Source organism: Saccostrea cucullata, unplaced genomic scaffold, assembly GCF_032062105.1.
Source record: "Saccostrea cucullata isolate Sc308-1 unplaced genomic scaffold, CSIRO_AGI_Scuc_v1 ctg368, whole genome shotgun sequence".
Lineage (NCBI taxonomy): Eukaryota > Metazoa > Mollusca > Bivalvia > Ostreida > Ostreidae > Saccostrea > Saccostrea cuccullata.
The window spans coordinates 153,264-297,442 of record NW_026930642.1 but is presented as its reverse complement, the minus strand read 5'-3'; the positions used below and the strand labels follow the sequence as shown (position 1 = coordinate 297,442).

General features: G+C 36.3%; 7 protein-coding genes across 10 annotated transcripts in view; 4 read left to right on the top strand and 3 right to left on the bottom strand.

The window, feature by feature from the left end:
- The window catches only part of LOC134229403 (hexosaminidase D-like), a 10,762-nt gene extending 2,691 nt beyond the window's left edge, over window positions 1–8,071 (top strand). For both annotated transcript variants that reach the window (XM_062711154.1, XM_062711155.1), the window contains exons 4-14: window positions 511–598; window positions 720–798; window positions 3,425–3,510; window positions 4,358–4,541; window positions 4,980–5,048; window positions 5,141–5,336; window positions 5,835–5,917; window positions 6,514–6,595; window positions 6,824–6,928; window positions 7,560–7,646; window positions 7,757–8,071. In XM_062711154.1, the coding sequence (XP_062567138.1) occupies window positions 511–598; window positions 720–798; window positions 3,425–3,510; window positions 4,358–4,541; window positions 4,980–5,048; window positions 5,141–5,336; window positions 5,835–5,917; window positions 6,514–6,595; window positions 6,824–6,928; window positions 7,560–7,646; window positions 7,757–7,922 (1,225 nt within the window). In that variant the 3' untranslated portion in view covers window positions 7,923–8,071. The remainder of the gene's footprint in view (window positions 1–510; window positions 599–719; window positions 799–3,424; window positions 3,511–4,357; window positions 4,542–4,979; window positions 5,049–5,140; window positions 5,337–5,834; window positions 5,918–6,513; window positions 6,596–6,823; window positions 6,929–7,559; window positions 7,647–7,756) is intronic.
- Window positions 8,072–10,883: 2,812 nt separating this feature from the next.
- Window positions 10,884–31,956, top strand: LOC134229419 (uncharacterized). The gene is made up of 19 exons (XM_062711175.1): window positions 10,884–10,965; window positions 11,761–11,993; window positions 12,414–13,151; window positions 13,478–14,054; window positions 14,809–16,075; window positions 16,308–16,478; window positions 16,793–16,891; window positions 18,212–18,320; window positions 19,069–19,122; window positions 19,358–19,491; window positions 21,534–21,722; window positions 22,578–22,626; window positions 22,936–23,035; window positions 24,231–24,309; window positions 26,156–26,253; window positions 27,658–27,790; window positions 28,961–29,050; window positions 29,398–29,461; window positions 31,663–31,956. The coding sequence occupies exons 2-19, from the start codon at window positions 11,783–11,785 to the stop codon at window positions 31,728–31,730; spliced, it is 4,230 nt and encodes a 1,409-aa protein (XP_062567159.1). The 5' UTR covers window positions 10,884–10,965; window positions 11,761–11,782; the 3' UTR covers window positions 31,731–31,956.
- A 49,013-nt stretch (window positions 31,957–80,969) lies between these two features.
- LOC134229393 (ras-related protein Rap-2a-like) lies at window positions 80,970–82,062 on the top strand. The gene has a single exon (XM_062711134.1). The coding sequence runs from the start codon at window positions 81,049–81,051 to the stop codon at window positions 81,763–81,765; it is 717 nt and encodes a 238-aa protein (XP_062567118.1). The 5' UTR covers window positions 80,970–81,048; the 3' UTR covers window positions 81,766–82,062.
- A 3,642-nt stretch (window positions 82,063–85,704) lies between these two features.
- On the bottom strand, window positions 85,705–102,899 carry LOC134229402 (protein phosphatase 1 regulatory subunit 7-like). Of its 2 annotated transcripts, none has more exons than XM_062711153.1 (15): window positions 102,708–102,899; window positions 100,444–100,837; window positions 100,067–100,156; window positions 99,693–99,764; window positions 99,477–99,535; window positions 97,910–97,962; window positions 97,667–97,809; window positions 97,178–97,333; window positions 96,917–96,972; window positions 96,690–96,813; window positions 96,398–96,532; window positions 93,558–93,625; window positions 89,999–90,073; window positions 86,266–86,385; window positions 85,705–85,985 (listed from the first exon to the last, which is right to left on the bottom strand). In XM_062711153.1, the coding sequence occupies exons 1-15, from the start codon at window positions 102,821–102,823 to the stop codon at window positions 85,931–85,933; spliced, it is 1,716 nt and encodes a 571-aa protein (XP_062567137.1). In that variant the 5' UTR covers window positions 102,824–102,899; the 3' UTR covers window positions 85,705–85,930. The 2 variants fall into 2 exon arrangements, with proteins under 2 accessions (XP_062567137.1, XP_062567136.1); XM_062711152.1 differs by having other exon boundaries at window positions 85,706–85,985; window positions 89,999–90,080; window positions 93,562–93,625.
- Window positions 102,900–104,297: 1,398 nt separating this feature from the next.
- LOC134229392 (CDP-diacylglycerol--glycerol-3-phosphate 3-phosphatidyltransferase, mitochondrial-like) lies at window positions 104,298–113,138 on the bottom strand. Of its 2 annotated transcripts, none has more exons than XM_062711132.1 (9): window positions 110,799–110,873; window positions 109,650–109,818; window positions 109,134–109,211; window positions 108,635–108,924; window positions 108,111–108,292; window positions 107,272–107,582; window positions 106,890–107,115; window positions 104,830–104,912; window positions 104,298–104,677 (listed from the first exon to the last, which is right to left on the bottom strand). In XM_062711132.1, exons 1-9 carry the CDS (start codon window positions 110,828–110,830, stop codon window positions 104,558–104,560), a joined length of 1,491 nt encoding a protein of 496 aa, XP_062567116.1. In that variant the 5' UTR covers window positions 110,831–110,873; the 3' UTR covers window positions 104,298–104,557. The 2 variants fall into 2 exon arrangements, with proteins under 2 accessions (XP_062567116.1, XP_062567117.1); XM_062711133.1 differs by lacking the exon at window positions 110,799–110,873 and adding an exon at window positions 112,999–113,138 and having other exon boundaries at window positions 104,299–104,677.
- A 384-nt stretch (window positions 113,139–113,522) lies between these two features.
- Window positions 113,523–135,857, top strand: LOC134229401 (dynein beta chain, ciliary-like). The gene is made up of 48 exons (XM_062711150.1): window positions 113,523–113,965; window positions 114,503–114,690; window positions 114,885–115,071; window positions 115,193–115,292; window positions 115,389–115,600; window positions 115,730–115,963; window positions 116,071–116,238; window positions 116,333–116,449; window positions 116,575–116,840; window positions 116,952–117,020; window positions 117,135–117,762; window positions 117,873–118,460; window positions 118,594–118,763; window positions 118,934–119,156; window positions 119,318–119,521; window positions 119,651–120,052; window positions 120,172–120,417; window positions 120,520–120,744; window positions 120,853–121,071; window positions 121,176–121,328; window positions 121,435–121,961; window positions 122,216–122,635; window positions 122,793–122,931; window positions 123,023–123,115; window positions 123,203–123,397; window positions 123,509–123,719; window positions 123,845–124,121; window positions 124,309–124,591; window positions 124,760–124,933; window positions 125,060–125,365; window positions 125,774–125,941; window positions 126,192–126,431; window positions 126,595–126,756; window positions 126,855–127,478; window positions 127,645–127,806; window positions 128,082–128,315; window positions 128,452–128,712; window positions 128,818–128,964; window positions 129,067–130,527; window positions 130,629–130,799; window positions 130,893–131,015; window positions 131,136–131,329; window positions 131,481–131,757; window positions 131,870–132,097; window positions 132,256–132,567; window positions 132,703–132,945; window positions 134,604–134,792; window positions 134,903–135,857. The coding sequence occupies exons 1-48, from the start codon at window positions 113,609–113,611 to the stop codon at window positions 135,518–135,520; spliced, it is 13,395 nt and encodes a 4,464-aa protein (XP_062567134.1). The 5' UTR covers window positions 113,523–113,608; the 3' UTR covers window positions 135,521–135,857.
- A 1,173-nt stretch (window positions 135,858–137,030) lies between these two features.
- Window positions 137,031–140,522, bottom strand: LOC134229391 (zinc finger protein 511-like). Its single transcript, XM_062711131.1, has 6 exons — window positions 140,269–140,522; window positions 140,107–140,169; window positions 139,663–139,804; window positions 138,980–139,107; window positions 137,497–137,571; window positions 137,031–137,326 (listed from the first exon to the last, which is right to left on the bottom strand). The coding sequence occupies exons 1-6, from the start codon at window positions 140,418–140,420 to the stop codon at window positions 137,119–137,121; spliced, it is 768 nt and encodes a 255-aa protein (XP_062567115.1). The 5' UTR covers window positions 140,421–140,522; the 3' UTR covers window positions 137,031–137,118.
- Window positions 140,523–144,179: the final 3,657 nt, after the last annotated feature.

Here is a 144,179-nt window from a genome sequence, read left to right as displayed (position 1 = left end):
GCTCCTGGGTTAAAGTCCAATTTGAGACCTGATATTTCTCCATCTGTGACCTAAATTTCCTTCAGTGAAAGGTCAAGTGCCTTATGGCTGTCATTTTGTCTGGTGTCAGTGACTGGGGACTAGAACATTAATTTAACCTGGAATACCTTTGTATTTCATAACTATTGGTAGTACTGTGAAATCACTAATTTTCGTGGCTTTCAAGGTATGAAGAGACCCATGAATTTATGTCATTAATTTTTCAACCTGGACAACTCTTTCAATCCCCATGAACCAAAATATTTTTCTCAAACCACGAAAATTTGACCCCTGGAAAATATGTGATTTTACAGTAGTAGCAAACTCTCCTTTTCACATTTGATTATAAATATTGTATAAGGAATCGCTATATAGTTTGTTGTGTATGCCAGGAACATTTATGAAATTGGGAAAAATTTGGGTAATTTATTCAATAACACGCTTTGACAAGTTTATCCACATGAACAATAATTTTATCATTTTTCATTGTAGCAAAGAGTGCATAGCAAGCATTTTACAACTGGCAGAGGACAATGGTCTCTCTGTTATACCTCTAGTCCAGTCCATTGGTCATTTTGAGGTTTGATTCTTAATTGACTTTACTTAAATGTATGCCATCAAACATATTTTAACTTTTCATGTTTCTTTCATTGATTCTGGAAAAAAAATATTTACTTGCATTGTTATAACATTCTCTTCAGTTTGTATTAAAACTTGAGAAGTTTAGATCACTGAGAGAAGTTCCAAACTACCCAATGGCTCTTTGTCCCTCAAATTCAGGTATTTCTTATTTCTAAGATAAGCATCTACATATTATAGTAATAATTTTAATATTTTACAGTTTGGGGGGGTAATTGTCCGTCTGTCCGTCTGTCTGTCTGTCTAGCTGTCTGTCTGTCCATCTGTCTGTGCAAATGTGTCCGGTCCATATCTTTCTTATGAAGGGACATTAGAATCTACTACTCCACACAAAGATTGCCCATTACCTAAGGGTGTGTCATGACCTTGACCCAAGGTCATTTGGGAAACTTCAAGGTCACTGGAAGAAAAATTTCATAATTCGTGTCCGGTCCGTATCTTTCTTGTGGATAAACTTGGTAGGTTCTCATTTCACACTAAGATTGCCCATGACCCAAGGGTGTGTCGTGACCTTGACCCAAGGTCATGTGGGGAAGTTCAAGGTCATTGGAAGAAAAAATTTCATAATTCGTGTCTGGTCCACATCTTTTTTAAGGATAAACTTGGTAGGTTCTCATTTCACACAAAGATTGCCCATGACCCAAGGGTGTGTCGTGACCTTGACCTAAGGTCATTTGGGGAAGTTCAAGGTCACTGGAAGAAAAATTTCATAATTCGTGTCTGGTCCTCATCTTTTTTATGCGCCCGGATCGATAGATCCGAGGCGTATATTGTTTTTGTCCTGTCTGTTTGTCTGTTTATCTGTTTGTCTGTTTATCTGTTTGTCTGTCTGTCTGTTGTCAACTTTAACCTTCGCCATAACTTTTAAACCATGAGAGATAGAGACTTCATATTTAGTATGCATACTCCACCAATGAAGCTCTTTCAAATGGCACCAAGGTCAATGACCTTGTGACCTTGACTGTGACCTATATGCTAAAAATAGCTTTTTGGAACTTTCACCATAACGTTTGAACCATGAGAGGTAGAGACCTCCTAATTGATATGCATACCCCACTAATCAAGCTCTTTCAAATGACATCAGAGTCATGACCTTGTGACCTTGACTGTGACCTATATGCTAAAAATAGCTTTTTAGACTTTTCGCCATAACTTTTGAACCATGAGAGATAGATACTTCATATTTGGTATGCATACTTCACTAATAAAATTCTTTCAAATGACACCAAGGTCGATGACCTTGTGACCTTGACTGTGACTTATCTGCAAAAAATAGTTTTTTTTAACTTTGTTCCCGCCGGGCGCATAGTGGTTCACAAACACATCTTGTTTAAGGATAAACTTGGTAGGTTCTCATTTCATGCAAAGATTGCCCATGACCAAAAGGTGTGTCATGACCTTGACCCAAGATCATTTGGGGAACTTCAAAAAAAGGTCACTGGAAGAAAAATTTCATAATTCGTGTCCTGTCCATATCTTTCTTATGGATAAACTTGGTAGGTTCTCATTTCAATGACCTAAGGGTGTGTCAAGACCTTAACCCAAGGTCATTTGGGGAACTTCAAGGTCACTGGAAGAAAAATATCATAATTTGTGTGCAGTCCATATCTTTCTTATGGATAAATTTGGTAGGTTCTCATTTCATACAAAGTTTGCCCATGACATTATGGTGTGTGATGACCTTGACCCAAGGTCATTTGGGGAACTTCAAGGTCACTGGAAGTAAAAATCATAAGTTGTGTCTGGTCCATATCTTTCTTATGGATAAACTTGTAGGTTCTCATTTCACACATAGATTGCCCATGACCCAAGGGTTTGTCATGACCTTGACCCAAGGTCATTTGGGGAACTTCAAGGTCACTGGAAGAAAAATTTCATGATTTGTGTGCGGTCCATATCTTAGGTTCTCATTTCACACAAATCTTGTTTAAGGATAAACTTGGTAGGTTCTCATTTCATGCAAAGATTGCCCATGACCAAAGGGTGTGTCATGACCTTGACCCAAGGTCATTTGGGGAACTTCAAAAAAAGGTCACTGGAAGAAAAATTTCATAATTCGTGTCATGTCCATATCTTTCTTATGGATAAACTTGGTAGGTTCTCATTTCATGCAAAGATTGCCCATGACCTAAGGGTGTGTCAAGACCTTAACCCAAGGTCATTTGGGGAACTTCAAGGTCACTGGAAGAAAAATATCATAATTTGTGTGCAGTCCATATCTTTCTTATAGATAAATTTGGTAGGTTCTCATTTCATACAAAGATTGCCCATGACATTAGGGTGTGTGATGACCTTGACCCAAGGTCATTTGGGGAATTTCAAGGTCACTGGAAGTAAAAATCATAAGTTGTGTCTAGTCCATATCTTTCTTATGGATAAACTTGGTAAGTTCTCATTCCACACATAGATTGCCCATGACCCAAGGGTTTGTCATGACCTTGACCCAAGGTCATTTGGGGAACTTCAAGGTCACTGGAAGAAAAATTTCATGATTTGTGTGCAGTCCATATCTTTCTTATGGATAAACTTGGTAGGTTCTCATTTCACACAAAGATTTGCCCATGACCCAAGGGTGTGTCATGACCTTGACCCAAGGTCATTTGGGGAACTTCAAGGTCACTGGAAGAAAAATTTCATAATTCATGTATGATACATATCTTATAATGGAAAAACTTACTTCTGAAAAACCCAGCGGGGGTATTTTGTCCCGTTTGGACAGTTCTAGTTACCAATACAATTTTTATTGATCTTGTTTATTTTGTCGTAGATTCACTTCTGGCTGTGTGTATGATGATTGATCAGGTTATAGAATTGCATCCTGGGATACGATCTTTTCACATTGGGGCAGATGAGGTAAAACTGATTTATCAATAGGCTTTTTAACCAAATTTCACTTAAATTATTCATAGGGGTCCAAGTTTGTTTTCTTGTGCGACCATGCACCTTTCAAGAGAAAAATAATTTGGATATAGTAATTGAAGTAATAAAAGATAATAATGAGTATGGAAATTTAAAAATCTTGTATAGATCCTTTGCAAAAGAAATTTAAATGTGATTATATGTGGCAGAGAGGTATGTTCAATAGAATGTCTATAAAGTAATGGAGAAACATATGAACATTGGAAGATTATACTTGATGCTAAGGTTGCTTGACCCTAGATAATTTTGGGGACAAGTTCAAGGCTACTAACAGGATGAGTACATGTAAAATAAAAGTCACGCCCATTCCATATTTGTTTAAATATGGAAGCATTGGTTCACACTTCTCACAAAGAATAATTGTATAATCTGAGTGTTATCAATAACTGGTCAAAAATAAACAGCACTTAAAAAAATATGCAGTGAATAAAGGCTTGCTCGAACTACCTTTAGTTTAGAAGACCCTTGGCCAGAGTTAAAAGGGGTCTTGAGTCAAATTTTGGTTTGGTTCGTAGCATTATCTGTTACATTTGGTGCCATGGCATGATTGCAATTGATGAGGCTGCCAGGGTAGGTGCCATAGATTGTGCAGGAAACTGATACATGTAGGAAATACACATGTGAATAAGTTTGTAAACACATTAAGTGTCAAAATAGTATTATTATATTTTTTGCATACTCTTTTATTTTTAGAAATGTAATTAAAAGTTTATTTTAATAAAGAAAGTTAAATAAACACTGATATAAAGAAATTGATTTGATTTAGTTTTTTTAATTCCAGGTGTATCATTTAGGAGTTTGCGAGCGATGTAAAATCAGAATGTTAGAGGAGAACCTAACACCCCAGCAACTGTTTTTACTTCATATTAAGGCTGTTCTAGATCACATTAAGGAGAACTATCCCAATATCAGCTGTATTATGTGGGATGACATGCTGAGACATACAGAGTTACCTCTCCTTATCAGTATTTATTCTTTTTTTCCAGGGTGCATGGTTTGCTTCAGTATGGCTTTAATAGTTTATGTTAGGAAATTTTCATCCCATTTTTTTGTTATCTATTCAAACATATCTTAAAGATCATATTCATTTGATGAGATAAAGATGAATTGTAGTTTTAAATAGGGATGTAGTATCAAAGCACTGGAGGTGGGGGGAGATAAGTGTTTGCTATTAAACTCGGGTAGCCATTGAATTGAATTAGTCAAACAGGAACATTTCAAATCTATGATTTCATTATTTGGATATAAATGATATAAAGAGTTTTTTTTCATGAATTTACTTAAAATTTATTTAACGTTTTCTGTAATTCAAACTAAACAAATTTTTAATTCATTTTTTTCTGCAGATATTGGTAATTATAATAATTTTTTTTTTCACTACGTTTACCAATGTTTTGATATAGATTCTAGTCTTGGAGATTTAGTAGAACCAATGGTTTGGCACTATCTAACATCATTTAGACTCCCACCAGGTAATACATATTATTTAAAGTATTTTGTGTAATTCATAAAATCTAAGAGTTAATAAGAACTTGATGAAGCAATGATTTATTTCAAATTGTAGATATATGGGACAAATACTCTAAAGTTTTCCCCAATATTTGGATAGCAAGTGCATTCAAAGGTGCTACAGGGGCAAATGTGTATGCTACGAACATTGCTTACCATGTAGATAATCATACCATGTGGCTCAATGTCATGGCAAAGGAGAGGTCAAAGTTCAAAAAAGTTCAAGGTTGTGCACTTACTGGATGGCAAAGGTTGGCTTTTATCTATGATTTATATATATACTGGTATAAGTAAATTTGAATGGAGATATGTTTTAGGTATGATCATTATGCTGTACATGTATATTTTGATGAGTGGGTGTGTTTGAGGTATGATCATTATGCTGTACATGTGTATTTTGATGAGTGGGTGTGTTTTAGGTATGACCATTATGCAGTACTATACATTGTACATGTGGGTATGTTTTAGGTATGATAATTATGCTGTAGGTTTTAATGTGAGTGGTTATGTTTTAGGTATGATCATTATACTGTAGGTTTGATGTGAGTGGTTATGTTTTAGGTATGGTCATTATGCTGTAAATATTGATTTGAGTGGTTGTGTTTTAGGTATGATCATTATGCTGTAGGTTTTGATGTGAGTGGTTATGTTTTAGGTATGATCATTATGCTGTAAATATTGATTTGAGTGGTTATGTTTTAGGTATGATCATTATGCTGTAGGTTTTGATCTGAGTGGTTGTGTTTTAGGTATGATCATTATGCTGTACTCTGTGAGCTCCTCCCACAAGCTCTGCCATCACTAGGGGTGTGTCTGTTAACCCTCCAACAGGGTGAGTATACTTGTGAAGATACAATTTCTCTTCAGTCAGAAAAAAGGGAATCATTTGAAAAGGCTTAAAAATTGTGAGGCTGTTGACTCCTCCGAGCATACTCATTAAAATCCTTAGAAAGGCTCTACTTCTGATGATGTTTAATCTCCTGAGTATGCTCACCTAGAAGGCCATATGTGATCGGTCATGAGACTTTGGGTGCAAATGCGGTATTTGTAAAACAATGAATTGACGTCATAAACATCGCACATTTTTGACTCTTGTTCTTCCCATTATTTTCCACATTTTAGATTTAGAGTTAAAAAAGTAAATGCCAATTGATTTTTCTTGTAACTAAATTATTTTGGGACTGGGGTTGTTTACTTATGATATTGATATATTATAATAATGCTCAAATAATGAGTTTTAAGATATAAAGAATATTTGAATTAGTTTATACGTATTGATTTAATTCGTACAAAATTTCAAACATTTTCACTCTTGTAGCTGTGAATGACATATCCGTACCAGGTGTTTTACAACTATATTTATACAACAATGAATTCTGAAATAATATCTTGAAAAAAAAGCCTAGTTCTCTCAATTTCTTTTGGTAGGTATATTTTCTGCTGAGATCCATGCAACTGTGTCACGAGACTTAAACTTTGTGTCTCTTCTACCGCTCAACCCATATCAGAGGTAGGCAACATAAAATGGACATTCCCGAAATCTAGATATTAATATAATTAAAAGAATTAGCTTATTAAATTCTGAACTTGAAACAAAATTCTTCTAATTACTCTAACAATTATTAAATATTGAAACTTTTTAAGTCCCAATTAATTTATTGATTTTTATAGTCTTACTTATATATATTTTGTATGAAATAAACATATAGATAAAGCTGTATTTATGACATATATTTAGGGGCCCTATACCACCTTGTCAATTTCCAGGGAGTGAAATTTACTGTGCCATGCTAGCATTTCTACAGCTTGATGCAACTTATGAAGAATTAGTACACGATGAAAGGTAAGCAACAATTAAATCCCCATCCAAAGGGAGACAATCAAGTAAAGACAAAAATAGGGTGGGGTCATTCAAAAAACTTCTTCTCAAGAACCACTGGGCCAGAAAAGCTGAAACTCGTGTGGAAGCATCCTTGGGTAGTGTAGATTTTAAATTATTAAAATCATGACCCCCAGATGTTAGGCGGGCTACAACAGGGAATCCAAGTTTTACATTGAAATACTAATATGTAGGAAAAATATTTAAAAATCTTCTCAAGAGCCACTGGGCCAGAAAAGCTGAAACTTACGTGGAAGCATCCTGGGGTAGTGTAGATTATAAATTGATTAAATCATAACCCCTGGGGGTAGGGCGGGGTCACAAGGTGGAAATCTGGTAAAGAACAGCATGGCCAAAATTACTCGGGTGAGCAATGTGGCCCATGGGCCTGTAATTTTGTCAGGAGATAAAATGTTGATAAACAGCAATAACTAGCTAGCCCCTGAGCCTTTGGCTCAAGTGAGCTTAAAATCTACGATTCTCATTGATTTAATCATATTTACAGCATTTGCTCATCTATTTATATTTTTTTATCTTTACCATTTTCCGTTTATTTTATTTAGCATATGAGCGTTTCCTTTATTATTTTATTTAGAGTGATGACATGGATGAATGATTACATGATAGAGAGGAAGTTCTCCAATCCAGTCCACATAGAACCCATTCTAGCCCAGTCCTCTCTGTAGGTTACATACTGCCATTTTATTTTTCTTTTACTACTAAATCAATGCATGAACAACTAAACACATCTTTCTACTGCACTGATATTTTAATATAAGTATAATATTTCAGAATCTTAGAAAGCCTGACAAAAATCCACCCCCAGATAGAGGGAGCCCTGAGAGAGGTGTTTTATAACAACGCAGTGGAAGAATGGTTAAAGGTGTTTGTGGAGCCCAAGATAAAGAAGATATCAGACATTGTAGAGAAAGCTAAATCACAACTCAGCAATACATAGCTTGGTTTTGTTGTACTGTATTTCAGCTTACAGGACTTTATTATTAATCAAGGTCTTATCTGTTGACAGATTTTTATTTTCAACATCTTGAGGTCTTTGGAACATTGTTGTGACAATTGTGCCATAATTAAAGGAATTTCAAATTAAAACTTTTTTTTATGTAAAATTAGTTTTAAATAAAAGACAGATTCAAACTGGAAGTTTTTGCATTGAGTAAAAGTCAGTTGACAGGAGGTGCTTAATAACTAAGGATATGTATAAAGACATGCATTTTATGATATTATTAAATTTATCCTCCTGGCCACTTTTTGAAGCTTATGTAAGACAAATGCGAGGGTTGTCCAAAAAGTTTGTGGACAATGACATTTTTGTTAAAATAAGTGGTTTTATATGCATCTATTGTATATCAAAATATTTCTTATGAAAAACAAGTCAGAATGATTTATTTTTTATTGATGAAACTTAATATTTTTGTAAAAATTGGGGTCTTTTAAGAACGCAGATTGTGCGCACGGACCAGTCTGATGTTAAGCTAATTTCATTATAACGTTAAACATTTGGATTTTGACTTAACATGTTCATGGACACACACTTCATTTCTTTTTTAAGGCGCAGCGCACTTCCAAGTGCTTGCAGTAATCTTTAAGTATAGATAATAATTTATTTAATTTTTAAAATTCTGAACAATGCACAGAAATTTACGAGCGTCATCTAAATACATGTATAAACAAACTGCACAGCCCACTCTGACTCTGTGCTAGATTTATAACAACGTCATGAATAGAAATCTCCATTGTCAGTAAATTGTATGTGTTTTTAAATTTTTGTATTGTCTTCAAATTTGTACACACCAGGCACGTAGCAACCGGAGGGGGGGGGGGGGGGGGGGGGGGGGGGGGGGGGGCCCCCCCCCCCCCCACTTTTTTCCCAACTTTACCTTTACCTGTGCGTATAAGAATATTATTTTAATTCTGTAAAGGACCAAATTTCTATAAAACTTACAAAAGCAAAAAATAGTATCAGACATTGAAATATGGGTACAATAAACTTAGGATTTATGTATCTTTGATAGGTTTTGTGTCAAATAAACATTCTCAGAAGCCCGGGGGGGGTACCCCATCCATTCAAGTGTCTGTCATGTGTTTACTGTAAAATCACCAACTTCCGAGGGGTTAAAGTTTTCTTCAATTCGAGGTATGCAGAAATCAAGAAATCAATGTTTGGCATGATATTTAATTCGACGCAACATTCTTCATCCACGAAATCAATCTCCACATACCATGCATACCCATATTTTGTCCTCGCACTGTAAAATTAAATCCAACGAAAATAGATGATTTTACAGCACGTCTTTGGTACAAATGAAGAGAAACTATAGATTCCTTCATTCAAAAGGTAAGCCGAAATGGCTGCATTTCATTTCCGGAATTTTTGGTAATTATCAACTTTTCATTTCCGACATTTTTTAGCTTTCATTTCCGACATTTTTTTGTTTTCATTTCCGACATTTTCAAAATACATATGTAGAACCTATAGTAACAGATCTGATAATTTTACTTATGACAAATTTTAAGGAATAAATCATAAATAAATCATTGAAATCCAATTTTGTAAATCTATCAGTGACTTGGACATAAGTATGGTGCTGTCAATGACATTTAATTAATGTGGTGAAAAAGTTTTATGCTCACTGAACTCTTTTACCTAGACTTAGTGCTACATGTATGCATATATGTAAAGCTTTTTTTTTTTTTTTTTTTTTAAATATTAATATTTTGGTATAAATACAGTGAAACCTGTCTAATCCGACATGCACTGGGAGACAGATTTTGTGTCGGAATAGACAGGGTGTCGGATTGCACAGTGTAAGAAACAAAGAAAATGCAAAAATGGGAAAGAAATTTGATGTCGGAATTCACAGGGTATCGGATTATTCAGGTGTCGGATTAGACAGTTTTCACTGTACTTTTGAAATTCCATTTTCTTTTACTAAGAAAACATTCAATTGCCGCACAGGTAAATTCCAGAAATGAAAAAATAATTGTGTCTGAAATGAAAACAAAAAATGTCGGAAATGAAATTAAAAAATGTCGGAAATGCTATGCATATTTCCGGAAATGAAATGCAGCGGCCGAAATAAAGAAACCAACTAACTAGTTTAAAAACAAAATATTTTTAAAATTATATTACATTAGGAAATAAAAAAGTTAATCAGTCAAGAAAATGTGAGTTCTTGCTTTTATTCGCGTTTTTGAAAATACCTTGAAAAATTTCCGCTAGATGTGTGATATAATAAGGAACTTTGAAAACAAACAAACAAAACTCAAACAACCAAACAAGGGTATATATTTGTACTTTAGATATGTACAACTTTGACTTTGAGCATGTTGATTTAAAATCAGGGACGTAGCAACGGGGGGGGGGGGGCACTTTTTTTTGCCAACAATACTTTTACTATTGAAAATGTTCATTGAAAGGCTGTTTGCCCCCCCCCCCCCACTTTATAGTGAACTAAAGGAATATAAAGGAAATATAGTATTTAAGCTTAAAAAATGGATATTGAAAGGAATTGGTAGTGAAAAAAAGTTTGCCTCTTCTAACCCCCCCCCCCCCCCACGAAAAACTGTGTATTTTTACAATTCTTCTTGTTTTGTTTTGTTTGTTTTTTTTTTGCTTGTCAACTTTTTCAGGTAAGTAAAAAAAAATTCTGTTGCTGGCCCCCCCACTTTCAAAATCGATGCTATGTGCCTGAAAATATCATAAATAAAATTCTGTAGAGAATGATTTTTTGGACTTTATTTCATTAAAACTTGACTGCAAGTCGTAGAATTCTGTTTATGATTTTATTATTATTATTATTTAAACCTTTTTTTGGAATATCTTTAGACGGTTTGTATTCGTTCATCAGATTCTATAATGTTCATTAATGAACGAGTTATCTAAAATCTGTTTCACCATTTTTCGGAAACGCGGTAGAAATGAAAGATGAAATATGATACCCAAAATATCTCAAGACTTATTGACACTGAGCTATAGCAGATAGGTAAAATTTGTGTACAATATTTTGTTTTTGAGATGCGGCAAATTACGGTAAATACATGTACCGTTTTATGGGGCTATCCCATGAGGAATGTCACTGGGCATGCTTGGCGGGTTTTGTCACTTTTACTGATTGTTCATATCGAGTGAGTGATTTCGAGCGTGTCGACATTTTGAGAGGATATCGTCGATTGACAGAAAGAGAATGAAGATACAATATTTAAAACTTCTAATAATGGCCAAATAAACTATCATAATGTTTTCACATGCAGCAAATGTAAAATGAAACTTGTTTATATTGCAGGAAGTTTCATTTTGGAAATGGGGGCCTAGGCCCTTGGAATTGGGAATTTAACATTTTGTTACTTATTGGGAAATTTTACTGCTTGATATTTTTTTCAAGAAATAAACACACCATGAATAAAAATGATCTTTTGCCTAAACATTGTCATGTTTGGTAACTTTCTTGCAGTTTTAGCTCACCTGTGCCGAAGGCTCAAGTAGCTTTTCTGACCACATTTTGTCCAGGGTCCGTCTGTCTGTAAACTTTTCACATTTTAGACTTCTTTGTTTGAGAAAAATATTCATCTCTGTTTGTTATATTGTTTTTTATCCAATCATTAAAATGTCATTTAATTGATCCTTTACAGTTGATCCTTAACAGTGTAATACTCAGATGACCATTAAGGCCATTGGCCTCTTGTTAAATAGAAGGGGGCATTGACTGGTTCAGACCGTTCTTACCTTTGTCAATTCCAAGCAAAGACCAAAACTGTGTATTTTTACATAAATATTTCAGAAAACTACTTCAAGAATTGATAATGGAGGATACTTTACTAGAGCAGTTGCGACCAATCTTCCCAAATTTGACAGACGAGGTGATTTTGATTAGCATCAGACATCCCAGTAACAACACAGACCCTGGATCTGTGCAGTCCATCTTCCTCAGCTGTATAGATGATCTCCTTTCCCTCCGCACATTTTCTCTGGCCTCTGCAGAACCCAAGAACACGCAAAACCCATCATCTGAAGGCAAGCATTTTAAATTGACTTTGTAGTTTTATAAATTTAAAAGAATGTACAGTTTCATTAATTGAGATATAAATGGAGAAAGCTATTACACATAAATGGTTGTTACTTAAATTCCATTTTTATTTGAATCAACATTTATTCATGATTTGTCAGTTTGAAATCTATGCGTGACAACTTGTTTTCATGACTGAAAAATCATTTCACATAATTATACACAGTGAAATACTGGTAAGTGGTTTTCAGCATGAATTAATGCGAGTAAGAGAGGGTTGCAGAACTTGCTGAAATTTCTTGCACACAAATAAAAGTTGGTTTACAGTACATCTGTGTGTATCAACAAATTTAATTGTAGATTTTCATTGAAGTGTCTTCTGTTGTTTAAACAGTTCATGATTTCAGTGACAAGTTGTATGATTTCAGATGAAACACTTGTTAAAGCTGCAGAGAAGGTAGAAAAAGAAGAAATTATTTCCTTAAATAAATTATCTGATGCAACAAGGAAACCATATAAAACTAGTAATCAGTCTGCACAAGGTACAAAAGAACTTGCTGGAAATCCCAAAGGATCAGTGCCTTCATCCAGTGGTTTTAGTAGAAGTATTGAGCAGAAAAAGCCATCATATCAGACATTCAGAAAAGAGGTATTAGATTCTGAGGAGAGTTCCAATGACTCCCTGCCAGACCCCTGTCTGGATACAAAGAGCTCTTCAGCAGCTGGAGGTCATTTAAGTCCTACTCCCTCATCACAAACTTTGAAAACTCCATCCCTATCTTCACCACTCAAACTGTACAAAAGAAAATTAAACAGATCCCCGGGTTTTCTGGTAAACAAACCGTATTCTCACTCTGCTGAAAGACTCAAAGCTGGTATTGAAGGACAGAGAACCAGATTTAATTCAGAACCCTCGCAGCCAGTTTTTTCTTTGAATAAAACTCTAAACAAGGCAGGGACTTTGATAAAGCCAGCCACATTCTCTCCTACCAAATCCACTGATGGTTCAATGGCTAGTGGACTGAAAAAAGGCACAGTCATCAAACCTGCTGTGTTTTCCCCCAATAAGGCCAGCACTTCCTCATCTGTTGACATTAAAAAAGCCAGCATTATCAAACCAGCAACATTTTCTCCTAGTAAGAGCCTTGTACATGGATTTAATGATGGTAAGTGCAAACCTGTTACTGTAAACATAATATGTCCAACTATGTAATTACATGATAATATATGGTTAAAATAAGTACATATTTTAGTGTTTAACATACAATGTTTTTGCTAACCTTTCTGAATGAGAAAGGAAAAATTTTAAAGCATTAAAATTACTTTTGTAATCTTCTAATAAAAATATATAGGGAGATAGAAAAAGTTAAATGATGGCTAGATAAAAGAACATATTAGATTTAAGAGCAGCACAAAAGAATCAATGCATTTCTGAATGATAAGAAATGTTAAAATATGACCAAGAGTATTCATATCAAACTTCTTTTTTCAGCAGGAATTGATTTTAAACTTGCTTTGAAGAACAAAGCAATAGTTTTTACAAACAATAACATAATAAAGCCAGCACATTTTTCACCAAAATCTACTGCAAATTTATCATCAAATAATCAAATGAGGACAAAGGACATTGTTTCCGAAAGTTCAAAGTCTGAACTTGCTACTAGAACTATAAAAATTCCCTCTCCAGGAGGAGGATATGTTATTGCTAATTATAAAGTCTCGTCAGTGGCCCCCACAAAGTTAATAATTAGTAAAGAGGATGTTCAGAAATCTGCAGCCACAAGTTTGACCAGACCCCTCCCACCAGCCGGTCTAGACAACTGGAAGTATGTTGATGTCCAAACAGATGCTGGCTCATTGGACGATGAACAGTCATACAGACGAAAGATTTTAAGCAAGTCTGGAGAAGTTATGGGAAAGATTGAAAACGAGAGGAGGAAGTCACTCGGGGGAATTCATGCACAGAGCACAGTGCCTAGAGAACTTAAGAACAAACAACGGGCTGCTGTAAAAGATGCAAAGATGTCCAATGAAGGAACCAGCTCTAAAGCCCGTAAGCAAAATAGCAGGTGAGAGTCATGGTCATCATCTTTAGATAACTCTGTAGATATTATCTTTGTTTTTAAGTTTAATTGAGTTGAAAAACTGCTTTGCTTTCAGGGATGATTAGTGACCTCAGTTTAGATAGGTAAAAAAAATGTTTATGTTCACATAGTTCACCTGAGATATAAGCTAAATTGAGCTAACGTTCAACTGTAAATAATTAAAAAAATTTCATAGTAAGATAACTTCTTCAAAAAACAATTTTCTTAAGAACAGTAGTACCTAAGTGATTAGAGGTGAGTATTGTGACCCTGGGACCTCTTGACTTGACTGAGTGACCAGTTAAAGCTTTAGAACCAGGCCCATTCCTAAGTACTTGAAAGCCCTATGCACCTACCCTGACCAAATTAGAAATGAATGATTCATGATGATCAGTGAACATAACCAGACCTGCTTCTGATACTGCATCTGTTGAACATTTTCTGGATTACTAAACTCTTTAAGTTTAAATAGAAGCACATCCTTTCTCAAGTATCTATTATTATAACCTGGACCAATCTTGTATGGATGTTAATCTTAAGGTGCAAATCATCAGATCATTCATTTGATGAGAGATATAGCAGCATACATAAACCAGTAGATAAAATTTTAGAGGTCATACTTTGTTGTCTTGTTTACTTCTAGAAGAATTTTTCATTTCATAAGATTCAAAGTTGAAAAAATCTGTTAATCTAATTGTTTGTAAATCAAAGATTTTCATACAGAACATATAATTGACAGATATGACAGTTATACAGCAGATAAAGAGGAGGAGGAAGATGAAGATCTACCTAGGATGGACTTCCTGACGTCCAGGAGGCTTAAAGATGATACAGTAACACAGGCTGTTACTGACAGCGAGGCAGGAGGGGACAGGTCAAAGGTTAAAACAGTTGAAAGGTCAAAGGGAAAATCTAAAGTACCTGATAGGTCAAAGAAGAAGTCAAAAGAAGGGTCAGAGGGTAATGACATCATCATTATGGGTGGTAGAGCTGCAGAGGTAGATGTAGTAGATATCACACATAGCTCTCAGTCTTCTGAGGGGTCACAGACAGACACACCAGTAATCAATGTGGAGGCCTATCCTGAAGTTGTAGACATCACCACTGAACAAGGTTCTCCTGATGTGTTTGAAGTGAAAGTTAATAAAAACAAACCTATTGTTGTACCCGATTCACCACCAATAGTTGTTGCACCTGCTCAAGCAGTAACCCAAAACAGGGTCAATACCCATTTTATACCTAAAAATCAGGTGGATATGAAGGGCATGCGAGACCTGATAGCAGCTGTTTTCAAGAACAGATCACCTACTGCTACGACTGTTACCAGACCAACACCTATTCCACCAGGAAGTAGACAACCACATGTTCCTGTGGTGACCCAACCAAAACCTGTTTCTATGGTTACCAGACCAACACCTGCTCCTGTAGCTACCAAACAAGCACCTGTTCAAGCAGTAAACAGAACACCACCTGCTCCTGTGGTTACCCAACGAGCACCTGTACCAGCAGTAAATAGGACACCACCAGCTCCTGTGGTTACCCAACGAGGACCTGTACCAGCAGTTAATAGGACACCACCAGCTCCTGTGGCTACCCAACGAGCACCTGTACCAGCAGTAAATAGGACAACACCAGCTCCTGTGGCTACCCAGCAAGCACCTGTTCAAGCATTAAATAGGACACCACCTGCTCCTGTGGCTACCCAGCAAGCACATGTTGAAGCATTAAATAGAACACCACCTGCTCCTGTGGCTACCCAGCAAGCACCTGTTCAAGCATTAAATAGGACACCACCTGCTCCTGTGGCTACCCAGCAAGCACCTGTTCAAGCATTAAATAGGACACCACCTGCTTCTGTGACTACCCAGCAAGCACCTGTACCAGCAGTAACTAGACAACCACCTGCCCCAGTGGTTACCAGACCACCACTACCAAACAATGTACCATCCCTTCCCACCATGGATATATCACCTGAGGAAAAGCTGAATGACAAAGTCAATGAAGTGGTAGGTGGAATAATGTATCGTCCATTGAGAAATAATTTTAGTCTAGTTAGATGTAATGTTATATTGTGAGAGTAGTCTCCATCAGTTCTTGTAATTTTAAGTATATAAAGAAAAGGGAAAAAAGGGGGGAAAGAGTGTGATTGTATGTATACCCAGCATATCTACTGCTGGTTGATGCAAGGAAATCATGTTCAGTCTTAACAAGACATGATCATGATGTTGGATTTCGCAGCTGCTGATGTTCCCTGATGTGGACCCCCAGTATGTGAAGAACTTGTTACTGGTGCATATAGGACCAGAGGCCCTGAACAATGTCTGTAATCTACTTCTGGAGAACTCTAACTACCCCCGAGTACAGAAGCTCCCATCCAGTACTGTGTCTTCCGATCCCTCGCCACCAAAGGTAAAATTTTAGACTCGGTGATGGCTGATGAGCTTGTGTGGTTAGATAATAGATTTATATGTATGCTTTGAAGTCAATGTTTTTCAACCTCTTTATTTATGTCAAAGACATTACCAACAAAGATGCAGATCTGATAGAAATCTTGCATTATTTCAAGGCATGCACTGCAAGGAATAAGAGAAAAAGACAAATTTTTAGTACACGTATCCCTTAGATTATTAACGAAAACAAATTTAACCCTTTTTATACCATACAAACAAATTAATCAGAATGAGTTTTGCTTCTGTTTTAAAATTTTCCTTCTTTTTTTTCAGAGAAGCAGCAGGAATTTTTATGAAGACTATTCAGAAATGATGAAATCCTATGAATACAGAATTAACTGTGAGCTGCTGTTACAGTCAGAATTTAAAATGGTATGTCATCAAGATAATGCCCACTATTTATTTAAAACATCTTGGAAAGACACATAACTAATATCGGTGGTATGAGATATCTGAGTTCAACTGTACAATATAACTTTTATGAAAAAAGTCAATCTTTGTAAAACAAGTAGTATAAAGCCTAGTTGGTTCAGATTTTCAATTCTTTACTTCCAAAATGTTCTGCTCTGGATATTAAATCTAAGGCACAGTTACACTTGGTAACAGGGCTCCCACTGGACCGAAAATATTTTTCGCCACTTTTTGCGACAAAAGGAAAGGCATACTTACACCTGATTTCTCAACAATGCAACATGATGCAATGCACTTTATGTTATTCAATTTTTTCTATTAAATTTATCACAGACATTGTTTTAAATTTGTAATGTTTAAAGCTTATGATAGTATCCATTTAAAAAAAAAACTACTGTTGGAATTATACAATTAATTTGATATTGAATTGATATAGCCAACTCTTGACAGAAAATCTCCTCTTGATTATAATATTTTTTTTTTGCCTGGGAAGGGGGGGGGCTACAGACCTATTAAAAATATATGACATATTTTTAAAAATGGAAATTTTTATCATTTCATTAATTAACTGTGAAAGGAAGTAATTAAAAAGTAATGAAAATTAGGTTTAAATCTTGACTTTATCTTAACAACTTGGAGACTCCAGGGTTTAATATGCAAACCAGTGTAATTGTAAATAATTCAGTGTAATTTACTAAGATAATTCTGTTTTCAAACCAATTTCTTTTTCACTACTATGTCAGTTTATGGTATAATGTACACATTTTTCAATTTTCATTTGGTAAAACTTGAAGCCATTCTCTACAATTTTCGTCATGTTAACCTACTTTCGGTTTTTAAAAAAAACCGATCTAAATAGATCCATATTTTGTTGATAAAAATCTTTTATTTACAAACTTCATCTCCTTATTACACTTTATCCCCCCTTATTTAATCCAAATTATTTTATTTCAAGCAATTTTGTAACCCTTTATTGCTCCAGGCTAATTACCTAGTCAGTTGTGTTCGTTCAAGCGAGACGTGATTTCCTACATGTAGGTTTCATTTTTCACACCTCTGCTGCATTAAATAAACAAAGGGACTTATCTGTATACATTGAATAAACAAAGGAGCTAATAAGGTCTACACAAATTTTGTACATGGTACATTTTAAAAAAATCATTTTCGCCACTTATGAATTTCTTTTCGCCACTTTTGAAAAAAATTCGCAATTGGCGACAATGGCGAATCACAGCTCGAGCCCTGCTTGGTAACATGGTAATTATTGTATTTGTTTTGTAGATATCTGTCCGAGATATTCGAACGTTGGCCTCGCATTATAATTGGCATTATGCTCCTATGCACAAGGCTCTATCTCTGATTGTCAAAAAAGGCTTGGAGGACATGCAGAGTAAGTAGAATTAGATTCATAGAAATCATAGGGATGGCACATAAAATCAGTTAAAATAGTATATCTATAAGCATAACTTTGATTGAGACAAAAGATCCATAAAATTTGTACAAACAAAATGCTTTTGTGATTTCTACAAATTTTAGTATGCAAAAAGATGAACTCTAGTGAAAAAGGTTATCCTTGATATTTTAAAACAGATCTTTAAAAATTGGATACTAAAATGCAAAACAGTTCTTGTGTCATGGAAATTTGAATGTGAATAACAAAAAAGGAAATATATTACATGTATATGAAACATTTCAGTTTTTGGTGGTTTACATACTGCTGTTGTTTAAAAGGCTTGATTTTGATTTCCAGGTTCACAGTTTTATTACAGAGCCAATCCTTGTTATAAAAAGATCAATTAATTGTATAGGCATGGATACAGTATTAAAAAATATTAAAATTAATGATAAAGACATTAGTATCTAGTATCTGAATACTGTAGAAGTAATTTTTTCCGCGGGGTCATAATTCCGCGGAATCTCAATTTCTGTTTAATCCGCGGGTAGAAAATTACGCGGATTTTCTAGATTGTCACGATATGCCTTACATTTATATTATGTACGCTTGGACAAATTTCCGCGGAAAATTTGTGACCGCGTACATAGCGTAAATTAATACAATGCGGAAAAAAGTACTTCTACAGTATTTGCTCTTTCATAAGAGCATATACTTTTATCACAAAATTTTTAACATGTCCTAGGTGAGGGAAAGAAAACCTTGTCCCAGGCTGTGATTGTGGGCAATATTCCTGTTGGTAAGAATCCTTAGATTACAATACATTTCTGTATGATATACAAGTGTAGTAACATTGATTGTGAAGAAGAAAGAGGTGCAAAGATCAATAGGCCAAGTTTGCAACAAACCATTATAACAGTTCAAACTTGTCAGAAATCCAGAAACCTGTGATTTAATGACTAGAAAAACCAAACCATTAACCTATGGCCCTATTTAGCATTATTCGGTCAATGATTTTATTTGTGTAATTGAAGGTTCTGAGGAGAGGTTGATGAAGGTGACGTGTCTAAAATGTCCACGGGCTCTGAAGTGTTCCCTGAGCAGTCTGCCACCTGAGTTATTGGAGGAGTACGAATTTGTCAAAGAGAGGTTGAGAGAAGAGGCTAAGGTTAGTGAGGTCACTGAGGGAAGAGGCTAAGGTTAGTGAGGTCACTGAGGGAAGAGGTCAAGGTTAGTGAGGTCACTGAGGGAAGAGGCCAAGGTTAGTGAGGTCACTGAGGGAAGAGGCCAAGGTTAGTGAGGTCACTGAGGGAAGAGGCCAAGGTTAGTGAGGTCACTGAGGGAAGAGGCTAAGGGCTATTGATGGAGGAGGCAGATATATTTTTGTATGGTTAATGAGGTCACTGTCCTTAGGGAAGAGCCAGTAAATATTGATATTTATTTTTAAAAAAAAACGTCCTAAACAGTTGAGGTTAGTGAGGTCACTGAGGGAAGAGGTTTCAAGGTTAGTGAGGGTCATTAGAAACAATCAGAGGGAAGATTAAAACCGAAAGTAGAAAAAAACGTGATAATAAACATTTTAGTGAGGTCACTGGAGTTTGCAAGATATATTTTACTTTATACCAAATACGGCCAAGGTTAGTGAGGTCACTGAGAGAAGAGGCCAAGGTTAGCAGGCCTGTAGTTTGGACTTGAACTTAAAAAAGCTGATTGTAAAATCTTACAAGACTTTTGTTTCTGTTAAAATTTGCATTAAAATATCTTTCTAAATTCGTTTCAAAAAAGATTAAAACTATTTTCAAAGTAATGAAAAAATGAAAGTTTTGTGCATAATATTTAGATTTGCATCATACTTATTTTTTTTTTCTTTTTAAATGAGACCATTCTTTGGATACATCCCAAAAGTGAACACTCATTTCAAGTTGCATAAAGTGCAAATGCTTGAAAAATACATAAATTTTATTATACATAACTTAAAAACAATTCTTTATATTTTAAATTTAGATTGGTTTATTTTTTTAATTTGATGGCATATATGCATCTGACAATCAGATATTATTGTGAGACCCAGAACAGAAGAAGTTCATACTTAGCACAAGCAAAACTTACAATTAAAGAAAGTCATTAGGTCAAGTTCATAGGTTTTCAAGTGTAATTTTTAGCTCACCTGAGTTGAAGGCTCAAGGGAGCTTTTCTGATCACATTTTGTCCGTTGTCTGTCCGTCTGTAAACTTTTCACATTTTCGACTTCTTCTCAAGAACCACTGGGCCAATTTTGACCAAACTTGGCACAAAGCATCCTTGGGTGAAGGGAAATTTAAAATCTTAAAATGAAGGGCCAAGTCCCCTCACAAGGGGAGAAAATCAAGAAAAGACAAAAATAGGGTGGGGTCATTAAAAAATCTTCTTCTCAAGAACCACCGGGCCAGAAAAGCTGAAACTTATGTGGAAGCATCCTGGGGTAGTGTAGATTCTAAATTGTTCAAATCATGACCCCCGGGGGTAGGGCGGGGCCACAATGGGGAATCAAAGTTTTACATAGGAGTATATAAGGAAAATCTTTGAAAATCTTTTCAAGAATCACTGGGCCAGAAAAGCTTAAACTTATGTGGAAGCATCCTGAGGTAGTGTAGATTCTAAATTGTTCAAATCATGACCCCCAGGGGTAGGGCGGGGCCACAATGGGGAATCAAAGTTTTACATAGAAATATGTAGGAAAAATCTTTGAAAATCTTCTTCTCAAGAACCACTGGGCCAGAAAAGCTGGAACTTATGTGCACATGGAAGCATTCTGGGGTAGTGTAGATTTCAAAATGTCTAAATTATGATCAGTGGGGTAGGATGGGGTAGCAATATGTATTACAAGGGGGAAATCTGGTAAAGAACAAAATGGTTGAATCTTCTCAGGTGAGCAATGTGGCCCATGGGTCTCTTGTTTTTGTCATGGTATAAGTTTGTTGTAAAAGAAGGTAGATGTCTCTGAGAAGAAAATTTACATATAAGTGTAGGTTTTCTTAACCAAAATTGTTCATAATTTTGAGCAAATGTTTCAGAAAATGTTGAGATTGCAACACTTGCTTTTTATAGTGGGAATATGAAGAAAGGATTCAAAGCGCACTTCGAGAATTTCAAAGCTGCTTTAAAGAACAGACAGAAGTTTTCTAATTTCGACATCATTAAAGATAATGGCTGTTTTCTCTGACCAATTAGGATGAAGACCTGAAGGTAGCCCAGCAGATGAACGAGTGTGAGTATGCGGAGACCGGTCAGCTGATCGAGTGTGGCTGTTGTTATATGGAGGTGGCCTTTGACAATATGGTACAGTGTTACGAGGGGCACCTGTTCTGTGAGGATTGTCTGAAGAATTATGCCAATGAATCTGTGTTTGGGCATGGAAAGGTAATCACATTACTATTGGTATATATACTATATCTTTACAAGTTCTCTGAAGCGATAGAACACTGGTGTTTTTATACTTTCATATTAAGACTGGACGTTTTATCTTCTATTAATGGAAGATGTCACACACTCATAGCTGCATCATTCTGAAAGTAAAAAAAAAAAAAGATTAATAATATTATCAAGTATTCCTAACAAGTTATTGAAAAGGACATGTATGTACTAACACAATAATATCAATAGTTCACAGAAAGGACTTAACATTTATGTACTAAGTACTATTAGAGTAATATTAGATATTGGGTTTGTTACTGGCTGTCCACAGAAACTTGAGGAGTTGATTAATCCTATCATATAAACAATGTATGGAATGAGTCAATTTAAGTTCAACTTTTGCTATACATTGTACTAAGCTCAACAATATTACTTGCAACGTGATTTCAGTTCTTCATAAATGGCACTTTAGCTTATTTTGTTGTTTTTTTTTTTTTTGTAACTTTTACTTTTACGGGGACAGATATATACCATTACCCCAGTTTTAGAGGATTAATTTACTCTTTGTAAGATATAAGACATACCCATTGTTGTGTTTTATAAAGTGAAAAATACAGCTTTATTGGTTGAGATCAAGTGATTCATGGGTACCTCTGAACAAATTCAAAACATCTCAAAACTGTTTCCAGATGTAAAATGGTGAAAATGAACAAGACGAAAATAACTGTATACAGTATGAACTAATGACAAAACAAGGAGGACTCTGAAGTTAGCCTCTTGTCCTAAAATGAACAAATGTTTGGTGATAGATACAACTTGTGTACTTACTAATATATTATAATGACCAAATTTTTTTTTCAGACTTCATTACTCTGCATGTCGGAGGGGTGTGAAGCTTCATTTCCAAAAAGTAAGCTTATCAAGTACATGTTTGTTTGATTTTGAGAAAATGATTGAAAATTTTTTTTTAAATGTGTCTAGATTGAAAAAAAGGGTTGTATGTCTTGAGCTGTCTGTCCTTCCGCCTTGTTTTATCAAGTCTAAAATTATTTAAGCAATGAATTAAGCTTTTCTTTGCAATGCTGAAGAAAAGGAACTGTTAAAGTTTGGCAACAGAAATACATGTACTTTTTATATAAAATACATATATTTGGATGTTCAATAACATGGCATCCAAAAGTGTTCCTTCGTTGAATGTTTCACTTTAATTTTTGTACAGGTCAGTTAGACAAGGCCCTACCAGCCAATATCCTGGATAAATACAATGACAGAGTTCAGGAGGAGAGTATAAACTTAGCTGCTCTGGATGATCTTGTCAGGTAAAGTTTGAAAGATGGAGATTGATATTGTGTCAAATTGGATTGTCACTATAAAATTGATAAGGGCCCTGCTCTGCGGGCGCCCTATAGTGATCAGTCTGTCCGTTTGAGATCTCTTGTCCAGAGCATATCCTTGATCTTGAATGAAGTTTCTAGGTCAAGGTCAGTAATAGCCTCTCTGTTTAAATTCTTGTCTGAAAAATATTTTCTCTCTCCTTGGCCCAATCTGTCTCATAGTTCACCCACAGAATGCCTTTGGGTAAAGGTGTGCAGTGACCTTGAACCATGTTTCTAGGTTTAAGATTCAGGTCATAGCAGAATTATGAAAAATCCTTGTCAGAAGCATGTCATCTCTCCTCTTAGTCAAATGTGGCTCATACTCCCATATAGAATGCCACTGGTCAATGGATGTGCAGTGACCTTGAATGAAGTTTCTAGGTCAAGGGTCTAGGTCAAAAATAGCCTCTCTGTTTAGAATCTTTGTTCGTTGCATTTCTTTCCCTTAAGTTCAGTCCGCCTCAAACTTAACCAATTGACTTAGGGTATGGAACATTTGTGATTTTCATATTTTCATATATACAGTGGACCTTCAGATATCCGGACGCCAGATATCCGGATGCTTCAGTATCCAGACGACTTTTCATCAGAAAGGAATTATTTTAAGTTATTTTGTTTTGTTTAACTGGTAATTCAGATATCTGGACTTTTCACATATCCGGACAAATTGACTAGGAACCAAAGCGTCCGGATAAATGAGGCTCCACTGCTTATATTTCATTTCATCATACAAATACTTTTCTTAAAAAAAATTATTTTATAATTTTTTCAGAGAATAGTTACTTTTTGTCCCCTTTAGACTTAAACAACACATCTCTTGATAGGTTTCAAATGGTCCTCTTCAAAATAAACCCTTTTCAGCTACCTTACATTTATCCATTGCAAAGGTTTGTGTGTCTGTCCATACAATCTTGTCCAGGCTATTGCTTTGTTATGAAGAATCATAAGAAAATGATACTTGGCACAAATATTGTATATGTCCCAAGGGTGTGTCCTGACCTTGACCCGAGGTCATGTTGGACATTAAAGTTGTGTTGGTCAAGGAACTGTTTTAAAGGTTTTTTTTGCACAATTTGCTATAGCAAATGTAGTTCTTTTTTCACACTGATTTCTTTTTCTTCATTGATTTTACTTGTAGATGTCCACACTGTGATTTTGCAGCCTTACTGGATCCTGGGGATAAAGTATTTTCTTGCCAAAACACATCCTGTATGAAGGTATTTTTACTTGTTATTAAATAATGATGAATATATGCTGCATTTGATATTCTAGCGATCTTTTTAAACAAGTGCATCGCAAAGTGGAACATCCCCTTTCAAAGAGCAAAGATCTGTGAATCAAGGCCACTTTTGACATCAAAATCAAAAACAGTGTCTGTTACAAGTTTTACGGTAATACAGGGTTCGACATTAACGTTAGTCCGTTAGTCTCAGACTAATACATTTTCATTCGGACTAATAAAAGTTGTTTTCTGGGGGAAAAAAAGAATTTACCGATGTTCGAATTTTCGACAACTTTCACTGGAAAACCCCGTAATTATTTTTAACTTTGTAGCTTTTTGGCGGGAAGTTTGGTAATTCTGAGTCAATTCGGCGCTTAATTTAAGGACTCCTTGGAATGAAATTAAACATTTTAGCGATCATGATTTAGTATGACACATAAAGAAAGATGTCGGATGTTTAGATGATGTAATCATGTATAGAGAAAAACGAATGAGATCGGGAGTACGATCGTAGTTCCTGATTGCACGGTTTCAACGAATTCTTGGTATAAACATTTCATGTAAATGCTTTGTTTATTTGAAAAAATTATAAAAGTACATTGCAACATTTATTCTATTTAATTATTTTTATTTTAAGTTTGACGGACTAATAAAATTGCCCGCGGACTAGTAAAAGTAAAGAAGCACTAGTCCGGCCGGACCAAAGCCTAAAAACGTTAGTGTCGAACCCTGGTAATAGTGCAGCAATCCACCAATAGAAAAATTCATCTAGTTCATGTGCCAAGCCTACACCAAACCTAATGTTCTGAAATTGCTATCAAAGTAAAGATCTAAAATATAACTGGCTGAATATTAGTCTCTAAAGTTAGAATCAGTTTATAGATAAATAAAATCTTCCTTTGAATGTGCCTTATTGTCAGTACTATAGAATTGAAATGGTTGCTTTAATGAAAGAATGTTTAAGTAGGTGACCTACAGTTGGAATTTAGCTTACGTATTTAGTTAAATCTCAGAATCTGTAATATGAGTCAATTACATATTCCTCAACAGAATCTTGTCATGTCTAGGGCACAGAAGAACTAGGTCTGTGTCCTTTTTTGAAAATTAATGATATCTTTGGAAATCTTTTTTTAAAACAGGCAAGCTGTTTTCATGGTTGCAATACACAACCATCATTTAGAAATCTAATTGAAAATCGTGACCCCAGTGTCAAGGATAAGGCTGTAGGGTGAGGATAGGTTAGTCATGTACATGGAAGGTTTTTAAACCTCTAAAACTCTTCTTTACTGTTTGCATACACTTGTGAAATTCATCTCTACTTAGTCCAAAGTTTAGGCCCCAGAGAAGTTAAGATCATCAAAATGAGTATTTCTTCTAAATACTGTATACAGGATAATTTTTGCCCTATGTTATTTTAGCCTTTTTGCACTTGCCAACAATTTTTCCCTGTTTTAAATTCATCCTGTCATAGTTCTGTTTAAGAAATAATGCTGTCTTCTTTTAATTCGTCCTTTTTTAGAATGCAAAGGGGTAAAAATAAAATGGAGGCAAAAATTTTCCCTATACTCTAATCTTAAGCATCTAGCAGACAAATTATGCACCTGATTAAAAGGTGTTATTGTGCATCAGTGTTAAAATGATTTAATACACAGTATTACATTACAAGAGTTAGATGAAGCTTATATGTTGATAAGCAAATGACATTCTGTCAAGGAGGGGGCTTCACTAATGTTTTACTGTATCAATCAAAGTGTATTATTTCAGTGTTCAAGATTGGTATGAATGGTATTTGATGTACCAATATTTACCCAGTCCTTTATCAGGTAGATTTGTTTTTCCAGGAGACCTGTAGATATTGTAAAGAAGACTGGAAGGAACATTTTGGGAAGCGATGTGAAGAAATTGAAAAGAAGGATGAAGTTAGTCTACGAATTAAATTGTAAGTGGTTGGAGATAGCAATCTAATAGGGGGCCATATTACTATGGAGGTATTCTTTTTTAATCACTATTGTAGATCACTTATAGGGTTGGATACCGTTAAGGATGAAACGGTATGATACCATACCGGTATTTTTGAAACGATACGGTATTTTTAACGGTACGGTACTATACCTTTATGAATGAGAATCTGGGTTTATTTTAGTAACAAATGTGCTTTCAATTATCACTGCTTATAACCAAACTTTTAATATTATAATCTAAAATGTGTTAAATATATTCTATTTCTATAATTCAACCTTTTATTAAATGATCAACAAAACAAATTAATCTGAATCTCTATAAAATAAAAAATAAGATTACAAACAACACCGTCTAATTCTCTGCTAAATGACAGCTGATCGCTACATCCGGTCGCCATTTTGCTTGGTAGCTCTAAACAACGAAAAATGAGAAATGGGGAGAGATGACATCGCAAATTCGCAATGTTTTGCCTTTTTAATTGACAATTTCTATCAGTTTCTATTAATAAAACTGAAACAAGATTAATGTAAATATTTTTTAATACGCATTGGTTTCCCTCGAATATCGGCTGTAAAAAGGAAGTATCTTACTTAGTACTGATTTCGTTAATTAGCCTACTCTTCAATGCACGGAGAATTCCATTTTAGCGAGTCTGGAATCTTTTTAAAAAAATAATTTTAAATGTATAACAGTGTTTTAAGGATTAAGAAATACCGTTATCAGTACCGGTATTAAATGAAACGGTATTTTACCGGTATTTTTGAAGTAACTATTCGGTACGGTACTGGTACCGTGTACCGGTGTCCAACCCTAATCACTTAATTTTTGCGACACCTTATTTTCGCGAGATAGTCATTTACTCTTGATTAGCGAGACAAAATTTTCACGAAATGTGGTTATTGCTCTATATACTCTTATGGAGTACTTTTATTCGCAAGAATTTAATTTTCGCGTGCACAGTGTCTCGCGTAATTACGCGAAAATAAAGTTCTCGCGAATAAAAAGTGATTTACAGTATGTCTGTCTGATGGCACTAAGCACCATTCTCTGACACATGTATGTTGAGCTAGCTTTGATGTTTGTTCAACATTGTAGCTGCTAGGAAAAACAATTGATGCTTCTTAGAACCAATTTCAGCCACTCATGTAGAGAATCTTTAGGTGAAGGAAATTCAATCAAAGGGCCATGTCCATTTATTGTATTGCATATGAAGATTTAAGATTCATGAAACTCAGTTAAGGAGCAAGTTCTAAATAACTGACCCCTTAAAGAGGTGGCATGTATGTTTATATTTTCAAATAAATCTAAATTTATCAACCAAATCTTGTTTATTTATATATCTAATTCCATAAATGATGTCCTAAATCATTTTTTCTTACAGTGAGGAGAAGATGGCTATGGCCAAAATTCGAACCTGTCACCGGTGCAAAGCTAAGTTTATGAAGGAAGAGGGGTGTAACAAGATGACCTGTAAATGCGGTGCTTCCATGTGTTATGTCTGTCGTAAACCGGATGTAAGTCTGGCAAATTTTAATTCAATTTTTTTTTGGAGGGGGAGATTTAGTACAACTAACAGCAGTTTTCTATAAAAAAAAATTCTGCACTAAAACTAAAGTGAGTTTCAAAAGTTCATCTTAATATGAAATAGATGATGTTGTTCAATGTATATTAAAATGACCGGTCTCAGTTTGAGTGCAAAATAGTGTTTGTTATTTTGATGTATTCAAAATCAGCATTGTGGTTGCCAAGGGCTTTGGTATGCTCTTTGTGTTTGCAAGGTCATGGTTGAATTCTTGTTTTCAGTGAAGCACAAATCTTTTAAGGCTTAACATAGCTAGTGGTTGTACTATCTATAGATAGAATCTGAAGTTCTCTGTCACATTGTGTGTTGGACTGATCAAACACCCTTTCCTGTGGTTGTAACCTATCCATAGGTAAAATCCTGACACTTCACATCAGGAGACATAACTAGGAGTGAGATATACATGAACACGATGAATTGGACACTGAACAATGTGCAATAAAATTCTGAACAAAGAAAGAAGAAAATGATTCATCAGTGCTAAAAAAAAAAATCCTCATAAGTACTTAATAACGTAAAATATTTATTGTGCAATTAAGCAGCAAATCTGACTTAATTTGGATCAAAAAATTTGTTCTGTTGGCTGGTTTTCATAACCCTTTTGCTTTACAGGTCTTGAAAGATGAAAAACAGTGTTATCTTTCTTAGATCTCCATCTAAATGTACTTAAACAAAAAAATTAACTGGAAACACATTGAATTAGATAATATTTTGCTTCCATTCGCATAACATCAAAGATAAGCATTTGTATCATATTTCTAAAATTTGATGAAATACAGCAGTAATTAGGAAATAAATTGGAGGAGATATATTAAAACTTATCTTAATTCTAGCTTTTGTTGATGTAGCCAAACAGTCGCTACACTAATTTCAAGTGACATATCATTAGAGGCTTATAATGACAAAATTTCACACCATTACTTTAATGCCATAGAAAAGGACACATCATATCTCTTTCTGTAAATAAAATGCTTTCTAGAATACAATGCATTTAGGCAAGTATTAGCCAAGTATTTTTATGTTTACATAGTTTTGTGACTTTTTATTGTTTGATGTTTTCCATACTTGTGTATCATTTGTTTTAAATTGTATTTTTTATCAGATAAGCTACAAACACTTCTGTCAACATTTGAGAGAACCGAAGAAACCATGTAACAAGTGTAATGATTGCTTCTTGTGGAGTAAGGCAGAGGTAAGTCACATGACTTAGTAAAGTCACATGACCTTAAAGTGATTAATAATATAGTCACTAGCCACCAAAATATTACATAATCATGATAATAGGTTGTTTTATGTAGTTTATTAAGATACATTGTAAATCATTTGAAAAAGTAGTAAAAGGGGGCAAAAATGTGTTATTAGTAAAAACTTGAAAGATCATGTATTTCAATAAATAGATAAACAGGGGGAAATGACAAAAATAATCTGTCTTCTATCCAAAAAAATTTTTTATTAGTAGTTCTAGAAGAAATCCTAATTTTCAAATATTGATGGAAGTGGGCTAGGTTTGTTACATAAATATATGTTGGATTGTAACAGGAGGACGATGAGAGAGCAATAGCTGAGATTAGGAAGGAATGTGAAGTATTCAGGATGGAGAAAGGTCAGATATACCAACAGCTTCATACTGTAAACCAACTTTTATTCGCGTGCGACAAATATTCGCGAGTTTCGCGTCCTACTTTAATTCGCTAATATTTATCGCCGCAAATCATTTATTATACCCCCCGCAAACGAAGTTTGGGGGGGTATATAGGAATCACCTTGTCCGTCTGTCTGTCTGTCCAGCTGTCCGTCTGTCTGTGCAATCGTGTCCGGTCCATATCTTTCTTACAGAGGGACATTAGAATCTACTGCTCCACACTAAGATTGCTCATGACCTAAGGGTGTGTCATGACCTTGACCCAAGGTCATTTGGGGAAGTTCAAGGTCACTGGAAGAAAAATTTCATAATTCAAGTCCGGTCCATATCTTTCTTATGGATAAACCTGGTAGGTTCTCATTTCACACAAAGATTGCCCATGACCCAAGAGTGTGTCATTACCTTGACCCAAGGTCATTTGGGAAAGTTCAAGGTCACTGGAAGAAAATTTTCGTAAATCATGTTTGATACATATCTTTTATGGATAAACTTGGTAGGTTCTCATTTCACACAAAGATTGCCCATGACCCAAGGATGTGTCATGACCTTGACCCAAGGTCATTTGGGGAAGTTCAAGGTCACTGGAAGAAAAATTTCATAATTCATGTCCGGTCCATATCTTTCTTATATATAAACTTGGTAGGTTTTCATTTCACTGAAAGATTGCCCATGACCCAAGGGTGTGTCATGACCTTGAACCAAGGTTATTTCGGGAAGTTCAAGGTCACTGAAATAAAAATTTCATAATTCAAGTCCGGTCCATATCTTTCTTATGGATAAACCTGGTAGGTTCTCATTTCACTGAAAGATTGCCCATGACCCAAGGGTGTGTCATGACCTTGACCCAAGGTTATTTGGGGAAGTTCAAGGTCACTGGAATAAAAATTTCATAATTTGTGTTTGATACATATCTTTATTATGGAAAAACTTACTTCTGAAAAACCCAGCGGGGGGTATTTTGTCCCGTTTGGACAGTTCTAGTTTTGTTGTGTTTTTGTAGAAAATGTTTCCTTATTCGTGAAAATTAATCGCCGCGGATTGATTTCAAACTGACGAATTGCGAATAAAAGATGACGCGAATAATAGTTGGTTTTACAGTAATTATAAAGTCTATTAATTCATGTGTGTAAAATTTTAAGCAAACCTGAGTAAAATGACTTCATAATCTTTTCTGATCAAAGAGTATCTGGAATCTGTATTTTATGTGTTTTATGTAAACTTTTTACACATATAACTTCTCCAGAAACCATAATGGGGAAATCAATGAATCTTGCCACCAAACAGCCTTTGATGAAAGGAACTTCAAGTTTATTCAAATGAAGGACCACACTATTTAAAATGTAGATAATTTAGAAATAGTGAAAATTTGGTTGGGTCCTTCTGAAAAAAGAGTTTATAAGACCATTAACTGAAAAAAAGATTGATGTCAAAATGTGAAACTTGTGTGATATCTGCATTACATAGTGTAGATTTTCAAGTTTGTTAAAGTTAAAACCCCTAGTGATAGGAAAGGATTACGTGTTCAAAGTTCATATAGGAATATATGCTGGGTAAAAAAATCTTTCAAAATCCTCCTCCAAGAATCACACAGCCAGAGGAATTGAACTTTATTTGAAAGCTTCACTACATAGTATACATCCAAGTTTATTCAACTTATAATCGGATTTCTAGGGGTATGGTGAGGCCACTATGGATGATCAAAGTTTTTCGTAGGTATTTTGAAGAAAAAATTCAATATTTTCTTCCCAAGAACAGCAAAACCATCAGTTATACTAGTATGGAAGCATTCTGATGTAGTGTAGATTTGTTTTTTCAGGTATGACCCCTAGGGGTAGGGTGGGTAAAAAATGAATGATCAAAGTTTTTAGTTTGTATATATTGGGGAAAATCTCAGCAAAACCAATTTGTCGTATTAATGTTTAGCATCTTCAGGTAGTGTAGATTCAAGTTTGTTCCAGTAATGACCCTGGGAAAAAATTGGGCCAAATTAAAAATTTTAAGTTTTACATAAAAATCTTGGTGGAAAACGTATGCTGATGCCCAAATCTTCAAGTGAGCATCATGGCTTATGGGCCTTTTCTGAAATCTGTTATTGAACATGTATTGAAAAAGTTGAATGTGACTATGGTTTAATCAACAAGTCATGTGCATATTTTTTCCAGGATTTTCATTGGATAGAGTCATTGGAGCCCCTGATGAGCCTCCAGCCAAGAAAATGAAGGTCAAGTGAGGGCCAATCAACTGTCAGAGAGTTCACAAGAGCAGCTCCAGCCAATGCTGTGGAACATACTCATGTTGTGTTTGAACTTGTCATTGTATTAAATTGAACATGATGGTTGAATAAGATATTCATTGACAAATTAATTGAAAGTATCTGTCCACTAAATCTAAAAAAAGGTTCAAGAGAGAATTTTGGTTTTAAAAATATTTCTATTGAACAGTGATTGCTTTATTTGTTCCTTAGTATTTGATTTTTTCTTGATTTCATTGTTGATAAAAAATATTCTGACTACCGGTGTACATTTAAAAAACTCAAATTCTGACAAGTGGCAATATTCAACAATAAGTGTTAACTACAGTTTTCTACAACCTGGGAGATGCAAGCTTGCAATGACAAGGTTTAGTGGGTCAGTAAGATATTGTATTAAATAACCCATTAACCTCATAAACCCACTAATTAACTGCTTGTAAGTGTAGCTGGACTTCCACTTGATGCAATATATATATCTGGCTGGTAAAGTTGAAGGCCAAAGAAGCTTGATCTTATGTGCAATCTTGAGTTAGATAATTCATTTTTAGCTCACCTGAGTCAAAGCTGCAAGTGAGATTTTCTGATCAAAGTTCATCTGTTTTCCTTGTATGGATCTTTACTGTAACTTTTCACAATGTTGTCTTCTTCTCCAAAACCACTGGACCCATTTCAACCAAAAGCAGGGTTAAGGAGATTGTTTCTTTCAAATCAAGAGTAATACTTTACTGTAAAATCACATATTTTCAAGGGGTCAAGTTTTCGTGGTTTGAGGAAAATATATTGGTTCATGGGGATTTGAATTCGTCGTTGAAGAATTGTTTCAGTAGTATTTATGTGAAAAATTGCATTTTGTGTTGGACATAAATTCTAGGTCTCTTCATACCTTGAAAACCACGAAAATTAACCACCACTAACCCCCCCAACCCCGAAAAATTAGTGATTTCACAGTAGTTCAAGGGGAGATAGTTTTAAAATATTGATAATTTAGTGGGTTCATTTAAAAATTTCTTCTCAAGAATCAATAAGCCAGAAAAAATAAAACTTATGTGTATTAAGCTTCCTGACAAAGACTTGAGTTAATTTGTATAAATCAAGGCCCATAGAATTCAACTGTATGCATCCACACTTAATGCAGATTTAAGTCTGTTTAAAAACTTCAAGATAAAGGTAAGGTGTGAAATTTTTGATAACAGCAGGGCGAAGGATATTTGTAAGAAAACATTTGTCGATATTGCAGAATTAAGTTTGTTAAAATCTTGGCCCTCTGGGATAGGTTGGGTCAACATTTAGGGAATAGTAGGGCAACATTCCTATGGAGACATTTATGTGGAAAATATTTATATGGAAACATTCTAAAGTTGTATGAATTAATTTTTTTTCATTTATTGAAAATAATGGATCCTTTGTTGTCAGAGAAAAGAGCCAAAGCAATTGTTATCTTATTCTTGTTTACCTCATCTGCGAACATTGAAGCCATGTAGTCAAAATAATATTGAAGCAACCCCAAAAGTGTTCATTCATTATTCAGTTATATACGTGTATATGTTATACCAAAATACTTTGAGGTGAGGATGAAACCACAATGTGGGATAAGAATTTTCTTTTAATTTGTGTAAAGATGAAATTTTCTTTTTTATCAAACCTTGAGATGAAAAACTGGTGGGCTAAGGTGACTCAGGTGAGCTTTGTGACCCATGGGTCTTGTTTTCTAGTCATGTTGCTCTTTACCCATTCTTTGTTAATTGTGACCGGGGGCTAGGTGTATTTTTTATATCCAGTCCTTTGTTTTGTGACTGTTATTTCTTCCTGTTAAATTCTTATCAAATAAAGTTCCTCCTTTTTGGTGATAAAATCTAACTAGAAAAGAAGATTGCAGTGATTCCCAAATCTTATTAGCCAGCGTGTGATTGGATAATGAGCAAAATCAATGTTTACTTGCTCTGACTTCATTACAGTTCTTTATGTGTTTTTCTCTATTGTTGGACAATCAAGAACATTCATTTAGACACAGAAAAATTCAGAGGGAATGTTTTTTTTTTCTTTTTAAAAGAACTTTTTAGATTTTTAGGTCACCTGAGTCACTCAGGTGACCTATTGCTATCTGTTTTTGTCCGTCGTCGTACGTCGTTCGTCGTACATCGTTCGTCGTCAATCGGTCGTAAACTTTTGAATATTTTCAGCTTCTTCTCTGCAACCACTGAACCAATTTCAACCAAATTTGGCACAAAGCATCTATGGGTGAAGGGGAACAAAAATTGTGAATTTCATGATTCCTGCCCCCCTGGGGCCTGAGGGATGGGGCCAAAACCACTAAAATTAATGCAATCTTTAAAAATCTTCTTCTTTACTCCTGGACATCAAGCAGTCAAACTGTTTGCATGATTGTAATGAGCATTGAGTCCTTTACCAAAATTGTGAAATTCATGGCCCTGGGGTCAGAGGTACTTGTGCTAGGGCGGGGCTAAAAAAGTATATAGTGAAAATGCATTATTTCTTTAAGAATCTTCTTCTCTGCTCCTGGGTATTAAATAAACTAACTAAGTACATAGTTATGATGAGCAAGAGTGCCTCTACCAAAATTGTGAATTTTATGGCCCCAGGGTCAGGGGTTCTGGGGTAAGGGCGGGGCTCTATTGATTATATAGTGAAAATACATGAATTCTTTGAAAATCTTCTTCTCTGCTCCTGGGTATCAAATAAACTAACTAAGTACATAGTTATGATGAGCAAGAGTGCCTCTACTAAAATTGTGAATTTTGTGGCCCCAGGGTCAGGGGTTCTGGGGTAAGGGCTGGGCTCTATTGATTATATAGTGAAAATATATGAATTCTTTGAAAATCTTCTTCTCTGCTCCTGGGTATTAAATAAACTAACTAAGTACATAGTTATGATGAGCAAGAGTGCCTCTACCAAAATTGTGAATTTTATGGCCCCAGGGTCAGGGATTCTGGTGTTGGGGGAGTGTATTGATTATGCATGTATTGTGAAAAAACATTAAATCTTTGAATATTTTCTTCTTTGCTCCTAGACTTTAAGCAGATGAAATACCAATACCTATATAGTTATGAGCAAGGGACCAAATCTTCAAGAATTGTAAATTTCAAGACCCCAGGGTCAGTTGTACCATAGAGGGGGGGGGGGGGGGGGGCTGTACTTATATACTAAAAATGAATGAATTGTTTTAAATGTGCTCCTTGGTATTTATCAAATATTTTTGAAAAGCAAGGATGCCTTTCCAAAAATTGTGCAATGTGTGGATATAGGCCTAAGAGTAAAGGGTTCATGTGTGGTAGCGGCACAACTGATTATTGCTGAATATTACTGATTTGTTGAAATGCATTTTTTGTTCCCCTACCATGCCTATGGGTATTAAGCAACCAAACTAAGGAACTGCTAAGTGTATAGTAGCTGCAATAATGTAGCCCTCTCCGATTTTTTTTTATCTGATGTTTTCTGGAGAGGGCTACAATTCCATCGCATCTCCGTAATGGTGCAAATATTTTTTTTTAATATGAGCGACTGCAGGCAAAATAAATTATTTTTACATTCAACTTACTTCTAAGAAGACGAATTTTTTATTCACTGTCAACAACATATCCCGTTAAATGCGAAAAACTTGTAAAATAACTCTGCAAGTTTCCTGGTAGTCTTTTTCATCAGCCATGACAGTTCACGCGTGACGTAATGAGACTTTCGCTTGAAATTTAGAACAACTGAATAAAGCAATTATCGGTGTTTATAAATGATTGTGCTGAATTTCATCACAAAAACATAGGTATATAAAACCATTTTAAGTGTTATTTTTATGCAAGCAGCGATATTTATGCTTAAAATAAGGGAATTCCAAAAAGATCCGCTCCTATAGAACCTAAATTCTCATTGGCTGTCCCAAAATACAATCTATCAAGGTCAGTAAACATGGCGGATAAATTCGAGTTGTGATGTTGACATACACGAAAAATAAGCGATATAGGGATCGTTCTGTATATTTTTGCATTGATTTACGTCTTGAATGACTACTTATTTGGAGTCAAGGTAAGAAATGTTAATTAAATAGCCATTTACTGATAATTTGAGCCGAAATCCGTGCGGGAGCGAATCACACCCGCAGCTGCACCATTAGGAAGATCCTAAGGAGTTGTAGCCCTCTCCCAAAAAAATATAAAAAGAAAAAAAAAACAGGGAGAGGGCTACATTATTGCAGCTAAGTGTATAGTTACATGTATGATGACCAAATTGTAAATGCTATAGCATCTGGCTTAAAACATGGATCAAATTCAATCACTGGAAAGTTGTTGAATAATGCTCAGGTGACCTATAAGGCCCATGGGCCTCTTGTTAAAATGTTGCATTAAAATATATCAAAGAAATAATTTTATTGTTCTCTTAACCTCGTTTAAAAAAATTTTCAGGATAAAGTTTTGCTGTCTGGGTATTATGAAATGGTTTAATATATCATTAAGAAGAATAACTTTTTTTTCTCTAGACAGCATCTGTGACTAGTGCTTTGAATAGTTAAAGATATGCAGTGCTTAAAACTTTACTTATTCTCCTCTCACATATGATGTCATTTTTTTGTTTATTCTGAGTTTGTTTTCCTAGTAAAATACATATATTTGAATCTGAACTGTTTGTTTTCCCTGTTTAGATTAGCTGGGTCATTCAGGTGACCTTTTACCTTTTGCTATCCCTTTTTAGCTCAACTCTATGAAGGCAAGATGAGCTTATGCTATACCCCCAGCACTGTCATCCCAGTTCAAGTTTTAAGAGCAAGTCCAATCCCAATAAGCCCTACCTAGATCAAACTTGCATGGGATGATGCATCTAGGGATGAACATTACCAGACTTGCTTTGGATGCTAGATCTGACCTACATTTTCCATATGAATAACTAGGGATGATGTATCTAGAAGTGTACAACTTCCCTTTCTGCTTCAGGTGCTGGATTTCACCTAGATTTTCCACATGAGTGAATTTGAGCTTTTCTTAAAAAACAAATTAGTATGAAGGATGTATCTAGAGATGGACACTTCCAGACGTTGTTCGAATTTGACCTATATTTTCCAGATGAGTTAACAGGGTCAAGTTTGTGAAGTAGCTTTATTATGTAGCCTCTAATGATTAAACTTCCATGGATGATGTATCTAGGGATGGACACTTCAAGTCTTGCTTCAAATGCAGAACTGACACACGTTTTAGATTTAAAGAACATTTTTTTGAGCAGGTCCATTTCAAATTAGGTATTAGTCGAACTTAAAGCAAACTTGCATGGATATTTATCTAGGATGCTCACTAACTAGAAAAAAAGATGTAAATTTGCCTTACTTATAGACAACATTGGTGGAGGTGAGCTTCGCAAATTTGATTTTATGTTTCAAATTTCTCAATGAAACTGGTAAACCAATATCAGAAGAATCGTTTTAAGATTGTGAATTTCATGGTCTCCATGAAATGTACATCTTTTAAAAGAAAGAGGGCATGGACAGGTGTGGACAATCCCCCACTCTGAGACAATATGTTTCTCAATTTTCAAAAGTAACGGTAAATTTATATTTATCTAAAATCATGTTCTCAGTAATTTCATCTTCAAAGTTTTTTTTTTTTTATTCGGTCACCTGAGTAGACTCAAGTAACCTATTGCTATCCGTTTTCGTCCGTCATCGTGCATCGTTTGTTGTGTGTTAACATTTGAACATTTGGCTAAAACCACTAAAATTAATGCAATCTTTAAAAATCTTCTTACTCCTGGACATCAAGCAGTCAAACTGTTGGTATGATTGTAATAAGCATTGAGACCTCTACCAGAATTATGAAATTCATGGCCCCATGGTCTGGGGTTCTAGTTTAAGGCAGGGCTAAATAGGTTATATAGTGAAAATGCATTATTTCTTTGAAATACTTCTTTTCTGCTCCCGGGCATTAGATAAACTAACCAAGTGCATAGTTGAGTTGAAAATGACTGCCTCTTCCAAAATTGTGAATTTCATGGCCCAAGGGTCAGGGGTTCTAGTGCTAGGGCGGGGCTATATAGATTATATAGTGAAAATGCATAAATTCTTTGAAATTCTTCTCTGTTCATGGGCATTTAATAAACTAACCAAGTGCAAAGTTTGCCTCTTCCAAAACTGTGAATTTTATGGCCCAAGGGTCAGGGGTTCTAGTGCTAGGGTGGGGCTTTAAAGATTATATTGTAAACCAGAAGTCTCTGTCGAGACTGAAGCTCTACTGGTTTGTACTTATAGCAAAGGAAGAGAAAAGTACTTAAGCAGTTGGAAATTGAAACTTTTCAACAGAAATAAATAGAATAATGATCCTTGATTAAGTCTCTTTATGTTCTTAGTGCAGTCTACTTGCATGCCACATTTATATTATAATCAGACTAAAATTGTATTTGGAGTAGCATTTTGAAAGAATTTCACAGAAATTTCTATTTTTAGTAACCACGGCAACACCGTTCATCGAAATCAAAAACCGATACACAGAATTATGTATCTTATTGTAGTCTACTTGTGTGCAAAGTTATATTGAAATCAGACTAAAACTGTAGAAGGAGTAGCATTTTGAAAGAATTTCACAGAAATTTCTATTTTTAGTAACCACGGCAACACCGTTCACCGAAATCAAAAACTGATACACAGAATTGTGTATCTTAGTGTAGTCTACTTGTGTGCCAAGTTATATTGAAATCAGACTAAAACTGTAGGAGGAGTAGCATTTTGAAAAATTGTTTACAGACAGAGAGACAGACAGACAGACGGACGGACGACGGACGCATTACTTTCGCATAAGCTCTTCTGGTCTCTGACCAGTAGAGCTAAAAATGAATTATTTCTTTGAAAATCTTCTTCACTGCTCCTGAGTATTAAATTAACTAACCAAGTACATAGTTATGTTGAATAAGACTGCCTTTTCCAAAATTGTGAATTTATGGCCCCTGGGTTGGGGGTTCTGGTGTTAGGGTGGGGCTCTATTGATTATATAGTGAAAATGCATAAATTCTTCAAAAATCTTCTTTTCTGCACCTAGGTATTAAACCAACGAACAATGTACATATAGTCATGAGGAGGAAGGATGCCTCTTTGACATTAGTGAATTTCAGGGTCTTAGTACATATTTATGACAAAGAAAGCTGCTTCTTCCAAAATGGTTAATTTCCTGGCCCCTGGGACAGAGGTACTTGGGGGGGGGGGTTTACATAGTCCAAAAATAATTTAATGCTTTGAAATCTGCACTTTGGTATTAATCAACAACATGATGAAATAAAATTTATAAAATTTCCAAAATTTTGAAAGATGTGGCCCCAGGGTCAGTGGTTCCTGTGGGATGGGGTGCACAACTGATAAAGTGGAAATGCATTTTCTTCTTGTTACTCTAAGTAAGTATGCTAGGTATATCGTTATGATAAGCAATGGTGCCTCTTTCAAAATTGTAAATTTCATGGCCTCTGGTTTAAAACACGAACCAAATTCGATTGTTGGAAAGTTGTTACATTGTACTCAGGTGACCTATAAGGCCCATGGGCCTCTTGTTTTAGTTCGAGAAAGGTGTCTTGGAAAATTAATACTTCATAATAGTTTTTGTTTAACATACTGAGTATACCCGCGTGGTGCAGTGGTTAGAGCGTCTGCTCTAGAGTCGAGGAGTAAGGAGTAGATATTTACGTTGCAGGTTCGAATCCACTACGGAACGTGGAGACCGTCCTTCGCCTGAAAACTGTAAACCGAATGTCCTTGTCGCAATTTGCAGATGATACCAAAATATTTTCCTTCACTATTTGTTGAGTATTAAAAATTAATCATCACAAGTTCCTGACTTAATCAGGTTTAAGGAAAAAAAATCTATTATGACTATCTTTCTAAAAAGTACAATAATTACTGTTTCATTTCTATACAAATCCTAGATGTGTCAAAATTTGAAAATACACCTAAGGAATTGTATTGGGCGACTTATGTCGTTCGCAGCTGTTGGAATTTTTTTGTTATATTATCATGATATTATTGGAACTTCGTGTTATTCTAAAATGTCAATATGATTTTTTTTTTAATTTACAACAAAGCTAGAAATTCAATCTAGTAAAAGACGCAACTGCGCGTACTTTTAGAACGTTGAAAACAAAACAAAAACCGGATACAAATTTAGTAGTGCAGGAACGAACTGTTAATGAAAATTTAATCTTTGTATTGAAATAAGATATTAAAGAGCACAGAACGATTACAAAATTTATATAGTTGCAGAACTGTAGCTCTGTTTCAGAAAGATTATCTGTTCGAAAAATTATCTCATCCGAAGGACCGGTCTCTGCGTCCTTAAGAGAGATTCGAACCCGCGACACAAGGATCAATCCTTACTTTGCGACTCTAAAGCACTCCAACCACTGCGCCACGGGGGCGTTGCATACGCGTAATGTAACAAAAGGGTCGACGACACATCTGACATGATCTAAGTCCCTATCTGAATAGTAGGTTCGAATCGGCAAGAGTTCATTTCCGTTCAAATGTACTAAATATTTTTAATTGGTATAGATTAATTATATTGCATTCCACATTACTCATAAAAAGCTAGGCTAAAATATCCTCCCGTCATGGCTATGTGACTCGGATGACGGTGCCACCTTTCCATTCGTTCATCCTCAAAAAAGTTTTGAAATTTTCAGTGACGTTTGAAGGGGTGGGGGTTAAAGTTAGTCATATACTGGTTTATGTTACATCTAAAATCAAGTAGTGCCACGCGTCTGCAAATTATTTGGGCATTCAACATAACATTTTTGTTGTATCATAGTTTAGGAACCAAGTGGGACAGATAGCTAGACAAACGTTTTCCAGACAAAGAGGCAATTTACAGTCCCGTCTAGTTTCTCTTGTTAACAACTAATTCTGAACCCACAGATGTAAGGATAACGGAATATTATGACTGCTCATATGGTAGATCAATGGTCATTTTTATCAGGTCAAGGCCATTGTTAAGTATTAAATGGATAAACCTTAGTAATTCCGCTACGTATACAAACAGATTCCTTAGAAGGTTAAAAAATTAAAAGTGACCTCTCGGCTCGAGTGATCACCGCGGTTCCTACTTTAAATTCTCAATATGAATAAAAAGGAAATGTGGTAGGTGATGAATTGTATCTCAGTAACACTGCAAGATGTCGCGAGGCCGTCGACTTGTAGTCATAAAAAATAGGAGTGTAATGTCAATTTTTTTTAGCAAAATCGATGCAACAGATGTTACAATATTTTTTTACTTTAGTTGGGGATGAGTTTTAATTAGAAATAATAATTAAGCATGTGATATCTATATTATTGTGGAGGGTTCAAGAGTGTACAACACCTGTATTATTTTTACTTTTAAGTATTTTTATGAGTTTGTATTTCTCTGGTAAGCCGTTATTTAACTTTGTTTGTTTCACTCATATGGAGACAGACATTGAGCAGTGAGGGATCTTTTTCGTACAAGCACCTACTGCGACACGGGACCTCGGTTTCTACGGTCTCATCCGAAGGACCGGTCTCCACATCCCAAAGTGGGATTCGAACCCGCGACGTAAGGATGACTCCTTACTCTGCGACTCTTGAGGAGACGCTTTAGCCACCTCGCCACTTACAATGAAGCGCATTGAAGTGGTAAAATTTTCTGTTTGGATGGAACGTTTTGAGCTATCTTTAGACACGCCCATTTCTTTAGAAAGGAAAAATCGGTCAAATGATTCACTCGAATACCTGTAGAACAGGTATCTCATAAATATAAAATCCAATGAAATTCACGGTCTACATAAACACCGAGTAAGCACGTGTTCGACTGATACATGCGCTATGCTAACTCCAATAAACATGAAGAAATCATAATTATGTAAAATTCGTTTCAGTGCGTGTTTAACATCAGCGGGAACTCTATACTTAGCTCTTTCTTATTTAAAAATCTTCATTTCAATGTAACTCATGTTGTTTGTCGCGGAAAGTGTAGTGTCCTAAAACATAACGACGAATATTCCTTTCTCTTTTCTAAAGAAATGGGCGTGTCGTTATGTTATAATTGACGTTCAAAACATGACTCAGAACGTTTCGTCCAAATGGAAAATTTTACCACTTCAATACGCTTCATTGTAACATCCTTTAAAACACAAAATGGTTTCAAAACTTCTCCCGAGGTTAAAGTTATTAAACTACGTATAGCGGTGTAATAAATAGACTATACTTTGAAAAGGTTGCTCTTTTGGGTTGGATTTTTTTTATACCCTTCGAAGATTACGGGATACTAGTGCATATATGTAGTTTTGTCCTGCTTGTCTGTCTGTCTGCAAAAACTTTAACTTTTCCCATATCTTTGGATTGACTGGAGCTTTGGCTTTCGCATTTTACAAATGTTTTTCTTGTGACAAGACCTTTCTTTGGATACCGACTTATTTGACCTTTTGATCTTGACCTTGGAGTTTGACCCACTTTTGCCCCCCAAAATTCTTAAATTTAATCTTGGGCACAACTTATGAACAGTTGATGCTAGGGCTTTAATTTTTCATAAGTGAATTCATTATGACAAGACCTTTCCATTGGTATAAAATTATAAATATTTCTGACCTTGACCTTAGCGTTTGACCCACCTTTTAAAAGCTTTTAACCTTGATCATAACTTTTGAACAGTACTAGGGCTTTCATATTTCATAGGTGTAAACCTTGTGACAAGATCTTTCTTTGAATACTATATTTATCTTTTGACATTGACCTTGGAGTATGACCTACTTTTGAAAAACTTTAACTTTTGCCAAAACGTTTGACCAATTAGTGCTATGGCTTTTTTACATGGGTTTTTCTTATGCCAATGCTTTACCCTTTACCTACAATGTCATGTGTCCTCTTTTTAGCTCACCTCATCAACTTACTCAATTCCCCTGTAATCGGCATCGAATGTTCAAATTTTGGAGCAGATTATTTTTCAAGTACTTATATGCCAGAAATGCATGGAAGATGCTTCTATTATGGGTGATCGTACCATGCAGTCAAGGTTTCAGATGCTGCAATGACTAGATTAATGTTTTTGGAGCAGGTTAAGGTTTTGGAGTAGGTGGCATGTTGACTAATATTGCATGGAAGATATAGTAATGCACACTACCACATATGCTTGGTATGCTGGGTCTGACTTGAATTTTCCAAATGAGTGAGAAGTTTTGGGCGCAGATTTATTCTAAAGAAACTATAGATTTAAGACCTATGTTGACTGAAGTTACATGGATGATGCATCAAAGGTTGCACGCTACCTGGCTTTCTTTGGATACTGGATCTGACCAACATTTTCCGGTTGTGTGACCAATTTAAAGTTCTTGTAGCAGGTCCATTCTGAAATAATTGTAAGCCTTAATATGTTAACCAAACTTATATGGATAATACATCTAAGGATGTACTCTATTGGATTTGCTTCAGATGCTGATTATTTTCTACATTTTCCAGATGAGAGACTATGTTCAAGTTTTAGGAGCAGCTATTTACTTAGGTGACTTAAAGCCTTATGCTAACCAACTTTGCTCCGAGGATACATTTATTGATGTGCACCTTAAGAGTAAGTGTAAGAGTTGTTCTGGGGTGTGGGATTTGGTCTACATTTTCCTGGATAAGTTAACAAGCCAACAGACTACAATGCGGCATTGCCTATCTGTTTCAAACTGTCATGGATGACGTATCAAGGGATGTACAATCACAGTAGTATGGATAATACCCCTCCTTTTTTAACGAAAAAAAATGTAAGAGTATAATATCTCAAAAATATAAAATTTCCCCGTCAAACACATCTATATGTCGTTATATGCAATCAGATTGTACTTTTTCTCACGTCTAAAGAATGACCCTATTCGGTATAATAAAAATACCGACTAGGGTCATTCTTTAAACGTGAGAAAAAGTACAATCTGCTTGCATATAACGACATATAGATGTGTTTGACGGGGAAATTTTATATTTTTGAGATATTATACACTCTTACATTTTTTTTCATTAACAAAAAAAGGGGGGGGGGGTATAATCCATACTTCGGGTGCCTGTGGTACAATTTGTACGATACCAAAGTTGCTTCCGATGCCATTAAATTAAATTTGACAGAACCTCTCATTGAAATAATGTTAAAACTCTTTGATCCATGACTGCTTTCTGCCAAGCTTTACTAAAGTTTTGGTTTGGAGAGAATTTGAGAGTGTCAAAAGTTGTATGACCAATAGTAAAAACGTTGGTAGAGTTGAACTAAAATGCTCTTTCTCTTGCATTTTATTAAAGCAATTTCCCAATCATTACATCTGTTGTCGTGGGAACTCTCGGCTTACAATTAATTTCTGATGTGCATGACATTTATGGGCCAATGAACTACATTTTAATTGACTGTCTCATACATGTATATGACTCTTCCAATCAATTTACGAGGGGTTCGTGTTTTAACTGGTGAAGGGGTGTCTAGAGCCATTCTAAGTTTACCTATTATATACATGTAATTTCAAAATAAAAACTTTAAAAATCCTAGAGCTCTTTGATTACATACGCTTTGTACGAATTTACTCCAAATGGCTGGAAACATTAGGATATAGATGTGTAATTCTACATGGATAAGGAGATGCTTACTTTAATTTGGCTTCTGATCCTTTATGGATCACTGTTTGTCGATCAGCTGTACACATATGGACTATAGAACCAGAAGTCTCTGTCGAGACTGTAGCTCTAGATCGACTGGTTTGTATTTATAACTAAGGAAGATAAAGTAGCAAGTGGACTTGAAACTTTGAATCAGCGATAAATTAAAAAAAAGATCGTTGATTTAGTCTCTTTTCATGGATAAATTGCAATCAGACTAAAACTGTAGAAGGAGTAGCTTTTTAAAAGAGTTTCGTTTACAGAAAATTTTAACTTTAGTAACTAACCATGGCAAGACCGTTCGTCCAAATCAAACACTATAACAGAATAATGTATCTTATCTTAGTTTAGTTTACTTGTGTCCCAAGTTATATTAAGTGTAGTCTAATTGTGTGCCATACTACCGGTATATTGAAACCAAATCTGTAGAAGGATAGCGTTGTAAATGAATTTCACAGATTTTTTATATATATTTTTTTAACCATGGCAACACCGTTCATCAAAATCAGAAACCCATTCATTAAATTATGTATTTAAGTACAGTCTAGCACTGTGCCAAATTAGATTGAAATCAGAAAAAAAAACTGTAGGAGTAATATTTAAAATTGATTTCAGATTAATTTCTATTTTAGTAGCCATGGCAACACATTTTATCAAAATCAAATGCCGATATACTTCTGTACCGGTTATATTTGTGTAGTCTGCTTGTGTGCCAAGTTATACAGAAATCGGATCAGAACTGTAGGAGGAATAGCGGTTTGAACAAAAAAATTGTTTACGGACAGATAGACAAAAAAATTGTTTACGGACAGATAGACAGACAGCTAGACAAACGACGGTCACCTTACTATCACATAAGCTCTTCTAGTCTCTGGCCAGTAGAGCTAGAAAGAAAACTCGGGCAATCTTTCTGGGATACTGCTTATCACTATGTTCAGATTAATATACTAATATTTTTTTCCCATACTATTTTTTTCAATAATGAAAACTTGAAATTCCGAACAACTGACCACGTTTCCCCTCCATCTTAGCAAAGATGGAATTATATTGAGGAAAAAGCCATTGATCTCTTGTTTGTTCGATATTATCGAACTCATTGTCAGAACAGCATACAAGTCTAAGGGCTTGCTCGAATTAACTGCTATGTAGATATAGCTCTCATTCTTGTAGTCTTTTCAAGTATGTGGTTGCTTAATCCGTCTTCATTTAGAGGTCCACTCGATACCTTAATTATTTTCTCTGGAGTCCACCTTCGATGAGAAGCTATCTACAAATGATCACGTGTACTTGTCCGCTGTCTTTAATCCTAATTATTGGGAGTCATCTGATAGCTCGTGCCAAGCGCTGAACACTGCGATTTAGAAAACTGAGCGTTCTTCATTTTTTTCAATAAAACATGCAGATCAAATTATTTGTTGATTATTGCACGTTATCATTTGAAAAATATGAAACTGCATCTAAAATAGCGTCCAGTGGAAGTACACAATTTCGTAAATCCCACACTTTCTACATGAAGTTCGGAAATGTGTTTCTTTCCCATGACACGAAAGTAAAAGTGTAATTGATGCTTATCACCCATATACCTCTAATGGAACTCTAGACATTTGACACTGAAAATTGGATGACGATCACATGTCAAGGTTATCGGATTTGCTATTATTAGTAATTTCAGTAAAGTGTGAAGTTTTGCATTACGTCACAACCTACGATGACAGGTAAATAGTACACGCCTCCTAATCGCAAGGTTTACGACTGGAAGTTTCTTCTAATCCCTGATTGGTTGCTCGTGCAACAGACTATTTCCGTGTCCATGTTGATAATATGAGTTAACCAATCACACAGCGGCGTCTGAATTGTTTATGCTGGATGCATCTGTCGAAAAATATCGTGACGTAATGCAAAACTTCACACTTAACTGAATTACTAATATAAACTCCTTTTATATGACCTTTACTTTATCCTTGATCCTTTATCAGAAGTAAAATTATTTGAGACGCATTTGTGTTCAGTATTTTTGCTTTAGTTTTTAGGGTGGAAAATATAGGTAAAATGAAAAAAAATTAATAAATTGAACTTTGACCATAAGAACACAATCAAGCTTAACCTTGAGCGATGGAATTGACAAAACTCCCAGTTTATTAGAGACTTAGAGTAGATAATTAAGCCTTCCCCACTTCCCTTAAAAATATCACGGCAAAAAATGTGGAATATTTGTCTAAAATTCAAAGCGCACCTCAGATCGACACAGAATTTCAAAATACTGTAGTCATGACTAAAAAAAAACTTATTGGATAGTTAATAATCATTCTTTGAAGAAGACATCTAAAACATGAATTTGTCGCCAAAATCAACAGTTTTTGTGTCTCAGATAAAGATGAAGATGAGCAGAGAAAAAATACTTTGACGTCTTTCCTACTTCTGAGTATTTAGCAGACAAACTAAGTGCGTGGTTATAATAAGCCAGGGTGCATCTTCCATCATTGTGAAATTTATAGCCCCAAAGACAGCGTTCTGGTGTTAGGAGAGAGCGCTAATGATTAAAATTGGAAAGAATCTCTGCTTTTGGACAAAAACATACAAAGAACATGGTTTAAATCAGCAAGGGAGCTTCTTCCAAACCGTGAAATTCTTGGTCCCAAGGGCAAGCTTTCGTTAGGGCGGGGTTATGTTCGGCTGTGTATGATCAAATAGTAAGTCCAAGAAATGCCATTTTATGAGGGAATGTGGAGGTTTTGCTCGTGTTCTAATTAAAAGTGACAAATGGTAGAGTATTAGTACTGACAAGTAAAAAGATCTACTGTATGGTTTATGTCTGTGTACCAGAGTTACTAATTTCATTGATTATTGACCATCTTTAATACTTTTGCTTCATGAAACATCTATTCATGCAACTCTCAGTTAACTTTATTTCATTATAAAATTCTACTGAGCTAATTGCAACCTTAAATTGTTGTGATATTTTCAAGAGACCAGTAATTAGGTCCTTTCAATGGCCTCTTTTTTTTTGTATTGCAAATAGATATATATGAATAAACAAACATTTAACATAAGATTCGGTATTCTAATAGTATTGTTCTTTTTTATGTTGGTCGCCTGCGTGGCGCAGTGGTTAGAGCGCCTGCCGTCTGCTCGCTCTAGAAACGCGAAGTAAGGATCGAGTTGATCCTTACGTTGCGAGTTCGAATCCCACTATGGAACGTGAAGACCTGTCCCTTGGATGAGACCGTATAAACCGAGGTCCCGCGTCGCAGTAGGTGCCTGCACGAAAGAGATCCCTCTCTGCTCAATGGCCCTGAGGGCCAGGTATAGGACAAAATTTGCAGCTCTCCACTGGCAAGTGGTGGCGTCTCCATATGAGTGAAAAAATTCTCGAGATGGACGTTAAACAATATACAATCAATCATGAAATCAATCTTTTATTGAGGACATTGACCTGGTGCAATCGGGATCGGAATTATTCTTTCCTCGACTCGAAAGAATAGCTTTACGGAAGTTTTTTTTCTACGATTTTCTTTCATGCTATAAGTCCACACTGCAAACCCATGATTGTAGATCATGGATTTCTATATGTATAAAAAGTTGTTCGCATTCTTCAGGTCCATTGTTAAAGAATGGTAATGTCAATGAGGAGGTCTATTATTTAAGAAGTCTCGGAGAATTGACACTGTATTGAGAACGTTATTCTAATTTGTAGGTTCAGTCCACACTAGCGATCTGTAGGTTCAGTTCTACGCTAGTGATCTGTAGGTTCAGTCCTTACTAGCGATCTGTAGGTTCAGTTCTACGCTAGTGATCTGTAGGTTCAGTCCTTTTAAACTAGTGATCTGTAGGTCCAGTCCTTCACTAGCAATCTGTAGGTTTAGTTCTACGCTAGTGATCTGTAGGTTCAGTCCTTCACTAGCGATCTGTAGGTTCAGTCCTACGCTAGTGATCTGTAGGTTCAGTTCTACGCTAGTGATCTGTAGGTTCAGTCCTTCACTAGCGATCTGTAGGTTCAGTTCTACGCTAGTGATCTGTAGGTTCAGTCCTTCACTAGCGGTCTGTAGGTTCAGTTCTACGCTAGTGATCTGTAGGTTCAGTCCTTCACTAGCTAGCAATCTGTAGGTTCAGTCCTACGCTAGTGATCTGTGGGTTCAATCCTTCACTAGTGATCTGTAGGTTCAGTCCTACGCTAGTGATCTGTAGGTTCAGTCCTTCACTAGCGATCTGTAGGTTCAGCCCTACGCTAGTGATCTGTAGGTTCAGTCCTTCACTAGCGGTCTACCGTTCACGGTAGCTCAGTCGGTAGAGCGCTCGCTCCGTGATCGGGAGGTCGTGAGTTCGTATCTCGGCCGTGACTGACACAGTCGATAAAATGGGTAGCAACTGTTTCTTCGCCAAGCGATCGGCACTTTGAAGTGAAAGTTGCGGGTCCTTCGATGAGACCTTAAAAACCGAGGCCCCGTGTCAGCGGCAGGCGTTGGCACGATAAAGATTCCTCACTGCTCAATGGACCTGAGTGCCGAGTAAAGGTCAAAATTTGAAGCCCTTCATCGGCATACGGTGACGTCTCCATATGAGTGAAAAATTCTCGAGATGGACGTTAAACAATATACAATCAATCAATCACTAGCGGTCTCTAGGTTCAGTTCTACGCTAGTGATCTGTAGGTTCAGTCCTTCACTAGCGATCTGTAGCTTCAGTTCTACGCTAGTGATCTGTAGGTTCAGTCCTTCACTAGCTAGCGATCTGTAGGTTCAGTCCTACGCTAGTGATCTGTGGGTTCAGTCCTTCACTAGCGATCTGTAGCTTCAGTCCCACGCTAGTGATCTGTAGGTTCAGTCCTTCACTAGTGATCTGTAGGTTCAGTCCTTCACTAGCGGTCTTTAGGTTCAGTCCTACACTAGTGATCTGTAGGTTCAGTCCTACAATTATGATCTATAGGTTCAGTCCTACACTAGCGATCTGTAGGTTCAGTCCTAAACTAGAATTTATAGCATTATTTTAAGGATAAAGCGTTCTGAGCACACTTCTATCTATGTCTTATCCAGATAAAAATCTACCCTTCTTGAAGAATTCTTGTCTATATTTTTTTACAAAAAGGTCACAATTATCTCGTTATATATAGGCATTGAAATACTGTAATTTCTGAACATGAACTCTACTTTTTATTTACTTTTGCACTCTTTCACTAGGAGTACCTCAGCGCAGTAATATGCATGCTCTAGGCACCAGCGAGTAGGCTTAGACGTATCATTGTTAAATCGATATTACGCACATAAAAGTTTTCTGATTAGAATCTGTCATATACTGTTGTTTCGGGAATATTTGATTGTATCACTGTTATTAATACACATATTAGGATGTTAGTAACACACTGTGTGATGCATCTGTCGCTTTAATCTAGTCAACATCGTGTTGGTTTCACTAAAATGTGCTCATGCCACAGACAAGAAAACTGCCTTGATCTTTGCAGAGTTTTGTCCTGGGCAACAGAGGTTACCTTTATGCGTTTTATTTTCGACGTAAATATGGCACCTTAAATTATATTAACTTACAGGCAGTCAGTGTCATTTGTAAAATCGATAGGCCTCATTAGTTTATGCCTCGAACCTATTCACCCATGCAGGAGGGAAAACATCATGTTTCTTGGGATTAGTAAATATCAACTTCCTCTTATTTGGTAGTTCTAAACCTCTTTTAGAACATAAGAAGAAAAACTAAACACATTATCTTTAATTAAAAATTCCTAGATCGTCAGCAAGCGATCAGTTGCCCCATAAACAGGATTTGATTAATTTTAAAGACAAGCACAAGCTGCATAAATGCTAAGTAAAACGCACCATCGAAAGATATGGGACAACGACATACTTCTCTATATAGCAACAAGAAAACATTGATGTAACCATCAATTGGCGCCCGGGAAATATATAAAGTAAACAATGGAAATGAGTCTTGATCATCAAACCGCTTCGATATGTGTGAAAAAGACATGCCACTAAATGATGGAGACGATAGTCGAGAATATTTTGAAAACTTACAGTCGGATGAAAATCAAACAAAAGCGATATCCTTTTAAACTTTATCAATTCCTTAAATAAACGTTGTCTGCATAAAAAATAAAATGAAACCAGACGCTTGCAACACCTACATTCAAAAATGTACTTCACTTTAATAATATGAAACGCGAACTGTGCAGAATACGTTTTTATGCGATAAGTAAGATTCGATGTTCTAAAAAAAGGGACCTGTCGTTTTTTTTCGATAATAAATGATAATTAACTAAATATTAAATATGAAAAACATATGTATTTTTACAGATTCACTTTATGGGAATAAATATATTATTTATCTCGTAATTCATAAAGGGAAAGAACATTCTGATTAACAATCTTTTTAATGTTTAGAAACCTTTAATTCTGATTAACTTCTCCCACCTCAATCCCCATATATCAACACTTAAACTTATATGTATGGCACGCCAAATTCACAAAAATGAGATAAACATAGTTTCACAGTCGATAAACTAGGTTTGTCGGTTGTAAACTATAGTTTACGGACTGTAAACTATAGTTAACAACGTTAATCTATATTTTACATCCGTAAACCATAGTTAACGCGATAATCTATGTTTCACAACCGTAAACTATACTTAACACTGAAAACAATCATTTGCGATTGCAAAACATAGATTATCTGATAAATACAGTTTCACGATTTGTAAACTATAGTTTACAAACCGTTAACTATAGTTAACGATCTGATAAATATAGTTTCACGATTTGTGAAACTATGATTAACAACTCTTAACTATAGTTTACGATTGTAAACTATAGTTTACAAACGTGAATCTATGTTTATCAACAAAATCTATTGTTAACGCTTATTACAGACAGAAAAACTTAGATTATCATTCGTAAACTATAGTTAACAACCGTTAAATATAGTTTTACAGATGAAAAATATACTTAACGAATCGTTAACTATAGTTTACGGTTTGTAAACTATAGTTTACAGTCGATAAACCTAGTTTATCAATTGTGAAACTAGGTTTATCTCATTTTTGTGAATTTGGCGTGCCATATATATGTATAGAGCAGCCTGGTCCTCCGGGCTGCAATAATTACATTTTTGCATATGGAGGGCTGGGGGTTGTGGCCATTTTCAGACTATTTTGACCTCCTTAAAAAGAAGAACTCCGAAGAAAGATATACAAAAATGATCAAATTTTCAAACTAAAATGAATGAAATTTTTCTTTGCCAAATGATAGTTGACAGCTTATGATGTCATATCTAAAAATTAAGTTAAATCTGGTGGTTAATTTGTTGACCCCTAGCCTCCTTAATTTGTTGTAAGTGTGGGCTTGCTTTATGAAGAACAGCCCTTTCTTAATGATTTACCGGTGATCTGTGTATCAGTCTTAAACTAGTGATCTGTAGATTCAATCCTATATCAGTAATCTCTCCGTAGGTTCAGTCCTACACTAGTGACTTGTAGGTTGAGTCCTACACTAGGGGGTCTATCGGTTCATTCCTACACTAGGGGTCTGTAGGTTCAGTCCTATACTAGCTATCTGTAGGTTCAGTTCTAAACTAGGGGGTCTATAGGTTCAGTCCTACACTAGTGATCTGTAGGTTCAGTCCTACAACTATGATCTGTAGGTTCAGTCCTACACTAGTGATCTGTAGGTTCAGTCTTACTAGCGGTCTGTAGGATCAGTCCTACAATTATGATCTTTAGGTTCAGTCCTACACTAGCGGTCTTTAGGTTCAGTCCTACACTACATTCTGTAAGTTCAGTCCTATAATGATCTGGCAGTACACTCCTTAACAGGTGGTTTGTAAATTAAATCCTACACTACTGTTCTGTAGGTTCAGTTCTACACCAGTTATCTGTAGGTTCGATCCTGAAGTAGTCATCTATAGGTTCAATCCTACACGAACAATCTATAAAATCAGTTCCAAACTTACGATCTGTCTGTAGGTTTAGTCCTACACTAGTGATCTGTGAGTCAGTCCCACACTAGCAACCTGTAGGCTTAGTCCTACACTAGTGTTCTAAAGATTCGGTCCTTAGCTAATGTTCTGTAGGTTCAGTTCTACACTAGTGATCTATGAGTCAGTCCTACAACAGTGTTCTTTAGGTTCAGTCCTACACTAACGTTCTATGGCTTCATTCCTACACTAGTGTATTGTAGGTTCAGCCCCACACTATAGTGATTTGTAGGATCAGTCCTACACCAGTTATCCATAGGTTCCGTTCTACGCTAGTATCTCTAGGTTCAGTCCTATGCTTGCGTTCTGAAGGTTTGGTCCTTCACTAATTATCTGTAGGTTCAGTCCTACACTAGCTAGTGATCTGCAGGTTCAGCCCTGCACTAATGTTCTTTAGGTTTAGGCCTACACTAGGGTTCTGTAGGTTCAGTCCTACACAGTTTTGTAGGTTAAGTCCTACACTACTGTTCTGTAAGTTCATTCCTAGGTTCAATCCTTCAGCAGTGCTCTGTTATCTCAGTCCTACACTAGTAATCTGTAGGCTTCTCCTCTTTTGTTTCGTATGGTGTATTTTATTCGCAATTCAAAAGTGAATTGCCCTACGTCAGCGATTAGTCGACCCCAACTGCTGCAATTTTCCCCGTTACATTACTATTCAGTTCGCAATTCAAAATTTAAACATAAGCTGAGTGGTCTGAAATTTTGGGGGTGGGGTACAACATCGATATTTCTAGAAAAAATGGGCCAGATATGTGTCTATTGAAATTTTTTTTTATGAAAAAATCGGTGATGGTACCATCTCTTGTTTCCGAGATATGCACCTCTAGTTTTTAGCCCTACTATATAATACTATACGAATAAACATCGGGCTCGGGGACATCGAAGTCCCCTACCCTGGGGTCTGAAATTTTGGGGGTGGGGTACTAGGGGCCAGATACCACTTCTATGAAAAAATGGTGATGGTACCATCTCTTGTTTCCGAGATATGGACTTCTAGTTTTTAGCCCTACTATATAATACTATACGAATAAACATCGGGCTCGGGGACATCGAAGTCCCCTACCCTGGGGTCTGAAATTTTGGGGGTGGGGTACTAGGGGCCAGATACCACTTCTATGAAAAAATGGTGATGGTACCATCTCTTGTTTCCGAGATATGGACTTCTAGTTTTTAGCCCTACTATATAATACTATACGAATAAACATCGGGCTCGGGGACATCGAAGTCCCCTACCCTGGGGTCTGAAATTTTGGGGGTGGGGTACTAGGGGCCAGATACCACTTCTATGAAAAAATGGTGATGGTACCATCTCTTGTTTCCGAGATATGGACTTCTAGTTTTTAGCCCTACTATATAATACTATACGAATAAACATCGGGCTCGGGGACATCGAAGTCCCCTACCCTGGGGTCTGAAATTTTGGGGGTGGGGTACTAGGGGCCAGATACCACTTCTATGAAAAAATGGTGATGGTACCATCTCTTGTTTCCGAGATATGGACTTCTAGTTTTTAGCCCTACTATATAATACTATACGAATAAACATCGGGCTCGGGGACATCGAAGTCCCCTACCCTGGGGTCTGAAATTTTGGGGGTGGGGTACTAGGGGCCAGATACCACTTCTATGAAAAAATGGTGATGGTACCATCTCTTGTTTCCGAGATATGGACTTCTAGTTTTTAGCCCTACTATATAATACTATACGAATAAACATCGGGCTGGGGGACATCGAAGTCCCCTACCCTGGGGTCTGAAATTTTGGGGGTGGGGTACTAGGGGCCAGATACCACTTCTATGAAAAAATGGTGATGGTACCATCTCTTGTTTCCGAGATATGGACTTCTAGTTTTTAGCCCTACTATATAATACTATACGAATAAACATCGGGCTCGGGGACATCGAAGTCCCCTACCCTGGGGTCTGAAATTTTGGGGGTGGGGTACTAGGGGCCAGATACCACTTCTATGAAAAAATGGTGATGGTACCATCTCTTGTTTCCGAGATATGGACTTCTAGTTTTTAGCCCTACTATATAATACTATACGAATAAACATCGGGCTGGGGGACATCGAAGTCCCCTACCCTGGGGTCTGAAATTTTGGGGGTGGGGTACTAGGGGCCAGATACCACTTCTATGAAAAAATGGTGATGGTACCATCTCTTGTTTCCGAGATATGGACTTCTAGTTTTTAGCCCTACTATATAATACTATACGAATAAACATCGGGCTCGGGGACATCGAAGTCCCCTACCCTGGGGTCTGAAATTTTGGGGGTGGGGTACTAGGGGCCAGATACCACTTCTATGAAAAAATGGTGATGGTACCATCTCTTGTTTCCGAGATATGGACTTCTAGTTTTTAGCCCTACTATATAATACTATACGAATAAACATCGGGCTCGGGGACATCGAAGTCCCCTACCCTGGGGTCTGAAATTTTGGGGGTGGGGTACTAGGGGCCAGATACCACTTCTATGAAAAAATGGTGATGGTACCATCTCTTGTTTCCGAGATATGGACTTCTAGTTTTTAGCCCTACTATATAATACTATACGAATAAACATCGGGCTCGGGGACATCGAAGTCCCCTACCCTGGGGTCTGAAATTTTGGGGGTGGGGTACTAGGGGCCAGATACCACTTCTATGAAAAAATGGTGATGGTACCATCTCTTGTTTCCGAGATATGGACTTCTAGTTTTTAGCCCTACTATATAATACTATACGAATAAACATCGGGCTCGGGGACATCGAAGTCCCCTACCCTGGGGTCTGAAATTTTGGGGGTGGGGTACTAGGGGCCAGATACCACTTCTATGAAAAAATGGTGATGGTACCATCTCTTGTTTCCGAGATATGGACTTCTAGTTTTTAGCCCTACTATATAATACTATACGAATAAACATCGGGCTCGGGGACATCGAAGTCCCCTACCCTGGGGTCTGAAATTTTGGGGGTGGGGTACTAGGGGCCAGATACCACTTCTATGAAAAAATGGTGATGGTACCATCTCTTGTTTCCGAGATATGGACTTCTAGTTTTTAGCCCTACTATATAATACTATACGAATAAACATCGGGCTGGGGGACATCGAAGTCCCCTACCCTGGGGTCTGAAATTTTGGGGGTGGGGTACTAGGGGCCAGATACCACTTCTATGAAAAAATGGTGATGGTACCATCTCTTGTTTCCGAGATATGGACTTCTAGTTTTTAGCCCTACTATATAATACTATACGAATAAACATCGGGCTCGGGGACATCGAAGTCCCCTACCCTGGGGTCTGAAATTTTGGGGGTGGGGTACTAGGGGCCAGATACCACTTCTATGAAAAAATGGTGATGGTACCATCTCTTGTTTCCGAGATATGGACTTCTAGTTTTTAGCCCTACTATATAATACTATACGAATAAACATCGGGCTCGGGGACATCGAAGTCCCCTACCCTGGGGTCTGAAATTTTGGGGGTGGGGTACTAGGGGCCAGATACCACTTCTATGAAAAAATGGTGATGGTACCATCTCTTGTTTCCGAGATATGGACTTCTAGTTTTTAGCCCTACTATATAATACTATACGAATAAACATCGGGCTCGGGGACATCGAAGTCCCCTACCCTGGGGTCTGAAATTTTGGGGGTGGGGTACTAGGGGCCAGATACCACTTCTATGAAAAAATGGTGATGGTACCATCTCTTGTTTCCGAGATATGGACTTCTAGTTTTTAGCCCTACTATATAATACTATACGAATAAACATCGGGCTCGGGGACATCGAAGTCCCCTACCCTGGGGTCTGAAATTTTGGGGGTGGGGTACTAGGGGCCAGATACCACTTCTATGAAAAAATGGTGATGGTACCATCTCTTGTTTCCGAGATATGGACTTCTAGTTTTTAGCCCTACTATATAATACTATACGAATAAACATCGGGCTCGGGGACATCGAAGTCCCCTACCCTGGGGTCTGAAATTTTGGGGGTGGGGTACTAGGGGCCAGATACCACTTCTATGAAAAAATGGTGATGGTACCATCTCTTGTTTCCGAGATATGGACTTCTAGTTTTTAGCCCTACTATATAATACTATACGAATAAACATCGGGCTCGGGGACATCGAAGTCCCCTACCCTGGGGTCTGAAATTTTGGGGGTGGGGTACTAGGGGCCAGATACCACTTCTATGAAAAAATGGTGATGGTACCATCTCTTGTTTCCGAGATATGGACTTCTAGTTTTTAGCCCTACTATATAATACTATACGAATAAACATCGGGCTCGGGGACATCGAAGTCCCCTACCCTGGGGTCTGAAATTTTGGGGGTGGGGTACTAGGGGCCAGATACCACTTCTATGAAAAAATGGTGATGGTACCATCTCTTGTTTCCGAGATATGGACTTCTAGTTTTTAGCCCTACTATATAATACTATACGAATAAACATCGGGCTGGGGGACATCGAAGTCCCCTACCCTGGGGTCTGAAATTTTGGGGGTGGGGTACTAGGGGCCAGATACCACTTCTATGAAAAAATGGTGATGGTACCATCTCTTGTTTCCGAGATATGGACTTCTAGTTTTTAGCCCTACTATATAATACTATACGAATAAACATCGGGCTCGGGGACATCGAAGTCCCCTACCCTGGGGTCTGAAATTTTGGGGGTGGGGTACTAGGGGCCAGATACCACTTCTATGAAAAAATGGTGATGGTACCATCTCTTGTTTCCGAGATATGGACTTCTAGTTTTTAGCCCTACTATATAATACTATACGAATAAACATCGGGCTCGGGGACATCGAAGTCCCCTACCCTGGGGTCTGAAATTTTGGGGGTGGGGTACTAGGGGCCAGATACCACTTCTATGAAAAAATGGTGATGGTACCATCTCTTGTTTCCGAGATATGGACTTCTAGTTTTTAGCCCTACTATATAATACTATACGAATAAACATCGGGCTCGGGGACATCGAAGTCCCCTACCCTGGGGTCTGAAATTTTGGGGGTGGGGTACTAGGGGCCAGATACCACTTCTATGAAAAAATGGTGATGGTACCATCTCTTGTTTCCGAGATATGGACTTCTAGTTTTTAGCCCTACTATATAATACTATACGAATAAACATCGGGCTCGGGGACATCGAAGTCCCCTACCCTGGGGTCTGAAATTTTGGGGGTGGGGTACTAGGGGCCAGATACCACTTCTATGAAAAAATGGTGATGGTACCATCTCTTGTTTCCGAGATATGGACTTCTAGTTTTTAGCCCTACTATATAATACTATACGAATAAACATCGGGCTCGGGGACATCGAAGTCCCCTACCCTGGGGTCTGAAATTTTGGGGGTGGGGTACTAGGGGCCAGATACCACTTCTATGAAAAAATGGTGATGGTACCATCTCTTGTTTCCGAGATATGGACTTCTAGTTTTTAGCCCTACTATATAATACTATACGAATAAACATCGGGCTCGGGGACATCGAAGTCCCCTACCCTGGGGTCTGAAATTTTGGGGGTGGGGTACTAGGGGCCAGATACCACTTCTATGAAAAAATGGTGATGGTACCATCTCTTGTTTCCGAGATATGGACTTCTAGTTTTTAGCCCTACTATATAATACTATACGAATAAACATCGGGCTCGGGGACATCGAAGTCCCCTACCCTGGGGTCTGAAATTTTGGGGGTGGGGTACTAGGGGCCAGATACCACTTCTATGAAAAAATGGTGATGGTACCATCTCTTGTTTCCGAGATATGGACTTCTAGTTTTTAGCCCTACTATATAATACTATACGAATAAACATCGGGCTGGGGGACATCGAAGTCCCCTACCCTGGGGTCTGAAATTTTGGGGGTGGGGTACTAGGGGCCAGATACCACTTCTATGAAAAAATGGTGATGGTACCATCTCTTGTTTCCGAGATATGGACTTCTAGTTTTTAGCCCTACTATATAATACTATACGAATAAACATCGGGCTCGGGGACATCGAAGTCCCCTACCCTGGGGTCTGAAATTTTGGGGGTGGGGTACTAGGGGCCAGATACCACTTCTATGAAAAAATGGTGATGGTACCATCTCTTGTTTCCGAGATATGGACTTCTAGTTTTTAGCCCTACTATATAATACTATACGAATAAACATCGGGCTGGGGGACATCGAAGTCCCCTACCCTGGGGTCTGAAATTTTGGGGGTGGGGTACTAGGGGCCAGATACCACTTCTATGAAAAAATGGTGATGGTACCATCTCTTGTTTCCGAGATATGGACTTCTAGTTTTTAGCCCTACTATATAATACTATACGAATAAACATCGGGCTCGGGGACATCGAAGTCCCCTACCCTGGGGTCTGAAATTTTGGGGGTGGGGTACTAGGGGCCAGATACCACTTCTATGAAAAAATGGTGATGGTACCATCTCTTGTTTCCGAGATATGGACTTCTAGTTTTTAGCCCTACTATATAATACTATACGAATAAACATCGGGCTCGGGGACATCGAAGTCCCCTACCCTGGGGTCTGAAATTTTGGGGGTGGGGTACTAGGGGCCAGATACCACTTCTATGAAAAAATGGTGATGGTACCATCTCTTGTTTCCGAGATATGGACTTCTAGTTTTTAGCCCTACTATATAATACTATACGAATAAACATCGGGCTCGGGGACATCGAAGTCCCCTACCCTGGGGTCTGAAATTTTGGGGGTGGGGTACTAGGGGCCAGATACCACTTCTATGAAAAAATGGTGATGGTACCATCTCTTGTTTCCGAGATATGGACTTCTAGTTTTTAGCCCTACTATATAATACTATACGAATAAACATCGGGCTCGGGGACATCGAAGTCCCCTACCCTGGGGTCTGAAATTTTGGGGGTGGGGTACTAGGGGCCAGATACCACTTCTATGAAAAAATGGTGATGGTACCATCTCTTGTTTCCGAGATATGGACTTCTAGTTTTTAGCCCTACTATATAATACTATACGAATAAACATCGGGCTCGGGGACATCGAAGTCCCCTACCCTGGGGTCTGAAATTTTGGGGGTGGGGTACTAGGGGCCAGATACCACTTATATAATACTATGATACCACTTCTATGAAAATGTATGATGGTACTGATGGTACCATCTGAAAAAATTTTGGGGGTGGGGTACTAGGGGCCATATACCACTTCTATGAAAAAATGGTGATGGTACCATCTCTTGTTTCCGAGATATGGACTTCTAGTTTTTAGCCCTACTATATAATACTATACGAATAAACATCGGGCTCGGGGACATCGAAGTCCCCTACCCTGGGGTCTGAAATTTTGGGGGTGGGGTACTAGGGGCCAGATACCACTTCTATGAAAAAATGGTGATGGTACCATCTCTTGTTTCCGAGATATGGACTTCTAGTTTTTAGCCCTACTATATAATACTATACGAATAAACATCGGGCTCGGGGACATCGAAGTCCCCTACCCTGGGGTCTGAAATTTTGGGGGTGGGGTACTAGGGGCCAGATACCACTTCTATGAAAAAATGGTGATGGTACCATCTCTTGTTTCCGAGATATGGACTTCTAGTTTTTAGCCCTACTATATAATACTATACGAATAAACATCGGGCTCGGGGACATCGAAGTCCCCTACCCTGGGGTCTGAAATTTTGGGGGTGGGGTACTAGGGGCCAGATACCACTTCTATGAAAAAATGGTGATGGTACCATCTCTTGTTTCCGAGATATGGACTTCTAGTTTTTAGCCCTACTATATAATACTATACGAATAAACATGGGGGTGGGTGACATCGAAGTCCCCTACCCTGGGGTCTGAAATTTTGGGGGTGGGGTACTAGGGGCCAGATACCACTTCTATGAAAAAATGGTGATGGTACCATCTCTTGTTTCCGAGATATGGACTTCTAGTTTTTAGCCCTACTATATAATACTATACGAATAAACATCGGGCTCGGGGACATCGAAGTCCCCTACCCTGGGGTCTGAAATTTTGGGGGTGGGGTACTAGGGGCCAGATACCACTTCTATGAAAAAATGGTGATGGTACCATCTCTTGTTTCCGAGATATGGACTTCTAGTTTTTAGCCCTACTATATAATACTATACGAATAAACATCGGGCTCGGGGACATCGAAGTCCCCTACCCTGGGGTCTGAAATTTTGGGGGTGGGGTACTAGGGGCCAGATACCACTTCTATGAAAAAATGGTGATGGTACCATCTCTTGTTTCCGAGATATGGAAATTTTGGGGGTGGGGTACTAGGGGCCAGATACCACTTCTATGAAAAAATGGTGATGGTACTCTCTAGTTTTTAGCCCTACAATATAATACTATTCCAATAAACATCGGGCTCGGGGACATCGAAGTCCCCTACCCTGGGGTCTGAAATTTTGGGGGTGGGGTACTAGGGGCCAGATACCACTTCTATGAAAAAATGGTGATGGTACCATCTCTTGTTTCCGAGATATGGACTTCTAGTTTTTAGCCCTACTATATAATACTATACGAATAAACATCGGGCTCGGGGACATCGAAGTCCCCTACCCTGGGGTCTGAAATTTTGGGGGTGGGGTACTAGGGGCCAGATACCACTTCTATGAAAAAATGGTGATGGTACCATCTCTTGTTTCCGAGATATGGACTTCTAGTTTTTAGCCCTACTATATAATACTATACGAATAAACATCGGGCTCGGGGACATCGAAGTCCCCTACCCTGGGGTCTGAAATTTTGGGGGTGGGGTACTAGGGGCCAGATACCACTTCTATGAAAAAATGGTGATGGTACCATCTCTTGTTTCCGAGATATGGACTTCTAGTTTTTAGCCCTACTATATAATACTATACGAATAAACATCGGGCTCGGGGACATCGAAGTCCCCTACCCTGGGGTCTGAAATTTTGGGGGTGGGGTACTAGGGGCCAGATACCACTTCTATGAAAAAATGGTGATGGTACCATCTCTTGTTTCCGAGATATGGACTTCTAGTTTTTAGCCCTACTATATAATACTATACGAATAAACATCGGGCTCGGGGACATCGAAGTCCCCTACCCTGGGGTCTGAAATTTTGGGGGTGGGGTACTAGGGGCCAGATACCACTTCTATGAAAAAATGGTGATGGTACCATCTCTTGTTTCCGAGATATGGACTTCTAGTTTTTAGCCCTACTATATAATACTATACGAATAAACATCGGGCTCGGGGACATCGAAGTCCCCTACCCTGGGGTCTGAAATTTTGGGGGTGGGGTACTAGGGGCCAGATACCACTTCTATGAAAAAATGGTGATGGTACCATCTCTTGTTTCCGAGATATGGACTTCTAGTTTTTAGCCCTACTATATAATACTATACGAATAAACATCGGGCTCGGGGACATCGAAGTCCCCTACCCTGGGGTCTGAAATTTTGGGGCTGGGGTACTAGGGGCCAGATACCACTTCTATGAAAAAATGGTGATGGTACCATCTCTTGTTTCCGAGATATGGACTTCTAGTTTTTAGCCCTACTATATAATACTATACGAATAAACATCGGGCTCGGGGACATCGAAGTCCCCTACCCTGGGGTCTGAAATTTTGGGGGTGGGGTACTAGGGGCCAGATACCACTTCTATGAAAAAATGGTGATGGTACCATCTCTTGTTTCCGAGATATGGACTTCTAGTTTTTAGCCCTACTATATAATACTATACGAATAAACATTTTGGGGGTGGGGTACTAGGGGCCAGATACGGGCTGGGGGACATTTTTAGCCCTACTATATAATACTATACGAAGTCCCCCTACCCTGGGGTCTGAAATTTTGGGGGTGGGGTACTAGGGGCCAGATACCACTTCTATGAAAAAATGGTGATGGTACCATCTCTTGTTTCCGAGATATGGACTTCTAGTTTTTAGCCCTACTATATAATACTATACGAATAAACATCGGGCTCGGGGACATCGAAGTCCCCTACCCTGGGGTCTGAAATTTTGGGGGTGGGGTACTAGGGGCCAGATACCACTTCTATGAAAAAATGGTGATGGTACCATCTCTTGTTTCCGAGATATGGACTTCTAGTTTTTAGCCCTACTATATAATACTATACGAATAAACATCGGGCTCGGGGACATCGAAGTCCCCTACCCTGGGGTCTGAAATTTTGGGGGTGGGGTACTAGGGGCCAGATACCACTTCTATGAAAAAATGGTGATGGTACCATCTCTTGTTTCCGAGATATGGACTTCTAGTTTTTAGCCCTACTATATAATACTATACGAATAAACATCGGGCTCGGGGACATCGAAGTCCCCTACCCTGGGGTCTGAAATTTTGGGGGTGGGGTACTAGGGGCCAGATACCACTTCTATGAAAAAATGGTGATGGTACCATCTCTTGTTTCCGAGATATGGACTTCTAGTTTTTAGCCCTACTATATAATACTATACGAATAAACATCGGGCTGGGGGACATCGAAGTCCCCTACCCTGGGGTCTGAAATTTTGGGGGTGGGGTACTAGGGGCCAAATACCACTTCTATGAAAAAATGGTGATGGTACCATCTCTTGTTTCCGAGATATGGACTTCTAGTTTTTAGCCCTACTATATAATACTATACGAATAAACATCGGGCTCGATATTTTGAAGACATGTTCTTCATTCCTATAAATAGCAGGAAAACCCATTCTTGTCATTCTTCTCTTAGGAAAAACCCCTTGGATTTTATACGAAACTATCTTTAGCTTCCACTTGTAATACTCGTAAATAATTTATCGCATTGTCTCTGAATTTACACCAGAAATTCGAAAAAATGAACTCGTGTTTATTTTCCGATTATTTTGATTTTTATATTTTCTTCAATAACTGTAATGTTATTCACCTCTGAAATTTCATTTCAACTATATAGTCATTTCGGAATTATATTTTTTTAACAAAAAAATGTCTTCTCAAATATGACAGATTAGATCTACATGTACATGTGTATAATTTAGTAATTAGGGTTTTAGGGGTTTACCATTTTAATAAGAATCCAGCAATCAAAAACAAAAAAGAGGAGGGGGGGGGGGGGTTACAGAAGAAGAATTTAGAAATAAATAAAGTGGAAGAGGATATCCAGTATTTTGGATATGATTTATAATAAAAGTGTTCTTATAATTTTTTTTAGATTTCTTTCTCCATGAATATGAAAATTTTATATAGCAAGATTTAAAATCTAAGTTTATTTTTTTAAGTTGTTAAAATTTCATTATCAACTTTTGTTTGATAATATACCGATATTGCCCTTTCATAATGTTTATTCATAGATATAGTTATGTATATAGACTTCACAGAAATGCAAAATACTCTTTTTTGTGGAGTCGATAAATAAATGGATTGACAATATGAAAGGACTACCAGGTACGTTTGTTAACTTTTTAACTGAAAATAAAAATAATTTGTATAAGCCATAAGTTTTCTTTTTCATCTTTTTATCCAACAAACGACGTTTTGAGGTGTATATACGATTTAACTTGTCCGTCTAGCCGTCTGTCTGTCTGTATAGCTGTCTGGTTACATGTACAAACGGGTCCGGTCCACATATATCTTTTGATGAAACTAAAGAATATACGTCTTCCTACAAAAATTGCCATGACCTAAGGATGTGCCATGACCTTATCCTAAGGTCATTTGGCAAGTTTAAGGTCACTGGAAGAAACTTTTTCATTAATTGTGTCCGGTCAATATCTTATGTATACACTTAGTGAGTTCCATTTTACACTAAGATTGCTTATGACCTGAGGTTGTGCCATGACTTTACTTAAGTACATTATTTTTTGCAAGTTCAAGTTCAACTTTAAGAAAAAGTTCATAATTATATTTTCTATGCAAAAAAAAAAAAAAACTGAATCTACCACTTAACACAAAGATTGCTAATGACTTAACGGTGTGTTATGACCTTGATTCAAATTATTTTGTGCAAGTTCAATGTGACTAAAAGAGAAAGTGCATAATTTGTGATTTAGTCCATATCTTACTTATGGATAAATTTGGTGTTTTTTTTGTTTTTTTTATAAAAAGATTGCTAATGACTTGAAGGTTTGACTCGATCTTTATTCATGTTTTTTTGTGCACGTTCAGTGTCACAGGAAGAAAATAGAAATATGTCCATAGGACATAAATGCCCCGCCGAAGGTATACCGGGGTATTAGTAATGCAACATGAAAATTTTATGAAATTTGTTCAGAATATCTTGAAAAGTGATGCAGTTGAATTACTCACATCAGTATGTATCAGCATATGAAGTTTCAGAAAAGTGAGGTCAGGGTCAAATGAAAGGTCATGGTCAAAAACTTCTGATACAGTTGAACAATTCTCATCCGTATGTATCAGCATATAAAGTTGAAAAAAACATTATTAATGTTTTAATAAAATTAAATTTTAAGTTTAAACACAATTTGATAAAAATGAGGTCGAGGTCAAATGAAATGTCAAAAACGAAATGTTGATGTAGTTGAAATGCTTACATTAGTATGTATCAGCATATTAAGATTGACACTAATTTTGGAAAAGTGAGGTCAAAGGAAAGGTCAAGGTCAAAATTGTTGATGCAGTTGAATAGTTCTCATCAGTATATGAAGTTTGATAAAATATCTCGGATGGTTTCTTTAAAACTGAGTTTAACACTAATATAAGAAAAGTGTGGTGAAAGTTCAAAGGAAAGGTCACGGTAAAAAATGTTGATGCAGTTGAATAGCTTTCATTAGTATGTATCAGTATATGAAGTTTGATAAAAATTCTTGGATGGTTTCTATCAAACTTAGCTAAACACCAATTTAAGAAAAGTGTGGTAAAGGTCAAGGAATGTTCAGTGTCAAAAAGTTTGATGCATTTGCATAGCTCTCATCGGTATATGTACCAACATGTGAAGTTTGATTAAACCACCTTGAATAGTATGTTTAAAACTAACAAAACACTCATTTCAGAAAAGTGAGGTCAAGGTCAAAGGAAAGATCAAGGTCTAAAATGTTGATGCAATTGAAAAGCTCCCATTATTATGTATCAGTACATGAAGTTTGAAAAAATATCTTGGATTGTTTTTTTTAAACTAACTAAACACTTATTTAAGGAAAGTGTGGTCAAGGTCAAAGAAAAGGTTAAGGTCAAATAAGTTGATGCAGTTTCATAGCTCTCATCAGTATGTATCAACATGTAAAGTTTTGCAACACCATCTTGAGTGGTTTCTTTAAAACTGACCTAAACACTAATATAAGAAAATTGAGGTCAATGTCAAAGGAAAGGTAAAAATAAATTTTGATGCAATTGCACAGCTCTCATCAATATTTATCAGCATACGAAGTTTGATGAAAATATCTTGGAGAGTTACTTTAAAACTGAGCTTTGAACTGAGCTAAACCCGAAATAAGAGTCAGATCAAAAAGTAAAATATGAGGTGCACAGTAGCATTATGTAATGAATCTGTGTAAATATTATCAAAGAACTGCGAACGTTAGTATTGTTCTCCTGCCTATCCCCAAATCAGTTTTCAAAAGTTTGGATATTTGAAATAATCACACCAAAGCCTTTTTTGTTTCACTATTTCAGAATATGGTGATGCTCTTTAACCCGATTTCAGTAAAAAATATCGCATACCCCCTTAATTTCAAGAGCTGGAACTAGTATGGTTTACTTTTTTGCAGAGGTGTTAAATAAATGATCACTAATCATTGAATTGTTCTTTGTATTAAACAAATATTTTATGGCCAAATGTCCTCAATATTGAATTAAATGGTTTTAAAATGTAAACAGAAATCAAGAGTTAGCGTGCGTAGTTCTTTTATTCCGTGGTATAGGAGGAGTTGCGGATAAGAGATGGGTACTCTTTAATACTATAGAAAAATGGCACTGTCAATGTTTTGCCTTGGAAAACCAAAAATATGTGTCCAATCAAAAAGTCAAATTGGAGGCCACAATGGCAATATATAACAAAAATTCTGTGAAAGTCTCATTAAATATCATTTATTGGGCCAATTTTAGCCAAACTTGGTAGAGAGCATCCTTGTTTAAAGGGACTTTAAATTATCAAATTAAAGGGCCAGGTTCCCTTGCAATTAGGGATCATCACGAAAAGGCAGGAATAGGGTTATGGAGACTCTAACCGAAGGTCAGATTAGGGGATCAAACTTTGCATTGAAATATATATGAAAATCCTTTAAATTCTTCTCAAGAACGTCAGGGTCAGATAAACTGAAACTTAAATGCAAGCATCTTATGGTAGATTATCTAAATCATTACCCTTGGTGGTAGGGGTTTGGTAATAACAAGCTTAGGGGTAATGAACAGCATGGTTAAAATAACTCAGGTGTGTCATATGGAACTTGTACCCAACCCTAACAATATCAGAAGCCGGGTAAGGGGACTTCGATGTCCCACAGCCCGCTGTTTATTCATATACACGTAGTATCATATAGTAGGGCTAAAAACTGGAGGGCCATATCTCAGAAACTAGAGATGATACTATCACCATTTTTTCATAAAAGTGGTATCTGACCCCTAGTGCCCCACCCTCAAAATTTCAGACCCCAGGGTAGGGGACTTCGATGTCCCCTAGCCCGATGTTTATTCGTATAGTATTACAATATAGGGGTAAAAACTGGGGGACCATATCTCGGAAACTAGAGATGGTACCATCACCATTTTTTCATAGAAGTGGTATCTGACCCCTAGTGCCACCCTCAAAATTTCAGACCCCAGGGTAGGGGACTTCGATGTCCCCTAGCCCGATGTTTATTCGTATAGTATTACAATATAGGGGTAAAAACTGGGGGACCATATCTCGGAAACTAGAGATGGTACCATCACCATTTTTTCAAAGAAGTGGTATCTGATCCCTAGTGCCCCACCCTCAAAATTTCAGACCCCAGGGTAGGGGACTTCGATGTCCCCTAGCCCGATGTTTATTCGTATAGTATTACAATATAGGGGTAAAAACTGGGGGACTATATCTCGGAAACTAGAGATGGTACCATCACCATTTTTTCATAGAAGTGGTATCTGATCCCTAGTGCCCCACCCTCAAAATTTCAGACCCCAGGGTAGGGGACTTCGATGTCCCCTAGCCCGATGTTTATTCGTATAGTATTACAATATAGGGGTAAAAACTGGGGGACTATATCTCGGAAACTAGAGATGGTACCATCACCATTTTTTCATAGAAGTGGTATCTGATCCGTAGTGCCCCACCCTCAAAATTTCAAACCCCAGGGTAGGGGACTTCGATGTCCCCTAGCCCGATGTTTATTCGTATAGTATTACAATATAGGGGTAAAAACTGGGGGACCATATCTCGGAAACTAGAGAAGGTACCATCACCAATTTCTCAAAGAAGTGGTATCTATATCTCGGAAACTAGAGATGGTACCATCACCATTTTTTCAAAGAAGTGGTATCTGATCCCTAGTGCCCCACCCTCAAAATTTCAGACCCCAGGGTAGGGGACTTCGATGTCCCCTAGCCCGATGTTTATTCGTATAGTATTACAATATAGGGGTAAAAACTGGGGGACTATATCTCGGAAACTAGAGATGGTACCATCACCATTTTTTCATAGAAGTGGTATCTGATCCCTAGTGCCCCACCCTCAAAATTTCAGACCCCAGGGTAGGGGACTTCGATGTCCCCTAGCCCGATGTTTATTCGTATAGTATTACAATATAGGGGTAAAAACTGGGGGACTATATCTCGGAAACTAGAGATGGTACCATCACCATTTTTTCATAGAAGTGGTATCTGATCCCTAGTGCCCCACCCTCAAAATTTCAGACCCCAGGGTAGGGGACTTCGATGTCCCCTAGCCCGATGTTTATTCGTATAGTATTACAATATAGGGGTAAAAACTGGGGGACCATATCTCGGAAACTAGAGATGGTACCATCACCATTTTTTCAAAGAAGTGGTATCTGACCCCTAGTGCCCCACCCTCAAAATTTCAGACCCCAGGGTAGGGGACTTCGATGTCCCCTAGCCCGATGTTTATTCGTATAGTATTACAATATAGGGGTAAAAACTGGGGGACCATATCTCGGAAACTAGAGATGGTACCATCACCATTTTTTCATAGAAGTGGTATCTGACCCCTAGTGCCCCACCCTCAAAATTTCAGACCCCAGGGTAGGGGACTTCGATGTCCCCTAGCCCGATGTTTATTCGTATAGTATTACAATATAGGGGTAAAAACTGGGGGACCATATCTCGGAAACTAGAGATGGTACCATCACCATTTTTTCATAGAAGTGGTATCTGACCCCTAGTGCCCCACCCTCAAAATTTCAGACCCCAGGGTAGGGGACTTCGATGTCCCCTAGCCCGATGTTTATTCGTATAGTATTACAATATAGGGGTAAAAACTGGGGGACTATATCTCGGAAACTAGAGATGGTACCATCACCATTTTTTCATAGAAGTGGTATCTGATCCCTAGTGCCCCACCCTCAAAATTTCAGACCCCAGGGTAGGGGACTTCGATGTCCCCTAGCCCGATGTTTATTCGTATAGTATTACAATATAGGGGTAAAAACTGGGGGACTATTATAATATCTCGGAAACTAGAGATGGTACCATCACCATTTTTACATAGAAGTGGTATCTGACCCCTAGTGCCCCACCCTCAAAATTTCAGACCCCAGGGTAGGGGACTTCGATGTCCCCTAGCCCGATGTTTATTCGTATAGTATTACAATATAGGGGTAAAAACTGGGGGACTATATCTCGGAAACTAGAGATGGTACCATCACCATTTTTTCATAGAAGTGGTATCTGACCCCTAGTGCCCCACCCTCAAAATTTCAGACCCCAGGGTAGGGGACTTCGATGTCCCCTAGCCCGATGTTTATTCGTATAGTATTACAATATAGGGGTAAAAACTGGGGGACTATATCTCGGAAACTAGAGATGGTACCATCACCATTTTTTCAAAGAAGTGGTATCTGACCCCTAGTACCCCATCCTCAAAATTTCATAAAACAAAGGTCCCCTGAGCAATTTTTTTAATCCACACGTCTTTTTATTACTGTATACTTGCATTTTTTTTTATTAGATAAAGAAAAGGTTCGAGACTGTCTTTTTTATATCTGTAACTTTTATCAAAACAAAAATTTTACCTTATTAAATTGACGGTATAAACGTTGTCATGTTTCGCAGTTTTTTTGACGAATTTCAAAATTAATTTTGGCTGAGAAAATTTTTAATTCATCTTTTAAGGAAGTAAATTTGCCAATGATAGAAAGAAAAATCTCCATTTTTTTTTTTTTTACAATTCATTAGAAAACTTTCACCTTTTTTGCTAAAACAATCAAAGATACTTAGAAAAACTAACAACTGAATTAACACTTGAAAAACAAGCGAGATGTAGTGATACAGCGCCATTAAATGGTATTTCTAAAGATAGCAAACAATATTCAAGCATCCCACTTTGTCTTTCCAAAACATAACTGTTTTACAATTAATTATCTTAATATAGAGTCAATAAAAAGTACATATATACCAAGCGCTCGGTGAGTGCTTGTGCATAGTGTGAAGAATTGAATGGTTGTTTATAACAACGATGCCATATGAGTGATTGCTTTTGTCTATTGCTGTGAAAGCTATGCAACATCGCATTTATTCAAAGTTTTTCACAGAAATAAATCTCTTTTGTTCGTTTGCCATAAATTACAAGAGTCCACTTTGAATAAGCCAATAATGCTTATGCATATCTATTAGATGTAGAAGCGAATCGAAATACACGTTCTCAAAAATGGTTTTCTCCTTTAAGGGTTCATGACAGGGGAAATCAAAAGACCAAAACTAGAGATAAATTAAAAACGACTCCAGTAATTTTTTATATCTTGATCTTGTAACACCCTCGTTGAAGCGACAATTGGATTGATTTTAAAGAGCATAGGATTGATTACTTTAACAGGGGAAGATTTCTCTATAACTGGGAAGGACAATTCTTTTTCAATTAGAAATAAGCACCCTTAACCCTCTAATCAACAAATCGACCACTTCTTTGTATTGGGGAAGTTTTCAGTCGTCTTCACGTTCCCTCTATGATTCAAAGAGTAATCCATTATTCATAAAATTATAAAATATATCTTCAGATGTGAATGCAATCACATACTCTATGCTTTCTGTTTAACTACATTTACTTGAATTTGACTATAGTCTACTGGAAGCAATAAGCAATTCATTAACACTAGTAGTTATCATATGGAACACATTTTTCAGTTGTCATGGATGTTTGGCCAATAACCAAAAGGTCTTTGGCTTAAAACTTGGTGATATTGGTTATGTCTTTAGGCACAGTTTTAGTCCAGCTGAAATGGGAACGCCAGCTTTCTATGAGAGAGTTAACCTGCAATGAAACGGTGTCCCATACAGGGGACGTCAATGACGCATCCGTTTTGCACCCCCTAAACCGGTTTTAGGTGCCATTTATTGCTTTAAAAGGATGTTTATTATTTTGCTTCTTCCCTTCTACTGTTTATCACATTTTACACAGCATTTCTTTTGGGTTTCTTTCGCGGTTTGAGAGCATTTCAGCATCAAAATGGGCCATGAACCAAATGTTAACTTCATCACATTTGCTGTCATTAATTTATTTCAGTAAGTCATTTTGGAAGCAACCAGTCGTTTTGGAAGCAAATAAAAGCTTTACTGCACCGTTTAATCAATTTTTTGAAGTAATGAAGACTAAGGTTTTTTTTCTTTAGTTTGCAAGTAACACTTGTCTTGTCTCTTTATAATTGTTCGGCTGGGATTGCCTTCTGTATTTAGTTGTAGTAAATAGTGTGTGTAATGATGTCAATTATCAGTCATTTGGCGTTAGATCTCCGATCTTAGTTTACGGACAGCTGTCAGAAGTGCCGGTTTCCGTAGTAATCAATACATTGTGATAAATAACAGGTATATAGCCGTAGAAGGGCGCATGTACGTTAGTCCGACATCTGTAACGTTACGTAAGTTTCACTGTTGGACCATTTACTCAGAAAAATTGGATTTGTTATTCGCTTAACCCAAGTGCAAGTCCGTTGGTGATAATTGTATAGCTGGCTCCTTCTTCAATATTCGCAAAAGAATTCTTCAGAATGTTAGAGATTATAGTCTGGGTATCTGCAGACTCAGTTGCTTGCCTTGCCTGTAAATGTAACATTTCGCAAGCTATCTGTACATCCTAACATCTGTCATACGAAACTTCACAGTAAGAGAATTTCCGTCTTTTACTCCACGGATCAATATAATACAACCGTATTTCCGATAAAACGACTTACCCCATTTATCCCCATCTTCAATGAAACGCAATAACGCCTAGTTTTATTTTCCTTTTTATTTGGTTCCTAGTGCCTTTCCAGCGCACGTATTCTCCACTAATGCAAGAATATAAATTGACTAATTACATGCATTTGCTCCGGTTTAGCAAAATGTCAGGACTAAAAATCATGCAATTTATCTGTCATTATTTTTCTAATCTATATTTTTGTCTCTTTATTATAAACTATAAAATTCCTTTTACCCTGTTCCTGTTACTAGCTTTATAACGCCCGTATATTATATATTATCGGGACATACAGTTTGTAATTAATCGCCAAACCTGCAGATGTAAAACTGTAAAAATCGTTCAACCTGCAGAACTTTTTTGGGGTTTGGTTGTGATTTTGTAGTGATTGTTTGCAGACAGATTTTTGTGCTCCATATGTCCTCACTTTAAATTGAATTACAATACAGCTGATTTTTTTTTTGGTATCGCAGAAAATTATTCCCTACAACTACCCCCTCCTCAAATCCCTGCGTTCATTGAGTTGAATCTGGTTTAACAATGGTAATGAATTCAGGTAAATAATTAATGTTGCTCCACTTTCTATTATATTTCTATCAGACAAAATTATAATTGAGGTGGAGTTTTGTTTATAAAATATTGGTTAAAACATTCTAAACATGATAAATATAAGTAATTAATTTCTTGTTATACAGAGTTATGGATTTATTCGTAAAAATAGAATTAACCTGTATTGTAAACATTGAAGACTTTGCTGTATCATGCCTAGTGTCATATGCGAAACCTGTGTTTTCGGATTTTTAATCAGAATATAATGTATATAATATGATTAGATGGTTACTTTTTTGCTGTCATTTTTTAACCAATCCGGCGACGGATTATCTGTCAAAAATGTTACACAACGGAATCCAATTATGATAATGCAAAGTGCCCTCTTTATTAACGAACGAGAATTTGGTCAGACGTCGGAATTTTTGTTTAAGATGATTGAGCCTCCGGCGGGTTGGCGACTTCGCGTGTATCTGAGAGGACGGTCGATAAAGAGGGTACGAATGTCATCTCTAGACTGGCCTGCCTGTCTGATATCCGATATACAGACAGGTGATCAGTAATGTAAAGAGCCCTCTACCGGCCGCGCTTATTGGCTGATAAAAACTCTCGCTGACGTAGAATTTAAATACCTCGGGGAAACCAAAACAGATCATGGAGTGCTATACATGTATTACGAATGATTATCGATCGTTACCTCGAGGTTTCTTTGCGTAGGAAAATTGCATTGGCAGAAATAAATTGTGAAAGATATTCAACTTTAAATTTTCTAAAGCCTTTGCAAGGCAGAAGTATTAAAAGTGCGTTGAATTACGATACCGTACGTGTTGTTTCACCGACGGGCTACGGAAAAAGTTTGATTTACGAGGTGCTGCCCAAAATATTTGATACAAAGATTGTAATTGTTTCACCACTGAAATTCCATCATAGAGGAACAATCCGCAAAATAAGGAGACAGGGTTGTAACAATAGATGGAATATTAATAGTGCAAAAAAAAAAAAAACGACGGCATCCTAACATCCATGCAGTCATGTCTTAAACTTATTAAAACACGGTCACTAATATTTCCACATACAAGACAAGTATTCCTTTTTCTCAAATTTTTGTTTCACAGGAGTGTTAAACATTTCATTCTAGGCCTACCATGTACAAGTCATTTCACTTCGCTGAATTTATTCTAAATTTTCAGGCGTAATGTAACAGATCAGCAAGCCCCTATCACATTACGTGGCATACATTAATTGGATAAAGAGAACTGCAACAACTCTGCAAACTACTTTTGTTTATTAGAATTGACATATTTAATTACCGCAGGAAACATAAATCGGTTTAAAGCTCACCCACTGAGTCAGCAGATCGCTTTATTGTGTGATTATTTCCCATGCTGTATCGTAGAGCGGCTTGGTGTAAAATGCGGAGGATGGAGTCTCCACAAAACTCCAAAATGGAGGGTCAGAGAGTGCAATGGGTGGAGCCTCTTGTGTCAATTTTTATACATTTGCCCGTTTTATGTTTCAATCATTTTAGAAGCTGGATACAACTGGGTTGCTTGTAGAGCTCTCCACCAGTGATAAAAAGTGCCTGTCAGAATTAATTACTGAGTCTAGATACTGGTATGTCCCAAAAATTTTATTGCAGATAATTATGTCATGCATAACATATCGCAGATCACTTTGTCTTTAAATTATCAACAATTAAAAAGTATATTTCATAATTTCTGTAAAAGCTACAAAAGCTTCTGTATGCGTAAACCACAAAAAGAAGATACAATTAAATTACAACTGAAAATGAAATTTAGCACAAAAAAAAGATAACATGACTTTCAATTATATCAACAACAAATGAGGGGAAAAATTTTTTGTCATCTTTCCCTAGAAGTTTAGGTAATCTAGCCCTTAGCAATTTTAACATTTGGCCCTTCAGATATCTGATACCTATACTAATAAAATCTGTCAAGACCTCATGGGTTACTGCGAGATAGCAGTGTGAATCAGACAGTTTCCATTGCACTTAGCATCTGTGATATCGCAAAACAAAATTTAAATCACAAGCACGGGCTGCATGCCCCTCATTTGTTTCGCATATCTGTAGGTCATTTCGATTCTCATTTTGTTGTCTCTTTATCATGATGCTTGTTTCTCATTCTTTTTAGAGCAAAAAAATAAAATAAAATAAAAACAGTTAATGGCCAGAGTTCTCTAATAAAACAATCAGTTAATTTACTGAATCTATTATTTAATTATTTTTAATTTTTCTAAAATGGGATAATATTTCTGAGTGAATAATGACATCACGGCACATTTCCAACATCGGACAGTGTCTTCGACAGCAATCAGATTTCAGATGGTAATAGGTGTTTTGTAATGAGGCCGACATTCATTGACACCTTTATATACATATCAGTCTATTTATATATATCTGTATAAAATATCACCAAAAGATAATAACTTTGATGCTATTCTGTTTCAGTCAGTCTCTGTTATCGTTAAAAATTAAATAATCAGCAAAGCTGTTCCCCTCGTTGAAATGTGGTGTTCATTATTTTTTTTTTAATTACCGTTTCCCGTTTCTTTGTTTCTCATTTTGTATTTTATGGACTTTATAAACAAATGTCATCAGATACTGTCAAATGGTCATCACAAAATCAGGTTGGGAGATATAACTGAGTTTCATTCACTCAACTTCAATGAAATTATTTTTTTTAATTGTTTGGGTAATGTAACACTCTAACACATTCTCACGGAGTATCAGAAAATGAGATGACAGATCTAATAAGCACGTGCTAAATTTACGACAAGCATTATGCTCCACCTCCTGCATCATCTAACACAAGAGGCTCCACCCCTTGCACTCTCTGACCCTCCATTTTGGAGTTTTGTGGAGACTCCATCCTCCGCATTTTACACCAAGCCATCGTAGAGCAGCGGCGATAGATGGTGCGTCACTCAAGCCAGGAATCCCTGGCTTTAATGGCGGTGATCACCTGTCTTTTCCTGCGTACGGTAAAGACAGGCAATACCAGTCTATGTCATCTCCCACATCATCACAGAACTGATTGCATTTACAGTTAATGATTTCAATTACATGGAATTCCATATAGGCGTTTCTATATCTTGTCCTTGAACATAACAGCTTTGTTTTGACTGCTTTCAAAATTGATTTTAAAAAATAGATTTTAATGACTGGACGTTGTTGGACACTCTCCTTTGAAGAAAAAAATCCTGTACTTTAATTAGTGAATGTTTTTGTGCGCGTTTGTTTAAGGAATTTCCGAGCTATTCGAACACCTTTTCGATACAGGAAGTGATGCCATTTTACATTGCATGTTTTCTGTACGTTAAAGTCCATTAATGGCTGGACGTGTTGTTCTCATACTCAGTGTTAGTGCACGTACTTTTTACATTATTTGAGAAATCGGACCGTTACTTCTACATATAAAGACAGATACAGAACATTTGTATATAATTAGTTTTATTCATGTAAAACAAAACGCATTTGGTTTGAAAATAAACCTTCATTTTACAACTCCATTTACAGATTCAAAGTTGAAAAGAAAGATCAAAGTATAGGTTTTGGTTCATTATTCAGCAAGCTGATGAAGATTGGGTTTAGTTTTAGACTGAGTAGTTTAAAATACCTAAAACAAGTATTCTGGTTATATTGTTTAAGCAACACTATTCCCCAGCTGGACAGTGTAGATTGGTTACCGGTTCCAAGTCTACGGGCCTGTATACCCTAAAAAATAATCCCAACGGAACGATATGCAAACCTGATCAAGGTAGACTCCCATACGAAAAACAAGATAAGTCTCTAAAAGCCATTGAAAAAAAATAAGACAGACAGACGGGCGAAGTGGAAACCTATAGTTCCCTCGATCCTGTTTTACTGGTAGGGGGACTCTAATTATACAAGAGAGAGAGAGAGAGAGAGAGAGTCGTGCTCGTTTTATCTTCCTGTGCTCCTTTTATTCCTTGGCGCCAAGTCAAAAGTATCTGGCCGCGAACCTCTATAGCATGCAAGAGTAAGGAAACTAGTCAAAAGTTAAAATGTTTTTTGGCCTATGTTTGTCGATTTGTCTAGTTTGTTTTCCAATTTTTATTAATGCCAGGTTCGTGAAATATGCTTTACCAAGGCTGTTTAGTTAACTGTAATCCTTTGCATTGGAACATCACTTTAAACATCAGTTAACAAATTTCATGTGTTATCTAAAGTAAATGTGGTGGCCATAAAAGGCTCAAGAAAGCTTTTACACAAAGCCCGAATCCCTTTAGCCTTTTTTTTTTTAAATCCATTTATCAGACTGAACAGTTTTTGAAATACCAGAGCACTTAGACGAACAGGCTATCGCATTCTGCTTGTTGTCTTTGATTCCAGTGGAATGAATGGAGTCACGTTCCCCCGGCTCCTGTTTCATTTGGCAGTTGCAAAACGATATCAAAGTACAGATGCATTAAATACCTTAATTCTCATCGCAATGTTCTCGTAATGTCCACACGATTGTGTCTAGACTTCTGTTTATTTATTGCTCTTTAGTTCTATACAATTACTCAATAGCATGTCAAGACCAAATATACACCTCGCTAGTCCATAAGCAGTGAACCTGCAGAAAAGGAATACCAAAATAACATTAACTTGTCCATTTACATACTAACAAGGAGCACACGGCGGATGTGACCGTCGGATGGGAATACTCACTCCTCATTGGCACATGGGCCAAAGTTTTGATGTTTTAGAGGCCCGTATTTGTTCTCCTTTTAATTATTATTGTATAATTGACTTTTGAGTTTGAATGCTGTGCGTTATCTCCAAATATTTCATACTACTATTTGCAATTATAAGTATACCACTTCCTTGCAACGACAATAATTGGAGACTACTTTGAATGCGCCTTATTGCATTCCAAATACACAAGGACAACCACTGCCTCTTTTGTGGCCACAGACTGTACATTCTAATTACTCCATAAAGACACAAACCCTATAATCGGTAGATATTCTAAGAAAGATTCTATTCTGGTTGTAGGGGCTCTAGGTGCCTAATGCGTTACTTAGCGGTCTCTGAACTCACAGAAGTCGGTGGTCTGAATATTCTTTGTATATGTTCCAAAGAAGAAGGTGCAGTTCTACTGGAATAATTTGCTCGATGTTACTGGAAGTTATCTTAAGTTTGTTGTTTGTACACTGTCTGTATTGGTCTGGGGGTTAAGCACTTGGTCTTGCAAAGGGTACTGTTGTTTGAAGATTATCATTCTGTCTTGACTGGCATTAGTTTTCAAATTGCAACACATCGGTTCTACTTATAGAACCTTTACCAATATATGCAATATGCGTCGAGGTTTTCAATTAATTATCTAAGCGGGATCAGAATTCTGGATTAATTACAGTATTAAACAAGTTCGATGTCTGTTATGTTAGAATAATTAATATTAATTATTGCTGTTTCAAGTTCTCATACACAGAGAAGCCTAAATTTAGTTCTCTAACAAGATTAAAGATTGTCTTTGTCTCTGGTAAGCAAGCTTTCCTATATATTATGTACAGAAAGGAGGGCACAGAAAACCTAGCGAGTTCGTATGTCTCTCTTATCCTGGTTTCCAAAACAGATTGCGTTTCAAATGTAAACATTTAAATATATTTTGATGAAACTTAATACATAACCAATTTTTATCGGTCAATGTTCTCTCATTATCGGAGTTTATATTGAGTTTTCGCAAATAAATATACTGCTGTAGTAGTTACTATGAAAAAGGACCAAAGTCACCGTTTGTGGCCTCAAACTCTTAGTGTCGCCCGCGTGGCGTAAGGAGTCGACCCTTACGTCGCGGGTTCGAATTCCACTGTGGGACGTGGAGACCGGTCCTTCGAATGAGACCGTATAAACCGATGTCCCGTGTGGCAATAGGTGCTGGCACGAAAAAGATTTCTCACTGCTCAATGGCCCTAAGTGCCAAACAAAGGACAAAATTTGTAGCTCTCCACCGACAAGTGGTGACGTTTCCATAATTATGTGTGAAAATTTCTCGAGGGGGACATTAAACAACAAACAATCAATCAAATTCTTAGAACTGGCCTTATATTGGTTGTAGATAATTAGATGAATTCGATAAATAAACCGAAAAAGTCAAGTCAATTTACGGTACGAGAAGGTTATTGAGGTCAGTTGTGGTAATACTGAGTCTTCGTGCATCATGTGTACGGTCTGGAAAGAAACTGTTTGCTTTGAATGAATTTTTAATGGATTATCAAGGCCATTTGAGAAATAAAAAGGTCGATTTTATTCTTATCAGACGCAGTTGATTTTTCAGAATAGCTAATGGAGGGTATTGTCAAATGAGAGATAAAAAAATCAACAAAGGCATCGAAATAAATATAGCCGGAAGTCGAGCGGTTGACTTTTGATTAATATTCAAAATTAAAACAAAAATCAATGTACCGCTGAAATTATTTGAAGATTAAATACATGAAGTTGATAAAAATTCAAAGATTTTTTTTTTATTTTCAAAGGAACACGGCAGCTTTCAGAAGATTGTATTTAATGTGATGTTCGTAGATTTTGTATCATTTTCAGAGTGCCGATATTGCAATCTTTAACAATAAGGAAAAAAAAATAAAAAAAAATTCTAGTATTAGGTGGTGTAGGATAAATGTAAATTTATTCCTTAAATATTTTTTTTTTATTTTGTTTTGTTTTTACGAAGTCGGGAAGAAAATATATAGTTGATGACATTTTTTGTTTTATCAAAAGAATTGGGATAGATTTTATTCTACTGTATTCATAAAACTTACCTTGTAAATTAGAAGAAAGGTGTTTTGAAAAATGGCCACAATGTAAATGTGAAATAATTCGCGTTTGTTATTTATTTCACGAAAAATACTACATATATTAAAATTGACCTAGTTTCTCTTAGTAATATTACAATTAGGTTTAGTTACTATGTAAATGGCTTTAATGGCACTAGACATATTAACACTGCTTGCCTGTTGTTTTCCGCCATTGGGGACACGCCCCCAAATCAGATCAGGAAGTAGACATTTTATTTCATACTAAAGTGTCAGTGGCTTTGAACAGGATTATATTATATTAATTTACATTGAACAAATCGGTATGACAGATTATAAATTTTCCCCCAAATGCAAAAATCTGATGACATATATGTTAAAAAGAATATAAAAACAAGATGTATTTGTTAACACTTATTCCTCTCTATGGCAGCTCATGGCAAAGGTTGAAGTTTCTAAAATGCAAGTCAAACTCCGAGGTCAGGTCAAAATTGTTGATATAAAGAGTAAGGTCTTTTCAAAAGAAATACGCCTTTTAAATATAAAAACCCTAGTTCAAACTGTTCAAAAGTTATGGCGAAGGTTTTTTTTTTAAAGTAGGTCAAAGTCCAAAGTCTAATTATAGTCATGGTCAAAAGGCTAAAAAATATTAATACCTATTGAAAGGAATTGTCACAATTAATATACATGTAAAGTATGAAAGCCCTAACATTAACTGTTCAAATGTTATGACCAAATTTAAGTTTGGTATTTTTTGTAAAAGTTGGCAAAACTCCAAGGTCAAGAGGACAAATTTTTTGGTACCCAAAGAATGGCGGTTTATTAAAATATCTTTTCTTTAGAACAATAAATTAAGTTCTAATTTTTACACAGTCTAAGACTAGGAGAAATGTTCAAATGTATGTTAGATTAATAAGGGACTAATTTTTTAAAAATTTATGAAAATAATGTGATTTTCCAAACAAGCTACAATTATGTTGAAGCTTTTAAAAGCTTCTAATCTAATTCGGATAAGCCAATATCTATTTCAGTAAATTATGTATGTCATTTTGGTAGTATCGTCTTATAGAACCTTTATGGTTATATCTTTTTATGCAAAAAAGAAAAACATTTAATCTTTTGAAATAGAATTAGGCAACGCGTGATTGGCAACAGTTATTTTTTTATTCTTAATGTCGAGGGAAAATGTAATGACCTGACTTGACATTTTCCCTTAATACAAATCGGTCAAATTCAACCTAAGTGATACCATCAATTAGTGGAATAGTCTTCTTGATTCCTTGAAAATTTTATTAATTTTTAAGTACAAGAAATTTGAGAAAAATCTATCCTTAATGCATAAGAGTAAAATTTTATTTAAAAAAAATGAAGAATATGCCTCAGTCTTGAAACCTAAAGAAAAATAGTCAATCTCGAGTCCATCAGATAGAAAGCATATATTTAGTCGGGGATACGAAAATGTGGCAAGGAAGAAATATCAAGGTATAAATCAAGCGCAATGATGTCCAATTTTGAAAACCATAATGGCATTACGTCAATGAAATTTTATTTCCAGTGTGTAATTTCTCTCCACTCACGAATTTATGCTTGTTGCTTTAAGAGGATTTTAAAAAAGATATTATTGACAAATCGTAGCGCACGTGTTTGGGGATGCTGAAGATAAGAACATGTGAAATTGTGCGAGCAGTGATGAAAATTGTCACCTGTAACCGTACACGCGCCAGTCTCGCAACGGCACCCCACCGGCTTATTACCATGGAAATACACTGAAGCGTTATATGTAGAACATCCAAATCGATGGTCTTACTTATCCTGGTTTAAACATTGCTCGAAATATGATAGCAGATAAGTGCAAATTAAAGATGGCTTTAGAAAAAGGGTGGGGCTTTCTGTTTTGAAACCAGTGAATTCGTATTTAAGTAAACAGAGGGACATTTTACTGAAGTTTTCACCAAAGGGAACGTCTATTCATGTATGCTGCTTTGCGTGCTGTAGTAATTTATGATATGTAAATAAAAGTTGTAAGTAATTGACATGACATAAAATGCATGTATTTTTGTCTTTCAGTGCAGTCTTTTACACTTCTTGTGATGGTGTACGTTGCCAAAATTCCATGAAGAATGACAAATGAAAATGGTGGACGCAGAACATAGGAATAGAATTGTCTTTCTCGGAGCTGGAAGTGTAGGCAAAAGTTCGATTCTTAAGCGGTTTCTCACTGGAGAATATTCTGATCACTACGAAGAAACAGTGGAGGATCTTTACCCAGCTGAATATGACGTCAGAGATACACATCTATTGGTTGACTTTTTGGACACGGCGGGAAACATCGCGTTTCCTGCCATGCGCAGACTTTCCATTACTAACGCTCAAGCATTTGTTCTAGTGTACTCTATAACAGACATTTCAACGTTTGAGGAGGTAAAGCAACTGTGGGAACAAATTAAGGAGGTGAGGAGCACGTATGAGACGATCCCGATCGTTATTGTCGGCAACAAGCTGGACTTGGAAAACAACCGCCAAGTGGAAAAGTTCGATGCGTTAAACTGGGCTTACAATGACAACCTGGGAAGTGCTTTTGTTGAAGTCTCGGCCAAAGATGATGATTCCATCAAGGATATTTTCAAAATGCTTCTTGATCAATTAAAGACTCCTCGTTCCAAACATCCCGACAAGTTCATGATTCGGCGATCCAGTACGAATTCTATCGAACCCGTGGTGCATGAAAGTACCGAAGCAGACGATCTGAAAATGCAACGAAGCAGAAGCCTTATTCGACGCGGGAGCAAGCCAAAAATGAAGCGGTCGTCCCGAGGGAACAAAAATGACTGTTCTCTGTCGTAGCGGCCGATAATTAATAACTTGCTTATGGATGCAGTTAATATATGATGATTTTATTGGTGACGAAACATTCCATTTAATGTCCGATTTTAAGAATCTTTCGTAATATTTAAAGTAGCCTTTTTCTATTTTGAATTATTGTGCGCGGTGCATTTTTAAATTAATATGAAGAAAACTGTGGCCATTTCGTTTATTTTAAGTGTATTTTGTACATTCTTTGTGTTTCATTGCATTTCGGGCGAAAAAAATGCTATCGTAAAGGTAACCGAGGTTTGAAAATATAAATTTGTAAAAATTTCATCTGTGAAATTGATATTTTCGAAACTTTCTTTTTGATCAGAATTGAGATTTCTGTTTCTTAACGGAAAAACTTGACATCGAATAATTGTACCTTTTTTAAAAAATCTTCAAAGCATGCCTGGAGGACGTCTCACGAATTCCTATCCTTTAACCTTGAAAAATGACGTCTCAATTCAAAGTATTATTCAGATGATTTTCTGGAAATACGATTGATTTCTAAACAATGCCAAAAATATTTTTATTTATTGAATCCTTGAAATACATATGAACCCACTAAATTTGTCTTTCAAAAAGCACATCTTGTTTATATATGGTACATGTATAAGATCCACTTTGGATACTGCATTATTTTTGAAGTTCAACTTTTCGTTGTTTGTGGAAAAATAATTGGCTCTAGGGGATTTGATTTCGTCGTTAAAAGAGAAACAATACATAGAGATATGAAATTTTCATATTTCGAGGGGGTGGGGGTTATGGAATTTGTAGGTGTCTTTATACCACAAAAAGATCGTAACTTAACCCCCATAAAATGACTTTTTTCCCTCAGTATTGGTAAATCAACGATGTTTTAACAGGTATATTACAAGATTGTCAAGGTAGCAGTTATATTGTGACGTCTTTAAACGAGTGAAAAATTCTCGAATGGAACGTACATGACGTAAAACAACATACAATCAATCAATCTATCACAATTTAAAGTTTGTTCATATGCTTAACGAATTATGGTTAGAACGGTACCTAGTGAAAATGGCACCTGGTGAAAACGGCACCTGGAATATGCAAAACGGCACTTGGTTAAAACCTAAAAACATCACTTAGTAGGCCTATATAATTGTGCTAATATATAAAGATATATATATTTGACATGTTCAATTCAAAATTTAATTTATTGTCTTTAGAATTTTTTGTGGCTTCAATTTTGCATTATTTTCAATCTAATTTTAAAGGTAGTATTTATAACAGTGTATAAGCTATAACACAACAATATGTGGGATTAAAAATGATTATATTTGTAGTGTAGTGTTGATGATATGAAAAAAAGAAATGGTGTAAATGATTTTTAAAAAATATATATATTTACAGCAAGAGTCACTTTTTATCTCACATTTCTATCTAATTCTGTAGAAATTATTTTAACAATATCAACATTGTTTCCTCTTCATTATAAAAAAACAAATGTTTTGTTCTTCTACATGTTCTATGTACATGTTTATTATATTGTTAAATGTTGTATGACTATTCATATTTTATGTACAGTTGGGAGAGGATTATCTAAGTTTTTCTAACTTGTGTAAATCCATTTGACATTATGACACAATAGTAGCTGAATATGGCAAATTGACTAAATTTGAAGCTTTTGTTTCCTACTTCACATACTCTAACTGGTTACATTGTGAACCCCCAAAACAGTCATATTTGCAACACTATAATTTTTTTTTAATTTCAAAGGATCATATATAATGATATATATCATTGGGATTTGATCTTTTTTGTAGAAAATAATAGATATATAATTTAAAATAGAAATACATTTTTAAAAATCGACATAATTTTCAATGAATCAGTTTAATTTTTCTCCTAAAATATTTTTAAAACATTTTTATCAATAATAATATACAAATTTATTACATATATGTAATATAAAGTTTTTCTGTATAAACAAAATCATGCTTACGTGCAGTGCCGTTTTGCATATTTCCTAAGCAAGATTCTAGTTATCTTCAATGATGTTCCTGTGCTACGGAAATTATGGGGTCTAACTCCGACGGCGTTGACAGCAGCAGGTCAAAAGCGACAAGTCTTACTTGAATTAACCTTGAATTAACCTTGGATGGTTAAGGATGAACACTACCAAATGCTTCGAATTCTGGATCTGACCTATGTTTTTCAGATAAGTGACCAGGGTATAGTTTATGGGACAGGTCATTTCCCAAGTAACTATAAGCCCTATAATGACAAAACTTGCAAGGATGATGCAAGATGTACACAAACAAGCCTGCTTTTGATGCTGGTACTATGTGTTTCTTTTGAAGCATACTTTCATCTGTATTTTGATTTCCAATTGACCATTTTTTCTACATTCGTTTTACTATGTTATCCAAAACCCTTCCTATTCTGAAACAAAATCTGTCCATGTATATGTTGAATTGACAGGTTTTACTGTACCACTGAGGTAGTTTGTGAGATTTTAGTTCCCTGAGTTAAATTAAATTTCCTGAGGCAGGAGGGGGGGGGAGTGTTATGTCATTATTAGTGGGGAAATTCCCTAGCCCCCAAGTCTGTTTAAGAGTAATTGTAGGGCTAAGAAATGAGGGGAAAATACTTGTACTTGGAAATTATTAAAGGTATAATAAATTTAAATTTCCTTTTTAGGGTAAGGGGAAAAAAGAGCAGCAATATATTTAATTCTATTTTAAAGAGTATATTCCCCTTCCCCATTTCAATTCATAATCTACACCAATCTAATATTGCTGAACATTTCATTGCATTCTTGCTTCAATTAAATGTGACTCATTCTCTCACAGGAAAAAAAGAATTGATATAAAATGAAATAATAAGAACTCTTAATCCACTGGAGGAAAATACCTAGAGATACAGTGCTGGGGCACAAAAAGGAAGTATGGCAAATTATGGAGAAACATCTTATTAACTGAACCTTTATTGGAAAATACATGTATGATAAGATTTCAAGAAATTTTGTTCAGATAAATATTAATCATTTCAACAAGCTTATATTAAATTAAATCTTGTTTTCAAATTAAAAAAAACAACAACACATGGATGGAATATTGGAAAAACAGGCAGGTATACATGTACACCTGAAATCTGTTATTTGTGAGATAAAATATTGTAATTCACAAGGGGTGTTTGAAAATTCAATAGGCCATATTATTTGTACACATAGCTGCAAATGCATCTATTACACAATACAAGACTGCATGATGCAGAAGTTAATAATTCAATATGTTTAGTCTGATTTATCAGTTAATTCTCCCTGTGTCTACAGCCATAAAATAAGTGACACCTGCTAACACTGTAAAATCAATGTGTGAAATTAAATATTGATATTCAACATTTAAATAGCCAATAAAATGAATATTAAAATAATATCTTGTAAATATCTAATTAAAATAACAGAAGTCATTGGTAACACTTTATGTCTATTGGTTTTTTATCCATCTGTTAAGAGTTTATAGCTGAAATACAACCAAACCTGTCCTAAGTGACTTTGATGGAGATTTTAAATTATAGTCAGATATGAAAGTAGTCTTTTAAAGCAGGGAATCAAATTAGAATCATTTTCACACTTTGTGTTTAATAAAGTCGACTTATATGTTTATGTACGTTAAATATAATTATTTGTACTAATTGTTTTTATCCCTAATTGCTTTAAGCCTATATTTGATTTTTTAAAAAGAAAATCCAAAACAAATTTGTTTTTATCATGTTTCACACTTTTACAACTGTACAGTTTTAAGACTCCTGGTGACAAGATGATACCTAAATCGGACATGTACCAAAGGGACTCTGTATGTACCGGTAGCAAATCAAACCAAACAGTAAAGTTGTACAATACAAAATAAATGTCTTGGTTTTAAATCATGCAGTGAACATCTAGCTGGTTAACTATTTAATTACACAAAAACGAGACAATTTTAAAGTGATCATATTATACAGGAAAATACTGTTGGATAAATTAAAATATACATGTACTAACTATATATACATTTGTAGCCAAAATAGAAATAGCTCAATATAAAACTGGCAGTTAAAAATGTTCTTTAAACAGCAAGACAAAACAAGTTCTGATGGAGTATCTGATGGAGTATCACAGATTTAGGATTCTATTGACACAGCCCTCAATGGCTCACTCGTCAAAGTTCTGGGAAGCGAATTGTAGGGCATCTCGTATCTTGGAGCGGCTGAAACCATACAATAGATAACGTTCTTAATCAACTTCCCTGTATGACATCACAAAGAGAGGAAAAAAAGAGGACTTCTTCAACGATCGAGCATCATCCAAATCGATTTTCAGTGAAGTAAAGAAAAAAATACTTGATAACCTTTGTCATACGCTGACTCAGATCTTCAAGAAAATATGACCTCATGGTCGTAATTTATATTTTAAAGTATTAAATGAATTATTTGCTTCTGATCAAAATCAAACCCTTCTTATAGAAATTTCAACTCAACTTCACTGACCTACTACTTTTACAGGAAGGTCGTTGTTGAGAGGTCAAGGTCAGAGAAGGTTCAGGGTTACTAGATGACATTCGTGAGTCTGTGTAGTCAATGCCACAGGCGGTCCTCAGGGATTCGAATCTGTTGCAATAAATATAAACTGATGAATGTAATAAAAACAAGAAAAAAAATAACCAATTTGAAACTTTTAGCCATTGTGTACTAATTATGTTAGTTTCCTGTCCATAGCCTTCATGTGACAATGCTGTTAAAATCAAAATGAAATTAGATGAAGGTTACTTTCTGTTTAATGAGCGAAGTGAACTTGAAACTGCACTGCATGGTATTGTTTTGGGATAGGATTTATATACAGAACTGCTCTCAATGGCATAAAAGCTTTTTGGCCCTTAAGAGATTCAAATTTTCTGACTATTTTATGAGTTGACAGCAAGATAAAAGAAGATAAATGACTACAGAGGACAGTCAACAGATTAAATTACACCAGCTTTGTATGAATTTATTTAATTTCCTTTAAACGATAAAATAATTGATCTGTTGGCTGCTGTGATTGGTGGGGTCTGGTGCCCAGATGTTGTTATATTGATTTTACTTTAACTTCGCTGTCTGAGGTGTGATAAGCAATGTTTAAAGTTCGTAAGTAGGAAAGTATCAAAAGATCTCGATATACTCTGTACGAGAAAACCTCGACAAAATTATCAATAGTAACAAATCATCAAAGATTACACAAAAAATGAAAAAGATATTTCATTACAAAAAGATGAAGCTATTCACTGCTGTGGGTGACAGATGCAAATATTGAGCAACATGCCACATTTCCACTCGAGATAAAACAGCAAGATCACTGCCTACAGAGCAACGTAAGTATGCCCCACTCGAGGAATTACCAACACAATCGGGACAGAAGTGGATTTAGCAAATCTACTCCAGCTACGGCAGTAAAAAGTTCCATAGCAACGTGGCATGCAGGTGTTGCATGACAGATTGCTTTTCATGTAATTAAATAATCAAACATACAGGATACATTTTATGATATACCATCAATACAGAACCAGGATATTAGAGTTTAACATGGGCAGTACAATGCAAGTTTAAAAGTTTTAAACATATTGACTAGAAAGGGCATTACAATTATCCGTATGTTCATTTTTTTATACTATGGTGCAAAAGTAACATGACAGGCTGTCATCTATAAATTAATATCTGAACATTTGTATTTAATAATATATTTACATTTTAAAATAGAGAATCCCAACTTAATTTAATATCAGAAAGTAACAGCTAGGTAACCACCCCCTCTCCCCCTTTACACAAACTGAATAATATATTATGGCAAGTACTTCCACCATGTACAAAAGGGTTGCAACTGTAAATGTTGTACGGTTGCAGCTCAAATTTAAAGACAATGCATGATGTTCATCAGTCACTTGATTTTTTAAGAGAAAGAAATATATAATTTTCCAGTCTATTTCAAGTGCCTGGTGTTTATCAGCTGCTGAAGTCCAATATTCTTAAAATCCTGGAGCAACACGGTAACCCTTGGTCTTTTGCCAATAAAGCTAGTGAGACCTAAGTGCATGCATATGTAGAGATGTAAAAGAGTGCATCTTTGCATTAACTGCAACACTCTCCAAACTTCATTTTGACAATTTCTTCCTTAGAGTAATTGGAATGCCCACTCATAGTCAATTTCAGAAAGCTTTGGCATCGCCCAAGGAATAAAAATAAGAACTCTTTTTTTCAGAAAAATTGCTTTTTTGCTTTTGATGTCCTCCTTTTCCAACATTATTTACTGAAAATGCATCAGCACCAATGCTGAGTTGACAGAATAAAAAATGTTTTGTTTGTCAGATTAATCTATATTTATATGTACCCTGAGGTAGAGAAAAATGATTATGTGAGAGACATACATTCTTCAATCTTGCCTAGACTTTTTATCCTTGAAAGATAAGATTAATCTTGCATCACCAAATATAAAGGAGTAGAGTCTTAAGATGCACTTCAGCCATCTACAGACATATCCCCATGGTATTTTCATGTCACAAAATGGTCCAACAAGTACGCTATGATCTGTTGTCTCCCTCATTACCTAAGAGCTAAGATGAATGATTCTGACACCATTAACCTGAATTAATTGAATGCTTGAATCTCTTCCACCGCTCGGGAAACAATAAGTGAATCAGGCAAGAAAATCTCACCGAGCACACAACAAGCAAATCCACTCAGCTACGAAAGTGAATCATACTTTGTGAGATGGACACGATAACTTTATCTATGTCGTACTAATTGCATCACATACTTTTTTTTAGCACACAAGGCAGACTAGGGCATATGGTTTAATTTCAAATGATCTTAAAGACTAATGCCCTGTTCACACGGAGAGTTTAATTCGAATTAAACGTAAGTTTACTGCGAATTAGCTTCGCTTAGCGTTCACACGGAGAATTTAATGCGAATTAGTTTACTTCGAATTAGTTTACTGCGCATTAAATTACTTCGCATTAGCTCCGTGTGAACGCTAAGCGAAGCTAATTCGAATTAAATTCTGACGCATGCGTAATGGCAATATTTAGTCAAATGCCACTTGTCGGTGGTCAGCTATAGGTACTTTTGCTATTTTTGAGTGAAAAACTAAGGAAAAGTTTGTAAATCATTAAAATGTGTATACAGACACTTTGTCATTATGCCAAATGGATCTGCTTCAGCATAAGGTGACATGATTTGCAAATGACGTCATAATAGCACGCCACTGCAGAAGTAACCTTTTAATTCGCATTAGTTTACTTCGCATTAGCTGTCGTGTGAACGCAATTTAATTCGCATTAGTTTGATTCGCATTAGTTTACTTCGCATTAATTTACTGCGAATTAGATTCTCCGTGTGAACAGGGCATTAATTGTGTAAACGTGACTTCTTCATCCCTCTGGAGAAGACAGAGTCTTATTTTTCACAAAGAGTTGTCCCCTGAGAAACCAGAGACTAGATTCTGCCCATGGCTGTACATCTTCAAAATTAAAACGGATGAACTGATGCAATTGATAGGAAATAAATCCGGCTAGATTAATATTTATGTACTAATATGGAGCTGAGGTGGGCATGAGGAGAAGACTTTTTTTTAGACTCAATTAATGACATGGAAATGCCTGAAATAAGAAACCAATTTGTGTTGTAATTTCCATAACAATGGCACCTACTAGCCAAGTGTTGGTGGACTTTTTTTCATAAAGCCCAAGAATGATTTAATACCTATATATACATAAATTCATGTAAAAGATTCCTCTGGGTAATTCAACCCAGACACTATTGAATCCTATATACATAATGAATTCTGCATTGCAGAAAAAGGAAGTTCCATGATAGAGCACTGCTTGGTTTGAAGATACAGTGTTCCGAGAGCTAGAAACTCCTTTTGTGGGGGAGGAAAACTGAAGCCAGATTCACCATTATGGGTCCAAAGGGACCCTAAGCTCGAAAACCCTCCAATTACTAACACAAAAGAACAACTAAAAATAAATGAATATCTTTAAGTTAATCCTGCTCATCCCCATGTGCTGTAGAAAGGTTTTTCTTTTTATGCATCCTATACCGGTATTTATTTCAAAACTTCCATCGTCCCTTAATTCTGTTGTACATGTACGCTTAAAAATAGATTCAAACCATGTTCAATAGAGATAGAAAAAATTAATATGGAAAAAGCATTTCTTTTTCAATATTTCCTACAGCGTAAATAGTATACCTATCCATAATGCTTTTTTCAAATGAAACCATTTCATTGTCCATAGCCTTCATCTGCGTCTCCACTTGTCGGACACTTATAACTGTAAGAAAAAGATTAATATAAATTTTAGATGATTATCTCACTATAATAGTATTTTTATGCCCTCTAATCAAAGATGAGGAACAAAGAGTTTTTGTCCTGTTCATTCGTCTATCTGTTTGTCTGCAAAAAAAATTTAACCCTATCCATTACTTTAATTGGTTGGAGCCATGGCTTCCATATTTTTTATAGTTGGATTTATTTTTACCCTTGACCTTGACCCACTTTTGACAAATTTTAACCTTGGCCATAACTTTTGTATTGTTGGAGCTATGGCTTTCTCATTTCTTAGTTGTTTTTCTTGTGTTTCCTTGGGTACCATTAATTTTTATTCTCTTCGCCCTTACTTTGGAGTTTGACTTGCATTTGAGAATCATGAGCAGCCATATGGAAGCATCAGTGCTTCACAAACACATCTTATTTTCTTTAATTTTGATTAATTACAGTCCCCAGTATTATAATCAATATGGCTGGTGTATTGATATCTTTTGGAGAGAAAAAAAAATCATTAGTTATAAATATATTGTTCTAAAGAGATCGAGTCACAAGGGATTGCACCATTAACATTTTATTGCTTTGAAATGAGAGAAAAATATGATAACTTTTTCTCAATTATCTTTGATTGATAACATTTGCTACTTCATTTTTCACCGCCAAAGAGAGCTTGGATATTGATAAGCCTAAGCTGCCAGAAATTGTAGATCAACTTATAACAATGACTCTATGGCATTTGAATCTATCGCTAGCCAAGGTTCTCCCATTTAAAATCTTCAGTAGGACTAAATTTCGGATTGGCAATCCTTACCTAGCAAAGAATAGGAGACTAGGGATACAAAATCTACTGTCTTCTTATCAATCTTAATTTCTTCACAAAAATCAATCCTCACTTTTCTTTTTGCGTCTCAAGCTTTACAATGCTTATATGGATGTGAGCAATATATATTCTTGGTGACCAACTTTTCAAAAAAATTGATTTTGGCAGCCACTGGGTCAAGAATAACAAGAAAAGATATGTCATACATAACTCAGTGAGTTTACCTACATTTATCTAGTTTTAAAAAATTAAATTCTTACCTATTAGAACAAAGATTACATTTAATTTGAATCATGTGTCATATTCATATTAATGACACTTTATGTCTTGGCCACTACACATTCAACATCTCTCTCTCTCACAAAGTTCTAGCTTCAATTATCTGAGTTTTGGCTTCAATTATGTATTATGTACTTATTTTTAAGGGGTCCAGATTTAAATATACATTCAGAAAAATAAACCACTTGCAATTTAAATCAGCTGGAATTTATGACCTAATACTGTGAAATTGACATCAAAATACAATCTATCTTTAAATAAAATACTGATTGACATTTTTCATACTAATTTTAGGCCATTATTTACACAGTACTGAATTGTTGACAAATTTCTCCATGTTTTCCCAATCATGACAAGGATCACACGGTGGATGTGACCATTTGGCAGAGGATGCTTACTCCTCCATGGCACCTGATCCCACGTCTGACGTTTTAGATGTTTGTATTTACTCTGCTTCAAAATTTGTATTGTTTAATGGACTTTTAAGCTTGAATAGTTTTTGTTATCTTTGTTAATGTATTTCATGCACTAGAAGACAAAATAAAATGTAAAGAACATGGAAAATAGTAAAATGAGAACAAAAAAAAGTCTGAATTCTTGGTGAAAGGAATTTCACAGGTTTGTTGGATTACACCTTTTTAAACTATATATTATCAGCTTTAAACAAGATGTGTTTGTGAAACACTGATGTCCCCATATGGCAGCTCAAGGCAAAGGATAAAGTTTCTCAATGTCAGTCAAACTCCAAGATCAAGGTCAGAGATAACAGAAAAATGGTCTTGTCACAAGAAATATACCTGTGAAATTTGGAAACATTAGCACAAACTGTTAAAGTTAAAGTTTTTCAACAGTAGGTCAAACTCCATGGTTAAAGTCAAGGACTTAAATTTAAGTGTGCCAAAGGGGAGGCCTTAGCAAAAGGATTACATGCAAGATATATGGAAGTCCAAGCACCAATTGTTCAAAAGTTGTGGCCAATGTTAATGATTTTACAAACTTAGATTAAACTCCAAGGTCAAGTTCAAAAGGTCAAATTGTTGGTTCCCAAAGAAAGATCTTGTCACAAGGAATACACATGAAATATGAGAACCATAGCTTTAACCAATCAAAAGTTATGGGTAAGATTCAAGTTTTTTTCAAGCAAAAAGACTGTTAGCTAGACTGATGGACAACGGCTATAAAGCTATAAGCTGCCAAATCTTTGATTCTGGGGGCATAAAAAGAAACCTAGTAAAATCAGAATAAACAAGAGGCCCAGGGGCCACAGCGCTCACCTGAGCACATCGGCTAGAAAAAAAGCACATATCAGATCAGAACTGAAAGTTTTGAGGTTGGGAAAAAAAATCATATTTCAAAAGTAGAAACAGCTACCATTATGTGTGTCCATATAAATATTACTAATTATGGCTTTGAAGTACTTGAAAAGAAGATTTTAAATGGTTTCCCTATATATTCATATGTAAAACTTTGGTCGGCCATTTTAGCCCCACCCTACCCCAGGGGGTCATAATTTGAACAAACTTGAATTTACAGTACCTAAGGATGATTCCACATGAGTTTCATCTTTCCTGGCCCAGTGGTTCTTCAGAGGAAGATTTTTAAAGATTTTTCCTATATATTCCTATGTAAAACTTTGATCGGCCATTTTGGCCCCAGCCTACCTCCGGGGTCATGATTTGAACAAACTTGAATCTACACTACCTGAAGATGCTTCCATATAAATATGACCATTCATGGCTTTGTTATTCTTGAGAAGAAGATTTTTAATGACTTTATCTATACATTTCTATGTAAAACTTTGGTCGGCCATTGTGGCCCCGCCCTACCCCCGGGGGTCATGATTTGAACAAAATTGAATCTACACTACCTGAGGATGATCCCACATATGTTTCATCTTTCATGGCCCAGTGGTTCTTGATAAGAAGATTTTTTTTAAAATGCCATTAATTTTTCACTAATTCACAATTATCTCCCCTTTGAAGAGGGCTTGGCCCTTCAATTTGAACAAATTTGAATCCCCTTCACCCAAGGATACTTTGTGGCAAGTTTGGTTGAAATTGGCCCAGTGGTTCTTGAGAAGAAGATGAAAATGTGAAAAGTTTAACTGAAAGTTTGATCAGAATAGCTCACTTGAGCCTTCGGCTCAGGTGAGCTAAAAATGTGTACAACTGATAATAAGTCAGCTACATATGTGATATCAACCATAATTTATTGAAAAAAATCCATATTTCATAAAGTCAGCAAAGAGCTTATTTTTGTATGTGCGTTATGAATAAAATTATCTTTTTTTTCATTCCTATGGCATTAACCTATCAAATAGAATTTCAAAATTAACTTTTCCAATTTATATTCCTGTATTTAGAATTCTATTGGAAGTACATGTACTTACTAGTGGATGCTGACATAGGTCTCATTATTGGTGCACCTCGGTGGGTATGCCTTTTTATGTGGGCCTGCAAAATAAAGACACAGTTCAACTCCATTATCTTGAACATTGAATGACATCCTGAATCCCAGGGATAAGTACCTGGGGTAGAAGGGATTTGGCAGTCTCGACCATTTTTTCTTTACTTTTCTTATAACCTCATAATCTACATGTATTATTCTCAGCTGATTTGAAGGTATTAAATTCAGTTTAACCCTAAACCTGAAGAGTTTGAGATAACAAGGTTGGACTGTATACCGGTATATAGAATAGACATATGAATTCTAATAATGGTCTATTTTAAGTTAGGTGACTATAATACATAGCTTCATTTTGTTTGCAAAAAAAGATTCTTTTTTCTCCCACAAATGGAGATTATCATCGAGATAAATTTGATAATATTACATAAAAAACACAACATATGAGTTTTTTGAAAATTCTGTTTAATTCTCATGGTCATATCTCTAATAATTTTCCTTCTTCAAAACTTTGCAATGTTTTTTTTTTATTTGAATGAAGTGGGTTTGGCTCTTGATGCGTGAGCCCTATAATTAGCATTTTGCAATATTCAAGCTGTAAGGTCATAAAGAAAGTCAAGCTATTATGTTAATTTTTATGACATAATAACATTGTTTATTCAGTAATATAATGGCTGAGATTATTCAAAGATACCCATTTTTTTGAACCTCAATATATAGATTTTTTTCTTCTTGAATATTTTTTTCCAAATATGCTAGATAATTATTAAAATAAATTGGGCCTAATCAATAAACTAGTTTCCAGTGAAAAAAAAAGAATTTCAAAATCCCTTTTGATTAGCATGATCAATTTTCATCTTTACTGTGAAATCATGCAGTTAAGCCATTGACTTAAATATTCTAAAAATGCACAAATCTAAAGTAAATTCATAAATAATTCCCACTTATATTCCTATTAACAAATTAATGCTTAAAATAAACCCTATCAAAACACCAGACATCTTCCAACTCCGATCGAAAATCCTGACTAATATCAAAAACCAATAAATGCATTTGACATGCAATGAACACAATCCCTTCCCGTTAAAAAACCAGAGATTTAAAAGAAGTATCAAAAGCTAATCACTGAGTCAATGAGATAACTATCATTGATCAATCACCTACAAAGAGCTTATGCAGTGTTTAAATGATAATAATCACAGAATCAGAACCCCCAGGTGATTGGTTCTTAGCTTATTTCCAGTTAGTTGGCTTTCCATTACGGATTACGATTCTGGAATTGATTCAATAATGTCATCCCATCCTTCTCTGCAATTAAATATAATTTTTTCTCCATTCGATGAAAACTAAATGCATTATTTACTGCATTTCACAAGAATATTGTGATTTAAGAAGAATGTTGTGATTTGATATGGAATATTCCTGGTTTACTGCATACTTAATACTTTTACTTTTATATCAATCCCACCAGGACCTTATAAGGGGGGGTGGGGTGAAAATGCTGTACACATCCTTTAGCTGAGGAAATATTTTGATCCTCTTCACTTATAAATGATGCTGTATAGTAAGTGTGTTAGAAATATATAACTCAAGGTTCCAGAGATATTGGGAATATGAAAAGTAATCAACAGAGATAGACCAAGAATCAAACGTTGGCCAGAAAAGCTTTACATTGGCCTTTAATACTTCAGAGACTTTTTTTTTTTCCCATTAAATGGCCTTGTTCTAAATCAAAAAAGATTTTTTTTTATTTGTGAGGTACTTAATTTGTGTGTTATGACAGTTTTCAGACTTATATATGTTCTGCAAAGTCAAATAATGCTCAGTTATATCTTTTGTCACCATGCATGTCAAACACAATCTACCAATACATTACATGTACACGGAATGTAATTGATATAAATCTTCAAATTATGCTTCATCAACCAATTCCATAATAACATGATGAAGATAAAACGCTGTGACTTTGGTATATAATCAGGTCACATTTTCTCTTTATATAAAGTTATAAATGCTCTCATTTTTGTATTTTGTGCCTATCATTATTTTCAATTACTGTGTAAGCTTCTACATGAATTTCAAATGAATCATTTATAGACACATGTGGTATATTTTTGTGTATAAAAAACTGTAAGATATCTGTAAGATATGTCAACATCGTGTTTATTGCAGGTCACACTGTAATACTTGCACATGTAATGCATAGTATGTCACAGGGAAAAAGAGATGTAACGAGCAGGACCAGAATTTAAGTCCCATATCATATCAAGCAAGAAGTATACTGGTATCTACAACAGGTAAATACATGTTGGTATTGTGACTCCGTCCATCTGTCTGTCTGTTCAGTTCAAAGTTTAACATGTAGTTGACCTTAATCCCAGTTGTGTCTTTTATTCAAAGACACATCATTAATGTTAAGATCAATGGGCTATTCAGTTTGAGCCATAACTGAAGAATTGTGATTGAAATGAATTCAATTTTGAATATGATTTTGCTTATGGCATAGAAGTTTGTCATGACTTTGTCTGTAAGATATGTCAACATCGTGTTTATTGCAGGTCACACGGTACAGTTTTTTTTCTTTAAATACCAAATAAACAATACTTCCCTTTACATTGATTTTGTCATTTTTGAGAGAAAGCAATTACAATCACCTCCACATGAAAGTTAAGCAAAATTTCTGAACATTTTCTCATTTCACTAATTTCAAAAATCTTTGTAGGTGAATTTTATCTGGACTTGAAGTTATTTTCTTGTGAATTTATGAAGTAATTTGATGTTACTTTAGAAGTAGAGATGTTTGCCTATGATCAGTTACTAACTCCATCGAGTATCTCCAGCTGAGGAATGATGGCCTGGATTTCTGCCATGTAGTGGGTGTGTTCTGACCCAGGGGCACAGAAGGGGTTCTCATACAGGAACAGCTCAGCGATGTCCTCGCATCTCTCCAAACAGCACTGTAAAATCAAAGGACAACATGTCATAATACCAATATACAATACTTCCATCACTAATACTGTTCTGTTGTTAAACAGTGAAAATAAAGTATATGACATAAGGTTATAATTCTTGTCAAAATACCCATGGTTTGGACCAAAATTTACTAATACTAACCACTTCATCTAAAGTTTTAATACTGTTACAGCTGATGTTGAAAATCTCCAGTCGAGGAAAGACGTCGGGTATGAACGAGAGCTCTGATATTCTGTTTCCAGAGGCATACAATTCCTGAAGACTTCTATAAAGGAAGAGATCAATGGTCAAACATGATTATCATTAATATCAATCTTATCAGTACTTATTTATTAAAGAAAAAACTATGTTAAATGTCAATAACTTACTTTGACTTTCCTAGTGATTTCAAACTAGTTATTTGATTGGAAGAAATATTTAGAGTCTGAAAAAAAAGAAAAATTATTCACATCAGGGATTCTGAATTGCATGTTTAAAAGAGTGTTTTCCTTTTGCTGGTGAAACACAGAGTTGAATCTGCATGACATTACTTACTCAACAATCTAAAATTTTAATACTTATGTATAAAAAATAGGAATAGTTATCTAAAAGAGAAATAGTATCTGAATGGAGATAAGCCATACACATACCTGGAGGTTTGCAAGGTTCCTGATACCAGATAAATCTGTGAGCCTGTTTTTAGAGACATCAATGTCTTGTAATTTTTTACATCGTGACAGATCCACAGTTTTGATTCTGTTTCCTGCTGCATAGCACTCTTCCAAATTTGGCAAGTAATTCAAAGCCTGAAAAACATGATTTCTTCAGTTAAACATTATAAAAATGCTAAATTATCCAGAATAATGCAAGACTCCTATATAGGAGATTGGTATACAAGCATCTACTCAAAGACTTTTTCCCCTCAGAAATGAGTGATTTTTTATCAAAATAGTATTCTAAATAGTATTTTTAAAATCTGCCTGAAGAGAATTACTTGTTGCATGACATACAGTAAAAATTCTATCTATCAATTTGGTTTTTTACTATAATTTTCCTCAATACAGTTTATATTCACTAAGAGAAACATCTTCAGTAAGGAATTTACTTAAATATTTCTTTAACATTTAGGCTATACTCACAGACAGGTTATCCACCAAGTTGTAGCTAACATTGATGGACGTCAACTGAACACAACAGGACAACTCGGAAGCATCCAGGCGTAAAATCTTGTTACAGTCTATCCGTAAAGTCTTCAACTTCTTCAGTGAGGAAAAACCCTTGCCTAAAATAATTGAGAACAAAATTGTTGCTTCATAAGAAAATTAGAAATATGCTTTTGCCATTGATATTAAAGAGAAAATGTTTTGGGTTGAATGCCTTACCTAACTGCTTCAGTTTGTTGTACTGAAGTTGTAATGCAACCAATTCTTTTAAGCTATGAAGGAAAAAAAAAAGAAAAAAAGTTAACTGTGATTTATAATTCTGTTACAATATAATCCACAATAGAATGCATATTTTAAAATCTTCCTACATGCATTTTAGTTCACTGTAATTAAGTCTAATTGAATTGGCCTTAAAAAAATCAAGTTAAAGCTGTCATGATCAAAGTTAGTTTGCAATGCATTAAATAGCATATCATTTTAACTATCCAAGACTACTTAACTATTAAAGTGACATAATTTTTTGTTGTCTGTGCATCATGACTTTATCAATATTACTAGGTCTTTATTCCCATTTTATTAAAATCACTTCTAAAATGGCCACTCTCTTATACAGTTAATTCTCGATAAACCGCCACCTTTTGTGATTTAGAAATCATGGCGGTATAACGAATTTGGCGATGAATTGAATTTCCCATCTTTTAGGAAACAAGAAGTAGAGTTACCATTCTTAGAAATACCATAAAGCGTTTCTATTCTTATAATTACATGTACATGTATATAAAACATATTTCTAAATTTTGAAATACTTCAAGTACTTTTTTATGTACAATTTCTTTAAAACAAAATGTGCAGTTATGAAATAAAGACAAGTACATGTGCATCTAGTACATGTAAATCGGCACGTCCTTGTTTCGATATATTGCTGACAGTACGTAAAATGGTTTGTTGAATAAATTTATTGTTTATGGCATCATAGTTAGTGAAATGTTCACAATTTATACTGTATAATTATTTTTAGGCAAACTTTGCATTGTTTAAAGCAGAGATCATCAAAATAATATTGTATTCGGCGTACTTTCACAACTACCCCTTTAGTGGCGAAGCCGTGACTAAATGATTTTTTAAACAAAACAACGGAACAATACATAACCCGCGTAAGCGGGTTATGTAAATTTTTTCTGCAATAGCTGCGACCGTTATTTATTGTTTATATTTATATCTGTTTAAATTATCATTTTAAGTAGGATTAAAAATATTAATTATTGTGTTAATGATGCGAACCTCTTTGTACGTTTCATTGATGGAACGGCCACTGATCAAGAAATTTGTACAGATGATATGCCTAATGTAGTTCATGCAGTGATGAACGCAATGGGTTTTCTTAAGAAATAAAGAAGAAAATATTCAGTGGATGTAAATATATCGAGATAATTGACACTTTAAAATAGACGTTTGTTTTGAAAACAGGGTGGCGGATGGCGGTATGCGAATTTGGTATTATAAAGAGAATTTTATATAGCAGGAAAAACGTTCTTGGGAAATCATGGCGGTATTGCGAAAATGGCGATGAATCGAATGGCGATAATTCGAGAATTGACTGTACATTATTTCCTTGTTTCGAATAATTTTTAAACATCTTTGCATGGGTTGAATTAATTGATCAATAATAAAATAGATAAGTACATCTGAATATGGTGAAGAAGTTATAAAAAAGACTCAGTCACATGCAGCTTCCGTTTAAGATTTACAATGACATATGTAAACATGTACATGTACAGGTACTTACTTTTTAAGATTTTCCACAGCAGTGAGTCTGTTGTCATAGAGCTTCAGTTCTCTCAGATCCTAAAAGGAAAAATGCCTAATCATAAATCCTGCAATTTCAATTTTTTAAAAAGTTTCTGCTGTAAAATCTACCTTCCTTTTTAACACGTACATGAAAAGAAATCAAACCTTTCCACTCTATATTACAGATAGTAGGTGTAAATTAATGTCAGCCTACCTTAGACTGGTCCAAGTTTTCAATCCGTTCTATGTAATTACAGGATAAATCTAACACTCGCAAATTTGGAAACTGAAAGAGATACAGGAGATACAATTTTAATTTGAGTTTTCGCTAAGTTATTGAAAAATATATTTTATACTTATAAAAAACAACAATTCTTATTCTGAAAAATATATGCAGTAAAACATCGTTTAAAATTATACACCTTTTAGAATGATGGGGAATGAAAACTCTTCATTGTAAGAATGAATTTGTTAAACTCCGGCTTGCTTGATCTGTATTTTACTGACTGTCAGTATAAGGTCACATGGTTTTATATTTCAATACCCCTAAAATGATATTTAACATGAGGAAAGTTGGGGTTTTCAAACCTTGTCTAGTTTTGGCACCACTGTAAGTTCTGATGCATGTAAATTAATATCGTAAATTCTGTTAACGTCTGACTCCTGGCTTTGGTCCAACTAAAAAGAGTTAATGATATTATTTGAAAAAGTATTTCATCAGCTAAGCTTATGTGCAGACAAAATTAATATATATAGTATATAGATCTTGTTGATAAGGTAGAATTCATTCATTACACAAATTTAACAAAGAAACAAAATGGTCATAAATTAGTTTTATTTACATCATGTGTATTATACATTAATTATTTTTTTCATTAAGTGTAAATAAAATTTAATTAATGAATTCATTTCATATTGATTATAAATTTCCCTAAATCTAATGTCTGAAGAGTTATTCCCCTTACGATTTCTTCCTCTGTCACAGTTTTCGGTGGTTTCTTTTCCCAGAATTCCACTTCTTGTTCTTTGTCATTTCTAGATCTACTTGATGTACTCCTAGCACTAGACAAAGTGTCCTTGACCTTTCCAGCTGACCCTGGTGACCTCTGATAGCGGGAAGAACTAGGTGGACTAGGGCTAAATTTCTTAGAAAATGGCCTAGAACTGAAGTCACTAGTTGGAGGTGAAGTCTGTTTTAGTTTCACTTTCCCTGATCTGGCACTAAGTTGGTCATTAGTTGTCCTCTCTGCTGACAATGTCTTATCACTGTATATCCCAGCATTCACTTCATTATATTGCACTGGACCACTTCCCTCGTCTATATATTTTTTACTTTGGGGTGGTGTTGACAAGATTTGTCTGAAATTAGGATTACAATTAAGAAGTAAATGAAGTCTGAAATATCTGATCTTGATGGCAAAAAACTAGTATTTATGATAAATGTAAGAAGGAGATCCACTTCTCTTTTAATCCCTCTAAACATTTACATGATACTGCCTAACTTTATACTATCTGCAAAAGTCCACTTTGCAAATTAAAAGAGACATTTACTAATTGACTTGATTGACATCCTTGAAATACTTGCACATGTAATGCATAGTATGTCACAGGGAAAAAGAGATGTAATGAGCAGGACAAGAATTTAAGTCCCATATCATATGAATTTTTCATGTGTTAGAGGTGCTTTGACAACTGAGCTAACTAGTGATTATATACAGTTGAATATTGAATATCATGTTTAACTGAGGAGGAAAGTCTTAATTACTTTTTCTTTTTGTTTAAACCTCAATACCTGTATTGAATGTATTCATATGAACCCTCATATATCATCTAGTTTAAAATAATACCTTATATACCTGCCCAACCTCTAAATCCCCCCTCCTGTGACCACCATTTGCAGTGCCATAATTGGCATAAAAATGTCTTGTTGATTAAGAAATTTCTTTCATTTCTGTAAAGACTTAAATCGCATCTGACATATGGGAGGGTGGACTGACCTCTGCAGGAATCAAAATTAGACACCTGACTTTAGGGCTAATAATGCACTCCAATTCCAAACTGAATTCACCACCTAATGGTTAACTAGGGCACAGATTTGCATGAGTAAGTGTGGACGATGGCATAGCTGCAGATCTGTAGCGTTATGGTTTTATGTATTTGTCTTTGACCATAACGCTACAGATCCCGTAGTGCAAAAACGGTGCAATTTATACGTTTCAAAATTTTTTGCCACTTTTGTTTAGAATTTCTCCATTTTCAATTTAGGGTCAATCAACTACCTTTCACTCCCTAATTCTAGACACATTATTGAACTAATCTGTATATTTTATCCATCTCCCAACCCTTTATACTCGTCTCTACAAGTGATAAACTCACTTGATTAAAATTATTTGTTAGATTACTGAAAATTCACTTCAAGCGAGTTTATTGCCTGTAGAGACAACTATAATGGTTGGGAGGTGGATAAACTATACATATTAGATACAGAATGTGTCTAGAATTAGGGTGTGAAATGTAGTTGATTGACCATTGCTAGAAAGTGGAGAAATTCTCCCCAAAAGAGCGCAAAAAATATTGCGCCGTAAATTGCACCTTTTTTGCACTATGGGATCTGTAGCGTTATGGTCAAAGACATATAAAATACATGGTTACTGTCTTGAAATATAAGCGATATTTGGGCGAGGATAAGAAAACGTGATAGAGGGCGAGGCTTACCGAGCCCTCTTACATTTTCGACCTGAGCCCAAATATCGCTTATATTTCAAGACAGTTATCATGTATTTTGTTTATCCTGCAACATATTTTTACCATTTGAACGTCCAAAACTAGCTATTTTCGACAGATTTAGGCACATCTCTGCAGTTGAAACTATGATGCCATGGCGTAAACATTGCAGTATACGTGACGTCACAATGCTTTTAGAACATCGGAATACATGCACGAGGATTTATTAGGGCAGTGACCGGATAAAGCTTTGGTTTATTAGGTTACCTTTATTAGGTCAATGCAGGAGGTAGTTGCTGGATAAAAATATATAAAACCATAACGCTACAGATCTGCAGCTAATGATGGCAGTGCTCAGTGCATAAGGGACAAAGTCAATGAGCACAAAGTTCACCACGAAGGATTGTTATTGCAAAAAAAAAAAAATACACCGTCCTTTTGACTTCCATTAAAGTATAGACCTGTAGACACCGGTGTGCTATCTAATGAAAAGCATGTTACTAACCTAGGTTGCGGCCTTCGTGCTCTGGGTGGAGGATTACCGACAGGTAGCACTCCGATTTGTCTTCCAAGAGTCGAGGGTACAGACCCTGATGTTCTTGCCTTCAATCTACCATCCATTTTGAGTTTAGTTATAATGGAATCAACACTGAATCATTTTGGTGTTTACCTTGGAGCTTGGGCGCCATGTTGGAATTTTAAATCAATATACATTTGTAGCTCGAACCCGACGTAATTTATGCTGTGGGATCTAGTAATTTAAAAAATATCGGAATAAAAAAATATTTACAATTTGAAAATGTCTGTTAAAACCTGTACAGTCTTTACGGATTTTAATAAGGATTAATTGAAAATTAAATCAATTCAAATATATTTTAAGATATTTACTTCTCTCTTGGGTTTAACAATGAAACTTAGATGATAACTCTCTTTATTTAAAAAAAAAATACCCCAATTGATTTGGAAGCCAAAGAGAGTAAAGTACATAAATTCCTATATAAAAAGAACCTGTGAAAGTATCATGGAATTAAAATTATAAATTCAGTGGTATAAGAGGAGTAGCGGATAAGAGATGGTATATACCCTTCAATATTATAGAAAGAATGGCTAGGCTCATGTTTTGCTTTGGGAAACTGAAAATATGTGTCCGAAAAAATAAAATAGGAGGTGCACAATGGCACTATACTAAAGATTCTGTGAAAGTCTCATTAAATTTCATTCAGAGGTAAAAGAGGAGTTGCGGATAAGAGATGGGTACCCAGAAGTGTAACAGATGGATGTACAGACATCCCGATCACGTACTCTATATCCTCCTGTTTTTCAAGTGGAAGGTATAATTATAATATGACTGTCATCTTATATACTGTCTATGCAAAAATATTAATACCCCTATTAACATTAAAGGCCCAACTTTTTTTTTTTAATGATGAATATATCAATTGAATTCTTTTTGATAAAAGATTTTTTTTTGGTGGGGATGACATCCTCGCAAGCCAAGGGTCCTGAGTCAACATGTTGTTGTTAGACCCCTGGTATATTTCATTCAATATCTGTGGGGTTGCTTCTCTCATCGAGAAGCACCAATCAAATTTAAAAGTTTCCAAAAATAGTCAGATAAGGAATTAAGGATTCAACTGACACCTCAAATGCACATGTTTCAAGTGATTGATTGAGAAATAAGAAAAACAATCAAGTTTTGCGATTTTTTTCTAAAGATGTCACTACAGTCAGCCCAAGGATATTGAATGAAATATGCCAGGGGTCTAACTGCAATGTGTTAATTGACTCAGGACCCCTGGCTTGTGAGGATGGGGGTGTCCCTATTTTGTTTTTCATATACATGTATATATCACACACACAGGAGAAAGACAGAAGGCAATTTACAGTCTGAAGATGACAAATTCCATTATTTTCTTCCAAGACTTTGATGTTTTTGATATTTTAGTTAAATGGTATTTACTGTCAAAGCTAGGGACGGCATTTATTTACTCTTTCAAGATAAGTAATGATCATGCCATTTTTAAAAATGAAAACAAAGCCAAGGAAAAAGATTTAAATTTTATTTTCCCAGTACAATATCAGTAAAATATACATTGAATATTACTGAAAAAAATTCTTATTGATATCAAATAAAATGTTCATTTGATATAATGTATTGCATAAAATACTCTTATAAACATAATGCCCAAGACTGGCCAAGAGCAGCACTAACATTTCTTAAAAAATAAATCTCAAAAAGGAAATAAAAATATAACACTTAAGCATTCAATAATCCTTTTATATGTAACTATAAAAGCATTTATAAAAATAATTCATGACTACACTGTATAATGAAAATTCTATATGGTACATATTCTATAAATAGCGTCTTAGAAAAGGGGAGGTAAATCTGACCCAATATGGCACAAATCTGTCTGCTTTCTGGTAAGTATCCTCGTTTGTTTGTATGCCATGGGAAAAAAAGTATTCTTGTTCCTGTTCACAAAAAAGGAAAATATGAATGCCAACTACATGTAATTAATGCTTGTACAATTAAAGATTTTGTTTTTTATTTTTGCAATTCAAAATTCTGATGTTTCCGTTCTTTAAAGAAGGAACACTTTAAGATGAGAGGTTGTAACTTTTACCTTGTGTAGGTCTAATTGTAACTGTTTGTTCTGTGTGACTAAAGCTATCTGGCACTCCAGGTCTCTGTATACTGACCGATGCCCTAAAAAGAAAAAAAGTATTTATAGTATACATATGAAGTTCATTTACATGTAATGGTGCATGACTTCAAATACAGGTAGTACAGAACTGTAAATAATTTTTTTTTAATCCTAAACTTTTTCTTTGCATAATTAAGCAAGACAGCCTACTTGCAAAAATTTCATTGTCACTCTGACACATCTTTTTATTTGTATAGATTATACCCAATAATAAAAAGATTTCATGAAAATATACAGTGGACCCTCAGATATCCGGACGCCAGATATCCGGATGCTTCAGTATTCGGACGATTTTTCATCGAAACGAAATTTTTAAATGTTATTTTGTCTTGTTTAACTGGTGATTCAGATATCCGGATGCTTCACATATCCGGACAAATTGACTGGGAACCAAAGCGTCCGGATAAATGAGGGTCCACTGTATAGTGAATAAAGTGCCGCGCCACAGCATGATACGCCCGTCAAAAAATTACAATTTTCTCGAACAGTTTAGGTGCAAGAAAATCACATCAACCTTGATTCTAAGATTTCGATGATTTTTCCATTCCTTAAAATATTTATCCATCCCCTGTGATGTAGGCATCAATTATAATAAATATATTACATCACTGATAGATTTCTGTGCTGGTTGTGTTAGACCTTGTCAAATGCCCACCATCAAATTAGTCTTAACAACTTAATCTATACCAAATTAATTTTGTGGCCATCAAATGACATATGTCTGACCAGCAGTTCTTCTGTCTGGATACAGATAAGGTCACTGCTTAATCAGAGCGACTGAGACAGCTAGCCTTCCTACATTGAACTCATTAATTAATCTTTAACTGGATGCTTGTCTACTCATTACTACCAAGAGATGAATGGGTCTGCACTATCTACTATAAATTTAATAAAATACTCAAAGATTTTTTTTTTGGTTGAGATTTAATGTCCGACAGGTTTTAATATGTAATTCATATGGACATGCTGATTCCACCCCATCCCAAAAAATTAGTTTTTAAATTAATAATATTACATAATATCAGATTAGTCTATTATGCAATATAAAATTAGTTTTAATTACTTTTCATCAAATTCATTTTTTAAAACTTAAGCTAGTCAACAAGAGCTATTTTTAATCAATAGGCCCAATACACAAGGGATATAGATAACAAATGCTAGCTCCTCGTCAAAACCCATTAATTTCTCTCTAATTTGACAGCACTCAAAATTTTTTTGCTCACTTGAGAGGAGGATTTCTCTGATACACTATATTTGTTATAGATTGCTGTCAAGTATATGCTTAAAAAAATAAGTATTTCCTTGATTTAACACTTTTTTTAATAAGAACAGTGCAATACTCTTACATTATTTGGGATGTGTAAATGAATAGTAAAAAGACACATTTTTAAAAAAAAAATTCACTTAAATTAAAGGTCACAGTGACCTTGAAATAGGTCGCGACAACCTTCTACCTAAGATGCATAAACTGGCCAAGTTTGATGATTGTAGGTCTTATGGTTTTCTAGTTATGGGCCGGAAAGGATTTTTCCATATTTGGCTATAACTACTTAAATAAAGGTCAGAGCGACCTACTTTTTGTGCGTGACACACCTTCTACCCAAGATGCATCAGATGACAAAGTTTGATAATCCTAGGCCTAGTAGTATTAAAGTTATGAGCCGGAAACGAAAAAGCTAACAGACAGACGGACAGACGGACGGACACGAAGCCTATAACATAATACGTCCCGTCTTAAGACGGGCGTATAAAAAGTTATACTTAATCTCAATGTATGACCTTAGAATAGGCCGATGTTCTATCTGACCTTGTCACATATAGCTTGACAAAACATGTTTCATCTCTTACAAATGTATTTCATATTATAGCAAGAGAGCTGAACCTGACATTAAGCTTAATTCATAACTCCAAATAGGCAAACAAACAAGGTAGCACTCAGTTTTTTTCACTTGAGGAGAGATGGGGGGGGGATTCCTTACCAAAATTGGAAGATCCCATCATGCAAAGAAAGGGGAGAGTCTGGTTGGGGAGGTAATACCAGAGTCCCTTTACATGGTAGGTCCACTGGTCCCTGTAATACTCATATAACCGGATCCGGTGCTGCATACTATGGTACAGAACCAGGTGGTAGAAACTGGAGGCAATGTAAGTGTACGCATCTGGGATGTTCCCCATCACACCTCTGGCTCCATAAAAACCATTTACCTAAAACAGAAGAATCCTAACTATCATTGTAATCAATATATTCTACTGTATTTCTTTTCTGCTTTTTCTATATTGAAAATCTTTCTTTAGTTCTTCATTGTAGATCAGAAATTAAAAGAATCAACTTTAATTTTACACATACATCTAAATCCTTACCTGTGGTGATGCTATTAAGAGATCAAATTTTGCTAAAGACTCGAGCACAATAATGTTCTGATAATGTTTTGTCAGATTGAAATATCCAGTGGCTAGTGAGATTTTAACTCCATCACTGGCAGTGCGCAGTAACTGCTTCACAAATGACTCTTCTGTTCGAATTCCAAACAAGGCCATCTGAACTAATGGATACACATAAGTGTCATATTTGGTTTTCTTCTTTGCCTTTTTGTCTTCTTGTTGATTGGTCACAGAGTTGACATATTCTGTTACTGTTTTTCCTGCTGCTTTCTTGAAATCTTTTGTATTTCCTTTGAAAAAAAAGATACATGCAATTACCTGAGCACTATTCAAAATGTAAGGTAATTTGTAATGAAATGTGTAATAAATGTACAAGTACAACCATATTTATTTTTAACACGACATAGTTGAGATGATGACTATTTCAAAAGGCTTTAGTTTTAAAAAAGGTTTTAAGATGTAAAGGACATATAAAGGACTGCATATGTACTATGATGTATATGAAGTATCTCTTTGATCTGACACTAGCATCTGTACTAATGGGCATTGTTAGGGATAAGGCATGAGCCAAATGGCACAGAAGAGAGAGAAAATAGACTTATGACAATGATTTCACCAAGTTTCCATGGACCTTTACATAATGAGTTAAAATGATTCAAGGTCAGTAACAGACTTTTCAGATGAGCATTTTATGGTTATCACCACCCAGAGAAGTCAGATAGTGCCGAAGAGAGAAGAAAACATTCATTTTACAGTACAGAGCTTAATCCACTTGGCATCTCAACCATTTCCTATCTTCAACAAGAATTACTACACACCTTCAAATGGGTGAATCTCCCAGCCAGGATGTAGCTGTGTACTGTTGTCAGCTTCCAGAGATAAACTGAAAGTAGACACTGTTTTCACAAGTCCTGAGAAAAAGTCACACAACTCTGGACAGTCGTTGAATAACACATAGCGATCTTGTCTGTTTGTGAAGTAATTATCACTCAAATTGGCTCTGAAATTAAAAAAATTTTAAGTTAAAGAGCAACCAGAATTGAAAATATACCATCATGTTTTCAATGGTCCAAATTTTTTTCTTCAAAATTTTTGGTGGCACATTACATTTGAAAGGTGATAACTTTTATAACTGTATTAAAAAAATGGTGATATGTTACTGCAAACCCTTACAAAAGGTCTCAATGTGGATTGCATTGTGAGCGAAGTAAGAACAAAAAAGAGTGAGATATTGGTCAAAGTATTGTATTTTTTAAAATTACACTAATAAAAATTCTATCACTTGATTTGTCATATCTATCAATTTATTTTTCAAACACAGTTAAACATTAACAAGACCTACCCACTCATGACAAGACTGTCATCAAACAAGTAGACCTTCATGTGCTGGACCCCCACTGTCTCATCCACTTTGGGGGGTAGGTACTTCTTCAGGTAACCGCTGAGGTCGGGGGTGTGGTACAGATACACCTGGACTGTTCCATTGTACCGCTCCAATAGGGGTGTCAGCATGGTCCGGGAGGACTCCTCTCCCCCTCGGGACCCCCTGTTGTAGTCCAACAAAATGTGGACCTCAAAGTCCCTGTTCTTAGAATCTTTAGCCCTCTCACAAGCATATTCTATTGCATTGACCTATGTAACAAAACAATACTAAAATGAAATTTCCGTACACTTCTCTTTCCAAATAAATTCTTAATAAGATCCAGATATGTATACAGTATTTTCTTCCACAAGAAATCAGAAAAGTTATTCAAATTATACAGTTCAGTCATGTTTAAAACTAACTTTTACAGACATATTGTGCAATATAGCTTTTAACCAAGCTAATATAGCCCTCTTACCAATTCTTCTTCTAGATGGCCAGTTCCTAAATACAGAGAGGCAATCACTATCCTTTTCTTGGCACCCCTAACATTTTTCTGCACAAATAAAAAAAAACATTTTTGTGATTTGCTCTTTTTTCTTTTAAATGTTTTTAAAGTTAATACAAATTTTAATCAACAATATGGCATTTTATGTACAGTGGAGCCTCTTAACCCAGACACCAATAATCTGGATGCTATATCTTCAATACAAAATTTGTGAGAAACAAATGATATTTATAAATTCCAGATATATTCAAGTAATCTGGACACTTCATTTATCCAGAAAATTTGCCCAGGATTGCAATCGAAATGAGACTCCACTGTATTGATTTAATAGTAAAAATATATTGTTGGTACACAAAAACAAATGAAAAATTCATATTTGCTAAGAACCAACTTTGAAATAGAAATTAAAAAAAAAGGAAAAAGAGAGAATATTATTCTGTATTATTTCATAGTTTACCTTCTGACAAGTGAATTAATTATTTATACCTTAAGTGTTTGATAAAATTCATCTGGGGTACGCAGAATTTCCACGGAGCTTCCCTGGATACCAAAGCATGGCGAATAATCACTGACCCATGACAGGGTGTTACAGGAGAGTTCTGTGGGATAATTAGTCTCCTCCAACTTTGCAGCTGCTGTACCATAAGAAAGTAGCCTGAAAATAATTTTAAAAATTGCTGACATTCTTCTTTGTTTCATTATATTTTAAATTAAAATCAATTACATTCCCTCTAACTTCATATCAAAACATGTACCGGTAGTATCAATCAATCCTGTGCACTAGCTGCATTTTCCACAAAATGAGCAACTTCATAAAAAATTTACATATCAGGGTACATTTTTCCATAATAAGTACTATGGGTACTGTGAGAGGTACATATCAAATATACAATATTTAATAAAAAGTTTTACTGTAAATAGAAAAAAAAAATTAAATTTATAGTGAAGAATAGAGCCAGACTAGCTGGCTAGTTACCTTTTTTTATCATTGATCTATATATAATATATTATATAATATTATATAGTTACCTTTTTTATCATTGATCTATATATAATATATTATATAATATTATATAAACACTATCATGACTATGACCAATGCATAAAGGGTTACAGTTAGTTCAAGTTCAGTTTATTCTCCCAAACCAAAATATTGGTACATGGGATACAGTAAAACATATATACATTTTAAGCCAACTGGTCAGAGGTACAAAAAATATAATATATACAATACAAAATGTTACAAAATGAAGAAAAAATGAAAAAAGAGGGAGAAACAGACAATAAGTAACATATTAAGTAGGACAGGTAGCATCATAAATTTTTAGAATAAACATACATACTTTTTTCAGAATTTGTTTTACAAGTACATGAATCCATGCAACTAAGATTAAATTAATTGTACTAGAGTTAATTTCAAAATTTTGTAAGATTTTTGCTCTTAATAGTGATTATTAATTAAAACTTATTTTAAACATATCAATATCAAGGAATAATGAGAAATTATTACAGGTTTGGTAAGTTATACATATACCATCCAATAAAAAAAAATAAACGCGATTTAAAGTTAAACTCGAGTTTAACTTTAAATAATTAAACTTCAAAAAATGATTTTTAAAAAAAAAAGATAAAAACCTTGATGCAATATTCCAAACATTTGTAAACATGATTTCCCAGCTATGAATCCTATGATGTTTCCTAATCAGATCTAAAAGACACAGTGACTTACTGAAAGGAAGAGAGAAAAAAATCTCTCTTTTTTGCCAGGGGGCAAAACTGTTGATATACCCAGGGCACATGTTAAAGTTAGCAAATCAGGAAGCTTTTTCTGACAATCCTTACTTACATAGACTGTTTGTGTTGGACTATGTTATGATCAATTAACATAATGGAGGTATATCCAAATTAATATATTGTGTATCATAAATAGTGAATCAGCTGAATATGTATTAAATGATAATTGCTATTGTATATTCTAAAACATATTGGATGTTGATTGCATGAGACTAAGTTTTCAACAAATATGGTTTATGGTCTAAAATTCAAATGATCATTTCAAAACTTTGATATTTAAAAAAATGTTTTTAGGCTACTTTAAATACAAGCTTGAATATCCATTTTTTTTAAAATTGATAATTAAATTTTAGGGCTCAGTGGGTATATGGAGATGGATTTTTTTTATTGCAATGTACTAGCTGCATTGTATAATGCAATTATTTTTTTTATCTATTAACCACTAATAAAATGCAGACATTGCAGAGTGAATATATAAGCTACATATATTCTAAATATGTTGCAGCAGAAAAGTTTGTGTTGATTTTGCTACAGTTTTGCAACAAAATGCAAATATACAAAAACAATCTGTTTAGCAGCTAGTATTAAATAGTCTAAAAATTTTAATTTGAATTCGTGTTTTATCTGAGAAATCCCATGCAATATTGCAATACAATACTTTCGGACTACAAATTGCAGTACATTGGAATATTATAATATGATGTAGCTCTGTTAAATTTTAATTATAATTTATAACTATAAAGGCTTAAATTACAGCCAATTAATACTTTTTATAAACCATACAGTATTCATTTGATTATCTCAATGAATTCAAAGTACTAACTTGTTGGTATTACATGTACATGTAATAGTAAATGTAATTTTAACATTTGTTTATCAGTGTTTACATAATTCAATGTGAGGCCCACTTCAAACAGGATCTTAACATAATTCATCCTGTAGTTTATAATTCCAAAATATTATGGAAGTTGTTCCTTATACCTGTTTATACATGTACATGGGTTAATAACCATTGTTACCATAACCTAATATTATTGTATAGTTAAAAAAAATAAAACAATAATGTAATAATGAAATTTGAAGACTTTTCCTAATGTCACTTTTCTTATGACAGAATGAGATATTTTATTATTATACAGTACATATACAAGTACAGTTTTCTTTTATTAACACACGACAGTAATGAAAAATTATCTCTCTTTTTTTTATTTTCAATTCCATAGAAATTTGAATGGTAATACAATATATATCCCTCAAGTCTCTGATTTTATCCTACACTATAAGTATAAGAATAAATGGAACTTAATATATCCTACGTAAAGTCTTAAAATGTGTTGACACAATTTTTGAGGAAAATATGAATAGTTTACATGAAAGAAGCTTGACAGAGGACATCTGGAATGACTTATCAGAAAAGGAATTATCCAGAAGCAAACTGTTTCAAAGAAGTAGGCCAATTATTAAAGCAACAATTGATTAATAAATAAAATACACAAGTTTGATTTCAAAATGGCTGAAATCAAGTTTGGTACATTGTGGTAAAAATAATAATTATAAGGGATGTCCTGTATTCAAAACATTTTATTTTCTTCTCAATGCAGAATTTGAGAAAGGAAAAACATTAAGGTGTCAGAAACTGCTTGCTAGCCAGTACATCTTCACAAATAATGATCTGTAATAAGTTTTAGTATTTGTCAGTAAAATTTATGCCTATTCTAGAAGATTCAAATCAGCTGTACTTCTCTTTTTTATATTTATAGAACTTTCTAGAGTGTGATTATTAACTAAACATGTTACAATCTACATTTTAATCAATCAGCACTTTCTCAGAAAAATGCATAAAAATTATCATGAAAAGCTATTCAAAACAAATATTTCAGTGATGTTCTACAAGCTACATAACCTACACAAATATATTTAACTGAACCTGGAGACTTCACATGCTTTATCACAATCACTCTAGCAATCATCAAAACATTGCCAAGCATACGGTTCATCAATGAAACAGCTTAAACAGGACAAGCAAACCTACTAGCATTACCTGATTCCACTTTGCAGTCCAAGAAATTTAAGCAGGCGACGACCAGTTCGCCAAGAACATCTTACTTTACACAACATAATTTATTTTGAAACAGCTGACTGCATGATAAAAATGATAAACTATGAATAACGAACCCGATCATAAATTTAGAAAAAGGCCAATTTGTGAAAAGGAACACAACAGATGGATCAATGACGTGAAAAATTGTCAGAAAAAAGTAGGACTTCTTTCATTTATCTATCAAATTTCTTTATAATTGTTTTTGATAACTTTACAGAAGAATAAACTTTACTACTATAGACATTGTGGCAGCATAAATAACATCGGGTTTGTAATTTTTTTTGTCAAATATTTTTTAATTTTTTTTTATAATAAAATCTCCAAAAATTCATAATGATTTAGTATTATATTGCCAAGGTACTGGATAAAGAACTTTTCCCCCACAGAAAACTGTTCGGCAAATTCCGTAATATTTACGTCAAATTCCGGGCACGTGTTTACGTAGCAACGTATGGAAACAGGCGACATTATTGCCATTGGTGACTCGTTGAACGCGCGGTAGGGTGAGATCCAATGTTCCTGTAGTTAGAAAAACTAAAGTAAAAGAAATATGGCTTCGGAACTCGAGCTAAATGATGCTCGGGTGGAGTTTATTGCTGACTATGTCATCAAAACTCTCAAGATTAAGCCCGACAAATGGACCAAGATGTACAGTTTGGAGGAGACGAAGCAAATGTATATGGACTTCTTTGAAAAGCAAGATATGCCATGTCTCATAGTAACTGCAACTGCGGCAGGTGGACTCAACACCCAGTTTGAATGGCCAAACAACCCTAAAGCTAAAGCTTGCTACTTTGTCAAGAAGGGAAGAGAAGCAATTACAAAGGATACAAATTTTAGAAATGCATATCTCTATGGTGACATGTCCTACCAGCCATTGGACCAGCTTTCAGCTTTTGTTGATGAAGTAAGTTTCAAGAATTTTGATATAATTTTATGTACTTTTATTGATTTTTACTTGAAGTAAACGTATACAATTATTTTATACACTTATGACACTGTGAAAGGTACATGCAGTGTCCTTGAATAAGTTTTTGCTGGCTTTTGTTCAAGTAATGACTCATGGTTTGATTTAGATTTATCTTAGGATTTTCCAAAAAGATCAAGGTGATATTTTTTTTTTAAATCCTGCCAGATTATTACTAAATGATAATACTGATCGATAATCAATTAAATATCTACGACAAGACCAAATGTTAGATTTATGCAGGTGCTTGCATAAAAGTGGCAGATTAACAAGGTCTTGGCATGAACCATGTTTTAAAAAGTATTAACTGAAGTCAGAGTTCTTGAAAACAATGTCAAGATTTAATTATAAAAAAAAATATTAGATATATATACCTAGTACATTTCCTCTCGTCTGAGGGATTCATCAACTTTACATTTAACCAATAAATGAAAAACACAATCACAGTTATAATTTTTCTTTTACTTTATTTTTCAGGTCTTGGTGCCACTTCTTTCCAATGATAGAAACCATGAACAGTGGCCCCATGTTGTCTCCAAAGATGTCACAAGACATGTCCACAACCTGAAGAGTAATGTATATGTTGTGTCCGGTCAGGCCAAGGGAAAGACCCTCCTCCCCCTCCCTGTGGGGGCCGAGAAAGTGGAACAGGTTGAAGATGACAAGTAAGTTAATGAACCTTTAACTATGACAGTAATTAGTAACATATTATGCAATATTGAGTAGGAATGACAGTACAAAAAATAATGTATGTACATGTAAATGTAAATCAGCATAATAGAAACAGAAGAGAAAGACGGTTACATTGTAGATTTATACCGATATATTTAATATTGAGTCATGTTTTTTTTTTTTTCAGGGACACTCTTGACAGAGCACTTATCCATGCTATTGAGTCTGTGATCATTGACTGGACACATCAGATCAGGGATGTTCTGAAAAAGGACTCAGCCCAGCCCCTGCTGGAGGGACACAATCCTACTCCCTTTGTGGAGATCGAGTTCTGGAAGAACAAAGCCACCAACTTGGAATGTATTTATGAACAGGTTTGTAAAGTTTGACGTTACTGGTCCCATTCCCCTCTCCGAACATACACAAAAAAATAGATTTGCTAAATGTTTATTTGATTTGTCATGGTTTTACAGAATTATTTCCATGTATTTTCAGCTCAGGGATCCCAAAGTTAGAAAGATGGCAGAGATCTTAGAGAGAACACAGAGCAGCTATTTCCCAACATTCAAGGACATCTTTAGAGATGTTGTGGCAGGTAAAGGCAGAGGAAATATGTACAGACTGCTGAATTGTTAATTTCGTAAAGAATTTCTATTTAAAAATAATTTTACTTACTCTGATTTCTTTGTAGCTCTGACTGAGGCACAAGACATCAACATTTACCTGAAGCCCCTGCGTCATCACTTTGAGGATTATGAGCAGGCAGAATTTGATGAGAGCATCCCTATGCTTGCCCCAATGATGCACACCGTCTGTTTGACCTGGGCCAACTCCGAATATTACAACACACCAGCTCGCATCATTGTTCTTCTGCAGGAAATGTGCAACATGATCATCAACATGGTAGGAAACATTGATTTTCAAAATATAAGCAATTTCTGCATACCAACTTACATCTGAATGATTAGCCAAAAAAGCAAGGTAAGTTGTCTTAAAAATGTCTTTTTACCCTTACAATGTATTTTTAAATAGGCCAGAAACTTCCTTGATCCATCTGAGATCTTCAAAGGAGAAATCGAAGAGACTATTGAGAAAGTCAGGAAGGCTTGCAACGTCCTTGATGCCTACAAAAACACCTATGAGGACCACAAAGAAAGACTAAAGAGCTACTTCCCAGAGGGAACAGAACCCAGACTGTGGGAGTTTGCCCCCAAACTGGTGTTTGCTCGCTTTGACAAGTTCATGGAGCGAGTAAAGACAGTCAGAGTATGTTCAGATTTAAATTTTCTTGCAAAAATTGATGATTTTTTTCTCATAAGTTTTTCTTTTATATATAAGTTGTTTTCACTATAGTTGGATGTTTAAATTTATAGGAGCTGATGGAGACTGCCCTGGAGTTTATGAAACTAGAGAAAGTTGAGTTGGGAGGCATCAAAGGAAAACTTCTGAGTCAACAGGTGGTTCAGCTGCATGAAGAGTTTCAGGAACAATATGGAGTCTTCACCAACAAATCCTATGATTGTCTGGACCCCAGCAGCAATGTAACACATAGCTAATCTATAGTATTCTGGAATTGAGCATAATGTTTAATTAAATGAAACTTGCATGTTACATGACGTACGTTTCTTTTTACAGGAATTTTTGGATGACTATCAGATGTTTTTGGACAAGATCGGGGACTTTGACAGAAGACTTGCCACTATTATCTGTCAGGGATTTGATGACTGCTCAGGACTAGAATCTGTTTTCAAAGTAGGTGTCATGTTTGATAGGACTTGTATCCTCTTTTTTAATTAATGATGAGAATTGTATTTATATAAGAAAAATATAATGTATGGTCTTTTACAAAAAGAAAGTTTTTCTAACCTGTGTTGCAGCTGTTGGACATTATGGGTTCCTTGCTTGAAAGAGATCTGATCAAGAAAGACTTTGATGAGAAATATCCTCTCATTGTAAAATTGATGGATACAGAATTAGACACAGCCAAATTTATTTATGATGAACAAATGGCTCGCAAGAAAGAGACGGGCAAAGCATCTCTTCACAAGAACATGCCCAAAGTGTCTGGCAGTTTGAGATGGGCTCAAGAACTCAGAGAAAGGATTTCAGCCTCAATGGGAAACTTCAAGGCATTGGAACACAGGTACTGAACTGATTAGACTCTTACATATCTCCCTGGACTCAATATTTGGTTTTTGACAGAATTTGATTAGTGTTGATCAGTATTTGAAGATATATTTTCTCTTGTTTACAGGTGCATGGAAGAAGAAGCAGCTAAGTTGGTTTTTGTCAAATATGAAGAAATGTGTAACCTTCTAGGCCAGTAAGTACTTGTACATGGAAATTCGTGCTAGTTCTTTTGTATTGTAATGTTGATGTCTGAACAGTATGATGTTTTGCATACAAGATAGATGAATGATAATGCATGTCTTTACAGGTGGGATGAAGAAATTTACAAGGAATGGGAAGCCGGTGTAAGTGAAGCATGTTCATTCAACCTCAGTCAACCACTGGTTGTCCGAGACGAAGAAACCAAACTCATCAATGTGAACTTTGACCCACAACTGACGGCTGTCTTAAGGGAAGTCAAATACCTGGAAACCCGTAACCAGGAAGAGATTCCTCAGAGTGCGGCAGAAATGTACAAAAAGAATGACACACTGTGGAAGTACCTGACAAACTTAGATCTCACCGTCCATTTGTATAACAAGGTCAGAAATACAATCCTAGAGGTCGAGTTCCCACTCATTGAAGGTCAGCTACAGGACATTGATGTCCAGTTAGAGCAGGCTGAGAAATCCCTGAACTGGGAGAGCCAAGGAGTGTGGGACTATATTGAAAAAACAAGAGACCAAGTGATTGACCTTGAAAAGCGAGTTCAACAGGCCAAGGACAATGTCGAGGAAATTAAGATGTTGATGGCGACGTGGAGTAAACATCCTCTGTTTGAGAGGAAGGAGGACAAACACGATACTCTGCTGAATCTGGACGACAGGAAAGAACGACTCTCCAAACGATACGAAGATATCAAAAATATCGGCCAAAAAATCCATGCACTTTTACAAGTAAGAGGGAGTTTATAATATCTTGCAGTTGTGAATTTTCCTTTTTGTGCTTATTTACAATACACAGGTGTGTCAGAGAATAAAGGTATTGAAATTTTTGTTTTTTGTAGAAAAATTTAGAGTTATTCAAAGCAGATGGAAACACAGACACGTGGAAGGCCTATGTAGACTATGTAGATGAAATGATTGTAGATGGATTCTTTAACACAATTCACTGCAGTCTTAAATTCTTATTAGACCAAACAGACAGTAAAAATAATCCCACACCATTGTTTGAAGCTCAACTTGAGCTTCAGGTTCCAGAGATGGTGTTCATTCCTTCATTAGATTATGGAGTGGCAGACGGATTCTATGATTTAGTGGATGGTCTAGTAGGTGACATTTACAAACAAGCCTCTCTGATTGGTCGATTGGCTGCACATAGCGGTCAAGAGCACTACCAGCCAGACGCCGAGGATATGGAGGAGTTATCAGAAATGAGACAGGAGCTGATGGAGAGGATACAGAACATAATGAACAAGGCGTGTGAGTACAGGAACACGTTTGATAATTACTCGTATCTGTGGGTGGACGACAGGAACGAGTTCATGAGGCAGTTCCTGCTGTATAACCACGTCCTCACCACTGAGGAGATCGAGGCTCACGCTGAGGACGGAGTCCCAGAATGTCCTCCTACCCTTGACCAGTTCAAAGAACAGGTAACTACAAAACAAGTATAATCCATGCATGTTAGATGCTTCCTATTCTGAATATTTTACATGATTTGCTTCATCTTTTTCAATGGATTTTAATTCAGAAAGTTTTATATGATTTGCTTTGTAATTCTCTCAGATTAACACCTATGAGAAAATTTATGAGGATGCAGAAAAAGTGGAGCCTACCATGATCTTTGAGAACTGGTTCAGAGTAAACTCCAAACCATTTAAACAGGCTTTACTAAACACCATCAAACGCTGGAGTTTCATGTTCAAACAGCATCTGATCGACCATGTTACAAACAGGTATAATTTACCTCATAAATCAAACTTTCAATGAGCCGTTTCAAGATCTGTATTATAAAAAATTGATAATGAAAAATGTAATACACAAATACTTATTTTTCTTGTCAGCCATTCTGGTCTTTGATAACATGTTTACAATTATTTTAATGATGAGTTGTTGTCTGTTTTAGTCTGAAGGAGCTGGCAGAATTTATAAAGACAACAGACGCCGGCCTGATGAAGCCTGTAGAGGAGGGAGACTACAATGGCCTGGTCGAGTGTATGGGTTACTTGTTTGCCGTCAAGGACAGACAAGCCACCACAGATGAAATGTTTGAACCACTCAAACAGACCATAGAACTGTTGAAGACATATGAACAAGAACTCCCAGAGGAGGTTCACCAACAACTTCAGGTAAACAGAAAATCTATTTGGAGAAGAAATCTGGAGTTCTTAAAGATAGCAGTTAAATAATTTATAAGTGGCGAAAAGAAATTGAGAATTCTTGAAGATAGCAGTTGAATATATTTTTTTGGAATGTCGGATACTAAAATTCTTGAAATTTGCATCAACAGGAATTACCAGAGCAGTGGAACAATACAAAGAAGATAGCCATCACAGTCAAGCAACAAGTTGCTCCATTACAAGCAAATGAAGTTGCTAACATCAGAAGGAAGACAGCGTCCTTTGATGTTTCTCAACACAAGTTCAGGGAGAAGTTCCGCTCCATTCCTCCATTCAGATATGACTGTGATAAGCCATATGTACATCTTGACAAGGTAAAGTTATCCTTGCTTAACAGATCATTGTGATAAGTAATAAATATCTGTAAATCTTGTATGAATTGCCACATCAGTATTGTCACAAAGTAATACATATTGTTAAAATAAACAAAATTGTCATTACAGTACCATGAAGAAATTGCAGCCATGGAGAAAGAAATGGTAGAACTGATGGACTCCGCAGGTCTTTTTGAGGTAAACATTCCAGACTTCAAACAGCTCAAGCAGTGCAGAAAGGAGATAAAACTGCTGAAGACACTGTGGGACTACATCATCATGGTCCAGAGCAGCATTGATGACTGGAAGACCACCTTCTGGAAGGAGATTAATGTGGAGCAGATGGACATGGACTGTAAGAAGTTTGCTAAGGACATCCGAGGCCTGGACAAGGAGATGAGGGCCTGGGACTCCTATCTGGGTCTGGAGAACACAGTCAAGAACATGCTGACCTCCCTCAGGGCCGTCAGTGAGCTGCAGAACCCAGCCATCAGGGACCGCCATTGGCAGCAACTTATGGTGGCCACAAAGGTATGGCTAATTAAAACAAGAACAAAAGCATTGTTATAAATGTTAGATAATTTCTTGTACAATTTGTTTCTGTGTTGTTTTTTTCTAAGATAATTCATTGAGTGTTATTTTTCTTTTAGGTGCGCTTTGTTATGGATGAGAACACCACCCTGGCTGATCTGTTGTCTCTTAACCTGCACAACTTTGAGGATGATGTCCGAGGCATTGTGGACAAGGCCGTCAAGGAAATGAGCATGGAGAAGGTTCTTAAAGAGTTGGATACCACCTGGACCACCATGGAGTTTGAACATGAACCACATCCCAGAACAAAGGTCACAATGTTGAAGACAAGTGAAGAGTTGATTGAAACTCTTGAGGACAACCAGGTACATACGGAACAAAAAAAGATTCTTCCTGTGACAAATAAAGTGACTTGTTTCAAATTACCCATGCAATGCTTATAAAAACTTTGATTATGTTTTCCTCAGGTCCAACTACAAAACATGCTGTCCTCCAAGTACATTGCCCATTTCTTGCAAGAAGTTTCCACCTGGCAGAAGAAGCTGTCCACAGCTGACCAGGTCATCACCATCTGGATGGAGGTGCAGAGGACATGGTCTCATTTGGAGAGTATCTTTATTGGATCAGAAGATATCAGAAACCAGCTGCCAGAGGACTCCAAGAGATTCGATGGCATTGACACTGATTTCAAGGTAGGGGTTGTGAATTTCAGTTGTGTATAGTCTACAGTACAGTTTATAAAATATATAGTACAGTTTAGAAAATATTTTCATTTAATTGCTCTCATTTGATTTTATCAGGAACTTGTGTCGGAGATCGAGAAGTACAAGAATGTTGTGGAAGCTACAAACCAGCCAAACCTCTATGAGCGCTTGGAAAGTTTGCAGGACAATTTAACCTTGTGTGAAAAGGCTCTGGCTGAATACTTGGAGACCAAACGTCTGGCCTTCCCAAGATTTTACTTCGTGTCATCTGCAGATCTGCTTGACATCTTGTCCAACGGCAACAACCCAACAGCAGTATGTACAAGTTACCTCCCTTTAACCATATGAATTGATACTGCTTTCTTTGCTTAAGCAGTTCTATATGGCACAAATATCCTAACCCTATTGTTTGATTTCAGGTGTCCCGTCACTTGACTAAGCTGTTTGACAGCATGGCCAAGCTGAAGTTCACACAGGATGACAAGGGAAATGACACCAAGATTGCCACAGCTATGTACAGTAAGGATGGAGAAATGGTGGATCTGGACAAACCATGTGACTTGGCTGGACAGGTATGGTTTGAAAAAAAAACTTTTAATGATATCTACTCTACAGAGTAAAATATTTCTGATGGAAAGTTTAAAAATAAATTTCAAATTAAAAATACTAAAATTATAGGTAGAGCACTGGCTCAACAACCTGCTGGATGCCATGAGGAGTACAGTAAGGCACGAGATGACAGAGGCTGTAGCTACGTATGAAGAGAAGCCAAGAGACCAGTGGCTGTTTGACTTCCCCGCCCAGGTGGCGCTGTGTGGCACCCAGATCTGGTGGACAACAGAAGTCAACATTGCGTTTGGCAGACTTGAGGAGGGTTATGAAAATGCTCTGAAGGACTACAACAAGAAACAGATTCAGCAGCTGAACAACCTGATTACCCTCCTGCTTGGTAAACTGTCGTCTGGAGACCGACAGAAGATCATGACCATCTGTACCATTGATGTGCACGCTCGAGACGTGGTGGCCAAATTGATCACCACCAAGGTAGACAACTCTCAGGCCTTTGCCTGGCTGTCCCAGCTCAGACACAGGTGGGACGACAATGAGAAGGACTGCTTCGCCAACATCTGTGATGCTCAGTTCCGTTACTCACACGAGTACCTGGGTAACACACCACGTCTGGTCATTACTCCTCTCACTGACAGGTTTGTATCTCACTGTCTAGTTGTCAATAATTCTACCTGTTATTTGTAAATTAAAAGTTTGTATTATTTGGGAAAGAAGATTTATTTATGAGTGATATCCCTCAGTGTGTATCCTACAATGCCTTAGTTTAATGTCAATGGTAGCTAATTATGCTATAAAATAAGAGAAAAGTTTAAGAGCAAAAGGTTTTGGAGAGTGATCTACATTCTTTCAAAAATAATAGTAAGATATTTCTGTAATTTGTTTTCTCCAGATGTTACATTACACTGACACAGTCCCTCCACTTGATCATGAGTGGTGCACCAGCCGGCCCTGCTGGAACTGGTAAAACTGAGACCACCAAGGATTTGGGACGTGCTCTGGGTATCATGGTGTACGTGTTCAATTGCTCCGAGCAGATGGACTACAAATCCATTGGTAACATCTACAAGGGACTGGCCCAGTCCGGAGCCTGGGGGTGCTTTGACGAGTTTAACCGTATTGCTGTAGAAGTGTTGTCTGTGGTGGCCGTGCAGGTCAAGTGTATTCAGGATGCCATCAAGGAGAAGAAGAAGACATTCAACTTCCTGGGAGAAACCATCAAGCTGGTCCCCACTGTAGGTCTCTTCATTACAATGAACCCTGGTTATGCTGGGCGTACTGAGCTGCCAGAAAACCTTAAGGCTCTCTTCAGGTATACACTGCAGGATGTTGTTTTATTTTAAAATAACAATTTTCATATTTTATATGTTATATGAAGCATAACATTCAATTAAATAAGTTTGTTGATGCATGTAACTTCAAGACTCATTTTGCTTGTCTCTGATACTCAATGAAATCTCCATTTTCAGACCTTGTGCTATGGTGGTACCAGACTTTGAGCTGATTTGTGAAATCATGTTGGTGGCTGAAGGCTTCTTGGAAGCCAGGCTGCTGGCCAGAAAGTTCATCACCCTGTACAGTCTGTGTAAGGAACTGCTCTCCAAACAGGTAAGGCCACATAATGAAGGAACTGAAATCTTTTTTATTGATAAGATTTTATGATAGATTTAGTTGATGTGACTTTTGACTTGCTTTGTAGGACCACTATGATTGGGGTCTGCGTGCCATCAAGTCTGTGTTGGTGGTGGCCGGTGCCCTCAAGAGAGGTGACCCAGACCGTCCCGAGGACCAGGTCAGATTCTGTTACCACTTTCTCATTTAACAGCTTGCCATTCAGTCCTGTTTTACATTACTTGTTAACACTGTTTGTCCTCTTTAGGTATTGATGAGAGCTCTGAGAGATTTCAACATCCCCAAGATTGTTATTGACGACTTGCCCATCTTCATGGGTCTGATCTCCGATCTGTTCCCCGCCCTCAATGTGCCCCGTAAGAGAGACCCAGAGCTGGAGAAACAAATCAAACAAGCCACACTGGACCAGAAACTACAGCCAGAGGACAACTTCATCCTTAAGGTGAAGATCTTGTTAAAGGATCCTCTTGAAATATTTCTCTATTGTTTTATAAACTTTATAATTAAAGTTTAACACTGAACATTTTTCGAGCACCCTATCTTTGTATTATAGATTGTGCAGCTACAGGAGTTGTTGGATGTACGTCACTCTGTCTTTGTCTTGGGATTGGCTGGTGTCGGAAAGAGTAAAGTGTGGGGAACCCTGAACAGGACCTACAAAAACCAGGGAAAGAAGCCTTCTGCTGTAGATCTTGATCCCAAAGCTGTAACAAACAATGAATTGTTCGGTATCATCAATCCAGCAACCAGAGAGTGGAAGGATGGTAAGGCATAATAGATTATGGTTTAAAGATCAATATGGTTACCACTGATAGCGGTTCACATGTTGTCATTCTCTTCCTTACTCTAATTTCAAACTTATACTTAATATTTGCCTTGTTGGTTACAGGTCTGTTCTCTGTAATTATGCGTGACTTGGCTAACATGTCTGGTGATGGCCCTAAGTGGATCGTACTGGACGGAGATATTGATCCTATGTGGATTGAGTCTCTGAATACTGTCATGGACGACAACAAGGTGCTGACACTGGCCAGTAACGAGCGAATCCCACTCACTCCATCCATGAGACTACTCTTTGAGATCAGTCATCTGAGGACGGCCACCCCAGCTACAGTGTCCAGGGCAGGAATCCTGTTCATCAACCCTCAGGATCTGGGATGGATCCCGTAAGACATTAACTTATTTCATCCTTTTATTACCTGGTAGCTACAAAGTCAGACTATTAAGACTTTCCTTTTCTGTTTTGATAAGAAAGGCATGTTAGGGCAACTTTTTCTGAGGCCAAGAATGCCAAATTTACAATGATATTGATGTTCTGAAGGTCAATCACATGAGCCAATCTAAATGTTTCAGATACACCCAGAGTTGGATTGACAAGCGTGAAGTCCAGTCAGAGAGAGCCAATCTAACCATCCTGTTTGACAAGTATGTCCCAATGTGTCTGGAGACAATGCGAACTCGGTTCAAGAAGATCACCCCCGTAGCAGACAACAGCCACATCCAGATGTTATGTTACCTCCTGGAGTGTCTGCTGACCCCCGAAAACACACCCCCAGACTGCGCCAAGGAGCTGTATGAGCTGTACTTTGTCTTTGCCATTGTCTGGGCCTTTGGTGGAGTCACTTTCCAGGATCAGGTTTGTAGCGTACGAACATCTTTTTTCTATATATTTTCGGAAATCAAGGATTATACACTTACCAATGGATAATTTGTTTAATTGAAACTGTGATTCTATTTTGAAAAAAAAGGCCCAATTTTTTTCTTGAGAAATGAAAATTTTGACCATGTTATTCTGTATTTACAGCTGGTAGATTACAGAGTGGAATTCACCAAATGGTGGACCACTGAGTTTAAGACAGTGAAGTTCCCTACCACTGGAACTGTGTTTGATTACTACATCGATCCAGAAACCAAGAAGTTTGAGCCCTGGACTAAACTGGTGCCCAAATTTGAACTGGACCCTGAGCTTCCTCTACAGGTTTGGCTCTTTTTCAATGGTCATTCATTGTCTAGTAAAGTTAGCTCACCTATAATGAATTCAAAATCTTATCTGTGAAAGATAATTCTAAGTAAGAATTTTTTAATACATCCATTTTGTTTTCAGGCTGCTTTGGTGCACACCTCTGAGACAACAAGAGTGAAGTATTTCCTGGACATGTTGATTGACAAGCGTCGCCCAGTCATGTTGGTGGGTAACGCTGGTACAGGAAAGACCGTACTCATGGGAGACAAGATGAATGGTCTGTCTGAGGACTTCATGGTGGCCAACATCCCCTTCAACTTCTACACCACATCCGAGATGTTACAGAGAACTCTGGAGAAACCACTGGAGAAGAAAGCTGGTCGTAACTTTGGACCTCCTGGTACCAGACGTCTGATCTACTTTGTGGATGACATGAACATGCCAGAGGTAAAACATATCATTAGTTAACTTTCCCATTTAGCAATAATTTTGGTTGACTATCTTTAAAGCATGCTAGCATCCTCAGTTAATCCTGAAATAAAGTCGTCGCGAATAAAAGTTGGTTTACAGTATTGTTCTTTACTAGAACGACTTGCAATTTGAAAGAACTATATGCGGTATTAACCAACATTTGCCCCCCAAAATCAAACTTTGACGGAGTAATATTTAATTAAGTCCTTAAACAGCGGAGTATATGCTGACTTCAAAGCACTGAATAATTTCATAAGTAATGACGTCATTTTTTTATAGAAAGACATGCAGTTTGAGTTTTAATAGGTATTATGTGTATTTGAAGAACCTGACCTAACATGTATTCTTCAGAAGGTTGAAGACTATGATGTTTTTCTTTGCTAGGTTGACAAGTACTTCACTGTGCAGCCCCACACCTTGATCAGACAACACATTGATCACAGCCATTGGTATGACAGAAACAAGCTGACTCTGAAGGAAATCCACAACACACAATACGTGGCCTGCATGAACCCCACGGCTGGTAGCTTCACCATCGACTCCAGATTACAGGTCAGTGTCAAAGTTTACAGCAGCTTACTTAACTAGCTGTATTCCTTGCAATGAAAATGTACATCAGCAGGGTTTTAGTACATTATTTTGTATTTGTTCTACTGAGATTTATATTCAGCTGCCTTTGGTGTAGTTGCTAGTATGTTAATTTATGATTGAGGTAGTTTATATTTTTAGCCAAAGATCAGCAAAATGTTTACTTTCAACTATTTTACTACTTTTATTCAAAAGACATCTATTTTTCTTACAGCGTCACTTCTGTGTATTCTCCATTAACTTCCCCAACAATGAGGCCCTGGCCACCATTTACACCAGCATTCTGCAGCAGCATCTAGCCATGAATGGATTTGCCCAGGCTGTGCAGAAATTCTGCCCAACCCTCATTGCAGGAGCCCTGGCTCTCCAGTCCAAGATGGCATCCACTTTCCTGCCCACTGCCATCAAGTTCCACTACATCTTCAACCTCCGAGATATGTCCAACATTTTCCAGGTACTGTTCTATGTATTCTGACATCCATCTTTTCCTTTATTTCTCTCCATAAAATAAGCAGTGATTGGAATTTTCAACTTTATATTGGATATCCTGTTTTTGTTCTTTGTGTGTAAAACTTAACAAGTTTTTTATGCATTTGCTATTTTTCCTTTGATATCAGGGTCTGCTGTTTGCCCTGCCAGAGTGTGCCAAAACTCCAGTGGAGTTGACTAGACTGTGGTTACATGAAGCGGAGAGAGTGTACAGAGACAAACTCACCGACGAAAAAGACATGGAGACATTTGATAAGATGGTCAAGGATGTATTCAAGAAGTCCTTTGAGGTAACCCTTTTTGTCCCTCAATACATATCTTAATTCAAATTATGTCTCAAATTTCCATGCAAATAAGGGAAACTAAATCTTTGAATGTCCTTTCTCAGGATCTGGATGAAGCAATTGTCTTCAAGCGCCCACTGCTGTACTGCCACTTTGCCCAGGGAGTTGGCGATCCCAAATACAATCCAGTGGAAGGATGGCCAGAGTTAAACAAGATCTTAGTGGAAGCACTAGACAATTACAATGAACTGAATGCTGTCATGAACTTAGTGCTGTTTGAGGACGCCATGATGCATGTGTGCCGAATCAACCGTATCCTTGAATCCCCACGAGGTAACGCTCTACTGATCGGTGTGGGAGGTTCTGGTAAACAGAGCTTGTCCCGATTGGCTGCTTCCATCAGCAGCTTGGAGGTGTTCCAGATCACCCTCAGGAAAGGTTACTCGATCGCTGATCTGAAATTAGACATTTCTCAGCTGTACATTAAGACTGGTCTGAAAAATATGGGCATGATGTTTTTGATGACTGATGCCCAGGTGGCTGACGAGAAGTTCCTTGTTCTGATTAACGATTTACTGGCTTCTGGAGAAATCCCAGATCTCTTCCCAGATGATGAAATTGAGAACATCATTAACGGAACTCGTAACGAGGTGAAAGGTCTGGGAATGGAGGACAGCAGAGAGAACTGCTGGAGATTTTTCATTGACAAAGTCCGCAGGACGCTAAAGGTGAGAGATGTTGATGTTGGCCTTTCACTGCTTCCTACAAATCTCTTACTTAACCTCATACTCTGATTTTACTACAAATTACTTGTTTAACAACAATATTGAAGACAAATTATTTTTCCAGCTTTGCACTGAATCCCCCCTTATTATTCATATTTCTTTACGATAGGTTGTTCTTTGCTTCTCCCCTGTTGGTTCCACCCTTCGTGTCAGAAGCAGAAAGTTCCCCGCTGTTACAAACTGTACCAGTATTGACTGGTTCCATGAGTGGCCAGAAGATGCTTTGGTTTCTGTATCTGGTCGCTTCTTAGAGGAGGTGGAGCTGCTGGCGGTAAGTCTTGCATGCTGAAAATTTTAATTTTATTTGCAGATTGGCAGATTTTTTTTTGATGAAAAAATTTCAAAGTTATTAACCACAAAAAATCATGATATTTAGATTTCTTAAAGACAGAGACTAAACGACATTTTATATTCAAAAGTACATGTACATAATTGAAAAAGTACTGATATAATTTTGGGGGGGGGAATGATTATGAGCACTTTTGAAATTTAATACCCAATGCTATTTGATACTTAATGTCAGATTTTATACATTTTATTTTACAGCCTGATATGAGAGGCTCGATTGCCACGTTCATGTCCTTTGTCCACAAGTCTGTGAATGAGATGAGTAAAGCCTACCTAAGTAATGAAAGGAGGTACAACTACACCACCCCCAAGAGTTTCCTGGAACAGATCAAGCTTTACCAGAATCTGCTGAACAAGAACAACACAGATCTGCAGGCCAAGATTGTCCGTCTGGAGAATGGTCTGGAAAAACTCCGCAGCACTGCTACTCAGGTCAGTGTTAATTAAAAAAAAAAGGGGTAGATTTTTAGACTTTATGGAGAAATTAAAAAAAAATTTTTGCTTGTAAGGAAATTGAAACATTAAAAAAGATACATAGCAAATAAATGTTGTTCCTTAATCTTCACAGGTAGATGATTTGAAATCCAAGCTGGCCTCACAAGAGGTGGAGCTGGCCCAGAAGAATGAGGATGCCAACAAACTGATTGCCATCGTCGGAGCTGAAACTGAGAAGGTGTCTAAAGAGAAAGCTATAGCTGACGAAGAGGAGAAGAAAGTGGCCCAGATTAACATTGAAGTCACCAAGAAGCAGGTCGACTGCGAGAGAGATCTGGCCAAGGCAGAGCCTGCCTTAGAGGCTGCCAAGGAAGCCTTGAACACATTGAACAAGGTAAGGCAGGCGAATATTAAGCCTCATTAAACAAGATAACAGTAAGGACTCACAGATCAGGCATCTTATCAGTTTTTCTAATGGAAATATACATTTGTGTTTTAGAACAACTTGACTGAGTTAAAGTCCTTTGGTTCCCCACCTCCCGCTGTAATCAATGTAGCGTCTGCTTGCATGTGTCTACTGGCGCCCGGAGGAAAAGTCCCCAAAGACAAGAGCTGGAAGGCTGCCAAGAGCTCCATCATGGGAAAGGTAAGACCAACCAGTTTGTTGTTTTGGTCACATCTCTCTAAAAATAATATTCAAATACTCTAAGGGAAGTAAGATTTTACTATGGTTTGTTTTCTGTGACAGGTTGATTTGTTTTTGGACAATCTCATCAACTACGACAAAGACAACATCCATGATAACTGTTTGAAGGCAGTGCAACCATACCTGGATGATCCTGAGTTTGACCCCGACTTCATCCGAGCTAAATCATTGGCCGCTGCCGGTCTCTGCTCCTGGGTCATCAACATTGTCATCTACTATAGGGTATACTGTGAGGTAGAACCCAAGAGAATTGCCCTTGCTCAGGCCAATGCTGAACTTGCAGCTGCTCAGGAGAAACTGCGTGTTATCACCAATAAGATTCAGAGTCTGGAAGCAGATCTGGCAAAATTGACAGCAGAGTTTGAAAAAGCCACCAATGAGAAGCTTCGCTGTCAGCAGGAAGCTGAAATGACGGCCAAGACTATTGAACTTGCCAACAGACTGGTGGGTGGACTGGCCTCTGAGAATGTCAGATGGGCCGATTCCATTAAAGACTTCAGAGAGCAAGAAAAGACATTGCCTGGTGACGTGTTGCTGATCACAGCCTTTGTGTCTTATGTGGGCTGCTTTACAAAACAATACAGGTTGGACTTGATGGATAAGCACTGGTTGCCATTTTTGAAGGGCATGAAAGTCCCCATCCCAGTGTCTGAAGGCTTGGACCCTCTGACTCTGTTAACAGATGATGCCCAGATTGCCTCATGGAATAACGAAGGTTTGCCCAGTGACAGAATGTCTACAGAAAATGCCACCATTCTGACAAACTGTGAGAGATGGCCACTGATGATTGATCCCCAGCTACAGGGTATTAAATGGATTAAGACCAAGTATGGAGCAGACCTTAAAATTCTTCGTCTTGGACAGAAGGGATATTTAGATGCTCTGGAGAGAGCTCTGTCCTCAGGAGATGTTGTCTTGCTGGAGAACATTGAAGAATCTGTGGACCCTGTGCTTGACCCTCTTATTGGACGTAACACAATCAAGAAAGGTCGCGCCATCAAGATTGGTGACAAAGAGGTAGAGTATCATCCAGACTTCAAACTCATTCTTCAGACAAAGCTGGCCAATCCCCATTACCAGCCTGAGATGCAGGCTCAGACCACCCTGATCAACTTCACTGTAACCAGGGATGGATTGGAGGATCAGCTACTGGCTGCTGTGGTCAGAAAAGAGAGACCTGATCTGGAGAAACTGAAGGCCGACCTCACAAGACAACAGAATGAATTCAAGATCACTTTGAAGAAGCTTGAGGACAATTTGTTGGCACGTCTGTCATCTGCTGAGGGTAACTTCTTGGGAGACTATGCCCTGGTAGAAAACCTAGAAACCACCAAGAGAACTGCTGCAGAAATTGAAGTGAAGGCCAAAGAAGCCAAGAAGACAGAGGCTGAGATTAATTTAGCTCGTGAGAGCTACCGTCCTGCTGCTGCCAGAGCTTCCCTCCTCTACTTCATCCTCAATGACCTGCACAAGATCCATCCCATGTACCAATTCTCTCTCAAAGTCAGTATAGCATAAGTTAAAATTCTTCTTAATGGAATTTGACTGATGTTTCGTCAGACATTTGAAAAGGGAATTCTATTCATTTTGTGTGAATTTTACAGGCATTCAGCGTTGTATTTGAGAAGGCCATTGACCGTGCCGAGCCTGCAGAGGAAGTGAAGCAGAGAGTGGTGAACCTGATCGACTGCATCACATACTCCGTGTTTACGTACACAGCTAGAGGACTGTTTGAGAGAGACAAGATTATCTTCACCTCCCAGATGACCTTCCTCGTAAGTTCACTTTATACAGCACAATTCAGGAGAAAACAAAAGATTACAATAACATGAGGTACAGGAAAATCAATTTTGTGTTTTATGTTATAGATCCTGATGGCCGCTAATGACATTAACCCTGTTGAGTTGGACTTCCTTCTGCGTTTCCCAGCCGTACCCAACGTAACCAGCCCTGTTGATTTCCTGAGTAACAACAGCTGGGGAGGAATCAAGGTAATTACTAATTAAAGAAGAATAAAAAAAATATCTTCTAAAACTTTTGTATATTTTATGCTATATGGTTCCAAATTCACATTCCTGTCCAATAGACATAATTTTTTTCTAATTATTTAGGCCATGGCTAACATGGAAGAATTCAGGAACTTGGACAGAGACATTGAAGGTTCTGCCAAACGATGGAAGAAGTTTGTAGAAAGTGAGTGTCCAGAAAAAGAGAAGTTCCCCCAGGAATGGAAGAACAAAACTTCCCTTCAGAAGTTGTGTATGATGAGAGCTCTTAGACCTGACAGAATGACCTATGCTGTCACGTAAGTTCTGGATACAATGTCTTAAAATTTATTCTAACAGTACTATACCTCTGAATAGTTAAAGAGAATCTCTTAAAATACATGAAAATAGCTTTCAATTCAACCCCAGATTTTAAGGTGCATTGACACTTGGCTTAATTTTTCCCTACAGGAATTATGTAGAAGAAAAACTAGGAACCAAATATGTTGAGGGGCGTGCTGTGGAATTTGCCAAGTCCTATGAGGAATCGGGACCTGCCACTCCCATATTCTTCATCCTGTCCCCAGGAGTGGACCCCTTAAAGGATGTGGAGGCATTGGGTAGAACTCTTGGCTTCACAGATGACAAGAGCAACTTCCACAACATTTCACTGGGTCAAGGTCAAGAGGTCGTTGCTGAGGCTGCAATGGATCTTTCAGCCAAGGAAGGTCACTGGGTCGTCTTGCAGGTATGACATACAGTAGAATTTTGTTATTGAAAAAAAACAACAATATTTCAATGTTGATTTTTGTGGATTTTCTTATACAAGAATTGACAAACTCTTTCCTTTTCCTCTGTAGAATGTCCACTTGGTGGCAAAATGGCTGGCAACCTTAGAAAAGAAGTTGGAGCAGTACAGCACAGAGAGTCATGAGGCCTACCGTGTCTACATCAGTGCTGAACCAGCAGGCACACCAGAGTCCCACATCATCCCTCAGGGTATCCTGGAAGCAGCCATCAAAATTACAAATGAACCTCCAACTGGCATGTTTGCCAACCTGCACAAGGCCCTGGATAATTTCAACCAGGTAAACATAAATTTGTAAAAATGCAAGATGCTTGTTTACCTTTCAGGTTACCAGGATTTTTTTGCCAGAAATTGAAGATGTTTCTAGAAAGTTTCCTTTAAAAGAGAAGAGTATCCTTTCCATTTACATATAATAATCTATTTCGGTAAAAATTTCAGGATACACTTGAGATGTGTGCCAGAGAGACAGAATTTAAATCCATTCTGTTTGCCATCTGCTACTTCCATGCTGTGGTCTGTGAAAGGAGGAAGTTCGGAGCTCAAGGTTGGAACCGTGTGTACCCCTACAACACTGGAGATCTGAGAATCAGTGCTATGGTCCTGTATAATTACCTGGAGGCCAATGCCAAGGTCCCCTGGGAGGATCTGAGGTACCTGTTTGGAGAGATTATGTACGGTGGTCACATCACAGACGACTGGGACAGGAGGCTCTGCAGGACCTACCTGGAAGTGTACCTTCACCCAGACATGGTAACCAACTTTCTCAAATTGATTTGACATTTTTTGGTTACCTTCTGGCAGTCAGCTCCAAAAATTTAAGCTTTTTTATGACAAGTTTGCTAACAATTGTTATTGCTTATTCTAAGTAAGTTTTCTATGTTTTAGCTTGACGGTGAATTGTACCTGGCTCCTGGTTTCCCTGTCCCTCCTAACTCTGACTACAAAGGCTACCACAACTTTATTGATGAGTGCCTGCCACCTGAGAGTCCCTACCTATATGGTCTCCACCCTAATGCTGAAATCGAGTTCCTGACCACCACGTCAGAGAACCTGTTTAAGACTGTGTTGGAAATGCAGCCTAGAGATTCTGGAGCATCTGCAGGAGCTGGAGTCAGTAGAGAGGAAAAGGTCAGTTACTGGGCATTTTCTTGACATGACCAAGGATCAACATATATTTAAAATTTGGTCCAACATATTTATACCCCCCGCAAACGAAGTTTGGGGGGGTATATAGGAATCACCTTGTCCGTCTGTCTGTCTGTCCGTCTGTCTGTCCGTCTGTCTGTGCAATTGTGTCCGGTCCATATCTTTCTTACAGAGGGACATTAGAATCTACTACTCCACACTAAGATTGCTCATAACCTAAGGGTGTGTCATGACCTTGACCCAAGGTCATTTGGGGAAGTTCAAGGTCACTGGAAGAAAAATTTCATAATTCGTGTCCGGTCCATATCTTTATTATGGATAAACTTGGTAGGTTCTCATTTCACACAAAGATTGCCCATGACCCAAGGGTGTGTCATGACCTTGACCCAAGGTCATTTGGGGAAGTTCAAGGTCACTGGGAGAAAAATTTCAAAATTCATGTTTGACATATATCTTTTATGGATAAACTTGGTAGGTTCTCATTTCATACAAAGATTGCCCATGACCCAAGGGTGTGTCATGACCTTGACCCAAGGTCATTTGGGAAAGTTCAAGGTCACTGGAAGAAAAATTTCATAATTAGTGTCCGGTCTATATCTTTCTTATGGATAAACTTGGAAGGTTTTCATTTCACGTAAAGATTGCCCATGACCCAAGGGTGTGTCATGACCTTGACCCAAGGTCATTTGGGGAAGTTCAAGGTCACTGGAAAAAAAAATTCATAATTAGTGTCCGGTCTATATCTTTCTTATGGATAAACTTGGTAGGTTTTCATTTCACGTAAAGATTGCCCATGACCCAAGGGTGTGTCATGACCTTGACCCAAGGTCATTTGGAGAAGTTCAAGGTCACTGGTAGAAAAATTTAATAATTCGTGTCCGGTCCATATCTTTCTTAAGGATAAACTTGGTAGGTTCTCATTTCGTACAAAGATTGCCCATGACCCAAGGGTGTGTCATGACCTTGACCCAAGGTCATTTGGGGAAGTTCAAGGTCACTGGAAGAAAAATTTCATAATTCGTGTCCGGTCTATATCTTTCTTATGGATAAACTTGGTAGGTTTTCATTTCACATAAAGATTGCCCATGACCCAAGGGTGTGTCATGACCTTGACCCAAGGTCATTTGGGGAAGTTCAAGGTCACTGGTAGAAAAATTTAATAATTCGTGTCCGGTCCATGTCTTTCTTAAGGATAAACTTGGTAGGTACTCATTTCTCTCAAAGATTGCCCATGACCCAAGGGTGTGTCATGACCTTGACCCAAGGTCATTTGGGGAAGTTCAAGGTCACTGGAAGAAAAATTTCATAATTTGTGTCCGGTCCATATCTTTCTTATTGATAAACTTGGTAGGTTCTTATTTTACTCAAAGATTGCCTATGACCCAAGGGTGTGTCATGACCTTGACCCAAGGTCATTTGGGAAGTTCAAGGTCACTGGAAGAAAAATTTTATAATTCGTGTTTGATACATATCTTTATTATGCAAAAACTTACTTCTGAAAAACCCAGCGGGGGGTATTTTGTCCCAATTGGACAGTTCTAGTTTTCCGTTTTAAGTTGATAGCGTTGATGGCAAGAATTTTTCTTGTCCCTTCCTTTTCTGATGATTTTGAAGTTATATTTGGTTTGTTTTGAATACAGATCAAGGGCATCTTGGATGAAATTGTGGAGAAATTGCCAGAAGAATTCAACATGATAGAGGTCATGGCTAAAGTTCCACCAGAGGATAGAACTCCATACGTACTGGTGGCCTTCCAGGAATGTGAGCGTATGAACATGCTGACCAGTGAGATCAGAAGATCACTGAAGGAACTGGACCTAGGATTAAAGGTTAGGATCATTTAACAGTCATAGCCCAGTATTGTGTAATGATTAGATCAAATTCAAGCTCAGAATGAACAGAAATGAAGTTTTCTAATATTCTTGTCGTTAATCAACAGGGTGAATTGACAATCACATCTGACATGGAGGACCTTGGTAACGCCCTCTACATGGACACCATTCCTGAGAGCTGGAACAAGAAGGCCTATCCTTCCCTGTTTGGATTGACAGCTTGGTATGCTGATCTTCTACTGAGAGTAAAGGAACTTGAGACCTGGTCCTCTGACTTCCAGCTTCCTGCTGCTGTCTGGCTGGGAGGATTCTTCAATCCCCAGTCCTTCCTTACTGCCATTATGCAGCAGATGGCCCGTAAGAATGAGTGGCCATTGGATCGTATGTGCCTGCAGTGTGACGTCACCAAGAAGTCCCGAGAGGACATGGCAGGTCCGCCAAGAGAAGGCGCGTACGTCCATGGTCTGTTCATGGAGGGGGCCAGGTGGGACATGCAGACTGGTATGATTGCTGAGGCTCGACTCAAGGAACTGGCACCACCCATGCCGGTCATCTTTATTAGGGCCATCCCAGTGGACAGACAGGACACCAGGAACATTTACGAATGTCCAGTCTACAAGACCAAGACCCGTGGTCCTACATTTGTCTGGACCTTCAACCTCAAGAGCAAGGAGAAGCCCAGCAGATGGATCCTGGGAGGTGTGGCTCTTCTGCTACAGGTGTAAAACAAACTCTGAACTTATCAGTCACTTTGTGACAGTATTCTGTTACTTTACAGGACACATCAAAAATGAATTTGTTAACAACAAAATTTTTATTCTTACTGTGTGTGAACATTGCATTATTTAAAAGAAACCAGTGCTCAGTATTTTGATGAATTATTGATAATTTATGTGATAGACTGTTAACTTGGTGATATTTAATATCAACATGCCGTCCAAAGTTATACATGTATTTAAAGTATTAATTTATGTTGAGTCAGATTGAATGAGATTTATTGAAAATGTTTTTATTTTATATAATTTAAGTGAATGTTTGTTGAATAAATTGATCACAAATATATTTCCTGCATGTGCTTTTCTTTTCAACATGATTAAAATCAGATCTTTGTTTATATGCTTAAAATTCCAATAGTCTCTCTAAACAATCAGGTGAAGATCATTTTATAAAACACCCAAATACAGGTCTTTTCTCAAAGAATACCAGGAATATTAAAGCCTTAGTGCCTTTTCAAAGTTCTGGCCGAAGTTATGGTATTTAAAGAGTAGGTCAGATTTCAAGGTCAAGAGGTTAAAATGTTGGTTTTCAATGAAAGGTCACAAGAAATATGCGAGTGAAATATGAAAGTTCTACATCTACTATTCAAAGATTATGTGGTCATCTACTATTCAAAGATTATGTGGTCAATGTTAAAAGTTTGGCTTAACTCTCATTAGTAGTCCAAGGTCAATAGGTCAAATATATTGGTTTTCCAAGGAGAGCCTTGACACAAGAAATATATGTGTCAGATATATAAAAAAAAGGACACTATATACTTTCTAATTACTGTATACAGGGCTTAACTCCTAAGGCATATATTCATGTATGTCCAGTATTATTTGTTTGTTGCATTGCTTTATGGAAAGAATAACTTATTTGGCAAGAGAATTTTTACCTTACCCACAGAATGAATGTAAATAAAATCTTTATAAGTGAATGGCACATGAATAATGCAATACAAGGTGCAAACAGATTTAACAATGGACAAGTTTTTCTTGCCAAGTTTCATTGTTCAGGTCTATATGCCTTTGATAAAGAAAATCAACCTTACTAGAGCGTAATGATTTTAAGATTCAAGCAAAACCTTCTTTGAGACATTCTGTGGTAACAGGATGGGGAAAAACTATGGCTGGACTAGGAATTGAACCTGGGACCCCCAGTATCACAAGCCAGGCCTGAGCTACCCAGGGGGGTATTCATGGCCTAAACCATTACATTCCTCCCTCCTTACATCCATGACTGAATTAACCCTAAACAACACAACCCAAGTTCTTATTAGCTCCAAGCAGGACTTTCACCTGCAAATCCAGGGCAACAAATTATGTAAAAGGAAAGGAGAATGGCTGGACTGGAAATCCCAACTGAGACGTGCATCAATAGTCATGTACTCTACAAACCAGGCTACTAAGAATGAACCATTACACTTCAAGAAATCCTTTGTATAATAATTTTTTTTCATCTATCAATAACACAGAATGAACTTCAACAATGAATTATTCAGAAAAAAATACAATCTTCACTGAAAATGCATTTTACACAAGGCTTTTAAAAATTAACACATTTTTTAAGTGTCCACTACACTGTTCTCTGGTGTGTCCAGTGCCTGAGCTAAGTCCATCATGTCCACAGTCTCAATGTCCACTGTGGGTGTCTCTCCTTTTTTGGCCTGGTGCCAGTGTTTCTTGTGGCCCTTATTTCCTCCTCTCCCTCTCCCCCTCCCTCTCTGAAATCCTGGGGCTGAGCCATGTCCAAAGCAAATCTGAGATGGCACTCTGTGAATTAAAATAGGACATTCAATTATCAGTTAACATATAATGTTTATAAAAATACATAATTATGAAGAAGAAAATTTTTGAGTAAAAGGAAGAACCAAATGCACAAAAGCAATTTAAAAAAAAAAAAGAACGAATCTGCATGTTAATTGAAGGATTTCTTGACATACTTGTAGCTGAACTTTCTCTGGCTTTGTGAGTCTGGCTTTGAGATCTGTACCTCCATACTGTCCTCACCCTTCTCCCTGTTTCGAAACAAGAACAGTAAAAAACATAAATAGTAAAATTGGGAAGGGAGGGGGACTGATGCTACTTGCCTGTGCATCCATAAATTTTTAAAAGATATGTACCTAGTGCTTATACAAAAGTCATTTTCATTAGGATATGCAAAAAAGAGACTTGTCTGAGCTTTATTTCCACTACCCCTACTGCTTATACATTTAATAACTAGAACTGTCCAAACAGGACAAAATACCCTGCGCTGGGTTTTTCAGAAGTGCTAAATCATGAATATTTTATGGATCTAAGAGAAGAGAGAAATGCTAAAACATTTTTAGTGCAAATGTAATTGCTCATTATATTTTTTTTAATGAAACAAAGGTGCAGCCTGATAAAAAAAAAAAAAAGACTAAATATACGGACCAGACACGAATCATGAACTTTTTCTGTCAGTGACCTTAAACTTGCATAAATGACCTTAGTTCAAAGTCATGACACAACCTCAGGTCATAAGCAATGTTTGTGTGAAGTAGTAGATTCAAGTTTTTCCATAATAAAGAAAGATATGGACTGGACACAAATTATAAAATTTTTCTTCCAGTGACCTTGAACTTCCCCAAATGACCTTGACCCAAGGTCATGACACATCCTTAGGTCATGAGCACTCTTTGTGTAAAATGAGAACTTACCAAGTTTATCCATAAGAAAGATATGGACCAGACATGAATTATGAAATTTTTTTCCAGTGACCTTGAACTTCCCAAAATAACTTTGACCCAAGGTCATGACACATCCTTAGGTCAGGAGCGATCTTTGTGTGAAATGAGAACTTACCAAGTTTATCCATAAGAAAGATATGGACCGGACACGAATTATGAAATTTTTCTTCCAGTGACATTGAACTTCCCAAAATGACCTTGACCCAAGGTCATGACACATCCTTAGGTCAGGAGGAATCTTTGTGTGAAATGAGAACCTACCAAGTTTATCCATAGGAAAGATATGGACCAGACACGAATTATGAAATTTTTCTTCCAGTGACCTTGAACTTCCCCAAATGAACTTGGGTCAACATCATGACACACCCTTAGGTTATGAGCAATCTTTGTGTGAAATGAGAACCTACCAAGTTTATCCATAAGAAAGATATGGACCACACACAAATTATGAAATTTTTCTTCCAGTGACATTGAACTTCCCCAAATGACCTAGGGTCAAGGTCATGACACACCCTTAGGTCATGGGCAATCTTTGTGTGGAGTAGTAGATTCTAATGTTCCTCCGTAAGAAAGATATGGACCGTACATGTTTGCACAGACAGACGGACAGACAGACGGACAGACGGACTGATAGACGGACAAGGTGATTCCTATATACCCCCCCAAACTTCGTTTGCAGGGTGTATCAAAACTGTATATGCTTAGTATTGCTTACTCTTGATTTAGTTTCTTCTTTCTTTCAAATCTAAAGTTGGAGGGGAATTTATGACACTTGATCACATGATTTTTTCTGTCTTTATGTGTAGAAAACTTTTCTCCACAGGATTCCAACAAACACTGAAACTGCAAAAAATACAACAAATAACAAGAGGTCCATGTGCCACAAAGCCAACGCAACACATTTAAAAAAAAAAATTCCTTCTTCGATATCATAAATATCAGATATTTAATTCAAGTTTTGAAACAAAATACAGACCTTAAAGAATTATTAAGATGCTTCAAATTCTTCAATATCAACAAAATCATACATGTAATAGTCCTATTTGATTATGATTTATTCCATGTACACATTCATAATGCAGAAATTTGAATCTCTCATTTCAGCTCAACTTTGATGCCCCTAATATACCAGGGCTTGTAATTTGAAAAAAATAAAAATCTTGAAAAGTAACAAATATGAAAATAATACAGACACATGATGATCAGATGCTGGTCACTTTGCTCAGAAAATACTTTTAAATATCAGAAAAATAGCCTTTGGCTCATGTGAATGAATTTGATTATTCTTTTTCAAGTAATTCTTTAATCTGTTGGGTTTTTTTTTAGATCAATTGTTTCCAAATTATCACTTGTTCACATTATTTAGATAAAGTAGGAGAGAAGGTGCTCTAGCCTTACCATGGGTGACTTGGCAGCCAGGAGATCAAACATGGAGTCATGCCACTCTAGGAGATGGATGTCCAGGAGATGGGAGGTGGGGAAGTTCCTCTTACACTGACCACACACGTTTCTGTGTGTACTGTTATAATGTAACTCATAGCTGGAATTACAGGCATAAGATATGTAATTTAACTTGTGCAAAACTTTTTCTTCTAAAAGAGTAAACCTGAGAGTGTTCTATCTGACAATACATGTGAATCCGGAAAGCTAATACCTTAAACATTTTAAAAATCTAACGGTGAAAGACATAATGAGATATCATTAAATTTGATACACTTACAAAATAAAGATGCATTTATATTGATTGGTTCTCAGAAAAGTGGATATAAAAAAGGTCACTTCAAAGACAATGGCTTTCAGAGAAAAAGGTGAAGTATTTTTTTCCTAAAAGGTAGAACTAACCTATTAACACTGTCAAGAATTTTATTGCAGCCAGATATGCCACATGGAATAGCTGAGGATTCTCTGTAAATACAAATGTATTATGTACATTTCATAAATATTTTGCAATCAGTTGCAGAAATAAGGAAATTACAAAATACTGTGTAAAGAAAAACAACATACTGCTCAAAGAATTCTTCCTCGGTTGACAAATCAAAAGGAAATTGCTTTGTTAACAAGCAACACACAATGTTGCCTTCCTCAAATAAAGGATGTGAGGGTTCAAGTCTTCGTTTTAAAGGAGTCCATTTCAATTTTTGACTATTTTCACACATAACTAATTTTCACCGGTATATATCACGAAATCTTTTCACAAGCAGAGTAAATGTAAATAGAACAATAGAAGTTTTTCAGAATTATTTTTCTGCTAACGGAAATGAGAGTTTGTCCATTAGTCCGTCCACTTGATCTTGAAGAGTATCGAGAATGTCCGCTGAGATAAACAGATGGGTCTCATCCAGATCCTTGATCACAAACTTTCGTCCCAGAGTCTTTTTGTCATCCAGCTGGAGTAAAAACTGTTTCATAGCAGGGTCACATTCCACCAGTATTCCCTTGTCTACATTGACCATTGTATCCCTCAATTGAGATGAAAAAATTAATTTATAACTGCTGTAAGCAAACATGGTAAATGCAGCAAGATTCATAAGTTTTTGTGAAACAAAATCTTCAAACTAATATACAACAGCAGAGGATATATAAAATGAGAACTGTAATTTATTTGTCAGGCATATTTTTGAGTACCTTTCCTTAGTTCTTTGCTACCATAATTCATAAGAATAATGACAAATACTGTATGACTGTGTACTTAAAAAAGTGGGCTTCATATTTGAGTGGATTTTGCGCAGCAATTCATGAATACCGCTAAAGAAATCATTTATAAATAAAACATATGGCATGTTAACATGTAGCACTAATTCATGACTACGCCAAGAACTCAATACCCAGTGATTCTGCTAAAATTTGAATACACTAATTTATGTACACGTAAAGTATGACATCTTTGCAGACTGTCAAAATTTTATATTTTATTATTTTTAGTTATTGCAGAAAGTTCAAAAGAAACCAAATGTTACTGCATGTACTGCACAACTGTAGTGTAACAATTTTTATTAAAAACTGCATTTTTACTGTAGATTCTATTTAAGGAAATACCACTAACATACAATGTTACATGTATGTGGCAGCACTCTCTAGACTGTATGTGTAACATATGTGGTCTGAAGTTTGAAAAGGCAGAAAAAAGTGACATGTTTTCTGATGGTACAACTGCATTATCCCAAGTTAGAATAATTTACCTAACTGAGTCTTACTATAGCCAGACTACATCAAATATAGATGCAGTGCAATGTATAGCAAATCAGAGTATATCCACTCCAGAACAATTTTGAGGAATGTAAAAGAATTAAGGTCAAGATCTAGTAAATGCCCTCTCACTTCCTTCAAATGAAATAAAAATTTTCATTTAGCTCTCCACAAACACTTTTGTCTTTGACATTCAATTTCATTTTCTGAATTCAAATGGAAAGCAAGATCAAAGATTTCTCTTTCTCATCTTTATACAGTTGATAATGAGTTAATTATAGAACACATTATATCAACTTCCATATTACTACTGAGTTAATTATTGAACACTTTATATCAACTTCCACATTAACAACTTTATTCATGTTAAGTATTCATAATTTTGGAAAAGTACAGTCATTTTTGATTATGTTGATAATTGACAAATACTTTTCAATTTTGACTTCTTCCTTCCATCATGTCTATATATATCTGCATACTTCCTTAAGGTCAAGATCTAGTAAATGACTTTAGAATAACTTTTCAGTGCTAAATCCATTATGACGTCATAATCACTTTCAACTTTCTTTTTCCCGTACTTTACGGCTCTAGTAGAATTATGTAGAAAATAAAGTATTTCCATGGAATTCAATTTGAAATCACATGAAAAGTAGTCCGGATACCTATCTTAAATTTAGCATTATTTTAAAGTAGAGACTAAGAACATACAAATAACCGTTTTCTGAGAGACTGTAGGCTTTCTGGATACATTTTCTTTGTCTGATATGGAAAAAAACTCCCATTTTCAATACTGGTTTTCTTAATTTTTCATTGAAAATGACAGTTTATAATATGATTTTTCATCTTGTTTTTCTATAAATTATGCCCCGAAACGCCTATTTTGACCAAGGTAATGTTATAAAGCATCATTAAAGGAATTAATTTCTTAAATTTGAAAAATCTGTAGGCACCTTCCATTTATTAGATCTTGACCTTAACACTATAAATAACTTCTAATTTGATAATACCAAAGCTTTATGAGCTAAGATTTGCTTTCTTCCCTAAAAAGTAGTGCATTTTTTTTTACAGAGAAAAATTCAACTCAATGTTTTTTCTCCCTTTTATTTCTCATGGCATGATGACATTCAGAATGCTATGGAATATTCAAAGTAAATGTCTACTCCATGATAAAATTTATCTGTCAGACTGATACTATATTTTGCTTTGTTGGAAATGCTTAATTTGGCCCCTCATTTTTTTTTTGGTCAATTTTTTCAGGTTGAGTTTTTTTTTGTTTTTTTTTTTTTCTAACCCCCCCCCCCCCCCCCCCGACGCTTTCAAAAACTGAGAAAATAAAAGTTGAACCACAAGGGCTCTGCCTCATCACGATTTATTTGTCATCTTTTTATTTGACCACTCCTTCATTATAAAATAAAGTGTACAAGTTGGTCAATTAAAAAGAAAACAAATTAATCATGGTGAGCCATAGTGGTTGAAGTGAACGGTTCGATATACATTTGAATTTTCATACTGTACTGTTATATCATACCGTTATATCATAATAATCTTAGAATGTGATGATTCTACATGTTTATAATGCAACTTTCTGAGAAATGGAGCTGAATATTAACAAATAAAGCGTTTTTCACAATACTTACTTACTTGCTGGTCTACTCAGTCATAACCGGTTTAAGCAATCGCGAAATAAAAGATAAACTCGGAATTAAAATGGTGTACGGAAACAGAACTTCCGCGTATTCTTTTCAATATACTGTGAATATTTTACAAAATATTAGATTGTGAGTGCATATTGATTTAGATACCAAATAAAAGAAGTGAAGAAATCAAGGGATTGATGGTTTTATGTCTGATGAAAATTAAATTTAATTCAAAGGGGGGGGGGTGCTCTAAATAAAAAGTGTATTTTTTTTTTTGCACAATACTTTATATGCTACTGGTATTTGAAATGTTTCTTTCTTTCTATGAATTAACAAAATAATGTAAGATAATTTATTTGTGATCTAAACTACGCGGTCATAATAGCGTCGTATTTTTAAAAGTGGAGAGGTAGGGAAGAAATTCAACCGACTTTCCAGAATAAGCAAAATGGAAAATTAACCAAATTCTTAGTTCTCATTCATCCGGGATTGCAGATTCTAACTTCTTTCTGTAGGCTAGCTCATCATGAATACACTACAGTACTAGGTACCTAATACATGTTTTATATAGTGCAACGAAAAAAGCAGGCTACAGGATCAATTTTCAATGAACAGTTTTCAATAGTCGATATATCAGTTTGGAGTAAGGATGGGGTGGCAGCCAGCCCCTGCCTACTCCTGAGTCCTGCACTGACTCGTCATATCAGGGTTTTTTTTTTTCATATTTCACTAGGGAAATTTGTTGGATTTTCTTAATTCTTCTATGCAATAAAATCATGACAGAATAGTTCATAACTCACTACAATAACAGCACTTCTCAATATTTTCTGGTTCAGGGGATGGACACTCGCGATCCGAGTTACTAGTATGTTCCCGCATCCCCCATAAACTGGCGTCAAAACGGTGGTTATATCTTGCCAGTGTCTTTGTCCTGTACACAAGAAATCTAATGTTAAATTCATCCTCCTAGAGCCCTCTCTACCTATTACTTTTGTTGACTAACAAATAAGTTCAAGAATTTCTGTTTGGTTGAAGCATTTGGAATTTTTAAATCTGATTGATGATGATCATAAATTTACTCAGGGGGACGTA

Bases quoted from the DNA above. Each gene is read 5' to 3' on its own strand.
- LOC134229401 (XM_062711150.1), top strand. From the start codon at position 113,609: ATGGCTTCGGAACTCGAGCTAAATGATGCTCGGGTGGAGTTTATTGCT. The intron at 124,122-124,308 runs GTAAGACATTAA...TAAATGTTTCAG, and splicing joins CAGGATCTGGGATGGATCCC to ATACACCCAGAGTTGGATTG. The intron at 131,016-131,135 runs GTAATTACTAAT...CTAATTATTTAG, and splicing joins ACAGCTGGGGAGGAATCAAG to GCCATGGCTAACATGGAAGA.
- LOC134229402 (XM_062711152.1), bottom strand. From the start codon at position 102,823: ATGGATGGTAGATTGAAGGCAAGAACATCAGGGTCTGTACCCTCGACT. The intron at 96,814-96,916 runs GTAAGTTATTGA...CTTCCTTTATAG, and splicing joins AAATCACTAGGAAAGTCAAA to AAGTCTTCAGGAATTGTATG. The intron at 85,986-86,265 runs GTCAGTGAAGTT...GTATGGTTTCAG, and splicing joins CCTTCCTGTAAAAGTAGTAG to CCGCTCCAAGATACGAGATG.
- LOC134229392 (XM_062711133.1), bottom strand. From the start codon at position 113,075: ATGTTGTGTAAAGTAAGATGTTCTTGGCGAACTGGTCGTCGCCTGCTT. The intron at 108,925-109,133 runs GTAAGAGGGCTA...TTTGTTACATAG, and splicing joins GCCATCTAGAAGAAGAATTG to GTCAATGCAATAGAATATGC. The intron at 104,913-106,889 runs GTAAGGAATCCC...TTTTCTTTTTAG, and splicing joins GATGGGATCTTCCAATTTTG to GGCATCGGTCAGTATACAGA.
- LOC134229393 (XM_062711134.1), top strand. From the start codon at position 81,049: ATGAAAATGGTGGACGCAGAACATAGGAATAGAATTGTCTTTCTCGGA.
- LOC134229391 (XM_062711131.1), bottom strand. From the start codon at position 140,420: ATGTGTGAAAATAGTCAAAAATTGAAATGGACTCCTTTAAAACGAAGA. The intron at 140,170-140,268 runs GTATGTTGTTTT...TTGTATTTACAG, and splicing joins GAGGAAGAATTCTTTGAGCA to AGAATCCTCAGCTATTCCAT. The intron at 137,572-138,979 runs GTAAGCAATACT...GTTTCGAAACAG, and splicing joins AAGAAGAAACTAAATCAAGA to GGAGAAGGGTGAGGACAGTA.
- LOC134229419 (XM_062711175.1), top strand. From the start codon at position 11,783: ATGGAGGATACTTTACTAGAGCAGTTGCGACCAATCTTCCCAAATTTG. The intron at 11,994-12,413 runs GCAAGCATTTTA...GTATGATTTCAG, and splicing joins GCAAAACCCATCATCTGAAG to ATGAAACACTTGTTAAAGCT. The intron at 16,892-18,211 runs GTATGTCATCAA...TTTGTTTTGTAG, and splicing joins TACAGTCAGAATTTAAAATG to ATATCTGTCCGAGATATTCG.